This window comes from Sphaeramia orbicularis, chromosome 11 (assembly GCF_902148855.1).
Source record: "Sphaeramia orbicularis chromosome 11, fSphaOr1.1, whole genome shotgun sequence".
NCBI classification, from domain to species: Eukaryota; Metazoa; Chordata; class Actinopteri; order Kurtiformes; family Apogonidae; genus Sphaeramia; species Sphaeramia orbicularis.
The window spans coordinates 40,095,885-40,207,390 of NC_043967.1; the positions used below are offsets into that span (position 1 = coordinate 40,095,885).

A 111,506-nucleotide genomic window follows, 5' to 3' on the forward strand; every position below is an offset into this window, starting at 1 on the left:
TTATAGCATAGATGTCAAACATGCGGCCCGGGGGCCAAATCCAGCCCACCAAAGGGTCCAGTTCGGCCCTTGGGATGGATTTGTGAAATGCAAAAATTACACTAAGATATTAACAGTCCTTTTATTTCAGGTTCCACCATTCAGACCCATTCAATCTCAAGTGGGCAGGACCAGTAAAATACTATCATAACAACATGTAAATAATGACAACTCCAAATTTTTCTCTTTGTTTTAATGTAAATACATGGAAATATTTACATTTACAAAGTATGATTGTGCAAAAAATGTGAATAACCTGAACAAATATGAACAACCTGAAATGTCTTAAGACAAGTAAGTACAATTTTAACAAGATTCTGCCCATTACTAAATGTTTTGTGTATTTGTAGATTCACTGTGATCTGTACGTTATAATATGCATTTGTAAATGATAAACTGAGGCAGAATATTGTTAAAATTACACTTATTTTTTTCAGTTTGTTCATGTTATTCACATCTTTTGAAAGGATAGTTTGTAGATATAAACCTTTTCATAATGTAAATTTACATTTTTCGCTCTAAAACATAGAGAAAAGTTTGGAGTTGACATAATTTATATATTATTATGTTATTATTTTACTGGTCCTGCCCACTTCAGATCAAATTTAGCTGAAATTAAAATGAGTTTGACACCCCTGCTTTATAGATAATCTTGAGCGGTAACTGCAGTGTTTCGAGGCCTGTTTGGAACTTTTCACAAAGCTAAGTAGGTCAATGCATATTTTCTCTGTCATACATCTGGCCTTTAAACACATAGTATAGCTGTGATTTATTATCTATCCCGAAGCTTCTTTCCTAGGAAGACTCCTGAAGCAGCACTAAGACCTGTATTTCATGTTTGGATTGATTTAATGTGATCTCTTTGGCATCTTCTCTGCTTTCTGAAGATAAAATGATGATCACAGATGACCTCATAAATGTATAATTCATCTGAATTTTTAATCTAAGTCACTAAAAAAAAAAACACAGGGTGGGTGTGCTTCTGGTCAGACTATTTATAAAAAGCCACTCGTAAAAAATGAATGACACTTCTTTGCAGCTTTGCAGAGGGTCTTCTCATCATCCTTCTTACCACTGACATTATCCGGTTAGATTTTCTGTTGCACAGTTTAACACTGACACTGTGCCAAATGCAGCTCATAAGGCTCCGTCCTGGTTCTTTGCATTCTATCTGATAAGACTAGACAGCAGATTCCCCCTTAAGACTGACCTCCGCTGGCTTGTGCAGTAGCAGGAAGGGCATATCAATTGTTAATCAGCTTGTCATTTCCAGTACACTGTGGCATACAGGCAGATAATGTGCAGTTTTGGACAAAGTAGCATATTTAATCAGCCTATAGGTCACATTTTTTCAATTTTATGATCAGAGTTATTATTTTTTATGGGAAACACTTAAATATCCTCCTGAGACACAGCGATGTAAAGGTTTCTGCTGTTTTTGCGTTAAATAATTGTCATGGTGGAAATGTAACTTGCATAATGCAACTTTTCAGAGACATTTTTGTTATTTTAATGCAGTAGATTCAATTTTTTCTCTTTTTTTAAATAAAGCTGTGGAACTCTCCTACAGAGGACACAAATCCATGACTAGATCTCAGGAGGAAACACTTTTCTGTATAATCTTTTTTGTGTTGTTATTTAATGCATAGTATCTATTGTGTTATTTCTACTGCATTCATTGTATTCACAATTATATAACTGTGCATTTAGTGTGTTATGGCACAAGAATTTCCAGCAGGATGACTACTGTTTTTTACACCACCTTATCTTATCTTCATAACTTTGGCTTAAGCCCTTTTATTATTTTAGTGGAAGAAGAATTTTTGTTTTACCGTCTTGTAAAACATTTATATTCACTTCTTTTGACTGAATGGTTATGAAAAGCTTGACCTGAGAGAACTTGGATATTTTGTGTTTTATTTTTGCCAATCTTGGGAGCAAAGATGGAATATTGAAGACTAAGCTGTAAAGAAAATCAAATTCTATAATAAAATATGACAAAAAAGCATTTATACCTGCTGTTTTTGTGGCACTGGTGAGTCAGACACTTGCACTTTATGTATGACACACACACACACACAAAAAACAAACAAAAAAATAATAAGATGACAGTTTTCATCAGAATCCCCTTATTATATGTGAGGGCCCAGTGCTTATATTATACAGTTATTATTATTAATCATGTAGAGAACACGTTATTCTGTACAATAATACAAAGTTTACGGTTAAGTTCAAACAATTGTCATGGGTTTAATTGTGCAATAGTTTCACAGACAGACAGTAAAACACACAGTTTATGACAACTCACCCTTTCCATGCAGCAGGGCTGTTTTCAGCTGCTGGGAATCATCTGATGGATCAAACCATCATAGCTTGGACTTTGAAGGACACTATTAAACAGTTACTAGTGAAATTAAACCAGATGTGACAGTCCTTCCGGTTCAATGATTTATGTTTTTATATGTTTATCTTCACTATTGGTGAATGGTGTGTCTGTTATTTGTAGGATAAATAAATTTCGTCCCCTCTGCTTCAGATGGTTCAGTCCGACCGTCCGACATGCGGTTTCTACCTGCGACCCGCTGCGTCAAGTTCCCGATAGACTGAGACCAGGAAATCAGCAATGTACCTTTCAAAATAAAATTAAACACTACACATTATCTGAATCTGAAGACTTTTTACTTGAATTGCCAAAAAAAACAGTAATAATCTCATTAAGTGCCTCAAATTTACATCAGGTTAAATCAAGACTAAAGAAGTTGCACATATTTAACATGTTGGTTAAATATCCATCTCATATTCGTGATACAAATTGCATTGAAATGGGGAGAATAAAAAAATAAATAAATTAAATAAATTAAAAAATAAATAAATAAATAAAAAATTAAATTAAATTAAATTAAATTAAATTAAATCAATCAATCAATCAATCAGATCAAATCAAATCAATATTAACCACAAAATACAGCTAACTTATGATGGTTGATTGATATTATAGGTGTGTTAGTCAAACAGATAAAGACACTTATGTCAGCAATGTAACAATTTGACAATGTTGTGTTTATTTATTACAGCATTAACTTGAGATGTGGTAATATTTTTAATTGTGGTTCTTATTTCTTCAAAATTCAACAATGTATCAGTTATTATTTGTATACATTATTATTACATTCTGCTTTTTCATCGTCTTCATATTGTTATTTTTATTACATTATTATTGATAGAATTTTAGAGAAAAAAGTAAAACAACAAGAATAGCAACAACAATAATAATAACAACAGATGAAAAAGACAAATGACGGCAATTCTCAAAGTAATTTAGGATAAATCACTGTTGATGAAAACCATCCAATAGTAAATATAAAACTTAAAATGAGCATACAACATATACACACAATGCAGCATACACATTCATGCACAATAATACTAATAAAAAAAGAGAGATATAGTAGCGAAACACTGACAGTTTGCATATTTTAGGCATATTATTGCTTTTGTCTTATTTATTTATTTAAAAAGATTTTCTCCCTTATCTAATGAGCATTTTAAAGACTTTTACCATCAAATTAACCCTTTCATGCATGAATTATGAGAACCAAAGTCAAGATTTTTATTCCTCTTTAGGCATGAAAAAAAAACCCAATGCAATAGATTTTTTTTTTTTTTAATGAACCGATTTTTCATGGAGTTACAAAAATGTCCACTCAGCCGGACACCAAGTGTTTATTCATTTTTGAAGCAAAGAAACATGTATTTGAAACACAATATCAGAAAGTGATATACTGCGTGAAACCTATGAAATAATATTTTTAATGCAGCAGATCTGATGTTTTCTCATATTTCATCATACTCTAATACTAGTTATTACTCACTTCATGGAGATAATATATATTTAAAAAAAACTTGTTGTTTAAGTAACCTGTTAATTACAGTCTAGTAACTGAAAATTGATTTACACTCAAACATGTCAGTGCAGATCAGATTGATCAAGAACAGCAAAGATACAGTAATGGTATGAATGTCAGTGTATGGAATGGTGCAAAAGTGTCCACTGTGTTGGCTGATATGATTTGATTTGATTTATTTATTTCAAACATGCAAAAAACAAAAAAACAAAACAAAATAAAACATTCAAATGGACAGAATCTATCTCCAAGCACATTCAAATCTGAATTTTGCATGGTCGAAAAGGAGTAGGAAGTAGTATGAACTTATTTAATCCTACCCCTCAGTGCTTTTACACCTTTATCGCTAACTTAATACAAGAGTCAAACAATAATATTTTCCTAATTTTAACATCAAACCACGACAAATAGATAATGCAATTCTATGAAACTAAAACAAAATCCATAAATATACAAGAGAATAGCTGGAGAATAGCTGTCCACTGTAGTGACCAGTATGCATGAAAGAGTTAATCATATTTTGGGGTATAAGTGAAATCTTAAATAAAATCTGTAATACTAGTGGAGTATTTTTTTAGTAGTTTCTCATAAATAAAGGATGTGTATTCCTCCTCCATGGCTGGAGGATGCTCGGTTGTCATGGATACGTGTAACACCTGGATGCAGCGGTACTGTGTGTCTGCTTTTATTTTGCCATCTACATCCGGATGTTGCATTCTGATTATCTCTAACTGTCCTCCGGTCCTGCAGCTCAGAGGGCTCATTGCCGCTGGAGCTTTTCATTCTCACTGTAGATTTTCCAGTAAAGACCTCCAGACCTTCTGGATTTGACCGAGTCCACATTAACAACAAGACTCATCCGCCGCTTTTATCCTAACCCACTATTCCTGACATCCCTCGGGTATTCTCAGTAGGATTTGTATTCTCTATCTTGCTGATTTTGGCCACTTTTCTTGTATTCCGGTTGGATTTTACAAAGGGCGTGTTTGGTCGAGCTGTACCGGGAGTTTCATCTCCTGTACTTGTGCGACTCTGAGGAATGACAGCAACTGGAAAGGGACTGCGATCCGCCTGAATGAAAACAATGGATTATAAGGAGCTTGGACATCATTTGGAGGAGAAGCTGACATTACATGAGAAATGTAAGTACAGACAGTGTAAAAAAAAAAAAATAGGTCAGGAATAACAGTACAGTCAAACAGAGGCAGGAGAAGGTGGAGGATTGTGATTTTTAAGCATGTTATTTTTAATTTCTGATTTTTTCCCCCTATAATAAAAGAATGTGTTTATGTTTTTAAGATGAGCCCCAGTGTTGAAAAGTAGATGGATCCTTTCCTCTTTGTAGGTTCAACAGCTGCATTAATGCACCCTATCAGGTTTCCTCTCTCAAATCTTAACCCTGAGATGTTTAAGGATGTTTGTGTGACTTGGCAACACGCTTCAGTCCCTCCACACCTATCAGGCATCTAACAGGCGGATCCTAACCAGCAGACATCCTGGAAATGCTGCACTGAGCCGTGGTCTCCATTACCAAGCGCGTCAGTGGTGCACAGGGTGAAAAATGGCCCACATATGCACCCAGGCTGGTGCAGCCCCCTGCAAAACCAACACACTGAACAAAACACCCCTGAAGGAGACCTCTGCATTCCTCTCACTCTGGTTGGTGGAGGGGTACAGTGTCTTTCTTTTAAGGCACACCAGGAGGTTGATGCAGGATTGTAATCATCAGGTATTGCACAGATTTCTGGGTTAAAAAGTCCAGAACCTCAGACAGGACCTCATTTTTGGAGATACTGTAACAAGCACACAATTGCGTCAATACCACAGGTGTAAAAACAACAACAGCCTCAACCATTCATCTCCTTTTGACCTGCTAGAAGGTGACTTTCTTTTCCGTGGCGGCCCTCCCCCCCAGTCCAGTTGATGTTCAGAGCGATGGATGGAGGCAGAAATATCTGCAGCAGCTTTTTATCACCGCAAAGGCCTGTGTGGGTGTCTGTATGTACTGCACTCAGTAGAGGATGGAGAAAACAAGAGTGTGTTTTAGTGGGATATGCATGCGTTATATGCTGTTTATGAACATCATCAGCGTGGTGGTGTGCATATCGATGCAGGGATACATGATGACTTCCTCTTGAAATATCTTAGTTATAAACTGGCAGGTTGCAAATGTTGAGCACATGAAATCTTTTTAAACCCACCAACATGAGACTTCCTCTGGAGTTTGTCTTCAGTTACATTCTCATAGACGTACAAAGAAAGTATGAGTGTTAATATGATATTTTACAATGTCTAGCATTAATGCTCACTAGTCACTGAAGCCAGTATAATAATGATAAGCAAATTCCCAGTCACTCCAATGCCTGGATCCAATTAACTCTAATTAGAATCTGACGCTTTAATTTCAATACAAACCAATAAAATAAACAAAATATATACATAAATATATACCAAAAGTCTAGATCACTGAGGAAGATCACAGTTAAAATAATTAACAAGAAAAGCACTCGGAGAGCGCAGATCTCCGCCAAGACAGATGCCCCCCCCCCCCCAAATCACCACTAAGATTTAATCATTTCTTCCTTGTGCCAGTATCAACATTTCCTGAAAATTTCATGAAAATCCATCCATAACTTTGTGAGTTATCTTGCTAACAAACAAACATGCAAACACACAAAGCAAAGCGATCACAATATGAGGTAATGAGGGATTTTAATCAGTTTATGATATTGAAAAATCAATCCAAATTGAGTGGATTACTGGCAAAATCATTATTAAAGCATCCTTCCACACCTAAACCACAACAATACAAATAAAGACCAATCAAGGAGTAGGTGAACCACAGGTATGTTAAAAAAGGAATGCTTAAAACACTTTTTCACGCAATATTTGCTGCACTCAAGCACAAACAGAGCCATAAATATTAGGTCTGTGTCTATAAAGACGCCCCAAAATAAAGAAATCGGTTATGCTTACTGTTTTGACTAATCATCTCATGGATTATTCATGCACATCTAGACAATTAATCAATAAATCTGGAACTGAACATTAAATTCTTCATCTAAATCTGGTCATACATATGACTTTTTAGCTATCATTTCCCATCGAAAGGCTGACATTAGCCACTGAATAGTTTGCACAACATCCTGCTGGTTGTAATTAATGGGTAAAACCAGTTTTTATGTCTATCTAGTGTTTAAAAGTCTGTTGTCACTAAAAATATTTGGTTTGTCCAGTTTAACCAGCTGGAGTTTGGGTGGTGAGCTTTTTCTGTCTTTACTGTGTCCATGAACAGCCAAAAATAATAATAATAATAATGGATTGAATTTTATATAGCGCTTTTCTAGACACCCAAAGCGCTTTACATTATTGATCCATTATTCATTCACTCTCACATTCTCCCTCTGTTGGTGGTAAACTACATTTGTAGCCACAGTTGTCCTGGGGCAGACTGACAGATGCGTGGCTGACAATTCACGCCTACAGCCCCTCCGACCACCACCAAACATTCACATGCATTCATACACCAGTGTGAGTGGCACTAGAGGCAAGGAGGGTAAAGTGTCTTGCCCAAGGACACAATGGACTGACTAGGACAGAGCAGGATTCGAACCACCAACCCTTCGGTTATTGGACAACCCGCTCTACCACCTGAGCCACAGCTGCCCCATAATGACAGAAAAAATGACAGAAAAGACAGTGTGAAACCTGGAAGTTGTTGTATGTTTATGATTGCGCCGTGTTTTTATGGATAAATTATACAGTTTATTAATTTGTCGGGAACTTCAACATTTGTTTTGATGCATAAAAGTGTTTCTGCCTGGATTTGGCAAGAACCATATTGTATTCAGCCATTCAGCCAAAATGTAGCAGGTTTTGTTTCCAAGCCAGTGAGTGTTGATCAGCATGTGACGTTTTCAGGAATGCTTGAGGCTAAAAAAGGGCCAGGGCGGTAGATAAACATAAACATTCTTCCTCTGTGAGTCCTTTCTAAGAGCAGCCAGTTTCATTCTTGTAAAAAAAAATAGGAGAACCCAGCCGGGGTTTGTTTGTTTTTTACATCCCGGTGCCTTGCAGAGACATGAGAGTGGATCATAATCCTATATCAGGGTGATTTATTCAGGTCTGAGTATGGCAGACCATCCAAATCCCCGACACCCGTCCACACCCACACCCACCCGTCCTGACCTCATCCCTCCTGTCATCCCTCAGACCCATATGAAACCAGTCAACCAGCAGCTTCCCACTCAGCTTGTAACTTCCTTTGTTTCTTAACTAACCGAGCTGGAGTCGAACCAGTCGTCTCCAAGACATGACACGTTCAAAGAGTCTCTGTTTGGGCCTCACAATAGGAGTGGTACCAGTTTCTGCTTGAAACACAATTCACCTTTTGTGTGATGAAGCTCTATTCTTATCCTAAAATAGCTCCAAGAGGATATTTTATGCTTTTTATAATTTTCTACTATATATAGACAAGGGACCGTTTAATGGAAAAATACAACATAAAGCGTCTTATACCATATTTAATCTTAAAATCTGTTATATTTTTGTCATGTTCAAGGTCACAAAGACATCAGAAAACATGGAATTTAAGATTAGGGGTGTTAGAAAATATCAGGTCTGCAATATATTGTGATATTTCATTTCACAATACTGTATTGATATTAAAAAGTAAATATTTATTCAAATGCAGATATGGTGGAGGTACATTTTTATGTTTTGTTTTTCTTTATTGTTTATATGTTATTTATTATTATTTAACACTGTTTTATTAAATAATGGTTATCCTAAAAGCACTTTTTACTGTCTGAGAGGCAGATGGTAGAAGAATTAGAAAAATTTTGTGATATAACATTAGATCCTGTTCTGATCAAATAAAAATGTGTTTAGTATTTGTAAATATTTCTGGTGTATTTCAATTCTTCCAGGAAATAATCTTTAAAAAAAAAAATTGCCTTTTTAACAGTATCATGATATATCGTATCGTGATCCTAGTATTGTCATTTGTATTGTATCACCAGAATCTTGCCAATACACACCCCTACTTAAGATTTCATTCGAATAAGGATGCACTGGTCATCATGGATATTGGCTGATATTTGCCGATGTCAGTCAATACTGATATTTTCTCTTTTCACTGATGGCAGTAGCAGATGTTCATTTATTCACTGTCATGGCTAAATTTGTGCTCATCCAAAGATAATGTAGTAAAGCGCTGAAAGATTTTAAAATAGTAATTATTTTTGTATTTATATAATGAAAATGTTTATTTCCTGGCACAAAAGGGGGGGGAATAACAATGAAAACAACATAAACAGAAAGTAGCATGGGCTATTACCCAAAGTGTCATTTCAGGTATCAGTATCAGTATTGGCCAAGTCAGTGCATTCATACTTGTGACTTCCCAGATATCTGTAAAGCTGCGTATGACTTTCGTTTCCCACAGTGCATGTTGCGACAAATTTCCGGAAATGCCCGAGTGACCTACCGGCTCTGTTTGTAAACACATGGTTTGTTTATGGTGGAGTACTCTTCGAAATTGTTCACCATGAGGGAAGAGATTCAGGTGCGTAATCACGGAAAGACTTACGGATTCATGATACTTAGGCTATGACTCGGGTTTTACAGATTTGATGAAAAATTGATGAAGAAACTCATGTGCAGCTTTAAGATAAGATATCCCTTTATTAGTCCCACAAGGGGAAATTCCAAATTTAAGGCAGCAACAAAAGAGTACAGCAGAGCACACAGTAGCTCAATTTGATAAACAAAGTCTTTGCGCATTGTTCAATAAAATCAAACAAACCCATAAAAACATGAAATAAAAATCCTGCCTGGCTATAAAAATGTGCATATCAGAGCTGGAGCTGATAGACACTCATGGTTAGTTCTCAGTCATTTGAGTTTGGAAGGAATGTTGATTGTTGCTGAGACTTTCACACTGAAGCCAGCTGCCAGATGTTAGTGGGTCTTTTGTCCAGTGTGAGAGGGGAATTAGTAAGGTGTTGGCTGGGGTGGGATGGTTTTTTCATGCTATTTATTTGCACATTAACATTTTATTGAGCTGCTTCTTTTTCATAGCTACTTTCACACAGAACAGAAGTATTAGGTTGTCTATTTTTGAACATGGATGTGATTTTTTTTTTAGCTCTTGCAATGTCAAAAAGGCATCAGGTAATCACATGCTAAGTGGAAGTTATGTCACAAAAGATGCAGGAGAGATATAAAGATCATGATGAGCTTGCACAGTTTAGTTTAGGATTTAGTAGAGTTAGCTCCTGTATGTGGCAGTATCTCTCCTTCACTTTCTTGACCTTGGTTGTAATTCTCCTTAAGTCTCATTTTCTTTTTCCAAGGGAGGATGGAGACAAGAATATCATGACTATATGACGATGAATCTAAAGTTTTTTTCTCACAAATTAAACTAAATAAGTGATGCAACAGTTGCGTAGTTTTGATGCAGTATTTCACATTTTTGTGTCTTATTTGTCCTCCTGCTGTGTAAAGTAGAGTTTGACGAGCATTAGAGGGTTTCATAGGTTGATATCATAATGTGGTTTGGAAAAAGCCAATAACTGATTGTTTTGTACGATATTCATGCAAATGCACAATGCATGCCCTAAGGCGCAGGTGTCAAACATGCGGCCCAGGGGCCAAAACCGGCTAGCCAACGGTTCCAATCCGGCCCGTGGGCTGAATTTGCAAAGTGCAAGTTAGGGCATCAAACTCAAAAATAATATCATAATAACCTATAAATAATGACAACACCAATTTTTTTCTCTTTGATTTAGTGCAAAAAACATTAAATTATGAAAATGTTTACTTTAACAAACGATCCTTTAACAATAACGTGAATAATTTGAACAAAATGAAGAAATTAAGAAAATTATGTGCAATTTTAACAATTTTCTGCCTTTTTCTAAATGTTTTGTGCATATGTATAAATGATAAGTCGAGGCATAATATTGATAAAATTGTACTTATAATTCCATTTTTTTCAGGTTCTTCACATCCTTTTTGTTTGGATAGTTTGTAAATGTAAATACTGGCATGATTGAACGTTATTTTTTTGCACTAAAAGAATTTGGAGTTGTCATTATTTATTGGTTATCATGCTATTATTTTGCTGGTCTGGCCCACTTCAGATTAAATTGGGCTGAATGTGGCCCCCGGAAGAAAATGAGTTTGATACCTCTTCCCTAAGGTGACTATACTTTACCTTTATTGAAAATGGACGATTCTTAAACTGAACAGTCAAAGTAATAAATGTCTGAATAAATCCAATAATTCCGCCAAAAGAAGACAACGACTGTTAATGGACAACAGATCCACTATATTCAGAAGAAACATTCTGTGTGTCTGGTACTCACAGGGAATTGACAATAAAGACTATGACTCTGAGCGCAAACTTTACAAAATTAGCAAATGTAGATAGGATTTGACTTAAAACTAACTGTAAAAAGTCTAGGTGGGGGCAATTGCTGTGTGTTATTTTCCCTCAAAGTCAGTATTTCCAATGCAGAGGCCTCATATTTACTATTGGCCACTATTGGCTCCAACTTTCAGCCAATACTGACAGTTGGGAAAATGTCCAAACCACTTTTTAGACTGTAAAACTTTGGTCCAAAATCACACTTACGTCTAGAGTAAGAACTGGTGATGACTATAGCATAGGATTTACATCATTTTCATCAAACTTCTCAGGGTCAGATCATCCTGAAGAGATCACATCCATCAGGGTTTTCCTTTTATTTGTCACCTGTCTGTATGCTGTGTTATACATATATTTAACACTAGACACCACAGTTTCCGACAGAAGCTGAACTGACCAGCCTTAAAACACCCAGAACAAACAAACGGGCATTGAATTGAAACTCAGTCCCAGATGAAAACTGTGTTATCATCAGCAGTGACTCCATATTATCTTTATAAGTCTGGTTGCCCTGCAGTCAGTCTCGCTTCTCAGCTAAAAGCTCCTCTGTGGAAGTAATCATGAGACGTGGACTCCCTTTGGCCCTGTGAGCTTCCCCAGTCATGCTGACGTTATGTTCTTGGCACATATTCAAGATCTCAGCCTGACTGGAAATGTAGATTTTGGCCCAGAAACCCCTCTCTGCCGACTTTTGGATTCGTCTCGCCAGCACTGAGCTCAGAAAGTTCAAAGCAACAAATAACCTTGGTTTGGGGTTTCCAGGTTGTAAAAACAAACATTGCATCCAGGTTTTATGTATTTAGGTTTCCCAATCTATAGAGCCTAGATCCTAATCTCCGAATTACAACAGAGTGCTAATAATTATGTTCATTGTTGTGTAATCTGCTCATTGGTTTGGTATTTGATCACTTAAAAAATCCTTAAATCACTTGTTTGGTCTGACATACAGCGCAAAGTCTTGACTCTTGTCCTAGATATCCTATTTGGTTTTACATAAGGCAAAAAAGCTACAATTTTTACAATTTAGAGGCTCCGAAGTGTTTGTGTTTTTCTTGAAAAATTAAAGATTAGTCCATTTATATACCTGAAACTGTACCTGTCCAAATCTGTATATATTCAAATCCGTATTTATATATATTTTTTTATATTTATAACCATTTGCACCACATTCATATCAAACCGTATTTGCACTCTCCTTTTAAACACTTTTTATTCAAATTTATATGACTGTTTTACACATATGTGTATGTTTGCTGCTGACAACACTGTGAATTTCCCCATTCTGGGATCAATAAAAGAATATCGTATCTTATCTTAACTTAACTTAACTTAACTTAACTTATCTTATCTTATGTCACAGTTCCACCACAAAGTACTAGCAACTGGAAGATATCAGAATTGTTATATTTTACATATTATGTTGTTAAGTTTATGTTGTTAATTAATATGTTGAGCCTTTTTTTGTCATACTGTTGTTGTCTCTGGGTCCTCCGGTTTAATTAAAAACAGATATATAGAGGTTTATTCTCCTGTTCCCTTGACCACAGTGCTGATGTAGATCTGGAGTCGGTCCCTGAGCACCTTAAATGGCACCTCATTGCTCCTAATATGTGCTAAGTGCTAATGCTAATGCTAATGTCTGTGTGTTTATTAGAAACAGGTAAAATGCAGAGACTGCATTTCCCTAATAACAAAGCTACTAAAGCGAGTCGACCTTTAACCTTTACTCTAACCTTAACTAATAATTGTTTCTAAACCTGGGAGTTTAATTATAAGGTAAATGTCAAAGGTCACACAAGCCCTATTTGACCTCTGGCGATTTGGAATTTAACCCCCATGCCTGTGTTTCATGTGGTGCATTCACACGGAAAAAGCAAAGTCTGTTTTTTACTTGAATTTATTGACAATATTCCTCTGTTCTTTTCTTTAAGAAAGACAGAAAAATGTTCCTCACTGTAGCTGTCATGCGTCCCATCCATCTCATTATCTTTTCAGATGTTGGTTGAAGATTTACGATTGTGCTTTCAGTGACTATACATGTTATACACTGACATAAACCTCCTGGATGTCCTTCTGATGCCGCATTTTCACTTCGTGTTACTGGCTCGACTTGACTCAGCCATTTTGCCTTTCCATTATGTGAAAGTACCTGGAATCTGGTACTATTTTTTTAGTATCTGCTTGGCCGAGGTTCCAAAACGGGTGAAGAGATACTAAAATGTGATGTGTAAACACTGCAGACCACTGATTGGTCAGAGAGTTGTCACTGCGTCATTGCATCATCAATGCGCGTCTCACCATTTTTAACAAATCAGATTCGGAAGTTGACAGTTGATATACCGTTAGGCTAAATACATCCATGATGACAGCCTGCAAAACGACACCGTGGTTGGTCGAGGAGGTTCTTTCGTCTTCTCTTCCTCTTTATTTTTACTGTCAGCTGTATCGTGTTGAAGACGATGTTATGGAAGTTGTAGTCGCTATGACGACCAGGTACTCTAAAGTCGGTACTATCCTGTAATGGAAATGGCATACAGGAATAGTACCTGGTACCCGAGTTGAATCAAGTCAAGTTGAGCCGGTACCACGTAGAGGAAATGCGGCATTAAACACTTAAAACTGTGTTTTATCATCATCAGTGCAGCCTTTATCATCCTCGTCACAGAAGTAGACTGAATAAATCCGCAGGAGAAAAAAAAATCCTGCAAATCCCACCAAATTACAGATATATCAATTCACCCAGGACTAATATTATCATGGGATGTCAGCGTTACAAATAATAGACATGGCAGATTTGTGCAGGATTAAGATCACAGATGACCTCCACAATTTTTACATATTAACCAGACTGATCTCAATAAATGGCGATGTATGTTCTGCCAGTTCTTACGGCATCTGGTGTGCTATACCTACGCATTTTTGACCTTTTGCATGTTATTCAACGCCATTGGTTTACATGAACTAGCAATCTTGTGTCAATTTACGGCAAGATCTCCGGTTCACATAACCCTAACCCTCAGTGCGTGGTATTTGACGTATCGATTCAGTTTGGACAGGGGGCTAATAACGGCGTGAACATACACATGGAAAGCTTATAATGCGTACATATAACACACCATCAAAAAGTGGCGTGTATGTCATGATATCACAGAGGTTCACAGGAGATACTTGTCTGATGTAAACATGGCTAAACTCAATCTGAAATCCCCCAAATTACAAAAATTATTATAAAAACCTTTGTGTCTTCAGATGTTTAGTTCCAACCAACAATTGAGATACAGGAAAGGTAACCTTCCAAGTCACAGCTGTGAACAGTGTATTTGTTTTGACACACAACCTTAAAAATCTGTGTGTGTCAGGAATGGCATGAAAAATTAACAACCAAAAGACAAAGCTTCTCTCAGCTCCTGTTTTCTTTCAGCTGACTCGTGCTTGACGCCCAGGGGCTTGAATGCACATGTAGACAGGAGATGTGCTGGGTGTGTTAAAGGATCGGCTAGAATGACTCGGAGAAACCGGACGGGGAGCCGGGCTTTAGGCGTGTTGTTGTGTAAAGGCAGAACAGACCACAGCGCTCGCTCTCCTCTGCGATCCACGTCAGCGAGCCCTGTGACCAGATGTTATAAATCACCGCCGTGACGCCACAGGAAAGCAGAGGAAACGCTCCAGTCCGCTGCTGCTGAGCAAGAAGAAGCAGAAGGATGTCGTTTCCTGAGCGCTTCTGCACAGATTACTCATGTTTCCCTTGGTTTTCCAGTGTTCACAAGTTCAGAACCCATGAATAAGACATTGATATTAATAATCCCGTTTGCAGGATAATCCCTTTAAGAGACAGTGTGAGGCAGAGTTTAGTCATGAAAGGAAGTGTCATATCACATTTTATAGCGTAGAGTCATTGTAGAAACACCTACACTTGTCTTCACATCTGCATCTATTTTAAAGCTAATGTGGAAGGAAACCATCAAAATCATAGGTGGATTTTCAAGCAGAAACACCAAATATTTAGTTTCTGATGGAGCTGTCTGTCACAGGGATGAAAGTGTTGCTTTATTTGTTGTGAAGAATCATCTTTTTCAGTTAATGTTAATATCAGTGTTATAGTTTTTTTTCCAACTATATGTATTGAACATTTTCAATGAACACAACAGACAGTATATCAATTCGTAACAGTCAATGCGCAATCAAGAATGACATATCTGACTGTCAATACCTATCCCTTCCCACCCACCCAACCCACAGGCCAAATAAATAAATAAATAAATAAATAAGGAAAAACGTAAAAGAAAATCAAAAACAGAAACCATAAATAATGATAAAGGAACTCAAATCGTAAAAAATAAAGGTAGTACAGTATACAGAAATAAGAGAAGAAAGGAAAAACTACACATAATTTCTCATTCACTCCTTTCCTCTCCTTTCCCCTCTTTCTCAATGATGTTTAATCCTCAGTGTTATTATAGTTTTTAATCCTAATAATAGTTTAATTATGTCTCCTCTAAAATATCAGTGCTGTTGCATGGCTTTGCAACTAAATTCCTGATATTTAAGAACCAATGTATCAAATTTAGGTGGATCTTATTGCAGAAAACGAATTTAATTAGGGATGCACAGATTCTAAAATTCTAAGAAGCTACATTAAAAATGAGATTTTGGCTGATAGCTGCTGCCGATACCTATTTAACTGTCTGTTATAAAAAAAAAAATCACTATGAATATAAAATTATTTGCTACTTTTAACACCTATTATCCCTTCAAGACATTATCTTTGAATGAAGACAGATTTTAACTTAAAAATTTATGAAAAAAATCCCAAAAATCTTTTATATAACACAACAGATAAACACCTGCCACTGCTAACTTGTATGGCGATACCAATATTGGCTGATATGAGCTAATATTACTATTATATTGCAAATATTGTTCGCTATAATTTTGATAGCGATGTCCAGCTGATGTATTAGTGCATTCCAAAATTGTAATATCCATAATTACACATTTAATTATATATAATCAACTGGATTTATCCCTCATTATGTCTTTATTACCTTAGAATGAGCTGGTAATATAGATAGAGTAGGTTAGGCTCTCTCAACAGAATCCACCACAGTTGTACGGTATTTCAGAATGGAGAAATCACACTATTACGCTATAAAAGGCATATATTATGTTTCAGTGGCAAGGTAGAGGATAATCAGTTGCCTACAGTCTGCAACCTTGCAACTAGAAGCCTCTATAGATGCTCATTAAAATTAGATGGAAGTGCCTCAAGATACAGTCAGCGGTACTAATTCCACAGTCATGTACCATTAAATCATAGCAGAAGAGGAGGACACACAGTGAGAGGACATTTTTGTTAGTTTTATCATCTTTTTATACAGGTGAATGGAGAAAAATCTAACCATTACGCTAAATAAGCTCAACTACTTGCAATAATACGATTATGTAATAACTGTGACAGATGTGTGGATTTGCTGCTTGTTTGCTTTGCTGCTGTGTTGACAATTGGCTCAATAAGTAATGATGTTTTTTTTTTTTTCTTTTTATTGGACTGAGCAAGCATTTTACTTCGTCCCAAGTCGGTTCAACAGCCTTTTTTCTTTTAACATTAGAGTAAATGGAAGAATTAGAATTTAGAATGTTGTGTACAAATTAACTGCAGAAGAATTCGGAATGATTCATCTTTATTTCTGCATGTATTTCATTAAGCGGAGATGCTTAACAGTAATATTTTCCAACCTCTAGGTGTGTATGTGACTGAGGTGAAGCAGGTCATCCACAAACCTCTCAGTTTCCAGTTCAATACCTGATTTTTCCTTGTCACGAACTTGAATCCAGAGCTAAAGCAGCACAGAGGTTTGATACCCACATGCAAAATCAATTACATGATTTTGTCCTTTTAGGTTTGTACTGCTGAATATGGCAAAAATACTAGAAGTGAAGATTCCCTTTGATGTGTTAGAGTCTATTGATTGTGTCCTTAGGGTTTTTCCTGTTTACCCTGAGGTATGCCTTTTCTCTTTTTCATTCTGCTGCTTGTACAGTTTTTTGTTTTTTTTTTCTGCCTTGGGATTTGGCGTGCCTGTTAAAGTTTAATTGATCAAAATTAATGCGGCTGAATTCATCTTAGAGGTTTTCGCTCTGCTTACTGGAAAGGAAAACTCAGCTTAAATCTCCTTCAAAGGAGAGAAGTGGCAAATTAATGTCAGCAACGCAAACATGTAATTATCTTGTAGCTCTGGATAATGTTTATATAATGTCGAGGTTTTCTTTGAATTCGTGGCAGGCGTTCAGCTGTCCCCTTTTGGCTCGTTCGCACCCGTCCCCCTTTTTTTTTTACCCATGATGCCTTGCGGTGTGTACTGGATGATTTTGTTGATACTTGAATCTCAGGGGAATCACTAGCAGATGCAGCCCCCCTCTCCTGCTTTGAAGTGTGTGTGTGTGTGTGTGTGTGTGTGTGGAGATAACAGGCCTGGTGTGGCTACATTTGACGCTCATGCCCACTTAAACCCACTGTAGCTCGCTCTCACCAATACACACATGCACGTGTCACTCAGCCCACATCATCTCAGTCACAGGACCCACAGACTCTAATATTAGATGATGGCTGACGCTCTTAACAGACTGCACGACTGCAACCTAACACCAGCTGGGAACAAAACAACATAAAAATCCCAATCTGTTAAAATAGATCTGATTATATTTACTGTTGTTCTGTCAAATGCTCTGACATCATGTGGCGCGTCAGATGCTTTCTTTCTGTTTTGGTTTGGTTTTTCGAGCCTCTGCAGATTATTTCAAAGGCAGACGAGCAGCGTTAAACCTGTTAAAAAGTGCAGCTTCTCCTACTGCAGAGACAATCGATTACCTCTGCAGTCTCCCCCTGTGACGCCACACTTCCCTACGCCCCCCTCCGTTATCCACTCGCAGCAGCTCGACAAGCCTCTCTCCTCCTTTAGGGTCTTTTATTCCCTGAAAAGATCTTTGTAAAACTTTCCAAGATGGAGCTTTGTGTTGATCCGTGACCTCAGTAAGGTGTCGCCACTGTCCTCCAGCATTTTGTTGGCATTACTTCACAAACTAAATAAGGGAATAGGGATTAATTCAGTTCAAGTATAATAATAAATGTGTTCATAGCCTCTTAGCCTCAGCTGTTGCATCTGTGTTGCCGTGGTAACAATACACAACACTGATAGCAACTTACACATGCAATACATCCATGTAACCAGAAAAACATCAGCTAACATCTCTACAAAACCAATGTGGTCAACTGTGCACCACTAAGTTAACACTAAACAGATTCAACAGTACACGTATTATTACTCTACTGTTAAAACTCACTGAATGAGCCAAAGAAGTATGAAAATAAAGCTTGCATTATGAATTATGAATATGAATTTTGTCTGTTTTCTGATCATTAGTGATTTATTCCGAACATGCAGTGAAATTTAACATATATGTACTAGCAAAACATACATAATAATACAAATATCAAGAATCATAACAATCTTAGACAGAAGAAAAGCACAATAGTTCCATTTATATGCCCGAAAAGGGGTGGGAAGAAGTGTAACTTATTTAATCCCACCCCCTCTCCCTACAATATTAATTAATAATATATGTCCCTCTTTTACATTACTCCTCTATATTTATATATCTATTCACACACAAATATCTATTCACACTAGGGCTGCTCGATTATAGAAAAAAAAAAAATCACAATTATTTTAGCAATAATTGAAATCACGATTATTAAAAACGATTATTTGTTGACCTTAAAGTTGTTTATTTTTTTCTTGCAAAACAATGTAAGATATACTCTTTAAATATAAATAAAGCTTTTAACCATTAAAACAAAGTATGTTCACTTGTGTACGAAACAAAAAAATCTTTGAATGCAAATAAGTATACTGTAAATTCAAGTATATTTCCTTTTGTAAACAAATAGTGCACTGGAATTAAACTGCTCTAGACTTGCCATAGAACTGGAGCAATAATAAAAAAAAAAAACTCACGTAAAGTGCAAATTATAAATTCAGGTATGTTCAGTGTAGTATGAAACATAGTAAATTCAGTGGCGTGCCGTGAGGTTTCAGTTAGGTTAATACAGGAGTTGCAGCGTAAAGAGATTCGGAGACTGAAGATTGCATTGCGGACAAAGTTGTAGACGGAGTTTTTTTTATGTTTTTTAGTTTTTCATAAGATTATGATAAAGGTCGCGGTGGTTAAACTTTAGATGGTTAAGAAGGTTTGCTGTGTTACCGGTCGGTGCGGACACAACTACGAAACACTTTTTGCACATAATGGGTTTTTGCTCTTCATCAAACCCAAAGTGATTCCATACAATTGAATTTGACTTACCTTTTTTGTTTACCAAGCACTTCTGCTGCGATTCTCCTGCTATTTTTCCAGACCGCTAGGTACGACTTTCCTCTTGGGGTGGACCTGCCGGCTAGCTGGCAGCAGTAGCTTAGAGGGGGGAGGGGCAGAGCAGCTCCTGGTAGCTTGCGTGCGTGTGAATTAAACAACTCAAAATTAATAATCGTTTTTTCTCGATTACATTATTTTTGTAATCGTTGCGTGTAATAATCGAAATCGTAATTGAATTTCGATTAATTGCACAGCCCTAATTCACACACAATCATAACTTGGTTTTATATGAATGAAGCTTCTGCTATTGGCTAATCCATTGTTTTTTGTTAATATTGAAATGATTCTGGCAAGACATGTTTCAATATAACAATAATATGTTTCTGTGGTCATGATGCGTGGCTTGTGTGTTGTGTTATAACACACATAGCGTTTTTGTAAAGGTTTATCAAGTAATCTTTAGTGGCACCTAGTGTTGAGTTTTCAGATTGCAGCCAACTGATACCACCCCCCTCTCCCTCCGCAACGGTGGCAGCTAAAAACACAAAACCATAGAGTTTGTGTGTGTTTTGACTTTTATGCTCTGTTTCATCAGAGATAATACCTCAGGTTACATTTAAATATAATAGGTGGTGGTAACTTCCCTCAACGCTGCCATGTTTTTCACTCCGAGTGTCTATAGAAACATGGTGGATGATGACCTACGCTGAAGTGGTTATTTTTCTCTGCATCCACGTTTAAATTATCGTTACGTCATGAAAACTGACTTTTAACCCTTTCATGCATAAGTCACTCCAGTGGACAGTTATTCTCCAGCTGTTCTCTCGTATATTAATAGGTTTAGTTGTTTTAGTTCCATATCAGCCAACACAGTGGACACTTACGCATCATCTCATATCCTGACATTCATAAACGTAACTATAACTTTGCTGTTCTTGATAAACCTGATCTGCACTAACATGTTTGAGTGTAAATCAATTGTTATTTGTTAGACAAGAAGGTTTTTTTTTTGCACATTATCTCGATGAAGTGAGGAATTAATAGCATTAGAATATGTTAAAATGTGAGACGACATCAGATTAGCAGCATTAAACATGTTTTTATTTAATTGTTTTCATATCCCTCTCTGATATTGGGTTTTAAACATGTTTCTTTACTTCAAAAATTAAATGCATGGATATTTTTGTAACTCCACAGAAAAAAAAAAAACTCGATCGCATTGTTTTTTTCATGCCTAAGGAGGAATAAAAACACTGAAGAAAAAAATCTTGACTAAGGTTCTCACAATTAATGCATGAAAGGGTTAAAACAGCTTTCAAGACGGAAAATTGTTACCCTGTAGTGTCTAGAACTTTACACCCTCATGCTCAGATTCACTCATACCCTCTGTTAATTCACGTAAGGCCAATTTACATTTGACTCGCCCTAGCAATTACAAGTTTATACTTAAATGATCTCTCATTGCACATGCTCACTGAGGTATTTTACATATTAGTGATGCACATGGTCGCCACCTACAGGCCTGGCATACATAGATGTACAAAGGTATTTTATAAAATGACTGCCATGTAGACACATTTTGCAATTTATCTGTGCTAATGTGGACTACAGTGACAAAAAACATAATTCTTATTTTCAGCTGATTATAAAATAAAAGTAATAAAAATACAATAAAAACATCATTTTGATTGTTATATTCTATTTAGGGCCCTCTAAATCTTGCATTCTGACTTTTTAAATCCAACAGTAGAGGAGCTCTTGTAGTATTCAAGATAGTGTCATTTATTAGTAACATCTTTCAACAGTGTATTATATTATTTACAAATACATTTCATTGTTTTTTGTTTTTTTTTTCTTTTCACAGCCTCAAGTTACATGCAGTTTGTTCTGTCATGAAAATTTATTTCCTTACCACAGGTCATGTGATGAGTAATTGCTTTTTCACAGTTCTCTTTAATCACTTTTTGCTCACATTTTAACCCAGTATCTGACAGGTTGTGTTTTCATGCTCTTGGGTTGTATGTTTCTGGGCTTTCGTGGCATCGTTTGTTGACCTGCAGTGACCAGGGTGTGACGACAGTCCCCCTCAGCCCTGAAACCAGACCTCAGCCGAGATTAAACTTAGTCTGTCATCATACCTCAGCGCATTGCCAGGTCACCGTTACTCAGTCATGTCCTACTTAATGAGTCCAAAACATGAGTGTGGTGGAGCAGCTGTGGTCTATATACTGTTGTGTTGACCTGTTTCTGGGGTTTCCATCACAAAACACTGTTAGTTTTGTGTAAATATTCAAACTGAGCTTTAACATTCACGTATCAGTTGGCCTCAGTTTGTTGTGAAATCTGTGAACGATGGCATTAATATTACAGTGGCTGTAAAAACACAGACTCCGAGTTTTCAATTTGTGAAGGGACCTAGTGAACTGTGGTTTTAACAGAAATAAACAGGACAAAACTACAGGGAAGCCAATTAATAATTTCTATATAAATCTCTGTTTCTTTTGTCTCTCCTGTTGCTGACTTATCACCACACTTTGTTATAGTTATGCCAGTGTTGGAGATAAGTCAGGCACCCTCCGCTGTTGTTGAATAAGGATAAAAACTCTGTGGTTGTGCTTTAAATAAATCACACTTGTCACTTGTCTTGGGCGCAGGATAAAGCTTTGCAAAATAAAGTTGGAAGGGAAATTGTTATGGTGGAGCATGTGTGAACTTGCATGCTGTGGTATTAAAATGACGGAATACTTAAAAAAAACAAAGAAATATGTGCATCTTTGTCAAAACTTGCCATTTTTAGTTTGTAGTTGCAGCTCAGAGATGTTGATCTTTCATGTTGTAAAGGAACAACAACGTCAAAGACAGAAATAGTCATGCAGAGGGTGGATATATTGTTTCTTTGATCTTTATTCTTGGTTTTAATGAGAAAAAATGTTACTAGAGGATTTTATACTGTGTAAAGTGACCTTTTCAATATAACAAAATTCTTGATCCTAATAAGCAAGTAAGATGAGACTGATAAGAAGTGCGTATCAGTACACTATATTTTAAACTGATCTAGCTATTCGACCGCTTTTGTCCTCCCTTCCGTCACTTTCTTCTTTTGTTATTTCTAAAGCTGCACCTCCGTCTGACCTTTCACTTCTTCTGTTTGTAAATCAGCAGGTGAAAATGCCAGATCAGCAGCTGAGGTTTGTGTTAATAAGAGGCTGTGGAAGTCTGCGCGTTGGATATTATGTGGTGGGAGACACATCCAATAGAAACTTATCTCGGGGATTATTTACATCATGGGTTTTTCTTATTGTCGCTGCATCGTTGAGCTGAATCTACAGATGAGGTAACGGCTGAGGAAGTGAAACGGTCCAGTCACAACAAACCACGCCTCAGTTATTTTCTCACATGGTTTCAGACAGAAGCTTTTTTCACCACCTGCCATTTAGCTAATTCAGTCCAAAAATCCGCTTTTTCTTTTCTTGCAACATCACCTTTGACCTTATTTTTAGTATCAAACTTGAGCTTGTGAATATAGAAGCAGGAAAATGTGAATAATAGATCATCCATTTATGATTCATGCTTGGATGTTTGTGTCTTTATGACTGGGTAACCCATTTCTCTGTGGTTAAAAGCATCTGGAGATCCCTCCGGTGTAGAGCAGCAACATCCTGTCGCCATTTAGACATAATCCATTTTAGATCCCATGTTTAAACCCCACACGTCTTTGCACATCTGGATATTTTTGTGTTTTTTCTTATAATTCTTGGCAGTGGATGGGAATTTTCCTACTTAACTTTAATTTTATGAATTATTTGGTACAACAAAGTGCATTTGTGACAAATATCCCTCCAGGAAAATCTGTTTTTTTCTTGTGTATATTTACTGTCATACACAAGCATCTCATGTCCTGACCAGTGATATTTGTGTCAATTTGTGGCACTACATAAATCAACTGGGTGTTTGTTGAAGAGTCAGTGAACCTCAAATAAATATTTGTCCGTGCATAAGCTTTATCTAACATTTAGCTGAGCTGTGGATATGAGGATTATTTGTATTTCTACTGTTGTGTAGGAGAGTAAGATGAGTAACAATGAGTTTCTAAACATTCTATTTACTAATGTTCTACTACATTTACTGTATGTATGTGTTAATATCGATTGAAATTACTTGTACAAATGTCTACATCCACTGTAATTTATCAAACTACATGGATTTTATTGATGAATCATTGTTGCAGGAGATGATGGTGTTTCCATGTTCACTGCTGAGACTCTGAATGTCCAAATAAGACATACAGTATCTGATGCTGCTGAAAAGCGTATTAATAGGATTAGTGGTTCAAAAGTTATTAAACATTTCAGATCAGTAGATGCTTTTAGGTTTTTTTTAGAATAAGTACAAGACCTATGCCTGAATTAGCCTAAATAATCTAAGAAAAGTTGATTTAATTTGATAAAAATCATGTACTCAACATGTTTGTTATAACCACTGTGCTCTACATGTAAATGAAACAAAAACCATAGGACTGATCAAGACCCACAAGACAAATTTAACTTCTCCTCAGAACCTAAACTTTCACCATTAAGATTCACAATGAGCTACCATAGAATGTCACCTCCAATATGAAAACATTGCACACAACTTTTAACATGAACGGATCTGTGAAAAAAAAGAGCACTGTTCTGTTGAAATACTGAGGTGAAAAAGTATTCAGGTCCTTAATTTACTTAAGTAAAAGTACAAGTTGCATATAAATACTCAAAGTCAAAGTTTTGATTTTCAATTAAAATAAAATAAAATGAAAGTAGGCAATGTTTTCACTAATGAGGACGCATTAGAGTTGTCATGTACTGTATGAGGAGTCATTTTTATTGAATTTTTGTACTTTTGGGTGGCTTATAGATAAAGCACTGCATCAAATTGAATGTTATTTTTTGTGTATAGTTACAGGTAACTGTAAGTGTAAAATAAGTGTAATGGAGTAAAAAAATTCTTTCCAGATTTGCTAGAATTAGGAATATTAATCCACATACATACATATGCAAAGTATTTTTAATATATCTGTGTAGGTTCTCATTTGCCCAGATCATCATTCTTAGTATGTCCACAAGTATTTTTTATATATTTTACTGACCGACTACCCAATAAAATAAGGTTCTGCAGCTTTTGGAGATAAGATGGCAGTTATTCTTTTACCAACAAAAGTCATAAAGTTCACTGTTTTTTTTAGAGAAAAATACCAGCGGACTTGTTAAATACTAAGACAATGGTGGACTTAAAAGCGGTGACACAGACCTGAGTAATTACCAAAAGATGCTGTTTTCAGGTTATTTCATTTGAAGCTCAGTAATTAGTCCCGTTCACGTGCAGTCTTTCTCTTAAATTCAGAAATTCAACAGCTGACTAAGCTTTACGACTGCGCAGCCTGTAATTGAAACCACCGAAGCTGAAGGTTTCTCTTCTTTCATCATTATAACGACATTTCTACTTTTGTGGCAGTGATTAGTAGCTGTGGTTGTTCTCTCACGGAGAATCTGACGGGTTCAAAGGTTTGTACAACACTGGTTTGAGGCAGTGGTGTTGTTGACATTTTCGTGTGTGTGGCCTTTTTAGTATCATGGATTCTTAATGTTGGACTCGCTGACCTTTTGTTTTACTTGGTTGCATTGTTGTTCGTCATGAGACTGAGCAGGGGAAGTGTATCTGCTCACCACCACAGATAGACAACAGATTATTTTATGTTCTATTAGTGACATAAGATGTTTTTTTAACTGCTCTCCTGACACCCAGGCTCAAGGCATGTGTTTTAGCTGTTGTCGGTCATAGGAATGTTCTTCCTCTGCTTTTCCCCGGGGCGTGGATTCTTTTTGCCCAAAAGCATTTCCGTTTTTTCCTTTATCCTTAGAGGAAGAAGTTGCGTAGGCATTCGTCAAGGCATACATGTTCTCTGACAGTGTATGTGCAGCTGAACATATCTAGTAGACTCCCGTTATGCATCAGGTTATGGTTTTAAAATAGAAAGTTCATAGGGGTGATGCATTGCGTGGAAACATCTGCGGTCTGCTTCTTGTTAAAGTGTCGAAATAAATACTGTTTTTTGTGTTTTTTCTTTCCTTTCTTGTGATTTGGTCGAGGTTCATGCATCTTCTTGGCACATGTGGACTGTGCAGACACGTACAAAGGCACATTTGCTGTATAAACACATGCGAGCGAAACGTGCATGCCACGGATTCCTGAGGTTGGCCTGACCCAGATCCAACATGTCCCACTCATCACAAAGACACACACAGATGCATTCACATACTGTCTCTGCGTGCACATACTTCAAAACAATAGAGGCTGACCTGCTTCACACTGTGGGGGGTTCAGCACCCTCCACCTTTAATATCAATAAATGCTGTCTTTGTTTGAAGGTTTTTACACAGGACCAGGCCAAATGTTGTAACATAGGCTTGAAAAACTTGCTCAAGAAGACACTTACACTCCCACTTAACCCACAAAGACCCATCACTACTTTCATGTCAGTTCGCAAATTAATTTTCTCTATATCTAACCTTTCTAAAGTGATTTATTGCCATTTATTTATAATAGTATCCTCTGTATTTTGTATTTTATCAGTATAAATCAGGTATTTTTCTGTATTTAATTCACTGATCATGAAGTTGTTCTTAACAGCTTAGATTAAAGTTGAGGGTTATTATGTCAAAAGCAGAGAAAACTGAGAAAAAAGTGACTTTTTCAGTCAAGTATATCATTAACTGAACATAAATCAAGCATTTTCTTCCACTGTCATTGATCCAACTCCATGGGTTTTACTAGTGAATCAGTGTTATAGAAGATGAAGGTGTTTCCATGGTAACTACGGAGCCTCTGAACGTCCAAATGGGTCAAATCCGAAGACCATGAAAAGATGAAAAACTGCATTTTACACCAATTATTTACATGTATTGATAGGATTAGTGGATCCACAGGGATTAAACAGTTTTTATCAGTAGATGCTTCTGGTCGGTGATGGATATTTGGGTCTTTATGGGTCAAGATGGAACAAAGTACTTGATGTACATATTCATCAATGTTGCAGATTCACAATATGGTGCTTGAATAGGCTGTATTAATCTAATAGTGTGGATGGTAGTGACGAGAAAGAGTTTTATCAGTTTCCTCAAGCTGATGTGAATTGTCTGTGTTTATCTCCTTCCTTTCAGATGTATTATGTCTGTCAGAACATCACTTTTTGACCTAAATACACTGTGTAGATGTTGATGTTACTGATGTGGAGTTTTGCTGACATTAAAAACAGAGGAACCCCAGTGAGACATGAATATTTGCAGATTCCCTCCTATGATGATGTGAAAACTCCTTTTCTTCCTGAATTGGTAATTTTTGAATCTCAATTAGAAGTTGACTGACAGGTTTTTTTAAAAGGCAAAAACAATAATAGCTTAAAGCAGAAACTGTTGTTATTTTATTTATATAGCTGTATTTTGCGTTCGTGTGATGCATTGTTGCTTGTTTTATTGTAACTCAGTATCATCTCAAATGAGGATTATCTCAGTATTTTCTCAGATGTAAATAGTTAGTGAAGCGTGATATTAACCCTATAATGCCAAACGTATCATATTTGATACGTGAGTTTTGAAGCCCTCTACATGATCAGTGTGATATCTTTTCCTTGAAAAACCTGATGTATACAATTAGATACATGTAATACACAGATAATCCACCAGGGGGGAGGAATTTGTTCACCAGAGGCCTTTCCAGTGACACTACCGGACTGTCATTAATGAGAAAGGAGGAAGAACTTTGCCAGTTTTGAAAAGGAATTACCAATTTGTTAGACATGTTTGTGTTATATGATGTTTTTGTTTGTTCAAAAATAATAATATTTGAGCATTGAGACCTGATGTACCAAATATGATACAAAATTGAAACTTATATGTGGAAACTACGGTGGCCCAGAGGTGCAACAGGCCAAAAAATTATCCACTGGACGAAAAAAATTATCTACTACAAGAAAAAAAAAAGAGAACAGCCTAAAAAAATTATCCACTGGATGAAAAAAATTATCTACTACAAGAAAAAAAAGAGAACAGCCCAAAAAAATTATCCAGTATAAGAAAAAAAAAAAGAGAACAGCCTAAAAAAATTATCCACTATAAGAAAAAAAAGAGAACAGCCTAAAAAAATTATCCACTAGATGAAAAAAATTATCTACTACAAGAAAAAAAAAAGAGAACAGGCAAGCATTAGCTTAGCAACGAACCTTCACACAGTGCACACAAGGGCCATTTACCACTGAAAACTAACCCCAACCATACCCTAACCCTAACCTTAACCATTTAACGCCCATGCCTAACCTTGAGCAGACACTGGAACCGTATTTAATCATTTAACTGCTTTGCAAACTATATTAATGGAAATATCTATATTTTAAAATAACTTTATTTTTTAGCGCACGACCTCCACTTCCGGTGGGGTACTTCCTTAGCATTAGCCACATTAGCCGAAAGCCTTAAAATTTTTCAGCCTATCCTTTTATTTTTTATGGTGGCCTTAATTTTAAAGCAAGGCACCTTTCGGGTAAACAGCGCCCCCGTAATTGAAAAGGTGGATGATGTTTTTTTTTTCTTATAGTGGATATTTTTTTGGGCTGCTCTCTTTTTTTTCTCATAGTAGATAATTTTTTTCACCTGTTCTTTTTTTTTTTTTCTTATAGTGAATAATTTTTTTGGCTAGTAGATAATTTTTTTTTGCCTGTTCTCTTTTTTTTTTCTTTTAGTGGATAATTTTTTTGGCTGGTCTCTTTTCTTTCTTATAGGGGATTTTTTTTTTCATCTAGTGGATAATTTTTTTTGGGCTGTTCTCTTTTTTTTTTTCATATAGTGGATAATTTTTTTAGGCTGTTCTCTTTTTTTCTTGCAGTAGATAATTTTTTTGTCTAGTGGATAATTTTTTTAGGCTGTTCTCTCTTTTTTTTTTCCTTATAGTGGATAATTTTTTTGGGCTGTTTTTCTCTTTTTTTTTTTCTTGTAGTAGATAATTTTTTTCATCTCGTGGATAATTTTGTTGGGCTGTTCTCTTTTTTTTTCTTGTAGTAGATAATTTTTTTCATCTCGTGGATAATTTTTTTAGGCTGTTCTCTTTTTTTTCTTGTAGTAGATAATTTTTTTCATCTAGTGGATAATTTTTTTAGGCTGTTCTCTTTTTTTTTTTTCTTGTAGTAGATAATTTTTTTCATCTAGTGGATAATTTTTTGGCCTGTTGCACCTCTGGGCCACCGTAGGAAACTGATATTGGGAAAAAAAAAAATTTGGGTTGTTCAGAAGGACCAACAAAGGCTCCAGTTTCAAAGAACTGGAATTTTCTGTCAGTGATTTCATGGTTCAGGCTTCACAGGGTTAACCATGATATCAGACAGTATAGCTGCTCATTTCTGCTGATACCAATAGTTTGTAAAAAAAAAAAAAAAAAGTAAAATAATAGGATTCATACAGCACTTTTCTAAATGCTCACAGATGAAAAATGATAATATCTATTCCAGTTGTATAGACTCTGATGAGACATTTTCACATCCTGTTTTTCTTACCAATGATTCATTCACAAGATATCTATTTAAAGGCAACTAGGAAGTCAGCAGATGTTGCATTTTTTCCCATAATCTGAAAAGATGATGCAGATGATGATGACTTGTTTGTCATTTCTTATCAGCAGTGGATCATCTCGTATTTTGTGCATGTAAAAATAGAACTTTAAAAGGAAAATTGACTGTAAAATGTCATTTGTTGCAGCTCCTCTACATCCAATCACAACTCTCAAACCTGATGTCAGCAGCATAAAAGGCTGGGAAATCTAGACTGAACTAAAACAACACATACCAACATCCATAGCCCTTCAGCTGTCGGAGTTAGGCTTAAAAGTTAAGATATTTTCCTATAACACAAAACACCAGTGCTGTGTGGCCACTACTTAACATGACTATATTTGGCTCTGACATTGGCAAGTTATCAAGCACTTTATGACACTTTTATACCAGATGGATATGAAATTTAGCAGCCCAAAAACAAACAAATAAAGTTTCCGGCCCTGCTTTGGAGTCAATCGGACATCCTCCAGTTGGATGCCTTGGCTCTGGCTATCGTCGCGGCTCTGTCCCAAGGTGCCTTGACAGAAGCCAGCCCCTTTTATGGCTGACAGTATGGCGCTAATCGCTATTTATAAACCTAGAGTCTGTCACAGTGGCACAGAAACCTGAGATGGCAGTGGAGGAATGAGGAGAGGAGGGAGGGGTAGAGGCCATGCTGAATCTGTGTTTCTGTGTTAAACAGAGACGTGAATGACTGAACACATGTGATGAGGCTGCACTGGACATGATCCTAAAGCCTTATCTGCAGGAATGCGTGGATATTTGTTGTTGTTGTTGCATACCTCCCCACTTGAAATGTGTCTAATATTGTGGCCGTGCATCAAAATCATCATATTTTAAGATCATAAGGACCTAATATTAGTGCACTGGAAACATTCGAGCTTTGTGATTTGGTGCAGAAGCTATATTGTGATTATTTTGGACAGTATTGCAACTTGAGTTTGTTTTCTGTATTGTCAAGGAAAATGCAAAGATTACTGATCATTTTGAAATGTGTGTTTTCTCTAAGTCAAACCTACAGCCACGGAAAAAATTATTAGACCATCAAAAGTCATCAAAAACAATGGTTATGTAATCAAGCACTAACTCCTGTGTGTATCGTGTGACTAAAACAGACAGAAAAGAAAACATGGAATGCCTAAAAGCACTGTTTTTGTCAGCTATTGATGTAAGAACTGACGTGATTTTGGTTATTATCAAGAAAACATGGAAAATGGCTAAATATCAGCTCTTAACCCTTTCATGCATGAATTATGAGAACCTTAGTCAAGATTTTTTTCCTGAGTGTTTTTATTCCTCTTTGGGCATGAAAATAACAATGCGATTGAAATTTTTTTAATGAATCTATTTTTCATGGAGTTACAAAAACCACGTGTTTAATTTTAGAAGCAAAGAAACATGTATTTAAAACCCATTATCAGAAATGATAAACTGTGTGAAAACTATAAAATAAATATTTTCAATGTAGCTAATCTGATGTTTTCTCATATATTAGCATACTCTAATACTAGTTGTTACTCACTTCATTGAGATAATATTTAAAACAAAAAAAAACAAATAAACTGTTAATTACAGTCTTACAACAATTAGCAACTGATTTACACTAAAACATGTTAGTGCAGATCAGGTTTATTAAGAACAGCAAAGTTACAGTAACGGTATGGGAAAATGCATGAGTGTGCACTGTGTTGGCTGATATGCGACTAAAACAACAAAACCTGTGAATGTACAAGAGAACAACTGTAAAATAGCTGTCCAATGTAGTGACCAGTATGCATGAAAGGGTTAAATTAAACGCTTATGAGCTGTTTTTGTTGTTATCATTATATTTGTCTAAACAAATGTACCTTTAGTTGTACCAGGCATTAAAATGAACAAGAAATTGAAGAAAACAAGGGTGATCTAATGATTTTTTCTGTGAATGTATATGCTTAGTCTAGAATAGAAAATACCAAAACCTAGAAAATGGCACTTTTATTTTTGTCTTTAAGCCAGTTTCTCTCCCTCCAAGATATCATCATACACACAACGGACCTTTAAACTGAAGCCATTGTGACTGTATAATTGCACTGCAATTTGATTAATTATGCAGGTTTGTAGATAATTTATGCAAAGTATACTTCAAATGCAGTATTAACCTTTGTGAATCACTGCTTTTCTTCCCTGCATAAATCTCTTAAACCACTTCAGCTCTGCTCGGAACTACCAAAAAACAGAAAAAATACTGAAGTATGAAGCAAGTTTTTTTGCGTGTAGGCTACATTTTTGACTTGGGGGTCCCTGAGGTTGTAAATGTAAGTCGTGTCTAATAGACCTGTACGAGTAACTGACATCAGATTGAAAAATGTCACAAAAAGAAACATTCTTGCAGAAACATGCAATAAGCTCTAACACTGGCACAATGACACCAAATCAAAATTAGACAAAAGCTGAAGTGACCTCAGGGGTTAAATGCAATATTAAAGAAATGTCTAATCCCCTTACTGTATAACAGGCATGTTAGTTACTTATTTTCTACAGCCAGTAGCAGATTCAACTTTATTTTGCAGTGTTTTTAATGCAGTCTGGCATAATGGCAAGATGGTATTGGCAAGAATATGGCAATACATGTATTTAAAGCCTTATGATTTAATAAATAAACTGTATATGTGGAAAAATTACATATAATAAACACATCTCCAAATGCATAAAATCTGAGTAATGTTGATGCAGTGTGTTCCAAATCTGTTAGTATCATATGTATATAATATTGGGTTATTTAGGTGCATTGATATTTCGATTTTCCCCCTAATTTTAGCTACTCCAAGATATTTTTAGCTCTGGTTTTGGTCACTTCCAAGCTTTTGTATGTAATGTGTAGTCATGTGATCCACTTCCAATATATTATTTATTAAAATTCAGCTCAGATTGTTTATTCTTTGCTTCTTACATCTAGTTAATTGTCTGTAGCTCTGTTTATAACATTAAGATTTCAAATGTAGATGGATTTTATGCAGTTCATATCTGCTGTTTGGTTAAATTTGCTCTTATAAGTAGTTTTTTCTTTTAATGTGACTTGCCAATCTTCAAACCATATTTTGAGGAAGCGATCTGAGTCACAGTTATTCCTTCTAGATTCTTGTCTTAAGACCTAATAAGGTTAGTAAACTGGTCCAATTCAAGAAGTCAGTCCCAGTTGGTGAGCAAGTAATCTACTAAAGAAAGGAGGAGCACTACAATCCTCTTTTTACCTAAATCCTAATCCTTTATTCCACATCAGGTAGCAGCAGCAGTGCCGTCCTGTTTCAGCATGATTTTGCTTTTTTTCTCCTTATGTAAACACACGAGTCCTCATTCTCATCCTATTATTCCCCCATTAGTATTCTATTGGGCAGGCGGTGCTTTAAGCTCCGTGTTGGAGTACAGTGGGGGTTGCTGGACAGACGCCCGGTGTTAATCTGTGATTTTAGTGGTTCGGTGAGCGTTTGGACGGGCCTGAGGAGAACGTCACGCTCCATCTGCCCATTGTTGGCTGACTGGAGTGAAGAGCTGGCTTCCATCCTCCGGCCTCTCACCTTCCTCCCTCTCTACATCTCAGCTCCAGGGCTCATTATTACCCAGCTCTGTTTCTCCCTTTATCTCTGCTCCTCCTTTTTGTCATTTTAAATCCTGCACTCCTTTTTTTCTCCTCTCCAACACTCTGTCATTATAAAAAAAAAAACCCTGCTGCAGCCTCTCATTGTCCTCCAGCTCTTATTTCTCCATAAATCTCCGTCCTCACTCTCCAAACGTCCTTGCAGAAGTGCACAACTCGTCCCCTCTCCTCCTTCCTGCTCCCTCTCTCCTCGCCGCCCCCCTCCCACAGTGTGTCATTACCGCTCTGTGCAGTTTGTCACCGACTTCTCAGCGACGATCTGGGTGGGAGGGGGCGACTCGACATCAGCGGGACGGCCCAGATTGCAAACAAAGTCAAACAGGATGTGTTTTCTGGCTTTTTGGGGCCTCTTTGTTACCCTCTGCAAGGGTCAAAGGTCAGGAAGTCTGGCCTCATGACCGGATATGTGCGTAACTATGACTAGTGCTCATGTTAGAAGCCTTTTATACAGAACTTTTAATGCTTTGTGTTGCATAAAACTTATATAGATCCACACCTTTTGGACATGTCCTAATCTTCATAACTATTGGACATCTATATTTACTACATTTTCAAACGTATATGACATTAACTTTACACCCTCAGCCCTGATAGCACTTTTTGGAGTGACTTCTCAAAACATTCATATTTTAAAATATTATTCAAATGCTATTGCATTTGCATCCCTACTTGCATGACATCTTATACTTTTGAGGTGGGAACAGGAAACCCCTCCCACATATGATCAGTGGACAGCAAATATCGTGAGGTTTTTACATATGGAGAAGATGAGATGTACGTTAGCAGGATGAACTGCAAAATTCTATAAAGCAAGGCAGCCTTTTCTAGAATACACAAACTTATAGAATGAGCACTTTACTTACACTTTACATGACTTTGATACCAAATCACCACTCATCACCTAGATAACTATATGTATTGTACATATTTTATTTCTTTTATTGTTATTTCTTCTTTTTTTATAATTATTATTTATTTAATGTTATTTTTTTTTTTTTTTTTTGCTTTTTGCTTTTGCTATATTTTTACACCTAGAACTTGTGTAAATACTATGTCCCTCCTGTTCATATTCTTGATGTCTTTTGGTATACATACTTACATGTTAATGTTTATCTCTAAGTTGGGGGTGGGGACTTATATAATGTCCACACTGTATGATACATCCATGTCATGCTGTTGAAAATCCATAAATAAAATTACAAAAAACAGAACAAAACAACCCCCCCCCCAAAAAAAAAAAAAAACTTACATAGGTGGGTTTTAAAGACATTTATTTTACCTGCATTGCATTTTTTGGAATCTATTTAAAGCTGTTGGAGCTGAAACCAGAGTTCAAAGTCTTCAATCGTCAATCAAAACATTAACTATAAAGATAGATGAACCTGATGTCATTTCATGCTGTTATGGAAAAGTGAAGTCATTTTTCCAAGCTTCTGTGTCAGGTCACATCTGACCGAATCTGACAGCGACATCAATCAGATATTTAACCCCGGACCAGTCTATGTTTAGCCAAAATCTGTGCCACAGGATAGATTTTGTACAGCCTGAAAACACACAAGTCTGAAGCATTCCACTTGAATTACAATATGATGAAGGGTAATTATGAAAAGTTGATGTAAAAAACAACAAGACCTGTGGCTTTAAGATGTTCAGATTTTATCAATATTACCTCAAACCAGATGGAAGTTATAATAATCATGAACTGATTAAGCTGCCGGCCAGTTAAATGACATTTAGAGATGAACTGTACGAGCTCCTGATAATCACGGAGAAACATAGAAATGCTGCTCTCTGCCAAAAGACGGTGTTGTTAAATGCACTAAAGAATCTTTTATTTTTCATTTATAACAACATATAATGCAAAGGGATATAACAGGTAGCATGTCTGTCCAGATCATAACTAGAAAGCCATCAGTATTTTTCTAATAAACTTGGTACAATTCATCAGTTATGCATTAAAGTCATTCCTTTCACTGGTCTGTCTATTATCCATCCGTCTAGGTCGTTTACCATCAGATGTCGAAGTGAAGATTGTATGTTGTTAACTGATCCAAGGATCCATATTCTGAATCTGTGGTTTTGAGTCAAAGGACAATGCAATCCTCTGGTTTCATTTGTTGAAAATATGTATCTTTGAGTTTCTGTCTGTAAATAGACAGGTATGAGCATGTGACACAGTAGGAATGTAACATAACATTATAGGCAACATAAACAGTAATTACTGAATGCACCTACTGAGCAAAGTACAGAATAACAGTAACAATGTTATGACTCTCACCCATAATGCCACAGCGAAGCCCGTCACTTAAGTAAATTAAGTTCAGCACAGCATTTATAACCAAAGCGCTAGCATAAATAGAGTGTATTATATACTTCTTTTTAATTGCATCATTTTTTTCTTAATGTATTACCTCGTTTTGATCAGGTTTATGTCTTATTTGTGTTGCATTTGAGTTAATATTAGATGACTGCATCAACTCAGTAAGACATAAAACACTTACAGAATAAATCCACATCAGCAAACTGACGCGATGCAGATGTAACAGCGTTAAATAAATGTTAAGCTTTTGTTTTTGTGTCTAATTATGTATAATTACATTTTTGTGTTTTATCAGACTCTATATCTCATCAGGTTTGGTCTCTAAATAATCAACAAAAACTATCTTGTTGAGCAGACAGTCATTTTTTTCTCAATATTTTTATTGGGTTTTTCATATAACACACTAAAAAAATGTAGAAAAAGTATAGATACAAATATAAAGCAAGAAGCTGGAGAGACATGTACGGAAGGTTATGCTATACGTGACAAAAAATAAAATAGTTTCTGTTCCTTCACACATACATGTCATTATGAACAGTCAAATATACAAAGACACAAACCAGCATAGATAAGCACATAAGCAAACAAACAGTGCTGCCTTAGACAAAAACAACCATAACAACAAAAAAACAAAAACAAAAACAAAAAAGCATAGTCATTTTAAAAAAGTAACTGGATTGACTCTTTTTTGGGAATAATTAAGGCACTCAAGCATTAATTGTCCCCATGATAATCTTTATGTTAACATTTTTTTTCTTTTTAAGGAAACAACTTCAAATAATCCTCTACAAACACCAGCTCATTTCTTCTTTCCCTTCAGGTTATATTAATGTGTATTTTAGCTTCTCCGTGTTATTTCTGCTCTTGTAAACTCAGAATTAATTCCCACGCTGTTCCTCTCACCTACTGCTGTGTGTTTAACAGGAGGCTTTCTGGGACGGAGGCGGGAGGGAGGACCGACTCGTGTGTGTGTGTGTGAAAGAGATGTCTAATGATTTCTAATGAGGCTTGAGTGTTGTGTTAATGAAGTCACTGAGGGATTTACAGGTTAAAGTGAAGGGGGAAGTCAGAAGAGGAGGCGCCACGCTGATTGTGACTGACATGATAGTGAGATGTCACCGAGATAGCACAGAGGGGATAATTTATGCAGATTATAATGATGAATCCAAAGAATATATAGTCACGTGTCAATTTAGTTTTTGATATGAGATGTTAATAACCTTGTCTTTTCTTTTTCTGTCCTGTAGCTCTGCCCTTACAGACGGCGTCTCAGTCGATCCAGAATGGGGAAAAATCACTGGGGAAGGACCTTATGAGTCCAGACGACTCAGCTGTTACAGACCTCTCTCCTAAAACAGACTCCAGCTTCAGAACAGAGACCCCCAGCAAGACAGATGACTCCAAGACAGACGCCAGGCCCTCCACCCCTGGCTCCAACAGCAGCCCCCACCCCAAAAAAGGTACATTTCAGACACAGTGCAAACAAGTCGCCACAACAGAACGATCTGCAACATGAGATGAGATGAGATTAGCTTTATTTATCCCTCAAGGAAAAATAGAACCACGGAAGAACAAAAGTTCAGTTGCGGAAAACATTATTAGACCACCCTTGTTTTCTTCAATTTCTTGTTCATTTTAATGCCTGGTACAACTAAAGGTACATTTGTTTAGACAAATATAATGATAACATTGCAAAGGACATTCCATAAAAAAAATTCCAAATAAATAGAAAAATTTTAAAAATTAATCTAAAAAAATTGTTGCATTATGCAGTTTCCAATCAAGACAAGTGTTTAATGTAAAAAAGCTAAAACTTTCACTTTCCTGGGTCTCAGGAGGCTATACAGTCACAGGAAAAACTATTAGACCACCCCTGTTTTCTTCAGTTTCTTGTTCATTTTAATGCCTGGTACAACTAAAGGTACACTTGTTTGGACAAATATAATGATAACAACAAAAATGGCTCATCAGAGTTTAATTTCAGAGCTGATCTCTATCCATTTTCCATGGTTTTCTTGATAATAACCAAAAACACTTCAGTTCTTACATCAATATCTATGGTGTTGTACTGACAAAAACAGTGCTTTTAGACATTCCATGTTTTCTTTTCTGTCTGCTTTAGTCACATGATACACACAGGGAGTTAGTACTGGATTGCATAACCATTGTTTTTGATGACTTTTGATGGTCTAATAATTTTTTCTTTGACTGTAGTAAATCAAGTCAATACAGTTCTTCAAGTCTCCAGTCTATCAGATGTCCACTTAAATTTCACACACACCAGACAACTTTTCAAGAAATTTTACAGTTGGAGACAAATTTCTGGTGTAGATGATTTTTGATGCAGTCGCATGCTCCCTTCATCTTGATTAATTAATGTAACATTGTCATAAATCTTGGTCCAACCTGTCTTAGTTTTGACTTTTTTCCATCCTGACATTACAACAAAATCAAACCTTGTCAATATTTTCTTGATATTTGAAGTCTTGGCTCACACTAACAATCATGAACATTAACAACTAGGATGCATGCTCTTTCACCAGCATAAAACAAAAAACAAACTTGATTACAGGTATTTGATTGAAACAGTAAATTGGAAATCTTTATCTGTAGTTTGGTGGTAACTATGATGTCAGACATTGTTATCAGCTGATAATTGTTGATATTGACCACTATTGGTACTAACATATTATAATATAATCAAGATTTTTTCATAAAAGTGCATGTTTGGGTTTGTGTTCATCCCAAAATAATGGGATAGAGGGCTTAAAGATGTAAAAATAGCAACTTCTCTGGTTGAAGTTGGGATAAATACCAACAAAATCGAAAGAAGGAATCATAAAATAACATCAGTATCACCATCGGCCAAGAATTTAACAATAGGTGCATCAATTTATTGTCACAGTTCAGTACACGGTTGGTGTCAGTTGCTAAAATATGTTCTTATGGCTGTGTGGGTTGTAGAGTTTCAGAAGAGTTGGCAGATTTCCCTTTGGTGAAGCAGTATTTTATTACCATACCGCAGAAGACTGATAGTCAAAGAAGTGACAAACAAGAAAACTATGGCTACTCTCTCCACAAGGGAATAATAAATTCTTATACCCTTTTTGCCCTGCATAAAAGAAAACCCTCACAAACATCTGTCTGTTGTGTTCAGTGCGCATACATAGAATCACAGGCAACAATTGTCATTCATTCTCGGGTCAAATGACTCTGCACTCACTGGTGTTTATCGGCTCTGGCTCTGTTGTGATTGAAACAGAACATCCAGGTCTACCCATTATTTTTCACACCTTTTCAGACACAGAGCTAGGATGCATGGCACGTAGCCAAGCAAGAGCAATATTTATTAGCTTTAACAGTCGTGAGCAGCATGTAACTGTATTTCTGTTCATATTGTGTTTTTGCAAGGTTGACATGAACATATATATTTATTTCTCTGTCACTTGTCTTCAGATACAAGAAAATAAACCATATTTTTCTACAGGCTGAAGTCATATTTAGTGTGACCTGCATGCCCATTTCAAAAAATGTTCCAAAAAATAAGAAATGTGTAGAATGAAACCGAGTGTAAAATACCAGAAAATGTATGCAGTAGAAATGAGCATACATATTTATTTCTCATTCTTCAGATTCAACAACAAGAACACTGGAAATATGTGCACAGCCTTGTAAGACACACACAAAAAAAACAAAATAAATGTGTTCTAAGCCTTAAAGTCACTATTTAATGTAACTCCTGACCTCATGACCTCATGACAAGAAGCAGCACAAACAGTTAGAAACATCTGTTAAATTAAACATGGTATAAAACATCAGAAAATTAATGCAGTAAATCTCATATTGTCTGAACAAAAGGGTTAAAGGCATGTTAATGCAAAGGGAGGTCACATTAAATACTGCCATTTTGTTTTATAGAAGCTATTTTTTTTTACTGCAGTCATATTTCACATATATTCAGATTTTATTTTAATACAGAGACTGAGAAATGCTTATGTGTGGTCATTAGAACTTTGCTGAAACAACAAATCTAACGGTGGCCCCAGACTTTTCACTGTACTCTACATTTCCTACTTGTCAGCTGTTTGGACTTGACTGTATTTGTTGTTTAATTCAGATTAGCTCTTTCTCAAACAGTGCCAGTATGGCTCAGACTAGTCTCATAAATCATTACAGCTGCGGCTACAGTTTCAAAACACGTCTGTCAACCTAACAAAAATGGCTTGACAAGTTAAATCCATTGTTTTAATCCTATTTTTTTCTGTCATCGCCTCAGACAAAACCTGTTTATGTCTTGCGTGACAGGCATTCATGTGAACCTTCCACACTTTTTTTGCACAAATGGAAGTTTTGGTGGTAAATTGAGTCATTCCCATCAAACAGATGGCGGTGGCCGAAAGCCAGAATCGTCTTTTGCACTGGAGAGACAGGACGTATAGTGTGGAAGACGGATGGTGGGGTGGGTGGAGGTGGTGGGGGAGGGTGTGGATGCATTAAATGACGTGTCAGTGTGACTGGACCTCTGAGGCCATGAGATTTATTTTTCTCTGCCCTTCAAAGTGTCTGCGTATCAGCAGACTGGAGCATGCAGCCGTGGAGGGAAAGTCTGCAAAGGTAGGGGAGTGAGGGAGGAAATCAGGTTACCATGGAGATGGGGCTGAAGTGCTGCATGGCCCTCTGTGATTGGCTGGGAATGAGCGGCATACATATTACATAGCATGAAGAAGAACCACAAAAGGAAACGGGCTCAGTATCACCCCAGGGGTTCTGTTTTTCAGCGGTGTGCACGGTGCTTAGTCGTGGTTTTTCACAGCCGGTTTTAAGGCGGACTCATGTGTGAAAGAGCTACACAAATCCTGCTTTAATACTCCTGTGTCTTTCCAAGTGTATTAGGAATCACGCTGATCATCCCTGCAGACGAGAGCAGCTGAAAACACACGAACGTCACTGTTACGAGTTCAGTGTTTACCATCATCATGGTGTAGGAGATGACAGCTGTATTGCCCTTGAGACTGAATTAGATCTGAAGTGAAGTGTTTCCTTTGTATGATGAAATGTTGATCTTTTTGACCTTTTTTATGCATCTGTAGTTTGTGTAATTTCCAGTTTCTCAGATAGATTAAACAGAGAAATGACAAAGAGCTTTTGTCACAGACCAAATGCTCATAAAAAGACCAAAAGAAACCAGAAAATTGTTTGGAAACCTTTGTCTCAATCCTATTTCGTACAGTTCATCCGTGAGCACAGATAATAGCTATAAAACAATAGCTACAACCATCACCACCAGCACTTAAATTGGGGTCAGCAGTTACACAAAGACGTGAACATACATAACTTAGGGAATTGTAATGAGCTTCACTGTGTTTCATTGTTATCTTTGTCTTTAGTATTGTTTCATAGGGCCTTTGAGACTGGTTAACCTTGCAATCTTAAGTAAACAGCTGGAACGTTAATTGTGCAGCATCTTGTTACTGAATTTATGATCCCAAATGATTACACAAAAGCGTTCCTCTATTATTTTGGCTGCTTTTCTTAGGTTGACGGATGTCTGGAGTTAGTTAAAGGAGTGATATTTAGCTTTTGTAAATGGAATTTTGTATTTTAAACATTTCCCTGTGGTCTACATAAACTGTAAATGCTTCGCTTGGCTCTGAATTCTTCAGGTCCATCTTCAACCCTATTTCTGAGTAATGACAGGAGAAAGGTCATTTTAAGCGCTGGCCATTTTAATCCAAATGAGCCACTTCACGCCCCACCTTCTCCAGTTTGTTGACTGTGCTGCTTGTGTTCATTAATACAACCAACAACTGAACATTTTAGGTAATCGGCTCAAAGTTTGGACATATTTTCAGTACGGACTACAACTGCTGCTGTTGATAAACAGTTGTCGTATTTGGAGAAAGGTTCATTGGAAGTCTTGACCTTATATGTGCAAATGTCATTATAAAACATAACAAATTAATAATAATAGCTTTATTTATATAGCACCTTTTAAAAACAAAGTTTACAAAGTGCTTTTGACAAGCAAGTAAAGGGCACAACAGCAGGGTGCAAGATGTAAGTAAAAACTCTAAAACAGAAGCAACACAAATTAAGCAGGAATTGAAACAGGTTGTAGAAATCCACTTGATTTTTGCCAGAATTAATATAAAGATAGTTTTGCAGCACCTGGAGGGTTCAAATTCAAACTTTATGAACTATTAGGGTCCAAATACACAAATAAATGTACCAAAGATTAATAAAAGTGGGTTTAGCAAAATATGACCCCTTTACATCAACTGTCTTGGAAGCAGCTTAATCTCATTTTAGCTGAAAAATCAAGAATCATCATAACGTATGGATTACTCCAACCATATGCTTTGACTTTCTGTTTCTACTATTCTGTCTTTATATCCAAAATGTAACAGAGTGCAGGCGTTCCTCCATCTCCTCCATTCTGTTGTTCTCCTCCTACGCTCCATCTGAGTCACGTTATTGCAAACAAAATATTAAACCCCACATACTGTGATTTAGTTTTTGGGATATTTGAGCTGTAGTATAGATCTGAGTTTATGTTTTAGGTGCAAATTGTATTTTAATAAATCAGTCAACGTTACTATTTTTTTTGTTTTTTCCCTCACAGATTCAATGAGCTCCGAGCAACGACAGAAACTTGCCAAGGAGAGGCGGGAGGAAAGAGCCAGATATATCGGTAAGAAACTATAAAGCGATATTGACATCAAGTATTATTGTCCTAAAAACCTGCTGATTGCATGTACATCCTCTTCTCTGATCTGTTCTATCTTTAACACGGTCCCTCTTTCCATCTCTGTTCCTCTGACTGACAGTTATTTATTGATGTCTGTTATTGTTTCTCCTTGCATGGCTCTCAGAACAACAAACTCAGCTGCAAGGTAAGGGGCTTCACTAAAACCCTCAGTGTCTGCAGCAGTCATGCCATTGGGGAATAATCAAACCTGTGATGGGATCCCATTTCCGTTCACTTCCCTCCGCTCTGAACAGTCATGCCCTTTATTCCCTCCATGAATCGATTATGTTTGTTTAGCTTTGTGGTGTAATTCTGTGGAAACTTACAAACCCTGTGAACCCTCAACAGTTTCACTTTGGACATCACCGCCCGTCTAACATTTACATCTATCTTTATCGTCTTTTTTTTTTTCATTCCCACCCACATACACATAATTACAGCTCTAGAGTTAACTTTTCTCTCTTACAAAAATATTGTGTAGCCCAAAGACATAAAAGACAATATCGACAGGGTTTCTTCCTGTGGACGAAGGCCAAAGTCTGAGCAGCCAATCAGATCAGAGCTCAGTGGGTGTTTCCTTACAGAGACGTCCCATGAAGCCCAAGGCACTTGGCGTGAAAAATGACTAGTCATTACCGTGAACCGAGGCCAGGCAGATTAGATTTAATTACCACATTCATTAGCATCAATAATGCAGCCGGGCCGCACCACAATTAAAGGGGAATTCTGCAGCTTATTATCAGTAATGTCCAAGGTTTTAGTCGAGATAAGTTCAGTCTCTTGCTGTATGTAATTACATGGTACAAAGTTAGATTTTTTTTAATACTGACCATGCTGTATCTTAACCCTCAAAGACTTAAACTAGCAGCCAGCGCCCAAAAGCATCAACTGTTCTAAAATGTTTTAAGGGTCAAAACACGGTATTCAAAATCTCTCCGATGGGACATTTTAGAGACAATTTGACAGATTAGTGTTGCTAAATGACCCACATTTTTACTTTTACATTCATTTTTGCTTCAGTTGGACCATAAGGGATTATCCAAAACAAGAAGCTACTTTATATTGAAATAAATTAATTAAAGTTCGCTCTCTGACGGGACATTACTGTGTTTCGACCCTTAATGACTATTGAACCACTAATCCTATCAATACATTGACATAATTCAGGTTAAAGGCAATTTCTCAGCTTTTCAGCAGCATCACATTCGTCTTACTTGGACGTTCCAAAGCTCCGTAGTGAACACGGAAACAAATTACATGGTACAAAGTTAGATTTTTTTTAATACTGACCATGCTGTATCTTAACCCTCAAAGACTTAAACAGCAGCCAGCACCCAAAAGCATCAGTTGTTCTAAAATGTTTTAAGGGTTAAAACACGGTATTCGAAATCTCTCCGACGGGACATTTTAGAGACAATTTGACAGATTAGTGTTGCTGAATGACCCACATTTTTACTTTTAAATTCATTTTTGCTTCAGTTGGACCATAAGGGATTATCCAAAACAAGGAGCTACTTTATATTGAAATAAATGTTGGAATGGCAATCAATTAAAGTTCGCTCTCTGATGGGACATCAGAATAGAATAGAATAGAATAGAATAGAATAGAATAGAATGTCTTTATTGTCATTGTACAGGTACAACAAAATTAAAAAGTGCAATCGTCCTAGGTGCCATAAAAAAAGTATAAATAATGTATATAAAAGAGTATAAAAACTAAAATATAAAAAGAAAACCCTGATGGCATAAATATCTAAAAGGCAGCATAAAAAAAGAGTGTTACTAGAAGTATAAAAGAAACATAAAACATCATATACTCTGGACAACTCTGAGTATATGATGTTACTGTGGACATTACTGTGTTTTGACCCTTAATGACTATTGAACCACTAATCCTATCGATACATTGACATAATTCAAGTTAAAGGCAGTTTCTAAGCTTTTCAGCTGCATCATATTTGTCTTACTTGGACGTTCCAAAGCTCCGTAGTGAACACGGAAACACTGGCAACATAATACATTGAAATAATTCAGGTTAAAGGCAGTTTCTAAGCTGTTCTGCAGCATCACATTCGTCTTACTTGGACATTCCAAAGCTCCCTAGTGAACACGGAAACACTGGCAACATTGATTAACCAATAAAACCCATGTAGCTTGACCAATGACAGTAGTTGTAGATGCCTGTATTTACATTCAGTAGTGATATATTTAGCAGAAAAAGTCACATTTTCTCCAGTTTTCTCTGTTTTGATAATTTACTCTAAGCTTTTATGAACTAGATAGTCACTAAATAAAATAAAGGAACATACCTTATTTTCACTGAAAAATGCAGAGGATAATGTCGTAAAAATGGTAATAAATCACTTATAGGTTAAACGTAGAGATCGTTGAGGGTTAACTGAAACTGCTGCATATAGGTCAAAAATGCAATCTCCACTGTACATTTATTACTGTAACACCTGTCTATTTACATAACAACAGCTGTGCATTATAGATTTTTCCACCAACTGCAAAATCAAGCATATGAAAAGCACTCTCACAAGCATTTCCCCCACATATTTTCCATTTCTGCCTCACAGAACGCAGCCATAATTGGATTTTTTCAAGAATTGGATTTGTGAAGGGGTGAGAAGGCTTTTCTTATTGTAGAAGAGATGCAGACTAGCGTTCCTCTTTGGCTCATTAGTGAAGATGAGCTGCAAAACACTGAACTAAACACAAATGACGTCTTCATCTTGCAAAACACTCCTACATTCTTGCAACGCTCAATCCTCTAAGTATTTCTAATGCTGCCTTACTCACAACCATATGAGGCAATATCAGTGTTTAAGCCATTCTTCCATGGATCCAGCATGTAACAAATCCACATCATCATCTTCCATGTTGTCTTTTTTTCAGTTTGGTTCAGCTGTATTTAAGTACAAATTTTAGGTACTTCCATTTCATGCTGCTGTGTATCTCCTCTCTACTACATCTCAAAGGAAAATATTGTACTTTTTACTCCAATACATTCATTTGTTGACAGCTTTAGCTTTAATTTTTCATCCCCTTCTTGTCCTGTTAAAGCTACAAATTGCAAAATATGTTGATTTTCAACATTTGTGATGAACAGAAGGATAATGTATTTTCTTTATGGATGGAGTTAAAAATTCTCTACCTTCTTAAACTAAACAATGTCATAGTCAAGTCAAAATATTAGCTGGAAAATGCATTGTCATTCAGCTGTAAAGAGCTTCTCCCTGTTTAGTCCGAGGCTGATGGTTTGTAAGCCACCAAAGTCCGTCTGCAAAGTCCGTAAAAACAGCTCAAATCCTTGACTTATAATCGGGTTCTTTGATAGTCCACTACTGAATGATGCTAAACAGTCGAAGGCTCATAATTCTTGCAACTAGAAACGTATAAATCCATGCATTGAGGCAGAGAGCGACCCAGCTGCTGTCCAGCGGGATAGCGGTGTAATTTAAGAGGATTGATTGCTGTTTAATTGTTACTCCATGAAATGAGCCATAGCAGCGTATGTACAAAGAGACTAGCATCTGCTGGAGGGAGCTGTAAAACACAGCAGGAAACTTCTGCTTATTTACTGTTTCGGGGATTATCGTGTAATGAACACGGTGTATTCCATCTGTTTCACCCATTGTGTTTGGATGCGGCTTCTCCAGAGCTTTAGAAGATTATACTTGTCACACTGAAGAACTTTTGTTTAAAAATGTTGATTTAGTTACATTTAGGGGCTTAGAAGTGACAGGAGGGGATGTTTAATATTTGGTGTGATGAGGGTTAGTCTTTTATTTTCTTATTTACAGCTTTAACCCTATAAAACCATTTGTATCATATTTGCTACTCCAGGTTCTGAGACCTCTATCTTATCAACAAGATCAATACTTTCCTTAAAAAGTTGCTGTATATGACCAGATACGTGTTTTCTGCCCCCTGGTGGATTATCATGCCACTGCAGCCAGTGAAAGGTTTTTTTTTGCCTTTTTCGATTTGATCAATATCGTTAAATCATCCACAAACAAAAGTTACATTAAGAAGAACATTTATATTGTTATTAATTTTTTTTCAGTAAGTACTTCATGTACTGGAACAATGCATAGATACTTGATAATTGATCATTTATAGTACAATTAAATTGTGTTAAAAATGTGCATATCAGATTTGATACTGCAGGTATATAAGGTGCTTTATAAAAATGTCCAGTGTGTTACAAATATATATCGTAAACAAAATTATATGGCAAAATGTTTTGCTTGGATTTTGTTAAAAGGTCTAATTAAGATCTCAATTCCCAAAAAATAGAATTTCTTTGCTAGTTTTTGATGAGTCCGGTTTTACAGGGTTAAAGTTAACTTTTTCTCTGTGTTGTGGTGTTGTAGCGGCGAAGAAGGCCCAGTGGCTGGAGAAGGAGGAGAAAGCCCGACGTCTGAGGGAGAATCAGCTGGAGGATCGCAGGAGGAAACTGGAGGAGCAGAGGCTGAAGGCGGAGAAACGCCGAGCTCTGCTGGAGGAGAAGCAGAGACAGAAACTAGAAAAGAACAAGGTGAGATAAAGAGCGTTTATCACTTCACTCACCTGTGACATCCTGGTGTTATTGAGTATTCTGGATCCACTGGTACTTACATGGAACTGGAAATGACTAAAATAACACACACACAATACAAGCTCCCAAACTTTTTCAGGTCAAGACACAAAAGAGAAATGTTATGTCTCCCCAGGATCTAAACTTATAATTAAATATACATCATGAAATCTACTTTTTTAATTGACTCTTCCATAGTCAAAACACTCACATGATTTTATGTTGTTTTGTCATATTTTGAATTTTTTCCATCATGTTCATCTTCTTTAGTTGCATTTGTTCTGTTGTCTTTTACATAATTTAAATGTTTTTGTATCTGTCATAACCCTAACCATTACATATTCATCTTGTTCCATAACTTATGTTGCATTTTTATCTCATTTTAATCTTTATCTCTTTTACATAATGTCCATCTTATGTCTTTTTTGTCATTTTAATCTTGACACATCTTTTACATCATTTACATCTTTTACATCATGTCCATCTTGTTGCATCACTTTTGTCTTACTCTCTTTTACATCATTTTAATGTGGTTGCATCTTTTAACCCATTTCAACATTTATCTGTTATATTTAAAGTCCAGTATGTTCCATAACTTTAGTTGCATCTTTTATTTCATTTCAATGTCAGGATCTTTTACGTCATGTCCATCTTTCTCTTTTGAGGTTGACATACATAAACACTTTTCTTCTGTTAGAAAAATTAATTCACATTTGTTATTATTTCGGTGTATTTTCTTCTTCCACATTGACAACCCGTTAAAACACCTTTGCAGATTTTGAGTCCCTAAGTTTGAGCTTTATTCATGAGATAATTTTAAAATGAAGACTTTTGATGTAACATGCTTTTAAAAGACAAAACATCATCAAAGATTAAGCCAGTTGTTTCCAACCTTTTATTCATCTTACATCTTACAGAAAACAATTCGTAATTGTCCTCATATTGCAGATATCTGTCAGCTGTTAACAATTATACTAAATTTATGGTTTTATCCTCCAAACCTCTGATACAGTTTCATTCCAGTAAAGGATGAAATCATTCAGTATGTCACCAAATATCAAAGATCATAGAAATAATTCCCCACTTGTCACATAATATCACCGTATTAGTGTGAGATCTGAATACACACACTCTTTTTAGGTAATAAAAAGAAAGATGTCTTGCAAAAAAGCGAAAAGAATCTCATAAATATGTCGTCTTTTTATGATGAAACTGAGGAAAATCTGCTTTTATCGTGTTTACAGCAGTACACTGTTGTATTAATTAGTCTTCTAACAATAATATCTTCACCCAGAGACTTTTTTGTCCACGTGCTGCTGAGTCTGAATTATTAAACTTCCTCTGGTGAGTGTAAACATGCTCAAATACTGACACAGTTTTGTCTGCGCCGTGTTTATGTTGCAGGAGAGATACGAGGCAGCTATCAAGAGGTCGACGAAGAAGACGTGGGCAGAAATCCGCCAGCAGAGGTGGTCCTGGGCGGGCGGACTCAACCAGACCTCTCGTAGGGAAAGTGAGTTTTAACCACAAAGCAACAACAACTAAACACACACAGGAATATAGGAAACACTCACTGTAACTTAAGTCTTCCTATTGAGCAATGCTACACGGAAAGTGACTCAGTGGCTCAAATGATGCAATTTGAGGAAATAGTTCCTGAAGGGTTGCCGTCATAAGGGCGGGGTACCGGAGCGCAGATGACCTACTCAGTAATTTATGATGGCACCCCTTGTAATTCTTCACCGAATGTCTGTTTTTTGTGCAAAAAATGGTTCTGAGTAGCAATTTTCTCCAGCTAAAACTGATCACAGAGGCCGAAAAGAATAAAAAGGAGAGCATGTTTCATTAGATCAGCAGTGTGAGAGGCAAGATGTTGCGATTGTCGGAAACATGTGAGGTAATTCCTTTTCTTCACACAGAATAACAAATGAGAGACGAGCTCAAGCTGCGACACTGAGGTCGAGACCAGTTTCTCCTCTTTGAGGTGTGAAAGTTGGTGAATGTGCGTGAGTGCGAGCAGCAGGACACAAAAAAAAAAAAAAAGCCTCGCTGTGATGTGTAGCCTCAGTTGTAGCCAAGGCCGCTACAGTTTTGTCTGTGTTGCCATGGTGATGCTATAAGACACTTGTGGCAATATACACATTCTATACATCCACGTGGCTAAAAGAAGATCAGCTAAAAACCCAACAAAACCAATTGTCAAATAACAGAACAAGCACTTATATAAACCAAGCTAACAGTCCGGGACCAATGTATGTCATGAATAATTTCATAAAACAACAAACCAATGGGACAAACTGTATACCGCTAAGATAATGCTAACATCCAGCAGTACAAGTATTATTTCTCTACCACTAAAAGTCACTAACATGACAAAAATAAAGTGAATTTTGCTTTACCTTTGCTGTTTTCTGATCATATCTTTGTTTAAATGAATGAAGCGTTTGCTAAGCCATTGTTTTGTGTTACACTGAAATGATTCCCACTGGAAACAAATTGCCCCAGGGATGATTAACAGGTTTTTAACTTTACCACCTCCCTTCCCACACTTTCCTCGAAGTTCCCTCCCGTCTCACCTCAGTGTGTACTCAGATTAACCTCCTTCTAAGTGGTTTTGGAGAAGCCAGTTTGACCTCAGAGGATGGTGAGTCCCTGCTCAGAACCCGAGGAAAGCCCCCATCAGGCCTCATCTTTCTTTCTAGCCTGTCAGGGGCCGCCCCCACCCCGGCCGCCTTGTGAACAGTTGTTGTGTGTTGCGTTCTCTCCGGTGCAGGCAGATGCTCGGCCTCCACGGTCAACTTGCCGAGACAGGTGGACCCTGTCATTAACAACAGGCTGTCCAAGTCCTCGGCCACGCTCTGGAACTCCCCCAACAGAAGTAAGGACGACCCGACGTCAATGTCCACCAGGCTTTCCCCTCTCCCCTTCATCCCTTCCACCTCCCTCCTCCTCCTCCTCCTCCTGCCCTAATCTGGTTTTTGGTTTTCTTTTCTTATTATTATAACTGTCGTCTCTGGTGGCCTGCCTGCCTGCCTGTGCTTGGTGACTGGTCATTTACCACCCCTACTCTTATCACGCTCTCGGTCTCGTAATGCATCGTGGTTTTTAATTTGGTTTCAGTTGGTGGTTGTCTTCTGCATTTTTGATCAACCTCCCTTCACCTCGACATCACTGAACCATATTTGTGATGATTTTTTGGTACGTGTGTTTCATGGGTTTATGAGTTCACATCTTGTCACCACGCCTTCTTTTTGGTTGACCCCCCTCCACATAAATGTTGGTGGTTTTAATGTGGTACTGGTTTTGGTGGTGGGTGACTGTGGAAAAATGAATCATGCAGAACAATTTAATCCACATGTGTGATACTTAGATGTGTAGATGCATTATTTTATGCAAATATATCCTCCTTCACATGGTTATCTGATTAGTAGAGATGGGAATGAACACAATGGATTCAGCTTATATGTTTTAGTCTTTATTTTTGATTTTTCTTCATGGGAAAAAAGTAGTAGTAAGTTTCATTAATATATAAAAATATGGGTTTTTTTGGGGGGTTTCTTACATGGGATGTTTCCCCACAGTTTGAAAGCACTGACAATTTTTTGTGCGATAAATAAACTCCACTCGTGGAATTTAGGCCCATTTTTATTTTTTCAACTCTTACCTGAAATGATCAGTTTACAAACAACAACTGTCGTCATCTTTCACTGTAAAATGAAGCATCACTTTGGACAGTTTTTTTCTCCACCATAATTCAAACAGACTAGACACAAGAGTTTGTTTTGCTTCAGCCTGAAAAAAACATGACAGCATCAATGAATAGGAAGTGACTGACCTGGTTCTTGATTCCTGTCTCTACTGATTCCCACTAAATAGTTATTGTAAACATTCCCAGAAGGTTTCTTGTTATAATGTGAAGAGGTTGAGGTTGTTAAAACAGAGTATTTTTCATGTTATTGTGATGTACAGTACAACTATATACAACTACATGTTTTTTGTTATGACAACATACAGTTTTATATCATTATATTCAAGGATGGGTTTCTTAAGTATATATTTTTTTCACAATCTAGCATCAAATCTTCAAATACCTTACAAACCTCTAAACAAGGTGATGATCTACTGTTATTTCTGAGATTATAAGACTCTTCTGCATATATTCCTTACCTGGGTTTTCTGGTTGACTCCGAGTCTCCAGGCTTTTCAGCACATTTTGTCAAATCATAGGTGTTTTTGGACGGGTATAGCGGTTAATTACCTGTTTACCAGTCACTGATCAGATTCTGTCAGCTGTGACCTGGATACAATTCTAGTTCTACTCTATATGTATCTCAGTACAGAGGCCTGGAGAAGCTGCTCTTCTTTTTTCATGACAGGAAATTATATATTATTGTAATAATGTCAGGTTGATGGTACAGTAATGGACCAAGAGGGAAGAGCTGTAGATGGAAGGTGTGTATTTTCAGTTTTTGGTGTTTTTTTCCCCCATGATTTCAGCTCCTGCAGTTTCAAGAAGCATAAGGGGTTAACGTAAAGACTCTTGAGAACCTGATAATAGGATTGCTTATATAATCAAAAAATGATCAAAATCAAAATGCAAAAACAAAGTGCATCATACAATGATGTTACAGTTTTCCTCACAAGTAATCTCTAATGTACAAACTCAGAGGCCACACTTTCACTTACAGAATTCTGTAGAAACATTTGATTTCATGTCCTTTTATGTAGAAAAAATGCTGCTCTAAATCATAAACTGATATAATGATGTACTGTTGCTAATAAAGCAAAGTATAAGTATAAGTTTTACCAGCATCAGACTTTCAGAATCCAAGAAACAGATAGTCAAATGCAAAATAGAAACTCTATCAAAACCTAATCTGACGTATATTACAAAATGTGTCTGACATTACACTGCGACGTCAACAAGTATGTTGTTATAACAACAAATGTACATTTACTGTATAGTGATGACAAGAAAATATCTTTCAGCAACATGAAAAATATCTTGTTCTAACATGAAAAATCTGTGCAGGTCTGTGCAGTTTTTTAATCCCAGTGTCAGCACTTGATCTATGGTTTATATGTAAATGAACATTTTATATCAGACTCATCTCATCAGACTCTTGAGTTGCCACATGAACATAAGTAGTACTGTCTTCATCTCAGATTTGTCTCGCCTCATAACATGTGTCATTAAAGATCGTATCACCCACAGTGCAATCAGCAGTTCGGCTCGCGTTGCCACAATAGCGATTCAGATTCGGTGCTTGATCGTCACTAATACAGATCCTCTGATACTGCAGACACATTCAGTCTGGGTCATATTTCTGCACAGCCGTTTTTTAATTCAATGGTCAATATGAGAGCTAGTGTTTCTGGCTTTGGCTGTTGTCCTGCAGACTTCCAGTAATAGTGTGGGGGGTTGATACTTATAGATCCAGGTATCAATCACTCTACGTCTACGTCTCGGTGAACACTGGACAACCAGGCAGCTGCTCTTGCCGCATTGGAGAAGGAAGAGGAGGAGGAAAAACACTGTTGCCTAGCAACAGGAGGTAGTCGAGTTATCACTTAGTCATAAAACATGTTGTGGAAATTATTGGTCCAACATACAGCAAAGGTGACTGCCTGTGTTGTTACATAAGAGGCGACAGTCGAAGAACACGTTTAGAAATCGAAGCGCACTTTTTGGCCTTTCTCTCTGTTGTGATTGCACTATTATCATGCGTATGTCTGGTATGTGTTTGTAGGTGCCATACATACCTCTGTGTGTGTTAACAGAGTAACGCTAGAAAAGAAGATGTCAGTACACATTCCTGCAAAACACAGAAAAACATCCCAACACAGCACGTTGTCAGCTCAAGTCGTTGTTATGAAAAACATCTGATCCAAACAAACTGGACGAACTGTCACAGTCTGTTAAATTCCATGTTAACATGTGTAGTAGTAAAACCCAAAATAAACACAGAAGGGCTTTTATAAAAATGCAAGTGTACATGTGTCCATCCATTTGAGTGTCCTGCGGAGTCGTGTGTTTTCTGTTTTAATAGAGCAAACCTTACAAAAGAACAGGTTCTAAAACATAAGATTAAAAAAGCAACTGTGGTGATTTTAGATGTGTCTGACAAAAAAGTGTCCAAATGCCCTGTTAAGTACTCATTCCAGTAGATTACAATTAATAGCCTATGCAGCAATACTTGGAATTACTTACAAAGCAGTTTTACACCTCAAATATTGACGTTGCTAAATTGTTTCATTCCTTAATAATTATAATAAGAAGAAAAAGAAGAAATTGAAGAAGATGCGTTCACAAGTAGAAATATTATTATTACAAAGGGGTAGGAGATGAAGATAACCTAGAGCATCCCAGAAAATGTTGAAAATCACCAATGAAAAGGACAATATCATCTTAAAATTCCTTAGTATGATGAAGAAAATGCACAGAGAATTTCATAATAGAAAGTCTCCAAACATTATGTGAAGTTCTTTTCTGATGAAGAAATAGCACAAAAAAATCAAAATGCTTCTTTAATAGTAAATACCTAGCATTTATAATCTTACTTAAAGTTTAAGTGCTAAGTAATATATTACATGTTAATATTGCTGCTAATTAAGGCTCAAGTAATGTATAATAATATTTAGCGCTAGTTTGTCAGTTTCATCCGTAAAATTGGGTTATGTACAGGTATGTATGTATTTTTGTGTTGAATCGTAATCTCTTAAGTAGTAAAATATATTACTTTTCTTCCTAAATGTAGTGAAGTTGAAGTATAAAGTAGTTTTGTAACTGACATTTTCAGACTGATTTGATTGTACGAAAGGAATTAAATATGATATTAAACTTGATTCTCTGACATTAATATTTCTTTGTGCACAAAAGCAGGATGTGTCCGTGTTTGTTTTGCTTCTTTTCACTCATCATTACAATGCATTAGATTATATCCTGCTGTTGTTGGATGTCATATGCACTGAGTCTTCATCACATGACACTCGATAACGGTGAAAACATGTTGAAACACACACACACACAGTAATGCTGTTAAGGTTAAAGCAGTGTGTCTTGCCTGTGGGATAAACTAATGCTGAACTCACCAGACACTGACAGACCTTTGCACTGCATTGGGTTTGATTTAGGTCATGTTTTCTAGTGGTAAGTAATGAAATTAACTCACTCCTCTGTGTGGTTTTAATCTAATGTCTGATGATGTATGTGACATAAAAGATAAAACCATAAAACCAGAGTCTTTCTGTGTCTGAATGGCAGAGTGGACAGTTTTGGTGGTTTAATGGAGCATCCGTTCTTATGCTGATGGAAAAAATCAGAAACACTGGGGGTAATTCTTTAGTTTACGTTCAGATATTTTTATTCTAATGGTCAAGTGACAAAGATATGTGAAATACAAGTAAGAGAAATAGTGTCAAAACTAGGGGTGTTAGAAAATATCGGTTCTGCAATATATCGCGATATTTCATTGCACAATACTGTATCGATATTAAAAAGTACTGCATTGATATTTTTAAGTATTTATTCAAATGCAGGTTTGGTGGAGGTTCATTTTTGTTTTTCAGTTTTCTTTATTGTTTATATCTTGTTTATTATTATTCAACACTGTTTTATTAAATAAAGGTTATTTGAAGCATCCTAAAAGCACTTTTTACTGTATGAGAGAGGCAGATGTTAGTTACTTTGTTTGGGTTTGCACAAAAATAATGGTATGATCTTAGTTATGAGCTAACAGAATATGAACATTTGAACAGGATCTTAATCTGTAATGTCTGTAAAACCTAACTGAAGTTTGAACTCAGGAAAATTTTGTGATATTGCGTTAGATCCTGTTCTGATCAAATAAAAATGTGTTTCGTATTTGTGCAGATTTCTGGTGTAATTCAGTTCTTCCAGGAAAGAATCATTTTAAAAAAAGAAGCAAACAAAAAATTGCCTTTTTTACAGTATCATGATATATCGTGATATATTGTATCGTGATCCCAGTATTGTGATTTGTATCGTATCGCCAGATTCTTGCCAATACACACCCCTAGTCAAAACAGATTTCCATGCTTAAAAGAGCAACTTCTGCGCTTTTTCAATGTTTCTGCACATATTTCACACAACAAATGACACTAAACCACAAATTAAAGGGACAAAGGAATGAAACTATATAAATGAGAATCAGGGATAAATGGATAAACCATAGAAGGGTAAGTCTGTTGATGTGCTTTAGGATCTGATGTTTATTTGCCACTAATTGTTAGAAAAAATTAATCATTCCCCTCGGTGTGAATGCGGATGAATTTATTTATTCTGGTGTTTCCAGCAGCACATGAATGCAGCTAAAGTCCACACTGCATCAGTACTGAGTTCAGATCATGTATGAATGATGTGAAGACATGTGTCAGCGTCAATCCAACAACCTACAGAGTATGTGTGTAGTAGATCTGCGAGGTGTGTGTATTTGTAAGGCCAGTGTCTACGTATGTGGGGTCGTTTGTGTGCTATGACTGTTACCTGACACTCACAGCGCCTTCTTGTGTCAGCCCGCAGTCTGCGTCTGAGTCCGTGGGAGAGCAAGATCGTGGAGCGACTCATGACGCCGACACTGTCCTTCCTGGCCCGCAGTCGCAGCGCGGCAACGCTTCTCAACAACAGTGACTCCTGTGAGTATGAAACCCCTTCAACAACTGTGTGTTCAACCCTGTGGCCCTTTTTCTGCACATAAATACTGTGTGTTGGCATGGAGATGTCCTCTACAACATCTAAGTTGTTCATGTTCATTTTTTTTAATAGAAAATGAACAGAATTTGTAAGACTACTAATGTTTGGTGCCAAGTAACTTAAGTAACCCATAAAGACCCAGTGCTACTTTTGTTTCAGTTCCCAAATGAAGTTTTTTCTGTATCTAACCTTTCTGAAGTGATTTATCACCATTTATTAATAATATTATCCTCTGTATTTTATCAGTATAAATCAGGTATTTTTCCATATTTAATTCACTGATTGTGAAGATGTTGATAAAAGCTCAGATTAAAGTTGAGGGTTATTATATCAGAAACATAAAAAACTGCAGAAAAAGGGAGTTTTTTTTAGCAAATATATCAATAACTGAACATAAACCTTTCATCCAACCTTTCCAAACCTTTCCATCCACTGTCATTGATCAAACTCCATGAATTTTAACTGGTGAATCAATGTTGCAGAAGATGACAGTGTTTCCACGGTAACTAAGGAGCCTCTGAACATCCAAATGGGTCACATCTGATGACCATGAAAAGATGAAAAACTGCATTTTACACCAATTATTTACATGGATTGATAGTATTAGTGGATGAACAGGTATTAAACAGTTTACATCAGTAGATGGTTTAAGTCGATGATGGATGTTTGGGTCTTTATGGGTTGACAATGATGACAATGTATTCAAATGTAAGAAAATGCAGAATACATTCTTTTGCACATGGTGAATTGTCCAAACTGCATTAAAATTATGACACTTAATAACAGAAGGAGACAACAAAAGCTCAAATTTAAGAACCAAAGACTAGCATACATTTGGCAATTTTCATTTAAACTGAATGGAATGTTCACATCTTTGATTTATCACATGGTTGTTGAGTCGATTACTCAAAAAAAAAGTTGCCATTAGTAAAGGACAAAAACTGAACAATTCCAGTAATGTTAAATCAATGAAACTGAAATAAGCCACTGCACTGTAATCTTAGTTGTCCTATTTTTGCAATGTTGTCCGACAGGGAGTATATAAATATATGTATAGTAACAGAAGTGTAAGATATTGAATTTTGGCTCAAACAAATAAGATAGTCAATAAAAAAAACATACTGAAAAGGACATAAGAATAAGAATAAGTAAATAAATTTTATGTGTAAATGTAGTAAAGACCAGTAGGTTACTATGTTCAATATAAATTACATTGCACGTTTCTGATTGGCAAAGAGAATTTGTTTAATGATTAAGTTAAAGACAACTGTAAATGCAAGGATGAAGCAAGATAATTTTACATATTTCAATTAAAAATATGTAATATTAGACCTATTTTTATCATATATTTGTTCAAATTGCATAAGTGAAAGGAAAATCTGTCAAACATTTGTAGAAAACCTAATATTATACAAGTTATAAAAGCAACAGAATCAAAACTGACAAGAAACAAACTGTTCTAAAAGGAGAAGAAGGAAGTAAATACTTATTAATTTCTTCACCCCATTAGTCTTAACATCCATCCACATTCATACTTACCTATGAAAAGCTATTTAAGTATCATCCTAATTTCATATAAAGCCCCCTGCCACACAAATACATGCAACTATTTCAGTTTTATGGACAACCAAACACAATACTAACAACTTTCCTGCTTCTGTATACCCCAAGTATAAGTATATAAGTATAAGTAACAAGTATAAACAAATATTCCACTTGAAATGTGTAAAAAACAAACAAACTGGTGACTAAATGCAACCATTAAATTTGGTAAAAATCATTATAGTTTTTATTTTAATTTAGATTAAATGGTGAATAACATGGCTCAGGTGCTGTACCTATGATATTTTGTGACTTCTACCTTGTTGATCATAGATTATATAGAGAACAAGGTGACGATTGAATAACTGTGCATCTTCTCCAGCAGGATTTGAGTCATGGTTTCATAGCATGTCTCGTCCTCTGTGGCTCCGTTAGCGTCTGTTTTTCTGTGCATGTTGTACGTGGGCCTGACCCCGGCCCTGCCGCCGTTCTCTGCATGTTTATGTGTCGCTCAGACTCTCACCACTGCTCCCGTTCAGCCTCTGCCAGCCCCCTGAACGCCTGCTCCCATCACCCCAACCAGAGTAACGCCGAGCGCTGGAGGGTCTCCTCTGCCAGCACGCCAGACATCACCCAGCGCCAGCGCAGACGGAACTCCACACCGGTGAGTTACACAAATACACAGACATACAGATAGTGGGGACGATTCCACTTTTTCAGACAACAGAAGTAGTAGAATTAGTAGCATCCAGGGACAACAGGTGAAAAATAGTCTCTTAGATTGATAAATGTGCAGTGTTCCTATCAAATAAATCAATAAAATAAAACAATATCTGTAGTTTTTGTAAAGTTTTAATGTCTTACACCCAAACAAATGTCAAAATTTTTGCTAAAACATTATTTATAAAATGCTTTGGCTTTCATTTAATAACTATTGTCTGCAAAATAATAGATGAAAAATCGAGAAAAGCCTCTGAATGCTAACATGTATAATTTAGGAGAATCTAATTATAGAAATGCAATATACAAGGATGCCCTCAGTGGATAATAGGTCTGATTTTTAATAATTATAATGCCACATTTGATAAATATGACAGATTTTTCATTCAGTCAGATTTGCTTGGGTGTTTTTATGGTGTGACAAACTCTTTGCACATGAGTAATTACTGGTTTACACAGGCTTTAAGTCATGATGCAATCCATTACATTCATTCTTGCAATAAAATCTACCTCACCATCTCTTTGATTGATTACTGTGCACTGTCCCTATCAAATAAATCAATAAAATAAAACAATATCTGTAGTTTTTGTAAAGTTTTAATGTCTTACACCCCAACAAATGTCAAAATTTTTTTGCTAAAACATTATATATAAAATGCTTTGGCTTTCATTTAATGACTATTGTCTGCAAAATAATAGATGAAAATGAGAGAAAAGCCTCTGAATGCTAATATGTATAATTTAGGAGAATCTAATCACAGAAATGCAACATACAAGGATGCCCTCAGTGGATAATAGGTCTGATTTTTAATGATTATAATGCCACATTTGATAAATATGGCAGATTTTTCATTCAGTCAGATTTGTTTGGGTGTTTTTATGGTGTGACAAACTCTTTGCACATGAGTAATTACTGGTTTACACAGGCTTAAAGACATGATGCAATCCATTACATTCATTCTGCAATAAAATCTACCTCACCACATGTGAATTGCATTAGATTACACTGTGCTAGATTGTCGGATGCAGGCTGTTTCACATTTAAACTGGGTGGATCCTCCCTGACATAAGCAGGGAACGACCCTACATTTCAACAAAAGCTCATTATCCGCTGTTTGTGGCATCAGGCAGGTGCATTATTCTCACCCTGAGGTGTTTACTATCTCACCTCTGCTTCCTCAAGGTGGACAAAAAGAAGAAAGAAAAGAAAGACAAAGAGAGGGAGAACGAAAAAGAGAAGAACGCTCTCACAAAAGAGAAAGTACAGAAGAAGCGACAGACGGCTTCACCCACCAACCTGAACCAGAGATCCAGACCGGAGACCAGGTGTGTTAATGTATATGGATCTATACGTCAGTGGTGTCTCATAAGTACCCCTTTACCAACACCATGAAATGATGTTCATATGGACCTTAACCCTTTCATGCATAGCAGTCACTCCAGTGGACAGTTATTCTACAGCTGTTCTCTTGTATATTCATGGGTTTTGTTGTTTTAGTTGCATATCAGACAACTTTGCTGTTCTTGATAAACCTGATCTGCAGTAACATGTTTGAGGATAAATCAATTGGTATTTGTTACTAGACTGTAATTGACAGTTTTCTTGAACAAAAAGGGTTTTTTTTCATATTATCTCCATGAAATGAGTAATAACTAGTATTAGAGTATGCTAAAATGTGACCAACATCAGATTAGCTGCATTTTTAACATTTTATTTCATAATTTTCACACAGTATATCACTTTCTGATATTGTGTTTTAAATATATGTTTCTTTTCTTCAAAAATTAAATGCATGGTGTCTAGCTGAATGGACTTTTTTTTTAACGCCATAAAAAACAGGTTCATAACAGATTTCAATCACATTGTTTTTTTCATGCCTAAAGAGGAATAAAAACACTCAGAAAAAAAATCTTGACTAAGGACCTCAATATTCATGCATCAAAGGGTTAAAGTACATCTTTCTAATGCCATTAATTATGTAGGATGTGTAGTCTGTACTGTATGCTTGGTTTTTACTATTAACTCAGAGTGGCAGAAACTGTGATATTTCAGCCATTAATTCATTTATCTAATTTATTTCATCAATGTATTAATTCATGATTTCAGTTCCTTTGACCATTTATCATGACTTTCAGCTATTAAACCACACATCTAGTTGACTCTGTTATCATTTACTTCAGCCTGCTGCTGATTAAGCAGTATTTTCACACCATTAACCATTTACTATTTTAATAATTTATTGATTTCATCCTTTTAGTGTTCATCACTTAACTTTTCTACACACGTTACATTTAGCCAACTGCCTAACTCAGGTTAACCATTAGTTTATCATGTTACTTAATATATTTACATTTACTTTAGGTCTTCATCACCAGTGTTTCTTCAGTGGAAAGTGGCTAAAGGTGCTCACAAAGATTACATCTCCAATGAATTTACATCTTTATAATGTCAATGTGTGGTAATTTATTTATGTTTATGCATTTATTTGTATAATTTATTTGTAATATTCTGTATAAAATTTCTTTCAAACATTCATTTCATTACACAAGATATTAAGTTCAGGTTCCACATACAGACCAATTTAATCATAAGTGGGTTGGATCAAAAAAATACTATCATAATAGCCTATAAATACTCACAACTCCAAATTTTTCTCTTTGTAAATGTAAAGATTTTCATGTCATTTTGCTGTATTTACACTAAAACAAACTATCTTTTACTTTTTTTTTTTTTTTTTTAAAACGCAAATGACCTGAACAAATATGAATTTTTTGAAATGTCCGAAGTGCAAGTTTCCCAATATTCTGCCTGTTATCAAATGTTTTGTGTATTTGTAGAGCCACTGTGATCTGGAAGTTGTAATGTACATGTGTAAATGATAAACTGAGACATAATATTGTTAAAATTGCACTTAATTTTCTTGAGAAATTTCAGTTTGTTCATGTTATTCACATTGTTTTAAAGGATAGTTGGTAGATGTAAACATTTTCATCGCATAATTTTACTTTTATCACTCTAAAACATAGAAGAAAGTTTGGAGTTGACATTATTTATATATTATTATATTATTATATTATTATTTCATTAGTCCGGCCCACTTCAGATCAAATTTGGCTTAATGTGGCCCCTGAACTAAAATGAGTTTGGCACCCCTCTTCTAGACACTACTACAGCACATTTTTGGATACATACAGGGTGGGGAAGCAAAATTTACAATATTTTGAGGCAGGGATTGAAAGACAGTGTATGACCAATTAGTTTATTGAAAGTCATGAGAATTTATTTGCCACAAGAAAACTGACATAATAGAAAATGTTTTTATTCTATGTGTCCTCCTTCTTTCTCAATAACTGCCTTCACACGCTTCCTGAAACTTGCGCAAGTGTTCCTCAAATATTCGGGTGAAAACTTCTCCCATTCTTCTTTAATAGTATCTTCCAGACTTTCTCGTAATAGTTTTGCTCATAGTCATTCTCTTCTTTCCATTATAAACAGTCTTTATGGACACTCCAACTATTTTTGAAATCTCCTTTGGTGTGACGAGTGCATTCAGCAAATCACACACTCTTTGACGTTTGCTTTCCTGATTACTCATATGGGCAAAAGTTTCTGAAAAGGTATGGATAATAGTGTTAGGTATGATTATGACATCAATATACGTTTGGTTTCAAAACAATTGACTTAGTGCCTGCTGAGAAAAAACAACTAAATGTTCATTGTAAATTTTGCTTCCCTACCCTGTATACTCTTGGATATGAATCACTGCTGTCCTGTGCGTTATTAAATGAAACAAATTGTGAAATATGTTTTTGTATTTCAGGCAAAGCAGTAACTAAGTTAGCAATAGATCGAGCCCATGTGTCTTCTATCCTCAAGTTAACGTCTGACAGATGGTCCAAGGTGTTATAATCTAACCACTGAAAAAGACTCTCCTGGAGGGTGTTCAATCAGTCTGCCAAGAGTGGGTCTGTGTATGTGACGAGCTCAGAAACAGAGTGGGGTTTTCCTGAGTGAAACAGAAAAAATATGGCTGCCTGACTCCCTCTTCTCATGTTACACCCCCCCCTCAGCTCAAGAGACATGGCGACTGAATGTGTTACAGTTTCAGAGTCTCATATCTTCCCCATGACCTACTTATCGTCGGCCGTATGTAGTTCACTGGGAACCTCATTAGCTTTCTCTCTTCTACAACGAAACCACATCCCCTCTCTTTGACTCTTTTCTCCTGCTCATAATCTCATATTTCTCCTCCTCTCTCCTCATCAGCACCCCTAAACCCAAAAACAGGCCTCCGTCACCTGCGGCTCCCAAAAGTCGACCCTTGTCGCCGTTGGTGCCAGCGAACGCGGCGGCCTCCAAGACCCCGACGGGCAAGAAGACACCTCCTCCTGGCACCAAGACCCGACCCAAACGAGCCCAGACCCCCGCCAGGGTACAGCCCCAGACGGTCACTGCGGTCACCGTGGAAACGGGCCACGAACCCCAGCAGCCTGACACTCCAGAGGAGAAAAAGAGTGAGTGTGGTTACCATGGGAACGATATCCAGGCTTCAAGGTGACCTGGAGGATTTTGGCCGACATTCATGTTACGCTGAAAAGTGTGGCAAGAGGTGGGATCACAGCTTGAGGGGGAGTTCACTTTTTTTGTAGATTATTATTCCTATAAGATCAATAAGAATAAAAAAAACTGATAAAAAGTAGTCGCTATTTGGCTTTTGGCTTTTTTGCAGAGCAGCAAGGAGGGACACTTTATGTAGTCCACTTAATTGCTGCAAAAAATATGTGCAATTCATTTTTTTTTCAGTTTCACAAAGTTGAGATGCAAAATCAAGACCTTTGTAAATGCTACAGTTGTCATTTCTGACCAGTAAAACAAAACAAAGTATCAGTTTCAAAGCATCAGTATTCTGTTTTCATCCCTGTTTGTGGAATGTGGTCGTAGAAGTAATGTATTTATAAAGCTCTTGATTTATGCACAGTCTTACGAATCATGCATATTTTCAGTATTTTTCACAAATCATGTTCATGACTAAAGACTTGTTGTGCACCTTTCTCAAGTACCTCTGTGCTTACAAGAAGTTTATGTTGGAGTCTGTTTTTGTTTTTTTCTGGAGGCTGGTTGTTTGTTTACATCAGCTGATTTTAGGTCACGCAGCGACGTAGTGGTTAGCTTTTCTGTGTTGAGTGTGTTCTGCTCCCTCTACACCTTGTACCCATGTCAGTTCTCCTGCCAGTCCCCTTGAATCTGGATCTGGAGTCTGTCACTAATAAGGGCAGACTAATAAGTGCTAATTGCTAATGCTAATGTTAGTTGCTGTTTGTGATAGGATGGGTAGAATGCAGAGACCAAATTTCCTGACGGATAATAAAGTGAGCTAACCTTAATGTGATCTATTTCTAAACTAATGGCAGCTGATATTGCACACTGTTGTAGTGGTAGAGTAGAAGGGAAGGCTGGAAGAGCTCAGAAGCAAGTATAAAGATTTTCATGGAAAAACTATCCTTAGTCCTCTACATCGAAAATAGTGTACTGGCTTTTAGAAATGGAGCAAAACATGTTTAACATTCATTCATTCAAGCTTTATTAAGGACACAAAAACTAGGTCCAGAGGAAAAACATGTTCAGCTCCATTTCTAAAAGCCAATACACTAATGAACAAATATGAACAAATGACCTGCTCTTGGTACAGATGTCAACACCAAGGTTATAATAGTTTTGGATTTTTCATTATAGTTTAGCTTTATTTAGTTTTGACTTTTTTTTCTCTTTTTTAGTTAGTTTTAGTTAGTTTTTAGAGCAGGTTGCTAGTTTTTATTAGTTTTCATTTTTTTCTAAATGCTTAGTTTTAGTTTAGTTTTAGTTTTGTCATATCTTTTATCTTCTTCGCCATCCAATTCACATAAATCCCAGACAGGACTATGGTGCTTTCTCCCAACTTTAGTCTCCATGTTTCCAGGTAGAGTGGGAACCAGAAGACGACTGTAAACGACAAGTGACAAGAAGCGATGGACTGTTAAATATCATATGGTGCCGCTAGCTAAAATTGCTTGAGTAAAATAAATTGCTTTCGTATCAATCCGACATTGACAAAGACGAAAACTAAGGGGATTTTATCCATAATTTTTATGGTTTAGTTAGTTTTATAAGCACACAATACAGTTTCAGATAGTTATCGTTTTTCTTTTAATTCTAGTTTTTATTTATTTCAGTTAACGAAAATGGTTTTACAATTCTTGTTTTTGTCATTTCATTAGTTTTCATTAATGTTAATAACTTTGGTCACTACAGACTTCATGTATGCATGTAAAGTATGTGCAATTCTTACATATTAAACCTTTAAAGAGAAGCCATATGAGCTCCCCTCTAAGTTCTCGTTTCCCCTTTACTGTTACACAAATTGATTTTCGTTGTCCAGAAGCATCACCTGCCCTATTTCTTTTCCCAGACTCCAGTAACGTTCCTGCCATCGTGGTCTCCTCTGCACCGGTCACACCTCCTTCACTCAGCCCCCCAGTCGTATCTACGGCCTCTCCTGCCCCACCGAGCGTCGAGACCACTGCCTCTCCTGTTGCAGCATCCACTACCAATCCTGCTCCATCTGCAGCAGCTGTTGCCACTGCAGCCACCACCACAGCCAACGCCGCAGCCGCCGCCTCAGCCACCACAGCCACCACAGCCACCGCAGCTGCTTCACCAGCTGCACCAGCCGGGAAACCGTCAGCAGGCACCAATGACCCAGAGGAGGCATCTCGAGTCCTGGCAGAGAAACGCAGACAAGCCCGGGAGCAGAGAGAGAGGGAGGAGCAGGAGCGACTGGAGCAGGAGCAGAGAAACAGGTCAGGATCTAAATCACAGGTGTCAAACATACGGCCCGGGGGCCAAAACCGGCACGCCAAAGGGTCCAATCCGGCCCGTAGGATGAATTTGCAAAGTGCCCCCGGGCCGCATGTTTGAGACCCCTGATCTAAAAATAGGAATAGTCTGACCTTTGGCAAAAGTTATTTGCTTTCTTCCTGGAAATAAACAAGGTCATCGCCACTTCTTCTGTCTCTGTCCGTTTGAGAATAATATAAGGTCTAGAACGTTCCAGCCTAGCTCTGTTTGAAACAAATCAGAAGGTATTGATTTCTCTTTTGAAGTCATTTCACTGACATTTGGGATTTTGCAGTTTCAGATCCAAACAGTGATGGATGACACGCTTCAAAGGGTCTGGTCCCGCTGCAGAATATTTAACATAATGTTTTGTTTTCTTTGCAGGATGCTGAGGGAGGAGGCGATGGCTCGTGAAGTGGAGGAGAGGAAGCGCAGAGAGGAGGAGGCTCGATTCATGGCTGAGCAGCAACGTCTGAGGGACGAAGCCCAGAAAGCTCAAGAGGAGAAGGAGGCTCAGGAGAGGGCCAAGGCTGAGCAGGAGGAGAACGACAGGCTGCAGAAACAGGTCAGTGACGGGTGAAAAGTAGGGCAGTGAAAGTAGACTGGAGCAGAGTGAAGCATGAAGGTTGAAGGATGGATATTAAAATGTAGAGTCCACACAAAGGAAGTATATTTAGAGTCGAACTCTGGTTCATTTTTTTCATCTGAACTCACATTTATTCCGGAATTAAAACTACCAATCATTGTCAAATGTGTATTTCTTACAGTATGCAACGACAAATCGTAACAAAATTCAGGCTCATTCATTAATGTGCCATTTTAATTTTAAACCATCAAGACTAGATATCATCTTTAAAGACAATGATTGATGATATGCACTAATAGACTAGCATTCTGGACTCCCTAGAGCCACAAAAACTAAATTGTTAAACTGGATTAACTATTAGTGTCCTTTTTTTTTTTTTTTTTTTTGCTGATTATGATTTTTCAGTTCATTAAGTTTGTGTCTCTTTTAAGTAAATCCTGTTTCTCTGTGCACAACCAAAAACTTTTTTTTTTTTAACTTTTTGGACACTGAATTTCAACCTAACCTATCTTAAACATATAAATTAAAATTAAAAGTGAAAAAAAATGTGCCCCAGTTAAATTTCATAAGGTCCACAACAAACAGCAAATTAGAAAAAAAAAGACTTGTTTTCACTTCTTCACAACTATTCGGCTTCATATTCAGTTACAGAGACAGACCAGACTGTTTACATTATCAGGGTAACACAGATTGGTTTCATAGTTCCCCCGTCACACAGTGTATGTGGCATCAGCCATGTACGGTAATGAGATGGACATCAACACAATACTGATCAGTAGAACTGTACTACTGAAAACATATTTAGTTCATAAAACACTGTTCACAGGAGGCAAACAAAAATGTGTTTATTTTATTCCATGTAAAATGCACAGTATGTATTTTTTGCTTTTACACACTGGAAAAAATCAAAATCTTACCAAGTGTATTTTTCTCATTTCTAGTCAAAATATCTCATCACACTTAAAATAAGACATAATCACCTGAAGAGTAACTTTTCAGTGAGATATAAGAACTTATTCTTAGGCAACAGAACTTGAAAATCTTATTTCAAGAAATCTTACCAAGATCATTTTCTCTTGTTCCATTGGCAGATTTTTTTGCTTGAATTAAGCTAAAAAAAAATCTTGAATTAAGCAAAAAAAATCTGCCAGTGGAACAAGTGAAAATTATCTTGGTCCTTCACTTCTGTTATTACCTTGTACAACAAAATCTCCAAATGTAGACACTGCTTGGCTGAACTTTGTGACCTACAGCATTTCACTAAGAGTCTATCGATAAAAGACTTTAGTTTCATTCACATCACATTTCTTGACATGTATCAATTAATGCATATATACATGTAAGATTCTGTTCTTAATTGCTTGCCGGAGTAAATAAAGGTTAAATAAATAAGTAAAATAAATTGTCCAGGAAATAGCTTTAATGTTAGCTTGACTTAGGGGGTGTGACACTGTGAAGAGGTGACCAAAAGAATCACAATTGCATCTAATTTAATGTAAGTGCTTAAGTCGACAAAATATGTAGCACAAGTCTAACCATTTTTACATTTTTAATCTGCAAATGCTTCAAATATATCAGATTAGTCAGAAAAATGATCTTCTCTATTTCATTGTTTATTTAAACGGTCATGGTTTCCTTTTCCAACCAGGCTTTTGCACGCAGTGACCCTGTGTATTAGACAGCACAACTGAATTTAAAGCATGTAAATTATGATGTAAGTGGTGTGAACCCCCATCCCTTCACGGGAATCATGTCACTTTATCACTGATCACTTCTCGCTAACTGTACATACATTTGGCACCCAAAACCCCTTTAATTTTCCATTAACCGACATGAATCCTGTGATCCCCACACACATTAAGCCCATTTACCATCTGGGCAGATTACTGCAGGATGCGAGGATGCCCATACTGTCGGCGTGGGTATTGTGTGGGTTGGGGGGGGTGAAGTGGAGCCCAAACATCAGTCTGACTCACTCTGACTGACTGTCTGGCATCTGTGCAGATTATAGAGGCGAATATGTGCTGCTGTCACGGACGATGTGTGTCATGCGTGAGCCCTAATAGTCAGAGGCCCCTTGTCTGGAGCCAGCTGGTGACCTCCATAATGGTGATGAGCAGCGGCATTGTGATGGTGGAGATAGTGACAGCCCTGTGCTGCTTCGGTCTCGTACCCTCAGCTTTGCAGTGGCCTGACACTCAGATAAACAGCGTCAGTGTACGCCATGCCTCAAGCACTCAGCTATGCTCCCGTCCACTTTAGCCCTCAGACGTCTCATTGTTCCGCTCTGACAGGTCAATCACTCGAGACTTGAGTGGCTTTATCAATTTCCTATCGGCAATGTAGCGCATATTTGTGCCATTTTCTACCCTTCAGCGCTACAGCAAACTATTACATTTGCAACACATGAACTCATATATTCTTAGAAATTTATGACTTCATCCGTTTTTTTCTCTGTTACTTCCGAAAATTGACCTAAAATGACCCCACTATGCTGTCGTACGCATCATTATAGTGAAAGAAGCTACAGACACGGAGTTCTTTATCATTAGCTGTAGACAAATGAGACACTGTAACTGCAAAATGGACACAGATATCACTAAGTCATCATTTACACTACAAACAAAAAGTTGACGATATTTTTAATTTTTGGGCTATTTTTTTCAGTTAGGATTCTTGCACAGCACTTTTTACTTTTTTGTGTGTGAATTGAAACACATTTTTTAATGACCAGACATAGTTTTATTTTATGCAGTTGCACTTTTTTTATACACTTGCACTTTTATATAGAATTATTTTAATACTGATGTGTTTGGTGTGTTTATTGTGCTTGTTGAATGTATTTATGAGAGGGAAGAGTGTAGTTTGAATGTTATTTGTGTTTTGTTTTTGTTTTTTTATGTGGGGGGCATGTGCAATTTTGTTGTATTCATTATGCAATGACAATAAAGTTTCTATTCTATTTACAAATGGCAAAAATGACAAAAAGAATGACAAAATAAATTAAATATACTTAACTTTTTGTTTGTAGTGTACTCTGAATATAAAAAAAAAATGCCATAAATGATCTATACAGTGTTTAGAATAAGGTTTTATGTGACCATTAGAGGGAGTAGTGAGTCACTCTTGAATATCAATACGACACAGAACCCTTTTAAAATGAGTTTTACTGGTGAAATTGCAATCAGAACTATTCATCTAATAAGTTCTATTATAATATGAGCAAATGGTACAAGTAGGTGAGATATAGTAATTATAAAATAGTGTTTATTGTTTTCTTCTTTTCTTAAATAAAAGTAGGTAGGTCTATTATGTGTGAATCTAGTTTTTTTCTCCATCTGTTGTAAAATATGTGAAATGTGTGGATCTGTGTCCGTATTGTAGTTACATTCATGAAACACCACCAGGCTGTGAATGAATGAATGAGTTTTTCCTGTGACAAATGTGATTTATACATGATCATTGTGTTTTCATTGCTCACTTTAACACATCTGTTTGGTTTGTGCAGAGTCTAAATACTCAGTGAAGTGTGTAATGGAGTTATTCATTTAATATCAACCTTGGCCTGAAGGCAGTGTCACACTTGGTGTGGGCTGCCTCCTGGTGGCCAAGAACTTGTTCTGCTGATAGAGGACGACACTGATTATATGAAGTATAATTTAGTGTGAATAATCAAATTAACGGAAATATATCTTTAGTTAATCTTCCAAAACTTAATTTACCATATTTTAATATGTAGAAAAAAACATCTAAATATGTATTAATGGTGCCTCTTGTCTCTTATTAAATGTAATGTTTGTGTAAATGGAAAGATTGTTGAGTATTTAAGTAATTGAAAAAAAAAAAGAATCAAGAATAATTAAATTGACCAATGCAACACAAATGATAAAGAGATAGAATTCCTCCCATAATTTTCAAGATCAACTTTGTACAATATGGGAAGTGTAATAAATAATGGTATTGAAAAACATTTGCAAAACTCAACAAAACAGGAAGAGAAATGAAAATGAGGACAGCAGAAATCATACTCGATCCAATCTTTCATTTCACCTTTCTTTTGGGTTCTGTAAATCATTTTTCTCCATCAATACTTAAAAAGCTAAAAGTAACATTAAAACAAAAACTAAACTAGAGCAAGTTGACATCTAAAAATAAAAATGTTCTTTCCCTTTTAACAGTAATTATAAGTAAACTGAAAACCGTAGTAATAATCGAAACTAATGGCGTAATCAAACCTATAATAACTGTTGTATTAATGTTTGTGTCAGAGGGAGGAGGCTGAGGCTAAAGCCCGTGAAGAGGCCGAGCGTCAGCGTCTGGAACGGGAGAAGCACTTCCAGAAAGAAGAGCAGGAGCGACTGGAGAGGAAGAAGGTGAGGAGAAAACATTAGAGTTTAATCCTTTCATGCATGAATTATGAGACCCTTAATCAAGATTTTTTTCCTGAGTGTTTTTATCCCTCTTTAGGCATAAAAAAAACATGCCTAAAGAAAATTTTCTTATGAACCTATATTTCAGGGAGCTGCAAAAATATCCACTCAGCTGGACACCATGCGTTTAATTTTTGAAGCAAATAAACATGTATTTACTGATATACTGTGTGAAAACTACGAAATAAAAACATTTTTAATGCTCATTATAGGTAATTCATTTCTCAGACAGGGGAAGTTGTTTGTTTACTTGCTTTACTAGTTTGTCTGACAAATGAATTACCTACAATAATTATATGTGGAAGACAGTACGAACCTTTACCAGACATTTTTAATGCTACTAATCTAAAGTTTTCTTACATTTTAACATGCTAATACCAGTCATTATTCACTTCATGGAGATAATATGCAAAAAAAACCAAAAAAAAGAACAAAAACCTGACAACTTTAAAAAAAAAAAAAAGAAAAAGAGGCAAAAACAAAAAACTGTTAATTACAGACTTACAACAATAACAAGCACTTGATTTACACTTAAACATGTTACTCTAGATCAGGTTTATCAAGAACAGCAAAGTTACATTAATGGTAGGAATTGCAGTGTATTATGGGATGATGCATTTAAGCATCCACTGTGTTGGCTGATATGGAACTAAAACAACAAAATCCATGAATATATGAGAACAACTGTAGAATAACTGTCCACTGTAGTGACCACTATGCATGAAAGGGTTAAGTAATGATGTCCTAAAACTGTCCTGCCCTGAAAACCAACACACACTCACACACTAACTGATCTGTATGACATCCACAGCGCTTAGAGGAGATCATGAAGAGGACTCGCAAGAGCGATGCAGGAGAAAAGGTAACTATGATTCATCTTTAGTGGCATCAGGGGACCTAAAATAGTCTTGTTATAACAAACCTCCTTTTTTCTTGTGAATCCCAGAAGGAGGTCAAGGCGACTCCACAGGTCAACGGCAAAGACACAGAGCTCAGTAAAGGTAACGGTCACATATTGAGAAATGAGTTTTAATTTTCATTCACTTTACAATTTATTTTCAGTGTAGTTTTAGTTGTTTTGTAATCCCATATATACTTTTTATTTTTGGCATTTTAATTTAGTTTTTGTGTACACTCATGGCCAAAAGTTTTGGGAATGATGCATCTTTTATGCAAATAATTAATTTGTGTTATTCCCTAAATTTCGGGCCATGAGTATAGTTGAAGTTTTTCAGCTATTCTAAGTAAAGCCTTGGTTTTTAGACATAATTTAGAAAAGAAAGAAACATAGTAAAAGTTTCAGGTTTCTTTTTTTTTTTGCATTAAAAAAATAGATTTCTTTTTTTTTTTTTTTTTGCCAGATTATTTTTTCATTGAGGTTTACAGTCATGAAAGTACAGCATTGACATCAATCACATTTTACCCTCCTCTACATATCTGTACCATTTTAATTTAAAACAAATAACAGTAGACAAAACATCAAACAAAACTTCTCCTTTTTTAACAGTGGCAGTTGATTTCTTGTTTATTTTTTATGTCCGTTGCAGTAGGCAATGTTTTTTTTTTCTTCATGATAAAACTGTGAAACTCTTGTCTGTAAAAAAAAATCCCTTGTTGCATCTCAACAAGGCATTTTTGTCCTAAACATTAATATGAACCAGGAACTATTAACACTTGGGGAAAAGGCAAATGAGCAGCAGTTTTTGGTTCAAGTTTGTGTTTAATTTTTCATTAGATTTCACTGTTAGTTTCAGCCTTTATTTACTGTATGTCACCTATAATAACAGGGCTCAACAGTATTGAGTTTTTCTCCTCACATCTGGAAAAAATGCCATTACATGAAGGTTTAAAACAGTCTCTAACTTTTGTTCATTGAACCATTTTTCTGCAGCAGCTGGATCCCTGCCGAGTCCTGCTGCAGGACCAGGTGTGTCCGGTCCTGTTCTAAATGGCGTCCAATCCACCACACACCAGAATGGCCTCTCAGCCAACGGCGAGGCGGCTGACTTTGAGGAGATCATCCCGGCGCAGACCCTAGCATTCGAGGGTGGAGAGCCTTTTCTGATGAAGACAGGTCCTATGAAGCCTCAGCCTGTTGCAGGTACATTAACACAACAAAACAACACAAAAACTCAAGTAACGGACCTGAAATATTAGTGCTATAGCAGCATCTTTCATATGTATAGGCTGAATGCTGGGAATACACAGACATTGTATTTACAGTAAGAAACAGTATAGGAACCTTTTGAAATGTCCTAGTTTTCCACATGAATTGTTCATAAAATGTCATCTGTGTCCTGAATACTCCAATGGTGTCCAGGATATGGTTACATATGTACATACACCTCATCCTGGTTACTGGCAGTTATGGATTACTGCACAGAACATAACAAAAATACAATCATGACAGCTGCAACGAAAGCATTTCACTACAGTCTAAAAAAAAATATTACTATACTCAGGAGATCAGATGGAAAAAACATCAGGAAGTTTCAAGTCTGGAGTAAAACAGCCAACAGATCGACAGCTTCCCCAAAACGAACAGTGCAGTAAGCTAGGTCATAGTAGAAAACATGGCAGGAACATTAAGACTGTCATTATAACAGGCCGTGTAGGCGTCTTCATGTTTTCTTTACAATAACAGCATAACAAGCTGTGGAGTGACTTTGTGGAGCAATCTAGAACAGGAGATAAAGGAAAGTGCAAACATAAATATAATTAAAAAGAGGTATAAAGAATTGTTTCTAAATGTCTAAATAGGTATATGGAACATGAGGGATAAAAATAGTATTGTCTCAAATACCAGGCGTGGTTCTTGGAATTAACAGAGTAATACAAATTTAAGAGATTTTCATATGTGCGAGTGGATTGAAGTGAGGACAAACGTGACGTCTAGATGAACTGGGATTGTGGGTGTGAAATTATAGAATGGACCTTATGATGCATTTAAGTCATCCACTCCTTTGGCGAAGTTAAAAAAAAAAAAAAAAAAGTACGTTAAGTTTAAAAGTATTCAGAAATATTGAATTGAGATAGTAGATATGTTTTGTTGTTGATTTTTTTTTTTTTTTATTATGGTGTGAATGCTCAATGCTGTAAACATTTAAGTTGATGTAAGCAGTGTATTAGTTGAAAAGGATAGGCAAAAAAATAAGCTTTTGCTTCTAGCCTATTACTTTTTTGGTATTCATGTTTATTATGATTAATGTACTGAGTATGATGATGATGAATGATTGATGTAAAACCAAAAATAAATTCATTAATTGTTTCATTCATTCATTCATTCAATTAAAGTGTCAGAAAATGTCTTTCTTTTGCACTTCAGTTTTCAGGAAGAACTTAACTTTCAATATCTGGCCATTAATTCTGATTATTATAAATAATAAATGCTTAAAACTGTGTGTTTTATTAAAAAAAGAAAAAAAAACTGACTTATCCCGGAGTGTCCTAGCCAAGACAGCAGCAGAAGTTACACAAAATAGAAATCACAGCCATACATTCACACTAAAAATACACATAAAAATATACATAAAACACAACAAAAGTCAGTACTAAATCCAAACATAAAACACTAGATAAAAACATACATATAAAACATCACCATTATTTTAAAAGGTACTAAAAGTACAACAACAGTATGAATATGTTATGTAAATGCCATATCAAATTTATTATAAATATAATCAAATCCAGGATGCACTTCATAACTGGGATACTAGGGTGTATGTAAACACAGTCAATGCTAAATGTCACCCTGCAGTTACGTGGTACAGAAAATGAATAATAAATAAATGATCAATGTCACAAAAGTTCTTCATTTGTTCATACATCCATTTCAGTATAAATTCTGCACCTACAAACAATCCATCAAACCGTTGACACTGAGTTGCATGTTCAGTTTTTGTGATTTCTTTCTTTCTTTCATTGCACATATTGTACATGTCACTTTAAATCAGTAACTTCTATCAACAATATCTCATCTGTTTAACTTCACTGTTGCACCTTTGTCTATTTATTGTTTCCTCAACCCCCTGCTCTTTAATGTTAAATTCTATATTTATAGTTATATTGTTTATAGCTATATTCTATTTTTAATTTTTATTTTTTCTATTATGTTCCTTTTTTACTGTGGAGCTTTAGAGTGGAGCCTTAGAATTTCAGTTTTTTGTAGTAGATAGTAAAGCTGCCTTTGACTTTCTTTTCCTTCAGAGGTCCTGTGAGTCCCCACACATCCATGGAGACACGCCTTATGTCTCTGCTTGAGCTATGAGATTCATGCCACACCACAGCGGCTTAGAAAATCGTGTGCCAAACAATGAACTGTGCTGAATTCACTACAACATCTCCAGTATCTGCTGCAGAAGACAAAGAGGAGGAGACAAACTCTGCCTGGAAAAATGAATCATCCCAACATGTAAAAAAATGAAAAGAAAAAGAAAAAAAAAGCTACAAGTATTCTCTGTCTTCACCGCGTGTTATGGTGCAGCATTTGTCAAGTTTTATTGAAATGTCACATGCAGATTTTATGGTGCACCTTAAAGATGACTGACTGTGTAACAAATTTTAGAAAATACAGTATAAGACCGTGGAAATACATAATATTTGACAATGGTTGTTATTATTACCATCGTTATGATATTGTTATTGTTATCTTAAGTTGAACAATGTGTGCGTGTTTGTTGTTTTTGTCTTGAATTACTGAGTTATTTAACATGGGGAGCATTGTAAGGACTGGCCACAGACAGTGTATGTAAATGTATAATGAGCCTGGCTGCCTAGGCCTCCTGTTACAGGGGATCTGTGAAATAAAGCTTTATGAAAGGGAACGACCACTGTGCATCCTTTTCCTCACAAAAAAAATGTGATTGCTGTATGTAAATGCTCGAATATTGTTTTGAAAATCTAGTCCGAATCTGGATTTATCTGCAGGCTTTGTCAACATATATCATGTTCTGGGAAATACCATGTCAGTATTTTCCTCACATAGGATATTATTAATATTACTGCCATTATAACCTTTATTTAATCTCAGAATATATTGGGGCAAAGTCCTCATTTGCAATATAACAGAGAAAACACAGGGTCCTTAACCTATAAAGACCCAAACGTTCACTGTCGACCAAAACCATGTACTGATCTATAATGTTTGATACCTGTTGATCCACTAATTCTATCAATACATGTAAATAATTGGAGTAAAATGCAGTATGTCATCTTTTCATGGTCATCAGATATGACCCATCTGGACGTTCAGAGGCTCTGTAGTTACCATGAAAACACCATCATCTTCTACAACATTAATTTACCAGTAAAACCCATGGAGTTGGATCAATGACAGTGGATGGAGACATTTGGTTTATGTTCAGGTATTGATATATTTGCTGCAAAAGTCACTTTTTCTTTAGTTTTCTCTATTTCTGAGAAAAAAACCCTCATTTTAAAATTGAGCTTTTATGAACACTTACATGGTCAGTGAATTAACCCATAACGACCCGGCGCTACTTTTGTGTCCGTTCCCAAATGATTTTTCTCTATGTCTAACCTTTCTTAAGTGATTTATCACCATTTATTATATATTGTCCATTGTATTTTGCATTTCATCAGTATAAAATCAGGTATTTTCCTGTATTTACTGATCATGAAAATGTTCATAAAAGCTCAGAGAAAAGTTGAGATTTATTATATCAAAAACAGAGAAAACTGCAGAAAAAAGTGACTTTCTTACTGGAAAAACACAAAATAAAGAAGATAATATGACAGCAAATGGTGATAAATCACATAAGAAAGGTTTAAATGTAGAGAAAAATTAATTCATTTGGGAATTGCCACAAAAGTAGCACTGGGTCTTAATGGGTTATCAACAGTTAATTCTGGAAACAGTTAACACTTGACAAATAAATACGAAAAGGCTTTACACCCACAATATGGATATTCAGTAGTGACAAAACCAAAAGAAAACAATAAAGGACAATTCAGTAAAACACCTATGATATGAATTGATTTAAAAATCAACAATTATTATCAAAAGATAGTGAAATTGAAAATCTATTTGGCCTAAAATTACAAGTGATGCAATTTTAACATGGTTTAAAGACACATGCAATGCTATACACACATTCATTTATCATATATACAATATCAAATATGGAAATATGACCCTGTGCTACATGTTCTAAATATCTGGAGTCATTAGTTTTGACAAAAAATACAACTGAATCTGTGGAATACCAGCACTTTTTTATTCAAACATGCATATATATATATGTATATATATATATGTATATATATATATATATATATATATATATATATATATATATATATATATATATATATATATATATATATATATATATATAGTGCAGTACAGGGTATCTTGGGTGTTTTTTGTTTTGTTTGGTGGGCAGAGAGAGATAGAAAATTAAGACTTATGTGAAGCTCTCACTTACATGGTAGAATAGAATTAGTTCTATTCATTTACTTAGTTTTTGTGGCAGTTTAATCCATTTTAGGGTCAGAAGAGTCTTGTACAGACAACACAGAATTACCTGAATAATAAAGAATAATAGAAATAATATGGCATGATAAAAATGATGGCAAACTATAAAGATCATAACATTTATAGCAACAGAAACATCCATGTAAAAGTATAGACTATGTAGACACAGTTTATTAAATTAAATCTAGTGACTGTATTCAGAACATACTGGAAACATTACACATTGGATCCAGGTAGGTCATACATTACATCAAATACACATCTGAATAAGAATTTGTCTCTGATATGTTTTGTGCAGTGGGGGTTACAATCCCACACCAGGAAATTGTGTAACTGCCCGATGATTGTAAAAACAGTTTTTAGCTTACCGGCCGATAGGCTGTAAGCTATTGTCATCATGCGGCCTCTGGTGGCATCGTCTGTCGTTGTCGTCTGTCGTTGTCATCTGTCGTCTGTCGTCCATTACAAAAATTTCAATCGTCTTCTTCTCCGAAACTGTAATTCCAATTGACTTCAAACTTGGTATACAGCTTCTTTATGATGATGTCAACAAAAGTTAGTGAAATTATTTGGATCTGGATCTGATTCTGGATTTGGTGCCACTTTGAAAAATTTCCCCATTATTAAGAGATAGGAAGTGGATGGATGCAATAACTCAGTAAATATAAATGATATCCAGTGTCAATTTCTACAGTCCAGCCCTTATGGGGAGATGACCAAAACATAATGTCCACATGCTGATCAGGATCTTCTTCTGGATCTGGGAATTTACGGAAAAATTTAACATGGACTCTTATGGGGAAAACATTTCAATCATCTTTTTCTCCGAAACTACAGTTCTGATTGACTTCAAACTTGGTATACAGCTTCTGTATGATGATGTCAACACAAGGTATTGAAATTATTTTGATCCGGATCTGATTCTGGATTTGGTGCGATTTTGAAAAATGTTCCCATTATAACAGTTAGGAAGTGGATTGAGCTAATAAATCACTAAGTATCAATGATATCAAGTTGGAATTTGAATTTTTTACAGATCTGATTGGAATATGACCAAAACATGGGCTATTTCTGTAATATAAAACATCCACATAACTGGGTGATAGTAAATGGCATCCGGATACATTTCCCAAAGCTTTTCATTTGGCCGGTAAGCTACAGGGCCATTGGTCCTATTTTTTTTTTAATCTATCTATTGATTCATGACTTCAGCTCCTTTGATATGGTAGCCATATGCTGATTTGCTTGGCACCATTAAACTGGATTCGAATTTGTTTATCACTGTAACAGGACATTCTGTGCATGTATGCCACTTACTTAGTACTCTGATCCACTGAAGCTTCTACCACCCAGGATCTTTTACATGCACAAATGTACATGACCATGAAGTGAGGATCCACAGCAATACTCTTGGATTGCCAAAGCTGGGAATCAAACCCGGGCCTCTGATATGTCTGTCCATCACCTAATCCTCTGGACCACACAGCCCCCCCCAAATATCATGATAGATGACCCGTCTTGAAATACCATATTTTCATTCCAAAGGCATTCAGGCACCCTTTGCTGCATTTAGATCCTTAAAGTCCTTCCATTGTTATTTGTTAGTTACATACTTTGACATATATATTGCCAACACATTTCACTACAATTTATGACCACAGTTGACCTATGGTAAGTCAATCAAGTCATTATTGTACGCACATTGTTTCCACAATAATATGTGTGAAACACTTGTTTCAACAAAGCCAGGTCTAATCAAAGAATAAATCCAGACCGTCCATGCTTTCAGCTTGGGCTATTTCTGTAATATAATAAATACACATAACTGGGTGATAACATATGGCATCTGAATACATTTCCCAAAGCTTTTCATTTGGCCAGTAAGCTACAGGGCCATTGGTCCTATTTTTATTGTATTAGAGGGAAGCTCCAGAAGGTGGCAGCACTGATGCTGAAACATGGTGTAAAAGCTGAAGCTCTCCATCAGAACTGTGACCAGTTTCATTCAGGTGTAAGAGTTTTTCAGTTGGTGAATCTCTTTAACTAAAGGTGAAACTTTTTTTTTTTTTTTTTTTTTTTTTTTTTTTTTTTTTTTTTTACAAATCATCAGATCAATAGCTGATTAATGCAAAGTGGATGAAAAGAAAAATATCAGTCTGGTTGTTTGAAAGCATAATGCCATAGTGTTTCTGAAGTTACAACTGTATATCATTCAAACAGGTACAAAGGTTTATTTTTGGAAAAGACTGATCATAGACTGAATGGAGATGTCATTTTTGTCATTTTACAGAACAGGACACTTTGACATTTCAGGAGATTTAGAGCAAAATACTTGTCATGTATAAAAAAACTAACCATTTTGTTGATACATATTAAAGTAAAAATTCTGAACATCCTGTCTTTATAAATACAGTGTAGAGCCCTGTGTGTTTAACTCATATTAATTTCATCAATCAATCAGCCCCATGTGCACAGTTACATTCAGCAGCATTACAATGAGTCAGAATAGGACAGTCTGTTTGTGTAACATAAGACTGAAAGTGTGCTTCATTTTTTTTTATTTTACTGTCCTGTTTAACTGAAGGAAGATAGAGTATATTGTCTGTGCAAAGCTTTTAATATCAAATTATTCTCTCTTGTTCTCTTGTTCTCCCCCCCACCCCCACCCCCCATGTCCGGTCTGGCATCGAAATGTGGTTCAACAAAACTCATAAAAAACACAGTAGAATATCAAAGGGCGCTTCATATAATTTATGAAGTTACCCTTGGCAAAGCAAATTTGTTTCGCACCAAAAGGAACCAGACTACCATTCTGCTGTTAGAACGCTGGACAAGACAAGTAGGAAAAAAAAAAAAAGTAGTGGTGAGATACTCCCTGGTAAAACGTCCAAATAAAAGAGGATACACAAGCAAAGGTGTTACAAAAATGGGCAATGATGACTGGGAGTACAGTTGGTGTTGGCTGCTGCCTTATCGGTACAGACAGCTGCCTGTCAGCCAGCTGAGCCCATAAAAAAAAAAAAAAAAAAAAAATCAAATTATATGTTCTGAAGTACAACTATGCTGTTCTGTGTTTTGTTGTGCATAAAAAAATTTAATAAAATCAGTCAATATTGTAACCCCACACAATATTAACTATGGATGCAACATTGGTAGATAAAATATCCTTCAAAGAGTTTAGATTATTGTATTGATAATATATATAAAATTGAGTTCTTGTTTCACCTTTGCTAACCCACTTAACCCTCAGAACTGGTCTAGGATCAGATAAAGACAAGGGAGTAAGTTTGATTTTGACAATGGTGGGGACACAAAAGTACTCGAAGGCAGCACTCGAGAAAGTTGATTTTTTTTTTTTTTTGCGTTTGCAATCATAATTTCGCGTCATGTTGAGCTGATCAAACAAGCAAACAATCATAGTCAGAAAAAAAAAATCAGTAATTGACATGTTTATAAAGACAATACAAGAATTTAATGCATTCTACAATATTATTCTCATGATTAACATATCCATTATTATTTAACCTCAGCTGTGAATTTCCAGCCTCTCCTCCTCTAACTCCTCCTGCCTCTCTACTGTCTGTCACCTGACAAAAATATGTTGATGCATGACATATGAAAAGATTAGGGATACAGTGATCATAGAGTTTGATGGTACAATTATTGCCTGAGCAAAAAAGGTTAGTTAGTTTCAATTATTACATGTAATTTTTTCCCCAAAAACATGGATAAAATCACATCTAGAATCACATTTAGAATCTGAGGTTTTATTGTATTTTCCCTACAAATTTTCTTTATGTGTGTTTTTTAAACAGTTGCTCTTCCATAGAAATGCATTAAAATAATAAGTAAAGTAACATTTAAAAAGTGTATATCTGTTTGGCATTAAATAGTGTCTTTTATTCAATATCTGTGTTGAGCCTCTGCAGTTCTATACCCTTGAACTAACTTACACTGTGACTCCTAAAGAAATGTCTTATGTTCAGTTTTCTTTTCTCTGACGTCCTTTACATCCTAATTGTGTGCTCGATAATTAGATGATCCTTATCATAAGGATCGAATTGGATTTGAGCATCAGTGCATTAAACCAGTAGGAACCCACAGAGAAGCCTTTGTGTCAGAGACTTTGTAATTCTGTAATTCTGGAGGTCTCAAGGATATAAAATAAAAACATCTGGGATACTTGGGGCTGCAGGTGACATACATCCCAGAAGCTGCTGAACAGTTTAAAAGAGGAGATCAGGTAATCAGTTACATTTCTTTCTGTAACTGAGATGAAGTGGATTGTCCGGTTACACTAGATTTCATGTAACCATTGAATATGATCAGATGTTAACAGAGTGTCTCTGTTTCATGGACAGCCTGTGTGTGTTTGGCCGTGGCTTTAGTTTTCACATAGAAGTGAACTGACCTCAGACAGCTCTGAGGTGTAGTCCAGCCAGACGATCAAAGGTGTGTGCATGAGATTTACTGTCCGTTAGCAATGATGCACTCTAGCAAACAAATATTAAAAGCCTCGAGGCCACTCTGTTTTTCTATCTGCCCTTGCCTCTAGGTAACTTCGTCCTCAAACAAACTAGTCGATGCGACAGAGACAAATTGGTGTCGGCCACAGTGCATCTGTCACAGGGCTGCTATCATATCAAATGTCTAACAAAATACACCAGACCTTGTTTTACTGAGACCAGGCTACCATTTGGCAAAGAGATGTGATTCTGCACAGAAACCCCAGGGGGTGGGGGGTGGGGGTGTTGTGCTGTCTGTTTCTGTTTGCTTTAGTTTGGATGGTGACTTTATAATTAGAAGGCTTACTCACAATACATGCAGCACCGCACATGCAAAGAGTCTCTGCAACGTAACCCCATTTAGTTCTCTCTGAGTGGAGCTAAAGTGCATTTCATGGTTCCATTATCTTTTAGTAGGCCACAACAGCCATGTTTACACAGTAATAGTATCTTGGTCCTTCCAATGGAGACACCGGCCAGCTATGGGTGTAAATATGATAACTTTTATCCTTATCCAGAAAGCTAGTATCAAAATCTATGTTACAAAAGATAAGATTAGACACAGAGCAAACAAAATGTATTAACATCTTAAAAACCAATCAGAGATGTTTATTTGGTCTGTTTATAATGACAGATAGATAGTTAAAGGATGCCTTCATTATACACACTTGCTAAGTTTTTTCTTTCTTTTTCTCTCATTTGTCTAAAGCAAATTTTTAATGTTTTTTATCCTTTTTGTTCCTATGTGTCTTCTTTTGTTTATTATTGTATCATTGTTGGAATCCTATATCATTTTGTGTTGTTTTTATTTTGTTGAACGAAGAAATTTATTAGAAAAAAAAAAAAAAAAACGTAAAAGATGCCTTCATAAAGAACTGACTTAGGACTGATGCTCCATCTTACAAACAATGGCTTTCAATAATAGATGATATAACTGTCATGGAACACCTTACTTTTAACCTCCTGAGACCCAGGAAATGTCAGCAAAGTACAAGTTTTTTTTTTTTTTTTTTTTTTTTTTTTTTTTATTAAATAAGCACCTATATTGGAAACATCATGATACAACAGTTTTTTCAGATGCAGTTTTTAAAATTTTTATGGAATGTCCTTTGTGGTGGACAGTTTCCTTTTTTTTCCTTTTTTTTGTATAACATTGTGAAACTCTTGTCCTCAAATGTGGACAGAAAACCCATTGGTGGGTCTTAGGAGGATAAACTGAAGTTTATAAAAAATTGGGGAAAATAGCTGACATTCAGGGACAAATGTGTCTATTAAGGGACGTAAACATATTCTGACGCAAACACAGACTGTTCATTTCATTTGTTTGTTTTCTGTTCTTTTGTTTCTTTTCTTGCTCCTCAACCAGAGGAGATTGGATTGTATTATACTGATGCTGATGAAAATGAGAAATAAATAAAAAAAAATTGTTAAAAAAAAAAAAAAAGATGCCTTCATATCAGAAGTGATATCAGAGTTTAGTGGTAATGCACATAATCCACTATCCTGTTTCTATCTTAATATTTGCGAAACTGACTTGAGAATGTGTGCATTTTACCTCTGAAAGTCGACAGTGGGTTTATAAACATTCAAAAAATGCAATTCAGAAAATAAATATGGTAGAAAGTTACTCTATTAAACTTCAGTGACATATTAGTTCATGTTGATAGTAAATACACATATACATACAGAGAGGATTTATTCCATTTTAAAAGATAATATATTATATGATCCATTGTACAGTAAATATTAAACATTCATTCATTTTCTGAACTTGCTTTATCCTCACTAGGGTCATGGGAGTTGCTTGGAGCCTATCCCAGCTACATAGGGGCGCAGGTGGGGTACACCCTGGACAAGTTACCAGTTCATCGCAGGGCTGGCATATAGAGACAAACAATCACTCTCAAATTCACATCTATGGGCAATTTAAATTAACCAATGAACCTTGTGCTTGTCTTTGGATGGTGGGAGGAAGCCAGAGTACTTGGAGAGAACCCACACAGACATGGGGAGAACATGCAAACTCCACACAGAAAGGTCCTGCCCCCGTTGACTGGTGTTGGAATCGAACCCAGGACCTTCTTGCTGTGAGGCACGAGTGCTAACCACTGCACCACCGTGTCACCTTGGAACATTTTAAAACAAACTCTCAAAAAAAAAAGTAAAAGATGAAGCTACAGTCTATATTGTTGACCCCTTTAACCATACATCTTATTTAATCTCAAGACCTAACTTTGAAATTAGACATATCCCATACACACAGATATCCTTCATCCACCTCCATTCAGTGCATTGCATTAAACCCCCATTTTCATACTTTTAATCACAGCATCCTAATAATTGTTTCAGAATAACATCCAGGTTTTCCCAGCATCTATTCCTCAAATTCACCACATAAACTGAAATGCAGTGCTTAACTTTTGTCAACCCTAAGTATTTGTTAAGACATTTCAGAGACTTTTCCACTTTCTAAACAACAACTAAAAAAAAAACAATCTGTAAAATTAGAGCCTTTACATTGTCATAGTGAGTTTTGATGAATAAGTCATATGTGCACTTACATTTACTCATATTCATATTTATATTTATATTTGTATAAGTACACTGCTGCCCATAAAGGTGTAATAAAATACCAGTACCAATAAAAATGTACCTGTTCTCATTGAATGATGGTGATAATGTGATTTATTCTTAATAAATAAAGTGTCACTGGTACTCTGGGAGTTTGTAGTCATTGCACCAGGTCAATGGTAATTACTGATGTGTATAAATAGGAATGAAAAGAGTGCAGAGCAAACAGTGTGGCATCATATCAGTAATGATTTAGATTCCTGGTGCTCTATTATCCACGACAGTATAAAGATATATGAAAGATAATTATAATGCATTTTATCATCTTACAAATGTGTTTCCTCCTGGTGTGCCTGAACAGCTGGAGTTTTTAACATAACTGCAATATGATCATACTACAGTTTATCAGATAATGAATATGAACTGACCAGCACGTGAGATTTTTTACACAGAGTTATTGACACCTTTTCCTTCCTTGGATTACTATGGCATGTCACACCTTGACCTACGTGTTTATTGGTCAGTAAAAATGTGACTACAGATAGGAACATAACAGGGGTTTATTGTTTTTCCCCAGAGGCTGAAAATGAAAGCAGCCTAAGGCTGTTGAGTTTAACACTGGAGTCCTATAAATAAAAGCAACAGGATACAAAGTACAAACACATATCGTGGAGAGAGAGAGAGTAAAACACTGGTGGTAAGCACTTCCCAAAAAACAAAATCCAGTTGTGTTCAATGTAAACATGTATAGAGGAATCAGGTGTTTACAGGGGAAGAAAGTCAAATTATGTTATGAAAATATTTACATTTAGAAACTGTCCTTTCACACAAAATGTGAATAACCTGAACAACTATGTACAATGTGAAATGTGTCAAGAAAAATATGTGGATTTTAACAATATCCTCTTTAGACCCAGGAAAGTGAGAGTTTTAGCTTTTTATTTATTTTATTTTTTTTTATACTAAACAATTGTCTTGATTGGAAACTGCATAGTGCAACAGTTTTTTCAGATACATTTTAAAAATTATTTTCATTTAAAAAAAATATATATATATATTGGAATGTCCTTTGCAATGGACAGCATTTTTTAAGTAAACTGTGAAACTTTTGTCCCCTGTAGAAGACAAAAATGCATTGCTGGGTCTCAGGAGGATATAACGTCTCATCTTATCATTTATACTACATTTATACTATTATACAACTTACAGATGACAGTGGATCTACAACGACATGAAACATTTGATAACAGTCATCTGGAACTGAAAAATATAGCATTAATATTTATTTTTTTGTGTAATTTTTGCACTTTGAAAATTCATCCCAAGGGCCTGATTGGACCCTTTGGTGGGTCGGTTTTGGCCCGCAGGCCTTGTGTTTGACACCCCTGGGATAATTAGTGATGTTGTTGTGTCTTCTTTGCTTGGTTTTTAACACTACTATATAATTAAAAATATATATATTATTATTACTACTTGTGTTATGGCCTATTGAAATGTAATTGAAATGTATTAATGGTTGTGTCCTTATTGATAATACAGGACTTTTATTTTTGCAACAGCTTTTTTTTTTTGCAATACTTATTTGTTGAACTTTGATGGAGGATTTTGGACGCAGAACCATCTGAGCTTCTGATCTATCTTTCTACTTATAGAACTACCTCTACATTTCCTTTTTATGCACACTGGCTGACCCTAAAGGCATTTTATGTGCTGATGAAAACACTTCATGCACCTCACAGATCCTCACCAGCACTTTCTTCCAACAACATTATTGAAAACGCTGACAGAGGGAACTATTTATAATTCAGATGTGATTTCATCAAGTGGTTGTCAGACAGTCGGTTGCAGGAGGCTGAACACATTCGTAACACCTTTCACCGAGGTTTCTCCTTCACACATTTCTATAAATGAGGACGTAGAGACGGTGGCGTTTCATCTTTCTTCTACAAGGTGAGGCTTTTTCTTTCACTGTGCACATATGTTACACGTTTGTTTCATGGTGAGAAATTAGACTTAGTGATTTGTTTTGTTGGTCTGTAAATGTCTTGATTTTGGTTTGCTAAAGTTATAAAATAGAAGCAGTTGTGTGTAATAAGTCTGATAAGTGGTAACATAAATTTGACAAGATTGTACAGTGATTGGTAATTTTGCAGCAGCATCCATTTGCTTTTGCTTGCTGCTGCTCGCTCCATTTTGAACAGCACAAAAGGCTCTACAAGTTTCATGTTGCAATGCTTATCCATGTGCCAATCTCTCTAATCTTGCTGACTTTATTTCACTTTAATCTCATGACCTCACTAGACAAAGTTGTCCTCTGCCCCTTGGAATCCCAACCTCCAGTGAAACCATAAACAGCTCATAATAGTGAATGACAGACAAGGAGCCATGTGTGGTTGGATAGTGGGGCTAAAGGAAAGATTTGTCACAGTTAATTTTAACCTTGGCAAGTCCAAGAGTCCAACACCTGTGCTGTAGGGGGATATGGCAGTGAAAATGTAGTGTTTGCATATCTCCGTTTAAGTTCAACAAGGGGCGACTTGATCGCTGCATGCCGTGCAGAGTTGTTAGAATTCAGTAGTGGTCTTTTGTACAGGATGTGATTACTGCTAAGTTGATGATAGATTATTATCACACATGACAGACAGTTGGTTGTGGGAGTTCATTTTATTTGCTAATGGTTTTGTGATTCATTTTTTAATTTCTCATATGATACATTATGCTTTGCTTTAAGTGTAATTTGTTTGTAATAGGGGTTTTTATATAATTTATTATTCATTCATTCATTCATCTTCTTATCCTTGAGAGGGTCGTGGGGGTGCTGGAGTCTATCCCAGCTACGTTTCAGGTGAAGGCGGGGTTCACCCTTGATGACTCGCCGGTTCATCGCAGGGCTGACATGTATAGAAGAACACTGGAAAAAATCTAAATCTTACCAAGTGTATTTTTCTCTTTTCTAGTCAAAATATTTCATCACACTTAAAATAAAACATAATCACCTAAAGAGTAACTTTTCAGTGAGATATAAGAACTTGTGCTATACATGTGCTTTTAGAATGTAAGCCCCTTTTCATGTATTTGGCTGTAACCGTTCAGCCTGAGCAAACTTTCCTATATCTGTCATGTTTAACGGTTTTCTTCCAGTGTATTAATACTTTGTAATCTTTGTAATGTTTTATTATGTTGATTGTTTGTCCAGGACAACAGGTGGAAATTAGCTCCTCTGCTGAATCTAGTGCACGGATCTTGTTCTTTGCAACTAATGCCAATACACACTGTACTGTAACTTAATGATCACTTCTGTAGGACTAGATGATAGGATCCCTGTCTTGCATACATAAGACTTTGGGCCGGTACTGTGAGTGGATGCACCCTTCAGGTCATCAGGTGGGCTCCCTCCTTCACCTGTGTTTCGCTGACTGGGCCCACGACACCTCCAGAGGGTTCAGCAGTGAGACCCAGCGTCCTGGGCTCACCCCCTAGGTGCCACCACTCACTTGATCGCCTACATTGAGTCCTTCCTCTTCCACCACAGTGACTGACTCCCCTTCTCTACAGCCCTTGAGAGGTCTTTAACAGCCTGCCGGTGAGCCCTCCCTCACACTCCCAACTCCCGGAGAAGTCTGGATGTTGAGGCAGTCACAAACCCTCTGCAGCCTACTTCCGGTGGACTTTCGCAGTCCAGCCTTGCTGTTGTATATTAGCTGCAAGGTCGGCATACCTCAGTTTCTTGCGCTCGTAGGCCTCCTCCACAGCACTCTCCCAGGGCACTATGAGCTCAACGATGTAAACTAGCTTGAGGGACACCGACCACAGCACAAGGTCTGGCCTCAGGTTGGTTGATGTGATCTCCACTGGGAAGCAGAGCTTCTGGCCTATGTCTGCCCTTAGCTTCCAGTCACGTGCCCCACCAAGCCTCCCAGCCCCTGGTCTTGGGTCGACAAGACTGGTTTGGCTCATGCCCTCCCGGACAAAGGTTGTTGTTGGCCAGCGAGCTGCTGGGGGCGGGAGGGCATTGATTCTTGTCCTTTGATTTTCCAGCACTGCTGCAAGACATCGTAGTGCCTGGTTGTGCTGCCAGGTGTAACTGCCTTGAGTGAGGCTGGTCTTGCAGCCCACCAGGATGTGCTTGAGTGTGGCTGGAGATGGGCAGAGGGAACATGTGGGGTCTTCTCCTTACCACTGGCTCAGATTCATGGGCGACAGTAGCACATCATAGGTAGCCTTGATGGTGAAGCTTGCCCTGAATGCCTCAGACTCCCAGAGCTCCTGCCAGGAGATCTTCCTCTTCTCTATTCCCTCCTAAGTCATCCATTGCCCTTGCTTTGCCTGTGCCACCACCTTTGCGCACCTTGCTGCCTCCTCTTGTCGGCGCACCTCCTGAACGACCAGTTTGCACCTCTGGGGTGCAGTAGCCTTGTTCCAGACTGGTGTGCTGTCTCCACTGCCAAGACCACTCTTCCCTTGCTGCACTCGTCCCACAATGTCTCTGTGCCTGAGTGCAGCCATTGCCTGCTCGGTCGCTTCAGCTGAGGTCCACTTCCTCCCAGTGGCCAGGATGGGGGTAACTTGGGCAACCAAAGGATCGTTTGAGTCCGACAGTGTCATCTCCAGCCTCACTTTGGCGCACTTGAACTCCTCTGTTAGACTGGAAATGGGCAACTCCAGGACTCCTTTACCGTGGAGCCCAATGCTACTAAGGCACCTGGGAAGTCCAAGCCACTTCCTTACATATGAACTGACCAGTCCCTCCATCTTCTCCACCTTTGAGATTGGAACTTTATAAAGGGTTAGCGGCCACATGAGGCGTGGAAGGAGCCCAAACTGCATGCACCAGAGCTTCAGCCTGCAGGGTAGTGCAGTTCTGTCAATGTTCTGAAGGCCGCTGGTTACATCCTTCCTGAGCTGATCTATTTGCTCTGAGTCCTTGAGGGTGGCATCATACCATTGCCCAAGGCTCTTCACAGGCTTCTCAGAGACCATTGGGATAGGTTCGTCACCAATGTGGAAGCGTCGATCTGATAGCTTCCCCATTACGATGGAGATGCTTCTGGACTTGCACGGCTTGATCTTCATGTGCGCCCGTTCGATGTTATCTTGGAGCTTGCCCAGCAGATGCACGGTGCAAGGCTTGGTTGTGGTGAGTGTTGTGAGGTCATCCATATAGGCTCTAACAGGCGGGAGCATTAGGCCAGGTCTTACGCGCTGACCTCCAACCACCCACCGAGATGCTCAAATGATCACCTCCATGGCCATGGTGAAGGCCAGTGGGGAGATGGTGCAGCCGGCCATGATTCCCACTTCCAGGTGTTGCCATGCTGTGGTGTACTCTGATGTTGTAATGCATATCTGCACATCCTGCAAGTAGGCCTAATAAATAATAAATATAATAATAAATAAATATAAATACAGTGAGATGCTGCGACGATAAATACATACAGTAATCTAACTATAGCTAAGGCTGAATGTTTGAGGGTGATGCTTTTTATTGGCCAAGTTGTGTATGTGCTCAAGAATATACGAAAAAAATGTTACTGTCAAACTGAAAACAAAATAATAATAAAAAAAAGACTGATCCATTACAAATATAATGTAAAATAAATGATTACATAAATATTAACTCCCTTGAAAGTAACTGACCTAATTCAAGAGCCCTCCGGCCACTTGGCGCTCATATCTCACAGCTAGTGAAATGGAGATCAACTGGAGGTCACAGTTACACCATTAAAAAACAAAAGAATACTCCAAACCGGTCAGTGAAAAGACTACTGAAAAGAATACCTCAAGACTTGGACACAAAATAATTTCCATGTCATTTAATATGTACTGGAGTTCAGTTAGATCCCTCAAAAAGAAAGGGAAAGAACATGACACGTGCAAACCTGCCCAGAGCAGGTTATCCTCACAAACAGGGATGAGTAGATATGATGAAAACATATACTGTACTGATGAAGGATAGTGGTGTTTTATACAAATTATAAGGTATAGTATAAAAACATTGAATAATTTGAGTGATATAGATGCACACATACCAATGGTAGGTCAAAATCTTGCTAATTTGGCTGACTTATAAAAGCCAGATGTCTTTCTTCTGTATGGAAACTAAAAGACCTGGCTCTTATCACTGAGTTGAGCCAAATGTTGAAGCTCAGGTTCACTAAAAAGAGCTGGAATTTCCATCATTACCATTAATCTACGACACCTTTAGACCTTTGAGGGGAAAACGCTGTACTGTAACGATATTCTTCAAAGATAAGGGAGAAAAAAAAAATACCAGGGTTCACCCCTTTTAATGGATCTACTCCAGAATTTAATGGGCTCATCTTTGGCCCATGTCCTGCCCTGGTTTCATTAAAATCAATGCAGTGGTTTTAGAGTTATTTTGAAATAGATAAACAATCTCTTTGGCATGGTGCAAAGTGAATAATGGGTTTTGTTGTTGGAAAAGTATTACTTCTCAAGAGATAATGTTGTAAATAACAGAAAGACGACAACGCTTTATAATCTCCTCCATTTTTTATAACCATTATTTACCTGTTATTCATAGTCTTTCACTTTACATAATAAACTAATAGCAAGTTAAGAAAACCAAACTAATACAGTGAAAAAAAAACAACCAAAAATTAGGTTTTTAACTTCTTAGAAAAACTATTCAGTCTTTTTTAAACATTTGGTGAAGCATTGCTCTCTACTATGTGCCCTTCCAGGAAATAATATTTTCATATTGATATTCAGTGGCCTTTTATAGACACTGACATGCCATCTATTCAAAAGCAACGACTAATCTCTTCCAAACAGGAAATGGCATCAGGCAGCAGAAAAAAACTACTTACTATGCAAAAATGAAGAGAGACTTTGTGTCAAAACCCTGTTATTCATCTGCTTCTAATTCACTTCTCACATCCCCCAAAAAACACACACACAAAAAAAAAAACTTCACAGTGAAATAGGACAACTGTTGCTAGTGAGTGTATTTGTGGTGGCCAAACAAACACAGAGTGGTCCCTTTGTGGTGTTCAGAGAGGAATCTGCCTCTGTGATAGGAGACATTATGTGGCTCAGACTGATAAAAATAGTGCATAGTGCTACAAACATAGGCCGACTTAAGGCTGCGCTGAAACACTGTGGAGCTCACATATCAATGGTGAATGATTAAAACCTGAGAATAGCTGTAAGTGAAAGGTCTTATTTACAATGCAATTATCAGAAAAAGTATGAACAACAGACTTGGCTAATCCTGACAGAGATGCTCTTCATTTTCATTTAATATAACTGTATAATTCTACTCTAATGCATCACAAATTCAAGTATTATACTTTTTGCATTTGTCTGAGACCCTTGGTTACTTTCTACATTAAGATTTTACACAGTGAATAATAGTATAACAAGTTTCTACACACACTGTTAAAGATAAAACCAGCCTTTTTTGGCTTCTGACATCTTATAGAAAGCAGTGTAGTCATCTCACATTTCAGATCTCCTTGAGCATACAGCTCCGCCAGATCAGGATTCTCCTCCCCAAACTTCCCATATTTCAATGTCAGATTTACCTGATCCCTATGTACAGAACTAGATATAAAGCTCTTCAAACTATCTCCACCTTCAGCAACTACAACAGTAACACGCAGCAATGACACCAATGCTTCACTAAAAATACTCTAATGATGTCAGATATTAGTCAGACAAACCAAACTAGTACTTCTACTGTAATAGGCCTATTTTAACTGCATTTTGCTACTATAGTCAACATCTGAATACTTATTCTGCAACTGCAAAACATAAACAGTATGTACTAAAGTCTTTTGTCCCTTTCTCTGTTCAGATGATCCCATATAGTTTCCACAATATTCATATTATTTTTCAATGTGCATGACCACACATACAGTATGTATTTCTCAATCTTCGGAGTGATACATGTACAACTGGAATACTGAGTAAATATGTAAACACTGTTAAAAACAAAAATGCATTTCAGAAAAAAAAAAAAAAAAGAATATTGTCGAAGGTATATGGGTTCATCTTGGCATAGAAAGGATAAAACATTCTGGGATACTCTGAAGGTGTGTAATATAACACAAGCTTAGTTGAGAAAACATCCAGACAGCCAACCCAAGAGTTAAAGATTTACTGAATCCAAATGTAGGTCACATTAAATACTGACTTGACCTGCAGAAGCTGTGCAGTTCTGATATGTGTTTCAAAAGTGTGCTTGTATTTCCTGCACATTACTTGTCAAAAATAAAAACATTCTATTCACCCTTGTAAAAACAACAAAGCCAAAGGCTGCCTAAGTCTTTTGCACAGCATTATAGATCATATTTGTTTTAACTAACTGTTGTTGTTTAATCGAGAAACTGCTAAAACAGGCCTAGAAAAACTACTGCTAGTACCAATGATAATAATGCATGTGTAATACTATTCCAAGCCTCATATATCTGGGATCAAATGTGAGACGTGTGGTGGTATATATGATGCCAAAGAATTTGTAAGCTACGTACATACGCAAAACAGAATAACAAAAAGATAAATCAACTTGCTAACTCATTTAACATGTGTTACTCAGTTTATCTAGGAATGGAAATTTGTGCTAACAGATTTATTATTATTATTTTTTCATGCGGATTAATGTAGCCACACTCCGGTCAGGAAACTATGCAACACTTGAGCAACAGGTCGCTTAGCGTGAAAACAAATAGATTCACCCTGAATCTACTATAAGCAAGAAATCTGATCTGGCTCCCCAAGGACACCCAAACTCCCTCGGAATCTCGCGTGATTTGGGTGTTGCAATCGCGCACAGATAGCACCCACAGCTAGTCGTGGCTCCATCTCGGAGGTTAGCTGCAGCCACCGATGAACCTTGATGCTTCAAAAACACACGACTGACACTATTTGCTAACTCGTAAGGCTATTCATAGATTTTTAGAATGGAAAATAACACAACAGATTGAAGAGCGGACATTTCTTAAATGAATTGTGCGTCCGGTTTGTAGCATTGCTGCTATTAGTAGAGGTAATAAGCTAGCGTAAGTTGCTAACATCCGTTTAGCGTTTACTACTCTCCGTGTAGTGAAACCAGGAAGGAGGGACCAGACCAGGAATCTTGGCCTCAAAGGTTACCCTACTATCAGTTGATAAAAACGAACCAGACCGGACTTGTGAACACAGAAAAGGTAACTGTGACTCAAATTATATTCGCACTGCAGCTAAGCTCATGTTATAAAGTGATTTACTGAGATATCAGAAAGTAAATTGTCATTAACACTCGTGTTTGACAGTTTTCAGTCATTTTTCAATTACTTTTGGTTTAACTCTTAGTTTTGGATTTGCAGCTGAATGTAAAGTTGCTTACATGCATCTATCGTGTCATCTCGTCGTGTTATTTAACGTCTGTTTGTCTTTGCTGTCAATGTGTAATTCAGTTGCATCTGTAGCAAACAGAATCCGACACCTGAACACTACACGATGATCAAACATTGGAATTAGTGTCATTGGAATATGGCTTGTGTTGGTGAAATAGTATATCCTTCAGACAACCAGACATTTGCGTCAGGACATTGGCTCAGCTGAATCTGAAGACTATGAATGAATTATGTTTGGTCATGGTTCAGTCGGATACGTTCACAGCGGTTAAATGTGTTCTTTCCCAATTATCACGACTCTAGAGTCCTGTATTGATTTTACAAAATGTAAGTTTTAAGGCTTCTTCATCGAAGATCTGAAGTATTAAGGCTACGAATTATTTTTTTGACATAAGGTTTCTGTGGTCCTTTCCGGGTTGTTATTTGCAGAGGAGGATGTTTGTCGGTTAAAATGTGTCTTTGTTAGATAATGTCAACCCACATAACCAGCTTTGCTACATTTCATGGGTAAACGAATTGTCAAAACTAGAGACCAAAGGACAAATGTAGTTGGCTATTTGAAATCGTATTAGATATTTGCATTGCTTGCACTGTGCAGACAGTAGAAATGCACTCCATTGTCTGCAGTGCTCCCAGAGACACTGATATAGTGAGATGGAAAAAAGCATGAAATTATTCATGTTTAGTTTCACTTCCTTTTTGTTACAATGTTAGAATGAGAGCTGGTGGTCTGTGTCTTACAATACAGGATAGTCAGTGATGCATCCCACTAATTAGCATTCAGAACATATATGAAGTCTTCAGGGTATTTTTCAGAGCTATTGCATTAGGGAGTGGTAATAGAGATGGTGCTTCACAGGAGCTGGTTTCATAAAGGTGTTTTAAACTGAACAGTGCTGTCTGTTCAGACCCAGTTTTGCTCTAATATTAGTCTAATGCAAGTTAGACAGTTAAACAAAAATAAAGACAGACTTGTGAGCACTACCCCCAGGCTAATCTGTAACCAAGACCTTTGCTGCCATGGCAACAGTCAGGTAAACTAAAAAGTGGCACCACCCGTCCTAAAACAGGAAAGCATAGGATATGTGCATATAGACTATAATTGGTGGTTTGCTTGCGGTTTGTTAGTGTTGTGGAAGATTTAATATTTTATAAGTGAAGTAGCTGCTGGTTAAATGAAGTGATGGGGATTTAGACAAATGTAACCAGTATCAGCCTGACTTCAAGACTTATCATAAATACCATCTAAAGAGTTGTTAGTTTTTCCAGATATGTCATAACTGAATTTTTCCTGTATTATATCTTCTAGCTGTTAAATTGCTCTTTGAATGTTTTCTGCTATAGTGAAATGAGCTGACTGGTTTGAAGTGATACCACAATCACAATAATTTACCCAGAATTCAGTCTATATTTTGGTTTGCCATCCCTGACTCTTCTACGTAACCACCATGCCCTTCATTTGTTATTAGATTTATGTCTATTAAAGTCAGCATTCTCTGCTTCAACCATACAAAATTTATTGGTTGATATTTTGTGAGGAGGGAGACGAAGGAATGCACAAATGATTTCTCAGGTTAGCTGTCGGTTAAATGTTCAGGTACTAGGAGCAGCAAGAGGCTTTTGTCTGCTAGTTTAGATTTTTTTGTAACAAAAAAGAACAGTGAAGCGGCATTAAAGTTTGACAGGCAGTGGACACATAGTAACCATTGTTGGGACATATTTACTGTTTTCCCTTCAAAACAAAAGAGGCATGTGGTGACAAACTTTTATTATTCAGTTGACTGCGTACTTTAGGCAAACCTTGAATCAAATGCTAATTTTTGGGCTTTGACAATACAGATTATTAGGACCAGAAAGAAAGTCAGGTCGGCAGTAAAATCTTCAAGGCCCTGCTGTAGTAAAAGCATTCTTCTTGCTCTACTGCACTGAAGCAGCTCCAGGGCAACTGTTTTGTCAGAGCGTCTGATCCCTTTTTTAGAGAGGAAATGCAGAGAATAGATTTGAAGGCCACACTACTAGGGCTGTAACTAACCACTGTTCACTGTTGGTTATTTTTTTGATTTGTCGATTAGTTGTTGGGTCTGTAAAATAGTGGTTTAGGTAATAGTTTATATAAAATGCCTACAAGGAAAGGCTCATTTCTTATTATATTTTGAATTGTATGTTCAACAAATAAAAGCTCCTTGGATATCATACCTGGCCATAAAAGTTTTTGAAAATTTGCCTGGAAATCAATCAAGCATACAGAATAATATAAAATATTAATATACAGCTATGTAAAGACTTTTCTACTGTAGTTGCAAACAAAATGAATATAGATCTAAAATTGGAATATGACAACATAACATTGAAGCTAAACATATATTGTTGTAACTTAAGTATTTTAGTTGTATTTTAACCTTTATTTAACCAGAAAGTCCCTTCAGATGAAATCTCTTTTTCAAGGGAGGTAACTGTATAGTAAATGACTATAGGCCCACCATACAATTTTGGTTTTTATGAAACAATAAATAAATATGGCATACTTTCAGTTTTAAACTGTAACTCCAAATTAAGGCTCATAATATAGATGAAATATAACGGAAAGAAAACATTCCATACTTGAAAGTGTTGTCCAAGTGCTGAAAAAAATCATTTAGAAGTGTGTTATTTGTGGCACAAAATAGCTGACAGAATATAATATGAAGTGATTGTCTCGCATACTGTATCATACGCAGCTCTATTTCACTTTTATATAACATTTCTTTGGTGTCGTGCAGTATTTTTTCTTTTACTTTGATGAACAATTGGCACTGATACCCACAGAGCTGTTGGTCTGACCTGATGTCCCTACTTATCATGTTGTTGTGAAGTTTGTGTCCTTGAGCACTTGCACTGTCTGGGTGAAAGTCTCTGTGAATTTCCAGCTTCCACTCGTCTTCAGCAGCAGATTGCACATCTTGTGTGCACAGAAGGTCTGCTCAACCTGTGTCATATTGCTGCTGGCTCATGTCCACATGTTTACATGCTGTTCCAGCTGTCTCAGGCCTTATTCCTCCGCAATGTCGGCTTCTGTGTTTTATTACGGCATGGGTCTTGATGTACCTTTTTTTTGACAGTTCAAGGTCATGTGGGGCTTTAGGGGCTGTTGATGGCAGATTTGTCAGCTGCTAGGTAACGGGGTCTTGATGACAGGTGACAGAATGTCAGAAGCATTGCCTGGTCTCAGCTTGTCAGCATGTCCGGAACTGCGTAGCTGTACAGTCCTCACTGATTTGTGCGTACCGGGTGTTTGCTTTTCATTCATTATTTCTCAACATTTTAACCTTTAGCTTTTGGTGTTGGTCTCATTTTGTAACAGAAACTGAACAGTACCATTAACCAAACTTTATACTTTGATGGCGTAGTGGTTAGCACTTCTGCCTCACAGCAACAAGGTTCCAGGTTTAACTCTCTGTGTTGTTTACCTGTTCTCTCCACATGGGTTTCCACTGAATTCTCCTCTGCTGGTGAAGATCTGGAGTTGGTCTCTGAATGCCTTCAGTGGCAGCTCACTGCACTTAATATGTGCTATGTGTTAATGCTAATACTAGGTACTGTGTGTGTATTAGGATGGGTCAAATGAAGAGACCGAATAACACCACTAGGATAAAAAAGTGAGTTAACTTTATCCTCTATAATAATTTGATATTTTTTCTTCTTTAAGGAACGGTGCTTCAGTGCAACCATGTCAAAGGCTCCAGATTCTCCATTAAAGTCTCGGTCCAAGTCTCGGTCCAGATCCAGATCTTACACTAGATCTCACTCGAGAAGCCGGTCACGATCAAGATCCAGGAAACGTCGCTATAGGTAAATACCAATCCTGTGCCTTCTTGTGTTTTACATGACTTCAGTTAATATATCCTGAGCAGGATTTTCTTCATCATTTTTTTCATCGTATTCAGCTGAGTCCGTTTTTGAATATTCAAGTGGTGCTCTTTGACTGCTTTGTTAGCCTTCTCTATTTGTGTTTCAGTTGTGTGTTTACACACCCTTCGCTTATCGTGTGTTGCTAATGCAAATTGACATCACCTTATGTTGAGATCACTTTTTAAATATGTCAGATAATGTGGTGCAGTTGTGTCAAATGTATAAAAGAGTCATGATCTTTAAAATATAAATACAGACCTGAACTTTTTATTTCATGTCAGCAGAGTTTATTCCTTGTTGTTGGAGAACGTGGTATTTCTTTTTTATTTGCATGTGTTTCCACATAGACAAATAGGCTGTTTGACCTCATTTCATTTTAAACCCGTATTTAACCATTATAATTGTCTTTTGTAATATTATTTCTTAGTTATTTCAAGACAGCTTAGTTCCTACATTGCATCTGTTTTTGTGTTTAACACACTTTTAGACAGAGAGTAAGTTGTTGGGGTGCATTTTCCCGGAAGGCCATTGTTACGGTGTAAGCCAATCACTTGAAAAGGGAGTTGGGAGCATGTCATCCAGGCCAAGCCATATCTCCCTCCCCTTTACTCCCTCCTCCCTTGGTGGATTGAGTCAGATTGTGTTCTGCATGTACTTTTCCTTTTCCACCACATACTGTTCATTGAAGAGACACTGTCCTGTTTGTGGGAAAGTATCGTATCTAGGCCGAGTCCAGGACTCTCTGAGTTCCAATGAAAAAGTCTGAGGGGTAAGCAGAGAATGTCTTCGCAGGTGTTTTTTTTGTTGTTGTTTACATGCCATCAGGACAGTAGCAGTGTTAAAACTGTGTCATCGTTTGTCGCATCATCCCTTCTCCAGATTAACATGCTCCTTTACATTTGGCTTAGACACTAGAACACGGTTAGCTATTAGTTAATGTGTGAAAAGAAGCTACATGTTTGTAGATGTAAGGATTCAGTGTAATTATTAAGGTGCCATTCTAGATTATTATTATTTTTTAAATCTTGTACATAACGCATAGCTTGTTTGCTGAAAGTTGGACAAAGACTTGAATAGTGTATGCTCCGTGTGATACAATATTTCATTTCTGTTCGAAGTCACCATGAATAAAAAAGCAGAGGCCCTTTGGCAGTCAAATGAGCTGTCTGGGTACAGAAGAGATACTGAAACTGAGGTTATATTGCCCCCTGTTGGCTAGATGCTGAGTTGCCAGTATTCTGTTGACAGCCAAAACTGTGGTTTATGAACCAACACAGCCTTCTGAGGGTCTGAGTGTTTTCCACAAATGAAACACTATTTGCTTTGGATAATGCATATTTCAACAATGATACACCAACATATTTCATAGCGTTCATCCATTGATTGGGAAGAAGAATGAAACTACATGCTACTAATTTTACTACACTACTATTTACTACTACTAGTGTGACTAATTCTTATTACAGTGGAATTCACAGTTTACATCAGTATGAAATTAAAGAGACAGATGGATTGTAGATTTATATCTGATAGATTTCATTGTGCTACTTACACAATGATAAAGTCTTGTCTATTCCAGATAGATAGATAGATGGAACTACATTGTTATTTACATTTCATTGTTAAACGAAATGAAAAAATGATCAGCAGTAATGACGGTGTGAAAATGTAAGAACAATACTTTGTTGTACTCTAATAAAACACAGTGTTGTAAATCAGCCTTCAGATACTGGTGTTCTGTAAAGAGGAATATGTTTGTAAGTCAGCACCTCCCTTGATTTTTCCAGCTGACATGATCCCTCTCATAATTTAGTTTCTTTTGCCTCTTTTCTTTTCTCCAGTTCTAGGTCTCGTTCCCGCTCTCGTTCTCACTCCCCATCCTACAGAAACTACCCCAGCAGGGACTATCAGAACAACAGAGGTGGGTTCAGGGGCTACAACCGAGGCTACCGGAGGCCCTACCACTACCGTGGCAGAAACCGAGGCTATTACCAACGTGGTCATTACCAGAACAGGGGAGGAGGTGGCTATGGCTATAAGTCGAATTGGCAGAGTGGTGGGGGTGGTGGGGGTGGGGGTGGCGGCGGCTGGCATGATCGCCACCATGACCAGGATCACCACTCGCACAGCCCAAGGAGGGGTCGATCACGCTCCCGCACACCTAGAAAGCGTTCTGGCAGCCGCAGCCGGTCCCACTACTCTGATCGCTCGTCTTCAGGCCGATCTCGGCGCTCCAGGCGCTCCAGCTACTCTTCCAGGTCCCGGTCGTCATCACGTCATCGTAGCAGCAAGGGCAAGCCCAGCGTAAAGGACTCTAAGGACAAGTTATCAGAAAGCCAATCAGAGAAATCTGGCCGCGCAGCTGACGGCAGCGCTATCGAGAAAGCGTCTGGAGGGAAATGGATCGACTATGACACCAGTCCCAAACGGACCAGTCCAGAAGCTGCTGCTAAGAAAGACGACACTGCCTCTGCTGCTGAGAGCAAAGGGCCCACGAGTGGAGGACCTCTCTGGAAAACCATCGGCAGCGTGTCCCCCCCAGCGAAGAGCCCCACCAAGTCAGGGCAAACTGCCTCTTTCAGTGGATTTGGATTCTTCTCTAAGGAAGACACCAAAGAGGGAGACAAGAGTGTAATTTCTACTGCATTCAGGAAGTATGTCTGCATCCTATTTTTCCAACAGTTTAATGTGGATTTTTAAGTTTTTATGATTTTCTTAACAAATGTAATTTTTCTTTCAAAGATGTTTAGCCTTTTTTCAAAGATCCTTGGAAGAATTCATTTTAAATTGGAATACATAGAAGTCCTCATTTAAATGCATTGAAAATGTAGCCGCCTTTTGTCTTGGAAGTTGTATGACGTCCATCTTAAGACAGTGGTGTTTAAGCGTGAGTATAATTATTGCAATGTAAATCCTGTTCTCTTTACATTCAGGGTAAATAATTTTTACAAAGCAAAAAGCTTCCTATCTAATCTGCATTTTGGGATATTTGGTTGGCAAACAGTTGGTATTTGATTCATTTAATCTTGATGTTTTGCTACATTAACAAGGGTGACAGTCATCTAAATACAGAAAGTTAACAAGCTTTTCATTAATAATCAAAACACCATGTTGATTGGGCAGTACTTAATAATGCTGACAATGACTAATCTAAAACTACCAAGTCTATCTATTAAAGCAGTGTATGACTGTCATCACAATTTTTTTTTCAAATTTGTAGAACCCGAGTGATAGCCTAATTATCACTAATCCATTAGTCTTTCTGTGCTTACACACCTGAATCACTTCCCTCACAGTGAAGAACTTCAAAGATGATTCTTCATAAACACAGTCCGCTTGTTTACATAACAAACTGAAGTGTCACTTGGCCTTTTTTGGAAATTTTGTCGCAAAGTGCATTGTGGGAATGGGAATTCCACACAGCAGCAACAAAGATGGAGATCAGTGAAAGCGTTTCTCACAGATTCAGCAAGAAAACGAGCCATATCACGACAACATAAAATTATACAGTCCACCAGGGTTGTTTTAAAGAATGAGTATAGTTGGTAGATGGAGGTAAATGTGACATTTGGGTTCAGCACTCACCAAGAGACAGCGAAATTTCTGCTGTGTAGGAAAAAAATTTGTGATGAAAGTCATACGCTGCTTTAAGTAAATGAAACCAGCAATTCTTTCTGCATATTTTATTTTGAAAAAAGACAAGGTAAACCACATTAAAGCTGCTCTTTTTAAGTTTCAAATTTAATACACACACATTTAGCAGAGAGATGAGGAATAAATATTACTACATTATCTTAAGACTCATTTAGAGGTGTATTCAGAGTATGGGCATCACTATGTTTATTGTTTTTTAGGTTATTGTTCTGCTCAGATTTGATTAATGTTGTTAACTGTCTAATGGATATCTACATAGTGAAACGGGAATTACAACTCAGTTTGGCAATCTGTTTCAGGTTTCTGGCTGAGAATAAAAACAAAAAACAGGCTGCAGAAAAGGACAACAGTCGTGAGAAGGAGCAGAGCTCAGCAGATAGAGAGTCGGAGAAAGGCAGCAAGTCCGGAGAACTCTTCAACTTGTCATCCACATCCTTCAGTGATTCCAAGGAAGACAAGACCATGCCTTTCTTTGAAGCTGGAGAAGAGGAGTTCCTCAAGTCCCATGGTCTGAAGGAGAGGGACATTGATGATGACGGTGAAATCAAAACCACTCTCACACCACGTGACATTTTTGGTAAATGGGGGGATGAGCCGAGCTACTCGACTTCCTACCCGACGATTAAGGAGAAAAGTCGAAGAGATGCCGAAGACGAAGAGCCCATAGATCACATGGAGGAAGAGGTGTACCGAGGCCGCAAGCACAGCTCCAAGAAGGAGGAGAAAGCGAAGAAGAAGGAGAAGAAGGAAAAGTCCAAAAGGAGTCCGTCCCCTGCTCCAGCATCTTCCAGAGAGAAGGACAGGCCACTGTTTCCTGGCGCCTTTCCTCCTCGTGGAGACTCACCTGTACGTCTGTCTGCATCGAGGGAGGACTTTGAAACCAAAATCAGTTCCTTTGATGACATGCCCAGGTATGTGACCTCCCACTCATTCACAGTAGATATAGAGGGTATGCATGTGACGTTACTTTTATTATACAGAGTGGCAGAAACACAACTTACTGGCAGTGTTGATGTGGAATGCAACAATGAAAAATTAGATTCCTGGAAACTAGATTATTTTTATGTAGGCATTTAATTTTTTCTTTTTTTTGTAACTCACTTTTTATTATTTATTCTTTCTTTTCACCCATTAAACATTTTACAGTGGTACAACAGGATATAGTTGTAAGAACATATATCAATAAAAATATGAAAATCAAATGTAAAAAAACAAACAAGAAAAAACAGCAAAAAAAACAAAACAACAAACCCCACAGAAACACACGTTCAACAAAAAAACAAACAAACAAAAAGTGACAAAAACAGAGTACTGTCAATTTTGTTATACAGGATATATTGTTACATTATAACCATTTTCAGATGACATAGGACCAGGGCCAGGACAAAAAACATTTGATAGGCATTTAAATTTAATACTTGATACAGTCAGCTGCCTGTAAGTCCACTATTCTTTTGCGCCATTTTTCTAAGTTATTTAACGTGGGGAAATAGGACAACAAGCTGGGAGGGCTTTTGTATACCTTCAGGCTTTGATAAACAGCAAAATCTGGTACCAAGCCACATGGCAATGTCCAAGTAGTAACGATCACTGTCTGTTTTAGTTTTCATAATTTCCTGTATTAAGTGTTATGCATATAGTACTGCTGTAGTACTCCTTTTGCCACTCAGCGCTCTAGTGGGAAAGTGACGTTTGTAATATTCCCTCCATACAGCTACCGCTTTCATTCCCATTAATCATCATTGCTGTCCACTTGTTTCTTTCTCTTAGCTCGTCCCTATCTAAAGATCGTCTCTTGTCCCGAGATCTACTGAATCCATCAAAAAAAGATGCAGAATTTCGTTCCATTTTCCAGCACATTCAAACAGCACAGCTTCGTCGCAGCCCTTCTGAGCTGTTTGCTCAGCACATAGTCTCAATTGTGCACTACATTAAAGGTATAGTATGATCTGTGATGGCTCTGTCCATTTACTACAGGAATACAGGATGACAGTCTGTGGAGAGTTAAATTATTATGAATGTATTAATTGTTGCAGTGCCTTAAAACAGTGAACATATTATTTATGACACTTGATGCTCCTGTTTGTTGAATGGCTCATGTTTTGTCTGTTTGCAGCTCAACACTTCCACTCATCAGACATGACTTTAAGTGAGCGGTTTGCCATGTACCAAAGAAAAGCTGCAGAGGCAGAAATGATGAAGCCAAGGAAGAGCCCAGAAATCCACAGGTATCCTCTTTTTCAAGCTTTCTGAACATATTCACATTCAGCAATGATCCATTCTACAGTCAGTTACTTGAAACATTATCACTGACTGACTGTTGTTTTATCTTCTCTCAGGCGAATCGATGTTTCCCCCAGTGCCTTTAAGAGGCACTCTCACCTGTTTGAGGATATGGAGGAGACGAGCTACAAGGTGACCAGCCCTTTTGAAATTTGACGTATTTGGAGCAAGCAGAAATGTGACGATCCAAAGCAGCAGTATTCAGCTTTGTGCTTTTCTTTCAAAGGATGCATATTTCTAAATCAAAACAGCCCAATTGTGTTTTGTAAGTGCCAAGCAACCCCCCAGCGTATGAGATATGGTTATTGATTGGGTATGTACGAACCCAAGCAAAGGCTAAAAGGAAGTGAATTAAGATCCTGAGTCCAAGCATCTCAAGGGACGCTTATCAATGCCTTTACCTTGTAAGTATTTTTCCTAAAAAGACAAAAATCAAGCCACAAAAGAACTGTGAAATTGAGTTTATTTTAAATGCTATATGCATGCCGCTGGTTTCCATCAATAGCTGTTTTGTGAAAAGTATAATTTTAATAAACATTCTTGTAATGTTGTTGTAGCTGCACATGGTGTTTATATGAGCTCAAATTAGAGTCACTAAGAGTTCGAGCTTGTAAAGCAACGTTCGGAAATAACTCTTACGTTTGTAGTTGAAAACCTGCAAGATATTTATGCATGAGAAAGTTTAGATTGTGTTCATGTAGAAAAGATTTGAGTAGGTAGGAAAAAATTGCATATGTTAGAAAGTGGAAATAGTAAAACTATATTCAACCGTCTGCAGCAGAAAAGTAGACGACAGAACTATGTACCCTCTGATTGGACCACTGCACTCTGCTTAATCACTGTCCAGCCAGATTCAGGGGTCAGAATTCCTACTTTAAATGACATTGTGGTAACTATTACTGCTTTGTGTCTTTCCACAGATGTTCATGGAAGTTTAATTTATTTCAACCAATCTGTTCTCGACATGCACAAACTTACTCAAATTTATTGTCAAAGTTTACAGAGTTTTGTGAATATTGCTTTACAAGCTTAAAAATCTTATCGATCCCAATCTGAGCCTGTAGTTTCACTGCATTTGTGCAAAACTCAATATCCACATTCTGTTTTGACCACTAGAGGGAACACAGAGCTTTACATGTTGTGCATCAGAATTTGTACTGCACTGCAGACTTTGTCATGTTTAACAAATGAATAGCATTTATCAGTCTATGGAACTATGTGAGCTTGATTACTTCTTTCAAAAAAAAAAAAAAATTGCCCAACATTGTTGAAAACCACTGGTGTTAACTAATGAACGTATCACTACAGGATCCAGGTAAAAAGTTCAAAGGTGACGTGATGGATCTTCGCCTGGATATTGAAAGACGTAAGAGGTTTGCTGGGAAGGAGCGCGGCAGGAGCCCAGGAGGCTCCCGAGGACCGAGCAGAGAGAGGTCCTCTGAGAAACCTGGAAAACACCACAAGAAATCCAAGTACGTGTAGACTGGAGGCAGTGATTGAAGGGCTGATTAAGTTCAGTCTGTGTTTGGCATGGTTACCTTTGTTTCTAGAGATGCAAAGCTATGACAGGAAAGGAGAAAAACAGTTGTGTTTATTTTAAATAGTGTATGTAGGTTTTGCTATTTATATGTGTATTTTGGGGAAAAATACCTATTTTAGAAACTGCTGTTAACATTTCTTCCAATATCCAATGTGTTTTTCCAGATAATAATGAAATAAGAAATTATGTAAAGAAGACATTTTGTAGCTAGAACTTGAGGTTAATTCTAATAAAACAAGAGTTCATAAATTAGTGGTAGATTGGTAGAATAACCCTGATATTCCGTCATAGCTTTCATAAAGCTTGGTTTTCACATGGCTATTTGCTGCTTTGTGCCACTCATGTAAAAAATTCAAGCTGCTCTTTGTTTGATGGCTTGAGGTTTTCAACTGACTTTAGTTCTGGGAAACTGGTGGTCTCTTAATTTTTTCCAGAGCTGTATATTCATCAATCAGTGATAGATAACCATCACTGCATAGTTCTCTCATAGATGAAATTTTAACACTAACAGGCTGCCTGCAACATCAGTGACATTAAAGCATTTTTTTGGTTTATCTATGGGCAGTTTTATGTGAAGCACTAAAAGGAAATGTTAATTATGCATGTGTCAGTTACCACACAAAGCATAGCTCAAGTACAGCTGAGAAAGAGTGGATCAGAACAAACAGAGGCGTAAGAAGAACAAGAGGGAAAGGAGTGGAACCAAAGCCATAGCCGTCTCCCAAACAGAGTCTAAACATTACAGGTCAGCAGTTAGCCCTTGCTTTGAGGCCGCAGATGAAATGCCCATGATCACAGCTCAGCACATTGTGGCAGGACTTAAGTGCCGTAACATGCCTGTGGGATAAACCAAATGGTCTGAATGTACTGGTGAAGAAGTTGGCTGAATATGTTAGGATTACACTGACGTATTTACATTCTGCCAGAAGCTATAAATATGTTTTTCCTGTGATTCGTTTCCTCTTGAAATATTACCTGAGTTGAAGGTTATAACTTATTTTTTACTGTAAGTTTAGGTTTAGTTAGTCCATAAGAGTTGAATTTTGTCCATTTTTGAATTTACTGTTTTTAGTTCATGTTACTTTGTCAAGTTTTGAGAAGTAAGTCTTAAATTACAGAACGTGCAAGTTTTCATCTTTATTAACTATGATGATCAAGAAATTAATAATAAATTAAAAGAGAGAGAAGTGAAAACTACAGCTATTTGATCTCTTTAAACCTTGGTAACCATGCAACAAACTTAACCTGCTTCAGTTCACTTTTTTTGTCTTCTGTTCCAATGACACTGTCTATTGTTTGTCCACAGGAAGGGAAAGAAGAAGCGGGATCGCTCTCCATCCTCTTCTTCATCTTCATCCTCTCCATCCCCTTACCCACCTTTCAGAGGTAAAGAGTTCATGGGGGAGGGGATGGAGCACTCGGAGGAGGGCTTCGGTCACTCACGCTACCCGCCTCGGGACTACAGCGGGCCCGGGGACAGGGGCTCTCGCGATTACGAGGGCCACAACATGGAGAGAGGCCGGGGCCGTGGATTTGTAAGTCCTTGTCTGCCCTTTGTTCGTCTCTCCTGCTGGATTTATGTTTTTCAGTGAGCTACTGACATATCATCTTCTTACAATTTTCTGTCCTAATGACATCACAGTAGACCTCACTTCTCTGCTCTGTTCCTTCCTCCTAATGCTAAGGAACATAATGTGGATGATGATGATAATGATGACACTCTATCATACTTATTCCATGCACTACCTGATTTTTATTAAGGTAACGTAGCGCAAATCAGTGGAATCTCATCTCATCACTAAACGAATGCCTGACTTCCATCAGTATGGCCTTTTTGTGAATCCTAGTTGTTTTTGTGTGCTGGTTTCCTTATCATTCCCCAGGCTCATCTAAGAATATGATATTAGACATTAGAATATCACATATGACACAGAATTAACAACTGAAGTTGAAATATATGCATTTTTGTTCCAATTCTAGTTTCCCAGGGTCAGAGGAAGAGGCTGGAACAGGGGGAACTATCCTGGCAACAACAGCAATGGAAACCCTGCCACTATGAATCCTCCGGTGCGCCCCCCAGAGGAGGAGTGGGACCCTGAATACACCCCCAAGAGCAGGAAGTATTACCTGGTGAGTCTATTAAAACACTAATGAATTCACAAGGAAATGTTTGCAGGTTTAAACTCAATTTAAGACAGAAATGTGATGTATGAAAAGCTCTGAACATTATACTTTAATAAACAAGAAGAATTATAAATCAGCACAACTATCATTTATTGTACATTACAGAAGAGTTTAAGGCTGCAGCTTGTGATTATTGTGATATTATAACCTTGGTGTACATCATACAATACATTATTAATACAATAAATACAATAAAAATACAATGTAAAACCACCAAGAAGAATAACTACAGAGATGGGAATGAAATGCTGAGCAGACATCACAGGTGTTCACAGGTTTGATTAGATTTCAACCTTTTTTTTTTTTTAAGCTTTTTTTTAAATGAGGTAAAGGTGGAGATTTCACGAATAGTCGTTGGGAGACTTCTTGTGTCTTTGCATTTTCGTTTTATTGTCTGTTTGTTAAAAAATGTAAAATCTGTCAAAAATATCAAAAATAATGTATGAAAAGAACAACCTTTGCGTGTTCTTCCAGCACGACGACCGCGACGGTGAAAAAACCTGGGCCGATAATCGCGGGAGGGGCCGCGGATCTTTCCCGACTCGCCGTGGGCGCTTCGTCTACCGAAAGGGAGGCAGCAGCCCGAAGTGGACCCACGACATGTTCCAGGGAGGAGAGGAGGGGGAGCTGGGAGACGACGGCATCGAGGTAGACCACAAAGAAGGCAAGGCCGCCGGAGACACCCCCACCTCCAAGCAGTAACCGCCGCCGTCGTCCTGTGTCAGAACGGTTACAGTAAACAAGGCGTTCGTTTTCTTTTCCGCCTCCTTCGCGTCATCTCATTATTTAATGGTTACAATGTGTTCAGCGAGTTCAAGCCTTGTTATAAGAACTGTAGTCGACGTGAATGAAGAGCAGCACTCTGTGACGTTTGTACGTGAGGTTCATTCATAGCTTCATTTCAGGGTGGTTTTGATGTAATGGTGAGTTGTCTTGGCTTTTGCGTTGCAGTTGGTTGAAAATAATTAAATTGTATCCTGTACGGGAGAAGATAATGAAGCGACAAAGTTCTAAAGTAGCGTTTCAGAAAATATGACAATAAAAGTAATTGTGCCTTAGAAGATGATATTACAATTAAATGTACTTCTCTGATGTTGGACGGTGCACTATAAGGGGTCTTCGGTGTAGAAAGGTGTTAGACGACTTGCATTTCATTTTTTTTGTTTTTGTTTTAATGTGTTTCTTTGTGTTCGGGGCTGTGATAAATCTTTGTTACTGCATGAAACGTTTGATCCATACCTCGCTCATCGGGACCAATCATTAGTGAGCACGGGGCTCATGCAAATTATAAAACATGGAAAATGTGGTTTGTCATTTACATTATCTGGTCTTTTTTTCATGTAGTGCCACTTCACCTGTTGTTTCTTCTTATGAAAGGATGATGTTTTAGTGTTTGAGTTATATTCTCATTGTTTTCAGTTTAAAAAAGAAAAAAAACAACAAAACGTAAATTGGCACCAAAAATCCAGATATACTTTGCTTTAGATTAATAATTAACATAGGTTTCTGCCTCTGTCTGATAAATTTAGGTAAGTGGCAACCTTTATTTAGATTTTTAATAAGAAAAGGAATAGTTACTACAAAAAGATTCTTACATGTATAGATTATAAGTCCTAAATTATTGTAATCTTAATGTCAGGAGAGAGATAAAGTAATGAATATGGTTCTTTTGTAATGTACAAATGGCAGTAATTCTGTCATATAGTCTACTGCTAAAAAAAAAAACCCTGCAGTTGAAACTTTAGTGATTGACCCCGAGATAAAAAACCCCCAAAACTCGCGGCGAAACATTTTGTCAAAGGTGAAGGTGAGTTTTTTTTTTTTTAAAGAGTCGACACACAAACTAGGAGAATCTAGTTTTGTGGCTCTCACTGTGCTGCTTTGTCCACTTTTGACTGTACATATTGCATGTACTAAACAGAACTGTAGGACTTTTTTTGTTTGTTTAATCTGAAGCTGAAAACTTTTTTACTGTTCAAGAGCTTTGAAGTACTTGTCTTTTAATTTTCAATAAATTTTTCTTTGATTCAGGGCAGTTTTGTCAGTGTGGTCTGTCACATTGAGTCCGTTTTTGTTTACATCCTTAGACGTAAGAGGTATGGAGGCTTCTTACTGAATTTACTTTTATGATTATTCTGAGATACTAGTTATTACCTCTGCCAAGGAGGTTATGTTTTTGCCGGCGTTGGTTTGTTTGTTTGTTTGTTTGTTTGTTTGTTTGTCTGTCCGTGTTCAAAATAACTTGAAAAGTTATGGACGGATTTTGATGAAATTTTCAGGCAATGTTGATACTGGCACAAGTAACAAATTGAATTTCGGTGGTGATCGGGGGGTGATCACCCTTGGCAGAGGTCTGCGCTCTCCGAGGGCTTTTCTAGTTAAAAATGTCTCATTTAATAACGTAATTCAGTACCTAAGGAGTGAATCTCAGCAGCATCAGTCCATATATTTTATACATTTATTATACAGACAAGTGATAATATTAGGTAAATTTTCATGATGTAACACTACTGAGTTGACACAGAAAACCTGAGTTACACTTAGCAGCTACATTTGTTTTGATTGGGAAAATTGTAGAAGAGCTGATACATTTATTTATTTATTTATTTATTTACATTTTTATCCCCTTTAGCCCTATCAACCCACCCGTGGGCTGAAAAAATTATATTAATATTCATCTACTATAAAAATATAATAAATCAGGACAATGAATGTTTTTTTTCAGCTTTTGCTCAGAGTTTAGACCCTAATGTTAATAAAAGTACATCAAAAGTGTATTTTAGTGCAAACTTTAATGTTCAAACATGATTTTTAATCTTTGTGGGGTGAAATATGCTATTAAAAATCTCTGACACGAACAATTAATTTATGCATATCATTGTCAATCCAGCTGAAAAAAAACAGGCGAGGATAAAAAATTCTAATTTCTCTTTTAGTTTGTTACAGTTTACTCAGGCATAGTAATAGATACAATATTTTAGACAATGGGAGTAGATTCTGTGAGGTCTCTAAATGTCCATAGACACCAAGAACATCCATATTAACCTTATTATTGTGAAGTAATTCTTCATTTACTTTGGGTATGTCTGTTTAGGCGTTTTTCCCCTGAAAATATGGTCAGGGTTTAACAGGTTAAAATAGAAAACTGGTTAATAGTATTAAAACCTACATAGTTTAGGAACAAATCCTGAAGCCATTGTACCAGTATCTATACTTTTTTGAACAATACCCAGTCTACAATATACGGTGGCAAGAAAAAAGCATGTAAACCCTTGGAAATGTCCCCATTTTCTGCATGAATTGGACAGTTAACCTCACAAACAGTATTCAGGAACACTGTTTATGAAATGTAAAATTTATTCTGACTTTGAAAAGGATGTTGACATTTTTTTTTAGTTCAGGTTCCACATACAGACCAATTCATTCTCGAGTGGGTCGACCAGTGAAATACTATCATAAAAACCTATAAATCACAGGCGTCAAACATGCGGCCCAGGGGCCAAATCCGGCCCACAGGATGAATTTGTGAAAAATTGCAAAAATTACACGGAATATATTAACAATCAGTGCTGTCAAAATCATTTTAATTCAGGTTCCGCATACAGACACATTACAGTCCAATTAGATTTTAAGTGGGTCAGACCAGTAAAATATTATCATAATAACCTATAAATAAGGAGAACCCCTCATTTTCTTTTTGTTTTTTGGTGTAAAAAAGTAAAATTACATGAAAATGTTCACATTACCAAACTATACTTTTACAAAAAAACGTGAATAACTTGAACAAATATGAACAAACAGAAATGCCTTAAGACAAGTAAGTGCAATTTTACCAATATTCTGCCTGTTACTAAATGTTTTGCGCGATTGTAATGCACATGTGATAAATGATAAACCGAGGCATGATATTGTTAAAATTGTAGTTGCTTTTCTTAAGACAGTTGAAGTTGTTCATGTTATTCAGATTTTTAAGGAAACTTTGTAGATGTAAACCTGATCATAATATAATTTTACTTTTTTTACTGTTATTATTTTACTGGTCCAGCCCACTTGAGATCAAACTGGGCTGAATGTGGCCCCTGAACTAAAATGAGTTTGACACCCCTGCTATAAATAATGACAACTCCAAATATTTTCTCTGTGTTTTAGTGTAAAAAAGTAAAATTACATGAAAGTGTTTACATTTACAGACTGTCCTTCTGCAAAAAAATGTGAAGCATGTGAACAAATATGAACAACCTGAAATGTTGTAAGTTCAATTTCAACAATACTCTGCCTGTTACTAAATGTTTTGTGTATTTGTAGATTCACTGTGATCTGTAAGTTCTAATGCACGTGTGTGAATGATAAGCTGAGGCATATTACTGTTAAAATTTCACTTGTTTTTCCTAAGAAATTCCAGGTTGTTTGTGTTATTCATATTTCTTTTAACCCTTTGTAGGGCACTCATTGAAATACCTTAGTGTGTTATTGGACATTGTCATCTACAGGGGTTGGACAAAATAATGGAAACACCTTAAAAAATCAACAAAATATAATTTAATATGGTGTAGGTCCACCTTTTGCGGCAATTACAGCCTCAATTCTCCGAGGTATTGATTCATACAACTTGTGAATTGTTTCCAAAGGAATTTTAAGCCATTCTTCAGTTAGAATACCCTCCAACTCTTTTAGAGACGATGGCGGTGGAAATCGACGTCTTACTTGAATCTCTAAGACTGACCATAAATGCTCAATAATGTTGAGGTCTGGGGACTGTGCCGGCCATACGAGATGCTCAACTTCATTAGAATGTTCCTCATGCCATTCTTTAACAATTCTAGCTGTATGGATTGGGGCATTATCATCTTGAGGTGAAGGTGTTTCCATTATTTTGTCCAACCCCTGTACCTCCTCTTGCCATAAAACATCCAAGCAGCACTTGCTAAAAAGTAAACACATGCAATAAAACAACTGTTATTAGCTCATAAACTGACAAAAATCACTCATATTCACATTTACAGCTTCAAAATGTCTATAAAATCTCTGAATTTCTGTATAGTGTTATAAAAAACAACATGCTTCTGGACCTCACTGAGTCACGGTGTTAGCCCCATATTTAATGTTTGAGGAAATTACCAAAAACAGTCACTTGCCCGATAAAGAGTTAAAAGGATAGTAATGTAATTTTCCCTTTTTGACTCTAAAACAGAGAAAAGTTTGGAGTTGTCATTATATATAGGTCATTATTTTATTATTTTACTGGTCTGGTCCACTTCAGATCATATTGGGCTGCATGTGGCCCCTGAACTAAAATGACGGCCCTGGTCTATAACCTTTTCTTGTGTAACTGTAGACGTGTTTGCTGCTGTTTGTCTCCTTGTAAGTTTTCAATGAACAAGTCATCCCAGAATGACCACACACCATCAGGTCAGGAGTGTTTCATTTCTCTGGATAAAGATTTGTTTCTTCTCAACTATAAGTATCTCCTATTCAGCCTGTGCCACGTAAGACA

The 111,506-nt window shown here is 36.9% G+C and overlaps 2 protein-coding genes across 9 annotated transcripts; both read left to right on the plus strand.

Annotated features, from left to right (window-relative positions):
- Nucleotides 1–4,682: 4,682 nt before the first annotated feature.
- Nucleotides 4,683–74,355, plus strand: LOC115428498 (MAP7 domain-containing protein 1-like). 7 transcript variants are annotated; one of them, XM_030147578.1, is made up of 18 exons: nt 4,683–5,086; nt 36,582–36,794; nt 41,957–42,025; nt 42,207–42,227; nt 46,462–46,625; nt 48,069–48,177; nt 49,438–49,542; nt 55,200–55,319; nt 57,435–57,583; nt 58,823–58,965; nt 61,907–62,154; nt 64,086–64,476; nt 64,898–65,078; nt 69,368–69,472; nt 70,341–70,391; nt 70,476–70,530; nt 71,421–71,630; nt 73,739–74,355. In XM_030147578.1, exons 1-18 carry the CDS (start codon nt 5,020–5,022, stop codon nt 73,747–73,749), a joined length of 2,412 nt encoding a protein of 803 aa, XP_030003438.1. In that variant the 5' UTR covers nt 4,683–5,019; the 3' UTR covers nt 73,750–74,355. The 7 variants fall into 7 exon arrangements, with proteins under 7 accessions (XP_030003438.1, XP_030003439.1, XP_030003441.1 ...); XM_030147579.1 differs by having other exon boundaries at nt 71,424–71,630; XM_030147581.1 differs by having other exon boundaries at nt 57,459–57,583.
- A 17,521-nt stretch (nt 74,356–91,876) lies between these two features.
- On the plus strand, nt 91,877–108,047 carry thrap3b (thyroid hormone receptor associated protein 3b). Of its 2 annotated transcripts, XM_030147116.1 has the most exons (11): nt 91,877–92,274; nt 96,149–96,291; nt 98,193–99,005; nt 100,305–100,916; nt 101,776–101,942; nt 102,122–102,233; nt 102,345–102,420; nt 103,597–103,760; nt 105,135–105,363; nt 105,809–105,958; nt 106,487–108,047. In XM_030147116.1, exons 2-11 carry the CDS (start codon nt 96,170–96,172, stop codon nt 106,712–106,714), a joined length of 2,673 nt encoding a protein of 890 aa, XP_030002976.1. In that variant the 5' UTR covers nt 91,877–92,274; nt 96,149–96,169; the 3' UTR covers nt 106,715–108,047. The 2 variants fall into 2 exon arrangements, with proteins under 2 accessions (XP_030002976.1, XP_030002978.1); XM_030147118.1 differs by lacking the exons at nt 91,877–92,274; nt 96,149–96,291 and adding an exon at nt 96,991–97,120.
- The last annotated feature ends 3,459 nt before the right edge of the window (nt 108,048–111,506 follow it).

Bases quoted from the DNA above. Each gene is read 5' to 3' on its own strand.
- LOC115428498 (XM_030147578.1), top strand. From the start codon at position 5,020: ATGAAAACAATGGATTATAAGGAGCTTGGACATCATTTGGAGGAGAAG. The intron at 62,155-64,085 runs GTGAGTGTGGTT...TTCTTTTCCCAG, and splicing joins CACTCCAGAGGAGAAAAAGA to ACTCCAGTAACGTTCCTGCC. The intron at 70,392-70,475 runs GTAACTATGATT...TGTGAATCCCAG, and splicing joins AGAGCGATGCAGGAGAAAAG to AAGGAGGTCAAGGCGACTCC.
- thrap3b (XM_030147116.1), top strand. From the start codon at position 96,170: ATGTCAAAGGCTCCAGATTCTCCATTAAAGTCTCGGTCCAAGTCTCGG. The intron at 102,421-103,596 runs GTGACCAGCCCT...GTATCACTACAG, and splicing joins TGGAGGAGACGAGCTACAAG to GATCCAGGTAAAAAGTTCAA. The intron at 103,761-105,134 runs GTACGTGTAGAC...GTTTGTCCACAG, and splicing joins AAACACCACAAGAAATCCAA to GAAGGGAAAGAAGAAGCGGG.